Source organism: Pleurodeles waltl, chromosome 5 (genome assembly GCF_031143425.1).
Source record: "Pleurodeles waltl isolate 20211129_DDA chromosome 5, aPleWal1.hap1.20221129, whole genome shotgun sequence".
NCBI classification, from domain to species: Eukaryota; Metazoa; Chordata; class Amphibia; order Caudata; family Salamandridae; genus Pleurodeles; species Pleurodeles waltl.
Genome location: NC_090444.1, coordinates 1,119,776,179 through 1,119,920,357, shown reverse-complemented (window position 1 = coordinate 1,119,920,357; position 144,179 = coordinate 1,119,776,179).

Here is a 144,179-nt window from a genome sequence, read left to right as displayed (position 1 = left end):
GGCTCCGACCAGGTTCTGTTACTCAGAATCCTTTGCAAACCTCAAAATGTGGCCAAAAAAACACTTTTTCCTCTCATTTCACTGACAGAAAGTTCTGGAATCTGAGAGGAGCCACAAATATTATTCCACCCAGCGATCCCCTAAGACTCCCGATAAAAATGGTACCTCACTTGTGTGGGTAGGCCTAGCGCCCAGAAAAGGAAGTGGCCCAAAACACAACGTGGACACATCACATTTTTTCACAGAAAACAGAGGTGTTTTTCACAAAGTGCCTACCTGTGGATTTTGGCCTTTAGCTCAGCCGGCACCTGGAGAAACCTAGCAAACCAGTGCATTTTTTAAAACTAGACACCTAGGGGAATCTAAGATGGGGTGACTTGTGGGGCTCTGACCAGGTTCTGTTACTCAGAATTCTTTGCAAACCTCACAATTTGGCCAAAAAAACACTTTTTCCACTCATTTCACTGACAAAAAGTTCTGGAATCTGAGAGGAGCCACAAATATCATTCCACCCAGCGTTCCCCCAAGACTCCTGATAAAAATGGTACCTCACTTGTGTGGGTAAGCCTAGGCCCACGAAAGGAAATGGCCCAAAACACAACGTGGACACATCACATTTTTTCACAGAAAACAGAGGTGTTTTTTACAAAGTGCCTACCTGTGGATTTTGGCCTCTAGCTCAGCCGGCACCTGGATAAAATTAGCAAACCAGCGCATTTTTGAAAACTAAACACCTAGGGGAATCCAAGATGTGGTGTCTTGTGGGGCTCTGACCAGGTTCTGTTACCCAGAATCCTTTGAAAACCTCACAATTTGGCCCAAAAAACTCTTTTTCCTCTCATTTTGGTGACAGAAAGTTCTGGAATCTGAGAGGAGCCACAAATTTCATTCTACCCAGCGTTTCCCCAAGTCTCCCGATAAAAATGGTACCTCACTTGTGCGGGTAGGCCTAGCGCCCACAAAAGGAAATGGCCCAAAACACAACGTGGACACATCACATTTTTTCACAGAAAGCAGAGTTGTTTTTTACACAGTGCATAGCTGTGGATTTTGGCCTCTACCTCAGCCGGCACCTGGGGAAACCTAGCAAACCAGTGCATTTTTTAAAATTAGACACCTAGGGGAATCCAAGATGGGGTGACTTGTGGGGCTCTGACCAGGTTCTGTTACCCAGAATCCTTTGTAAACCTCACAATTTTGCCCAAAAAACACTTTTTCCTCTCATTTCGGTGATAGAAAGTTGTGGAATCTGAGAGGAGCCACAAATTTCATTCTACCCAGCGTTCCCCCAAGTCTCCCGATAAAAATAGTACCTCACTTGTGTGGGTAGGCTTAGCGCCCACAAAAGGAAATGGCCCAAAACACAACGTGGAAATTCAAATTTTTTCACAGAAAACAGAGGTGTTTTTTACAAAGTGCCTACCTGTGGATTTTGGCCTCTAGCTCAGCCGGCACCTGGAGAAAACTAGCAAACCAGCGCATTTTTGAAAACTAGACACCTAGGGGAATCCAAGATGAGGTGTCTTGTGGGGCTCTGACCAGGTTCTGTTACCCAGAATCCTTTGCAAACCTCAAAATGTGCCAAAAAAATACTTTTTACCATCATTTCGGAGACTGAAAGTACTGGAATCTGAGAGGAGCCACACATTTCCTTCCACCCAGCGTTTCCCCATGTATCCCGTTAAACATGGTACCTCACTTGTGTGGGTAGACCTAGCGCCCACAAAAGGAAATGGCCCAAAACACAACGTGGACACATCACATTTTTTCACAGAAAACAGAGGTGTTTTTACAAAGTGCATACCTGTGGATTTTGGCCTCTAGCTCAGCCGGCACCTGGGGAAACCTAGCAAACCAGTGCATTTTTGAAAACTAGACACCTAGGGGAATCCAAGACGGGGTGACTTGTGGGGCTCTGACCAGGTTCTGTTACCCAGAATCCTTTGCAAACCTCAAAATTTGGCCAAAAAACACTTTTTCCTATCATTCCGGAGACAGAAAGTTCTGGAATCTGAGAGGAGCCACAAATTTCATTCTACCCATCGTTCCCCCAAGTCTCCCAATGAAAATGGTACCTCACTTGTGCGGGTAGGCCTAGCGCCCACAAAAGGAAATGGCCCAAAACACAACGTGGACACATCACATTTTTTCACAGAAAGCAGAGTTGTTTTTTACAAAGTGCATAGCTGTGGATTTTGGCCTCTACCTCAGCCGGCACCTGGGGAAACCTAGCAAACCAGTGAATTTTGAAAATTAGACACCTAGGGGAATCCAAGATGGGGTGACTTGTGGGGCTCTGACCAGGTTCTGTTACCCAGAATCCTTTGTAAACCTCACAATTTTGCCCAAAAAACACTTTTTCCTCTCATTTCGGTGACAGAAAGTTCTGGAATCTGAGAGGAGCCACAAATTTCATTCTACCCAGCGTTCCCCCAAGTCTCCCGATAAAAATAGTACCTCACTTGTGTAGGTAGGCCTAGCGCCCACAAAAGGAAATGGCCCAAAACACAACGTGGAAATTCACATTTTTTCACAGAAAACAGAGGTGTTTTTTACAAAGTGCCTACCTGTGGATTTTGGCCTCTAGCTCAGCTGGCACCTGGAGAAAACTAGCAAACCAGTGCATTTTTGAAAACTAGACACCTAGGGGAATCCAAGATGAGGTGTCTTGTGGGGCTCTGACCAGGTTCTGTTACCCAGAATCCTTTGCAAACCTCAAAATCTGGCCAAAAAAATACTTTTTCCCATCATTTCGGAGACAGAAAGTACTGGAATCTGAGAGGAGCCACACATTTCCTTCCACCCAGCGTTTCCCCATGTATCCCGTTAAAAATGGTACCTCACTTGTGTGGGTAGACCTAGCACCCACAAAAGGAAATGGCCCAAAACACAACGTGGACACATTACATTTTTTCACAGAAAACAGAGGTGTTTTTACAAAGTGCATACCTGTGGATTTTGGCCTCTAGCTCAGCCGGCACCTGTGGAAACCTAGCAAACCAGTGCATTTTTGAAAACTAGACACCTAGGGGAATCCAAGATGGGGTGACTTGTGGGGCTCTGACCAGGTTCTGTTACCCAGAATTCTTTGCAAACCTCAAAATTTGGCCAAAAAACACTTTTTCCTATCATTTCGGAGACAGAAAGTTCTGGAATCTGAGAGGAGCCACAAATTATCTTCCACCCAGTGTTTCCCCATGTATCCCGTTAAAAATGGTTCCTCACTCCTGTGGGTAGGCCTAGCGCTCACGAAAGGAAATGGCCCAAAACACAACGTGGACACATCAAATTTTTTCACAGAAAGCAGAGGTGTTTTTTACAAAGTGCATACCTGTGGAATTTGGCCTCTAGCTCAGCCGGCACCTGGGGAATCCTAGCAAACCAGCACATTTTTTGAAACTAGACACCTAGGGGAATCAAATATAGGGTGACTTGTGGGGCTCCAACCAGGTTCTGTTACCCAGAATCCTTTGCAAACCTCAAACTTGTGCCAAAAAAACACTTTTTCCTCTCATTTCGGTGACAGAAAGTTCTGGAAGCTGAGAGGAGCCACAAATTTCCTTCCACCCAGCGTTCCCCCAAGTCTGCCGATAAAATGGTACCTCACTTGTGTGGGTAGGCCTAGCGCCCACGAAAGGAAATGGCCCAAAACACAACGTGGACACATCACATTTTTTCACAGAAAACAGAGGTGTTTTTTACAAAGTGCCTACCTGTGGATTTTGGCCTGTAGCTCAGCCGGCACCTGGGGAAACCTAGCAAACCAGCACATTTTTTGAAACTAGAAACATAGGGGAATCAAATATGGGGTGACTTGTGGGGCTCCGACCAGGTTCTGTTACCCAGAATCCTTTGCAAACCTCAAAATTTGGCCAAAAAAACACTTTTTCCTATCATTTCAGAGACAGAAAGTCCTGGAATTTGAGAGGAGCCACAAATTTCCTTCCACCCAGCGTTTTCCCACATATCCCGTTAAAAATGGTACCTCACTTGTGTGGGTAGGCCTAGCGCCCACAAAAGGAAGTGGCCCAAAACACAACGTGGACACATCACATTTTTTCACAGAAAACAGAGGTGTTTTTTACAAAGTGCATACCTGTGGATTTTAGCCTCTAGATCAGCCGGCACCTGTGGAATCCTAGCAAACCAGTGCATTTTTTAAAACTAGACACCTAGGGGTATCCAAGATGGGGTGTCTTGTGGGGCTCTGACCAGGTTCTGTTACCCAGAATCCTTTGCAAACCTCAAAATGTGGCCAAAAAAATACTTTTTCCCATCATTTCGGAGACAGAAATTACTGGAATCTGAGAAGAGCCACACATTTCCTTCCACCCAGCGTTTCCCCATGTATCCCGTTAAAAATGGTACCTCACTTGTGTGGGTAGACCTAGCGCCCACAAAAGGAAATGGCCCAAAACATAACGTAGACACATCACATTTTTTCACAGAAAATAGAGGTGTTTTTACAAAGTGCATACCTGTGGATTTTGGCCTCTAGCTCAGCCGGCACCTGGGGAAACCTAGCAAACCAGCACATTTTTTTAAACTAGACACCTAGGGGAATCAAATATGGGGTGACTTGTGGGGCTCCGACCAGGTTCTGTTACCCAGAATCCTTTGCAAACCTCAAAATTTGGCCAAAAAAACACTTTTCCTATCATTTCAGAGACAGAATGTCCTGGAATCTGAGAGGAGCCACAAATTTCCTTCCACCCAGCGTTTCCCCACATATCCGGTTAAAAATGGTACCTCACTTGTGTGGGCAGGCCTAGCGCCCACAAAAGGAAATGGCACAAAACACAACGTGGACACATCACATTTTTTCACAGAAAACAGAGGTGTTTTTTACAAAGTGCATACCTGTGGATTTTAGCCTCTAGCTCAGCCGGCCCCTGGGGAATCCTAGCAAACCAGTGCATTTTTGAAAACTAGACACCTAGGGGAATCAAAGATGGGGTGTCTTGTGGGGCTCTGACCAGGTTCTGTTACTCAGAATCCTTTGCAAACATCACAATTTGGCCAAAAAAACACTTTTTCCTCTCATTTCGGTGACAGAAAGTTCTGGAATCTGAGAGGAGCCACAAATATCATTCCACCCAGCGTTCCCCCAAGACTCCCGATAAAAATGGTACCTCACCTGTGTGGGTAGGCCTAGCACCCACGAAAGGAAATGGCCCAAAACACAACGTGGACACATCACATTTTTTCACAGAAAGCAGAGTTGTTTTTTACAAAGTGCATACCTGTGGATTTTGGCCTCTACCTCAGCCGGCACCTGGGGAAACCTAGCAAACCAGTGCATTTTTGAAAATTAGACACCTTGGGGAATCCAAGATGGGGTGACTTGTGGGGCTCTGACCAGGTTCTGTTACCCAGAATCCTTTGTAACCTCACAATTTGGCCAAAAAAACACTTTTTCCTCTCATTTCGGTGACAGAAAGTTCTGGAATCTGAGAGGAGCCACACATTTCCTTCCTCCCAGCGTTTCCCTATGTATCCTGTTAAAAATGGTACCTCACTTGTGTGGGTAAACCTAGCGCCCACAAAAGGAAATGGCCCAAAACACAACGTGGACACTTCACATTTTTTCACAGAAAACAGAGGTGTTTTTACAAAGTGCATACCTGTGGATTTTGGCCTCTAGGTCAGCCGGCACCTGGGGAAACCTAGCAAACCAGTGCATTTTTGAAAACTAGACACCTAGGGGAATCCAAGATGGGGTGACTTGTGGGGCTCTGACCAGGTTCTGTTACCCAGAATCCTTTGTAAACCTCACAATTTGGCCCAAAAAACACTTTTTGCTCTCATTTCGGTGACAGAAAGTTCTGGAATCTGAGAGGAGCCACAAATATCATTCCACCCAGCGTTCCCCCAAGACTCCCGATAAAAATGGTACCTCACCTGTGTGGGTAGGCCTAGCACCCACGAAAGGAAATGGCCCAAAACACAACGTGGACACATCACATTTTTTCACAGAAAGCAGAGTTGTTTTTTACAAAGTGCATACCTGTGGATTTTGGCCTCTACCTCAGCCGGCACCTGGGGAAACCTAGCAAACCAGTGCATTTTTGAAAATTAGACACCTTGGGGAATCCAAGATGGGGTGACTTGTGGGGCTCTGACCAGGTTCTGTTACCCAGAATCCTTTGTAACCTCACAATTTGGCCAAAAAAACACTTTTTCCTCTCATTTCGGTGACAGAAAGTTCTGGAATCTGAGAGGAGCCACACATTTCCTTCCTCCCAGCGTTTCCCTATGTATCCTGTTAAAAATGGTACCTCACTTGTGTGGGTAAACCTAGCGCCCACAAAAGGAAATGGCCCAAAACACAACGTGGACACTTCACATTTTTTCACAGAAAACAGAGGTGTTTTTACAAAGTGCATACCTGTGGATTTTGGCCTCTAGGTCAGCCGGCACCTGGGGAAACCTAGCAAACCAGTGCATTTTTGAAAACTAGACACCTAGGGGAATCCAAGATGGGGTGACTTGTGGGGCTCTGACCAGGTTCTGTTACCCAGAATCCTTTGTAAACCTCACAATTTGGCCCAAAAAACACTTTTTGCTCTCATTTTGGTGACAGAAAGTTCTGGAATCTGAGAGGAGCCACAAATTTCATTCTACACAGCGTTCCCCCAAGTCTCCCGATAAAAATAGTACCTCACTTGTGTGGGTAGGTCTAGCGCCCACAAAAGGAAATGGCCCAAAACACAACGTGGACACATCACATTTTTTCACAGAAAACAGAGGTTTTTTTTACAAAGTGCCTACCTGTGGATTTTGGTCTCTAGCTCAGCCGGCACCTGGAGAAAACTAACAAACCAGCGCATTTTTGAAAACTAGACACCTAGGGGAATCCAAGATGTGGTGTCTTGTGGGGCTCTGACCAGGTTCTGTTACCCAGAATCCTTTGTAAACCTCACAATTTGGCCAAAAAAACACTTTTTCCTCTCATTTTGGTAACAGAAAGTTCTGGAATCTGAGAGGAGCCACAAATTTCATTCTACCCATCAATCCCCCAAGTCTCCCGATAAAAATGGTACCTCACTTGTGTAGGTAGGCCTAGCGCCCACAAAAGGAAATGGCCCAAAACACAACGTGGACACATCACATTTTTTCACAGAAAACAGAGGTGTTTTTTGCAAAGTGCATACCTGTGGATTTTAGCCTCTAGCTCAGCCGGCACCAGGGGAATCCTAGCAAACCAGTGCATTTTTGAAAACTAGACACCTAGGGGAATCCAAGATGGGGTGACTTGTGGGGCTCTGACCAGGTTCTGTTACTCAGAATCCTTTGCAAACCTCACAATTTGTCCAAAAAAACACTTTTTCCTCTCATTTCGGTGACAGAAAGTTCTGGAATCTGAGAGGAGCCACAAATATCATTCCACCCAGCGTTCCCCCAAGACTCCCGATAAAAATGGTACCTCACTTGTGTGGGTAGGCCTAGCACCCACGAAAGGAAATGGCCCAAAACACAACGTGGACACATCACATTTTTTCACAGAAAGCAGAGTTGTTTTTTACAAAGTGCATACCTGTGGATTTTGGCCTCTACCTCAGCCGGCACCTGGGGAAACCTAGCAAACCAGTGCATTTTTGAAAATTAGACACCTAGGGGAATCCAAGATGGGGTGACTTGTGGGGCTCTGACCAGGTTCTGTTACCCAGAATCCTTTGTAACCTCACAATTTGGCCAAAAAAACACTTTTTCCTCTCATTTCGGTGACAGAAAGTTCTGGAATCTGAGAGGAGCCACACATTTCCTTCCTCCCAGCATTTCCCTATGTATCCCGTTAAAAATGGTACCTCACTTGTGTGGGTAGACCTAGCGCCCACAAAAGGAAATGGCCCAAAACACAACGTGGACACTTCACATTTTTTCACAGAAAACAGAGGTGTTTTTACAAAGTGCATACCTGTGGATTTTGGCCTCCAGGTCAGCCGGCACCTGGGGAAACCTAGCAAACCAGTGCATTTTTGAAAACTAGACACCTAGGGGAATCCAAGATGGGGTGACTTGTGGGGCTCTGACCAGGTTCTGTTACCCAGAATCCTTTGTAAACCTCACAATTTGGCCCAAAAAACACTTTTTCCTCTCATTTTGGTGACAGAAAGTTCTGGAATCTGAGAGGAGCCACAAATTTCATTCTACACAGCGTTCCCCCAAGTCTCCCGATAAAAATAGTACCTCACTTGTGTGGGTAGGTCTAGCGCCCACAAAAGGAAATGGCCCAAAACACAACGTGGACACATCACATTTTTTCACAGAAAACAGAGGTTTTTTTTACAAAGTGCCTACCTGTGGATTTTGGTCTCTAGCTCAGCCGGCACCTGGAGAAAACTAACAAACCAGCGCATTTTTGAAAACTAGACACCTAGGGGAATCCAAGATGTGGTGTCTTGTGGGGCTCTGACCAGGTTCTGTTACCCAGAATCCTTTGTAAACCTCACAATTTGGCCAAAAAAACACTTTTTCCTCTCATTTTGGTAACAGAAAGTTCTGGAATCTGAGAGGAGCCACAAATTTCATTCTACCCATCAATCCCCCAAGTCTCCCGATAAAAATGGTACCTCACTTGTGTAGGTAGGCCTAGCGCCCACAAAAGGAAATGGCCCAAAACACAACGTGGACACATCACATTTTTTCACAGAAAACAGAGGTGTTTTTTGCAAAGTGCATACCTGTGGATTTTAGCCTCTAGCTCAGCCGGCACCAGGGGAATCCTAGCAAACCAGTGCATTTTTGAAAACTAGACACCTAGGGGAATCCAAGATGGGGTGACTTGTGGGGCTCTGACCAGGTTCTGTTACTCAGAATCCTTTGCAAACCTCACAATTTGTCCAAAAAAACACTTTTTCCTCTCATTTCGGTGACAGAAAGTTCTGGAATCTGAGAGGAGCCACAAATATCATTCCACCCAGCGTTCCCCCAAGACTCCCGATAAAAATGGTACCTCACTTGTGTGGGTAGGCCTAGCACCCACGAAAGGAAATGGCCCAAAACACAACGTGGACACATCACATTTTTTCACAGAAAGCAGAGTTGTTTTTTACAAAGTGCATACCTGTGGATTTTGGCCTCTACCTCAGCCGGCACCTGGGGAAACCTAGCAAACCAGTGCATTTTTGAAAATTAGACACCTAGGGGAATCCAAGATGGGGTGACTTGTGGGGCTCTGACCAGGTTCTGTTACCCAGAATCCTTTGTAACCTCACAATTTGGCCAAAAAAACACTTTTTCCTCTCATTTCGGTGACAGAAAGTTCTGGAATCTGAGAGGAGCCACACATTTCCTTCCTCCCAGCGTTTCCCTATGTATCCCGTTAAAAATGGTACCTCACTTGTGTGGGTAGACCTAGCGCCCACAAAAGGAAATGGCCCAAAACACAACGTGGACACTTCACATTTTTTCACAGAAAACAGAGGTGTTTTTACAAAGTGCATACCTGTGGATTTTGGCCTCCAGGTCAGCCGGCACCTGGGGAAACCTAGCAAACCAGTGCATTTTTGAAAACTAGACACCTAGGGGAATCCAAGATGGGGTGACTTGTGGGGCTCTGACCAGGTTCTGTTACCCAGAATCCTTTGTAAACCTCACAATTTGGCCAAAAAAACACTTTTTCCTCTCATTTTGGTGACAGAAAGTTCTGGAATCTGAGAGGAGCCACAAATTTCATTCTACAAAGCGTTCCCCCAAGTCTCCCGATAAAAATAGTACCTCACTTGTGTGGGTAGGTCTAGCGCCCACAAAAGGAAATGGCCCAAAACACAACGTGGACACATCACATTTTTTCACAGAAAACAGAGGTTTTTTTTACAAAGTGCCTACCTGTGGATTTTGGCCTCTAGCTCAGCCGGCACCTGGAGAAACCTAGCAAACCAGTGCATTTTTGAAAACTAGACACCTAGGGGAATCCAAGATGTGGTGTCTTGTGGGGCTCTGACCAGGTTCTGTTACCCAGAATCCTTTGTAAACCTCACAATTTGGCCAAAAAAACACTTTTTCCTCTCATTTCGGTGACAGAAAGTTCTGGAATCTGAGAGGAGCCACAAATTTCATTCTACCCAGCGTTCCCCCAAGTCTCCCGATAAAAATGGTACCTCACTTGTGTGGGTAGGCCTAGCGCCCACAAAAGGAAATGGCCCAAAACACAACGTGGACACATCACATTTTTTCACAGAAAGCAGAGTTGTTTTTTACAAAGTGCATACCTGTGGATTTTGGCCTCTACCTCAGCCGGCACCTGGGGAAACCTAGCAAACCAGTGCATTTTTGAAAATTAGACACCTAGGGGAATCCAAGATGGGGTGACTTGTGGGGCTCTGACCAGGTTCTGTTACCCAGAAACCTTTGTAAACCTCACAATTTGGCCAAAAAAACACTTTTTCCTCTCATTTCGGTGACAGAAAGTTCTGGAATCTGAGAGGAGCCACACATTTCCTTCCTCCCAGCATTTCCCTATGTATCCCGTTAAAAATGGTTCCTCACTTGTGTGGGTAGACCTAGTGCCCACAAAAGGAAATGGCCCAAAACACAACGTGGACACATCACATTTTTTCACAGAAAACAGAGGTATTTTTACAAAGTGCATACCTGTGGATTTTGGCCTCTAGCTCAGCCGGCACCTGGGGAAACCTAGCAAACCAGTGCATTTTTGAAAACTAGACACCTAGGGGAATCCAAGATGGGGTGACTTGTGGGGCTCTGACCAGGTTCTGTTACCCAGAATCCTTTGTAAACCTCACAATTTGGCCAAAAAAACACTTTTTCCTCTCATTTTGGTGACAGAAAGTTCTGGAATCTGAGAGGAGCCACAAATTTCATTCTACACAGCGTTCCCCCAAGTCTCCCGATAAAAATGGTACCTCACTTGTGCGGGTAGGCCTAGCGACCACATAAGGAAATGGCCCAAAACACAACGTGGAAATTCTCATTTTTTCACAGAAAACAGAGGTGTTTTTTACAAAGTGCCTACCTGTGGATTTTGGCCTCTAGCTCAGCCGGCACCTGGAGAAAACTAGCAAACCAGCGCATTTTTTAAAACTAGACACCTAGGGGAATCCAAGATGAGGTGTCTTGTGGGGCTCTGACCATGTTCTGTTACCCAGAATCCTTTGCAAACCTCAAAATGTGGCCCAAAAAATACTTTTTCCCATCATTTCGGAGACAGAAAGTACTGGAATCTGAGAGGAGCCACACATTTCCTTCCACCCAGCGTTTCCCCATGTATCCCGTTAAAAATGGAACCTCACTTGTGTGGGTAGACCTATCGCCCACAAAAGGAAATGGCCCAAAACACAACGTGGGCACATCACATTTTTTCACAGAAAACAGAGGTGTTTTTACAAAGTGCATACCTGTGGATTTTGGCCTCTAGCTCAGCCGGCACCTGGAGAAAACTAGCAAACCAGCGCATTTCTGAAAACTAGACACCTAGGGGAATCCAAGATGTGGTGTCTTGTGGGGCTCTGACCAGGTTCTGTTACCCAGAATCCTTTGTAAACCTCACAATTTGGCCAAAAAAACACTTTTTCCTCTCATTTTGGTGACAGAAAGTTCTGGAATCTGAGAGGAGCCACAAATTTCATTCTACCCATCGTTCCCCCAAGTCTCCCGATAAAAATGGTACCTCACTTGTGCGGGTAGGCCTAGTGCCCACAAAAGGAAATGGCCCAAAACACAACGTGGACACATCACATTTTTTCACAGAAAACAGAGGTGTTTTTTACAAAGTGCATACCTGTGGATTTTAGCCTCTAGCTCAGCCGGCACCTGGGGAATCCTAGCAAACCAGTGCATTTTTGAAAATTAGACACCTAGGGGAATCCAAGATGGGGTGACTTGTGGGGCTCTGACCAGGTTCTGTTACCCAGAATCCTTTGTAAACCTCACAATTTGGCCAAAAAAACACTTTTTCCTCTCATTTCGGTGACAGAAAGTTCTGGAATCTGAGAGGAGCCACACATTTCCTTCCTCCCAGCATTTCCCTATGTATCCCGTTAAAAATGGTACCTCTTTTGTGTGGGTAGACCTAGCGCCCACAAAAGGAAATGGCCCAAAACACAACGTGGACACATCAAATTTTTTCACATAAAGCAGAGTTGTTTTTTACAAAGTGCATACCTGTGGATTTTAACCTCTAGCTCAGCCGGCACCTGGGGAATCTTAGCTAACCAGTGCATTTTTGAAAACTAGACACCTAGGGGAATCCAAGATGGGGCGACTTGTGGGGCTCTGACCAGGTTCTGTTACTCAGAATCCTTTGCAAACCTCACAATTTGGCCAAAAAAACACTTTTTCCTCTCATTTCACTGACAGAAAGTTCTGGAATCTGAGAGGAGCCACAAATATCATTCCACCCAGCGTTCCCCCAAGACTCCCGATAAAAATGGTACCTCACTTGTGTGGGTAGGCCTAGCGCCCACGAAAGGAAATGGCCCAAAACACAACGTGGACACATCACATTTTTTCACAGAAAACAGAGGTGTTTTTCACAAAGTGCCTACCTGTGGATTTTGGCCTTTAGCTCAGCCGGCACCTGGAGAAACCTAGCAAACAAGCAAATTTTTGAAAACTAGGCACCTAAGGGAATCCAAGATGGGGTGACTTGTGGGGCTCTGACCAGGTTCTGTTACCTAGAATCCTTTGCAAACCTCAAAATTTGGCCAAAAAAATACTTTTTCCTCTCATTTCGGTGACAGAAAGTTCTGGAATCTGAGAGGAGCCACAAATTTCCTTCGACCCAGCGTTTCCCCATGTGTCCCGTTAAAAATGGTACCTCACTTGTGTGGGTAGGCCTAGCGCCCCAAAAAGGAAATGGCCCAAAACAAAACGTGGACACATCACATTTTTTCACAGAAAACAGAGGTGTTTTTTACAAAGTGCATACCTGTGGATTTTGGCCTCTAGCTCAGCCGGCACCTGGGGAAACCTAGCAAACCAGTGCATTTTTGAAAATTAGACACCTAGGGGAATCCAAGATGGGGTGACTTGTGGGGCTCTGACCAGATTCTGTTACCCAGAATCCTTTGTAAACCTCACAATTTGGCCAAAAAAACACTTTTTCCTCTCATTATGGTGACAGAAAGTTCTGGAATCTGAGAGGAGCCACAAATTTCATTCTACCCAGCGTTCCCCCAAGTCTCCCGATAAAAATGGTACCTCACTTGTGTAGGTAGGCCTAGCGCCAACAAAAGGAAATGGCCCAAAACACAACGTGGACACATCACATTTTTTCACAGAAAGCAGAGTTGTTTTTTACAAAGTGCATACCTGTGGATTTTGGCCTCTACCTCAGCCGGTACCTGGGGAATCCTAGCAAACCAGTGCATTTTTGAAAATTAGACACCTAGGGGATTCCAAGATGGCGTGACTTGTGGGGCTCTGACCAGGTTCTGTTACCCAGAATCCGTTGTAAACCTCACAATTTGGCCCAAAAAACACTTTTTCCTCTCATTTCGGTGACAGAAAGTTGTGGAATCTGAGAGGAGCCACAAATTTCATTCTACCCAGCGTTCCCCCAAGTCTCCCGATAAAAATAGTACTTCACTTGTGTGGGTAGGCCTAGCGCCCACAAAAGGAAATGGCCCAAAACACAACGTGGAAATTCACATTTTTTCACAGAAAACAGAGGTGTTTTTTACAAAGTGCCTACCTGTGGATTTTGGCCTCTAGCTCAGCCGGCACCTGGAGAAAACTAGCAAACCAGCGCATTTTTTAAAACTAGACACCTAGGGGAATCCAAGATGAGGTGTCTTGTGGGGCTCTGACCATGTTCTGTTACCCAGAATCCTTTGCAAACCTCAAAATGTGGCCAAAAAAATACTTTTTCCCATCATTTCGGAGACAGAAAGTACTGGAATCTGAGAGGAGCCACACATTTCCTTCCACCCAGCGTTTCCCCATGTATCCCGTTAAAAATGGTACCTCACTTGTGTGGGTAGACCTATCGCCCACAAAAGGAAATGGCCCAAAACACAACGTGGACACATCACATTTTTTCACAGAAAACAGAGGTGTTTTTAAAAAGTGCATACCTGTGGATTTTGGCCTCTAGCTCAGCCGGCACCTGGAGAAAACTAGCAAACCTGCGCATTTCTGAAAACTAGACACCTAGGGGAATCCAAGATGTGGTGTCTTGTGGGGCTCTGACCAGGTTCTGTTACCCAGAATCCTTTGTAAACCTCACAATTTGGCCAAAAAAACACTTTTTCCTCTCATTTTGGCGACAGAAAGTTCTGGAATCTGAGAGGAGCCACAAATTTCATTCTACCCATCGTTCCCCCAAGTCTCCCGATAAAAATGGTACCTCACTTGTGCGGGTAGGCCTAGTGCCCACAAAAGGAAATGGCCCAAAACACAACGTGGACACATCACATTTTTTCACAGAAAACAGAGGTGTTTTTTACAAAGTGCATACCTGTGGATTTTAGCCTCTAGCTCAGCCGGCACCTGGGGAATCCTAGCAAACCAGTGCACTTTTGAAAACTAGACACCTAGGGGAATCCAAGATGGGGTGACTTGTGGGGCTCTGACCAGGTTCTGTTACTCAGAATCCTTTGCAAACCTCACAATTTGGCCAAAAAAACACTTTTTCCTCTCATTTCGGTGACAGAAAGTTCTGGAATCTGAGAGGAGCCACAAATATCATTCCACCCAGCGTTCCCCCAAGACTCCCGATAAAAATGGTACCTCACTTGTGTGGGTAGGCCTAGCGCCCACGAAAGGAAATGGCCCAAAACACAACGTGGACACATCACATTTTTTCACAGAAAGTAGAGTTGTTTTTTACAAAGTGCATACCTGTGGATTTTGGCCTCTACCTCAGCCGGCACCTGGGGAAACATAGCAAACCAGTGCATTTTTGAAAATTAGACACCTAGGGGAATCCAAGATGGGGTGACTTGTGGGGCTCTGACCAGGTTCTGTTACCCAGAATCCTTTGTAAACCTCACAATTTGGCCAAAAAAACACTTTTTCCTCTCATTTCGGTGACAGAAAGTTCTGGAATCTGAGAGGAGCCACACATTTCCTTCCTCCCAGCATTTCCCTATGTATCCCGTTAAAAATGGTACCTCACTTGTGTGGGTAGACCTAGCGCCCACAAAAGGAAATGGCCCAAAACACAACGTGGACACTTCACATTTTTTCACAGAAAACAGAGGTATTTTTACAAAGTGCATACCTGTGGATTTTGGCCTCTAGCTCAGCCGGCACCTGGGGAAACCTAGCAAACCAGTGCATTTTTGAAAACTAGACACCTAGGGGAATCCAAGATGGGGTGACTTGTGGGGCTCTGACCAGGTTCTGTTACCCAGAATCCTTTGTAAACCTCACAATTTGGCCAAAAAAACACTTTTTCCTCCCTTTTTGGTGACAGAAAGTTCTGGAATCTGAGAGGAGCCACAAATTTCATTCTACACAGCGTTCCCCCAAGTCTCCCGATAAAAATAGTACCTCACATGTGTGGGTAGGTCTAGCGCCCACAAAAGGAAATGGCCCAAAACACAACGTGGACACATCACATTTTTTCACAGAAAACAGAGGTGTTTTTTACAAAGTGCTTACCTGTGGATTTTGGCCTCTAGCTCAGCCGGCACCTGGAGAAAACTAGCAAACCAGCGCATTTTTCAAAACTAGACACCTAGGGGAATCCAAGATGTGGTGTCTTGTGGGGCTCTGACCAGGTTCTGTTACCCAGAATCCTTTGTAAACCACACAATTTGGCCAAAGAAACAATTTTTCCTCTCATTTTGGTAACAGAAAGTTCTGGAATCTGAGAGGAGCCACAAATCTTATTCTACCAATCAATCCCCCAAGTCTCCCGATAAAAATGGAACCTCACTTGTGTGGGTAGACCTATCGCCCACAAAAGGAAATGGCCCAAAACACAACGTGGGCACATCACATTTTTTCACAGAAAACAGAGGTGTTTTTACAAAGTGCATACCTGTGGATTTTGGCCTCTAGCTCAGCCGGCACCTGGAGAAAACTAGCAAACCAGCGCATTTTTTAAAACTAGACACCTAGGGGAATCCAAGATGAGGTGTTTTGTGGGGCTCTGACCATGTTCTGTTACCCAGAATCCTTTGCAAACCTCAAAATATGGCCAAAAAAATACTTTTCCCCATCATTTCGGAGACAGAAAGTACTGGAATCCGAGAGGAGCCACACATTTCCTTCCACCCAGCGTTTCCCCATGTATCCCGATAAAAATGGTACCTCACTTGTGTGGGTAGACCTATCGCCCACAAAAGGAAATGGCCCAAAACACAACGTGGACACATCACATTTTTTCACAGAAAACAGAGGTGTTTTTAAAAAGTGCATACCTGTGGATTTTGGCTTCTAGTTCAGCCGGCAGCTGGAGAAAAATAGCAAACCAGCGCATTTCTGAAAACTAGACTCCTAGGGGAATCCAAGATGTGGTGTCTTGTGGGGCTCTGACCAGGTTCTGTTACCCAGAATCCTTTGTAAACCTCACAATTTGGCCAAAAAAACACTTTTTCCTCTCATTTTGGTGACAGAAAGTTCTGGAATCTGAGAGGAGCCACAAATTTCATTCTACCCATCGTTCCCCCAAGTCTCCCGATAAAAATGGTACCTCACTTGTGCGGGTAGGCCTAGTGCCCACAAAAGGAAATGGCCCAAAACACAACGTGGACACATCACATTTTTTCACAGAAAACAGAGGTGTTTTTTACAAAGTGCATACCTGTGGATTTTAGCCTCTAGCTCAGCCGGCACCTGGGGAATCCTAGCAAACCAGTGCATTTTTGAAAACTAGACACCTAGGGGAATCCAAGATGGGGTGACTTGTGGGGCTCTGACCAGGTTCTGTTACTCAGAATCCTTTGCAAACCTCACAATTTGGCCAAAAAAACACTTTTTCCTCTCATTTCGGTGACAGAAAGTTCTGGAATCTGAGAGGAGCCACAAATATCATTCTACCCAGCGTTCCCCCAAGACTCCCGATAAAAATGGTACCTCACTTGTGTGGGTAGGCCTAGCGCCCACGAAAGGAAATGGCCCAAAACACAACGTGGACACATCAAATTTTTTCACAGAAAGCAGAGTTGTTTTTTACAAAGTGCATACCTGTGGATTTTGGCCTCTACCTCAGCCGGCACCTGGGGAAACCTAGCAAACCAGTGCATTTTTGAAAATTAGACACCTAGGGGAATCCAAGATGGGGTGACTTGTGGGGCTCTGACCAGGTTCTGTTACCCAGAATCCTTTGTAAACCTCACAATTTGGCCAAAAAAACACTTTTTCCTCTCATTTCGGTGACAGAAAGTTCTGGAATCTGAGAGGAGCCACACATTTCCTTCCTCCCAGCATTTCCCTATGTATCCCGTTAAAAATGGTACCTCACTTGTGTGGGTAGACCTAGCGCCCACAAAAGGAAATGGCCCAAAACACAACGTGGACACATCACATTTTTTCACAGAAAACAGAGGTATTTTTACAAAGTGCATACCTGTGGATTTTGGCCTCTAGCTCAGCCGGCACCTGGGGAAACCTAGCAAACCAGTGCATTTTTGAAAACTAGACACCTAGGGGAATCCAAGATGGGGTGACTTGTGGGGCTGTGACCAGGTTCTGTTACCCAGAATCCTTTGTAAACCTCACAATTTGGCCAAAAAAACACTTTTTCCTCTCATTTTGGTGACAGAAAGTTCTGGAATCTGAGAGGAGCCACAAATTTCATTCTGCACAGCGTTCCCCCAAGACTCCCGATAAAAATAGTACCTCACATGTGTGGGTAGGTCTAGCGCCCACAAAAGGAAATGGCCCAAAACACAACGTGGACACATCACATTTTTTCACAGAAAACAGAGGTGTTTTTTACAAAGTGCCTACCTGTGGATTTTGGCCTCTAGCTCAGCCGGCACCTGGAGAAAACTAGCAAACCAGTGCATTTTTGAAAATTAGACACCTAGGGGAATCCAAGATGGGGTGACTTGTGGGGCTCTGACCAGGTTCTGTTACCCAGAATCCTTTGTAAACCTCACAATTTGGCCAAAAAAACACTTTTTCCTCTCATTTTGGTGACAGAAAGTTCTGGAATCTGAGAGGAGCCAGAAATTTCATTCTACACAGCGTTCCCCCAAGTCTCCCGATAAAAATAATACCTCACATGTGTGGGTAGGTCTAGCGCCCACAAAAGGAAATGGCCCAAAACACAACGTGGACACATCACATTTTTTCACAGAAAGCAGAGTTGTTTTTTACAAAGTGCATACCTGTGGATTTTGGCCTCTACCTCAGCCGGCACCTGGGGAATCCTAGCAAACCAGTGCATTTTTCAAAATTAGACACCTAGGGGATTCCAAGATGGGGTGACTTGTGGGGCTCTGACCAGGTTCTGTTACCCAGAATCCTTTGTAAACCTCACAATTTGGCCCAAAAAACACTTTTCCCTCTCATTTCGGTGACAGAAAGTTCTGGAATCTGAGAGGAGCCACAAATATCATTCCACCCAGCGTTCCCCCAAGACTCCCGATAAAAATTGTACCTCACTTGTGTGGGTAGGCCTAGCGCCCACAAAAGGAAATGGCCCAAAACACAACGTGGACACATCACATTTTTTCACAGAAAGCAGAGTTGTTTTTTACAAAGTGCATACCTGTGGATTTTGGCCTCTACCTCAGCCGGCACCTGGGGAAACCTAGCAAACCAGTGCATTTTTGAAAATTAGACACCTAGGGGAATCCAAGATGGGGTGACTTGTGGGGCTCTGACCAGGTTCTGTTACCCAGAATCCTTTGTAAACCTCACAATTTGGCCAAAAAAACACTTTTTCCTCTCATTTCGGTGACAGAAAGTTCTGGAATCTGAGAGGAGCCACACATTTCCTTCCTCCCAGCATTTCCCTATGTATCCCGTTAAAAATGGTACCTCACTTGTGTGGGTAGACCTAGCGCCCACAAAAGGAAATGGCCCAAAACACAACGTGGACACATCACATTTTTTCACAGAAAACAGAGGTGTTTTTTACAAAGTGCCTACCTGTGGATTTTGGCCTCTAGCTCAGCCGGCACCTGGAGAAAACTAGCAAACCAGCGCATTTTTGAAAACTAGACACCTAGGGGAATCCAAGATGGGGTGACTTGTGGGGCTCTGACCAGGTTCTGTTACTCAGAATCCTTTGTAAACCTCACAATTTGGCCAAAAAAACACTTTTTCCTCTCATTTTGGTGACAGAAAGTTCTGGAATCTGAGAGGAGCCACAAATTTCATTCTACACAGCGTTCCCCCAAGTCTCCCGATAAAAATAGTACCTCACATGTGTGGGTAGGTCTAGCGCCCACAAAAGGAAATGGCCCAAAACACAACGTGGACACATCACATTTTTTCACAGAAAACAGAGGTGTTTTTTACAAAGTGCCTACCTGTGGATTTTGGCCTCTAGCTCAGCCGGCACCTGGAGAAAACTAGCAAACCAGCGCATTTTTGAAAACTAGACACCTAGGGGAATCCAAGATGTGGTGTCTTGTGGGGCTCTGACCAGGTTCTGTTACCCAGAATCCTTTGTAAACCTCACAATTTGGCCAAAAAAACACTTTTTCCTCTCATTTTGGTAACAGAAAGTACTGGAATCTGAGAGGAGCCACAAATTTTATTCTACCAATCAATCCCCCAAGTCTCCCGATAAAAATGGTACCTCACTTGTGCGGGTAGGCCTAGCGACCACAAAAGGAAATGGCCCAAAACACAACGTGGACACATCACATTTTTTCACAGAAAGCAGAGTTGTTTTTTACAAAGTGCATACCTGTGGATTTTGGCCTCTAGCTCAGCCGGCACCTGGAGAAAACTAGCAAACCAGCGCATTTTTTAAAACTAGACACCTAGGGGAATCCAAGATGAGGTGTCTTGTGGGGCTCTGACCATGTTCTGTTACCCAGAATCCTTTGCAAACCTCAAAATGTGGCCAAAAAAATACTTTTTCCCATCATTTCGGAGACAGAAAGTACTGGAATCTGAGAGGAGCCACACATTTCCTTCCACCCAGCGTTTCCCCATGTATCCCGTTAAAAATGGTACCTCACTTGTGTGGGTAGACCTATCGCCCACAAAAGAAAATGGCCCAAAACACAATGTGGACACATCACATTTTTTCACAGAAAACAGAGGTGTTTTTAAAAAGTGCATACCTGTGGATTTTGGCCTCTAGCTCAGCCGGCACCTGGAGAAAACTAGCAAACCAGCGCATTTCTGAAAACTAGACACCTAGGGGAATCCAGGATGTGGTGTCTTCTGGGGCTCTGACCAGGTTCTGTTACCCAGAATCCTTTGTAAACCTCACAATTTGGCCAAAAAAACACTTTTTCCTCTCATTTTGGTGACAGAAAGTTCTGGAATCTGAGAGGAGCCACGAATTTCATTCTACCCATCGTTCCCCCAAGTCTCCCGATAAAAATGGTACCTCACTTGTGCGGGTAGGCCTAGTGCCCACAAAAGGAAATAGCCCAAAACACAACGTGGACACATCACATTTTTTCACAGAAAACAGAGGTGTTTTTTACAAAGTGCATACCTGTGGATTTTAGCCTCTAGCTCAGCCGGCACCTGGGGAATCCTAGCAAACCAGTGCATTTTTGAAAACTAGACACCTAGGGGAATCCAAGATGGGGTGACTTGTGGGGCTCTGACCAGGTTCTGTTACTCAGAATCCTTTGCAAACCTCACAATTTGGCCAAAAAAACATGTTTTCCTCTCATTTCAGTGACAGAAAGTTCTGGAATCTGAGAGGAGCCACAAATATCATTCCACCCAGCGTTCCCCCAAGACTCCCGATAAAAATTGTACCTCACTTGTGTGGGTAGGCCTAGCGCCCACAAAAGGAAATGGCCCAAAACACAACGTGGACACATCACATTTTTTCACAGAAAGCAGAGTTGTTTTTTACAAAGTGCATACCTGTGGATTTTGGCCTCTACCTCAGCCGGCACCTGGGGAAACCTAGCAAACCAGTGCATTTTTGAAAATTAGACACCTAGGGGAATCCAAGATGGGGTGACTTGTGGGGCTCTGACCAGGTTCTGTTACCCAGAATCCTTTGTAAACCTCACAATTTGGCCAAAAAAACACTTTTTCCTCTCATTTCGGTGACAGAAAGTTCTGGAATCTGAGAGGAGCCACACATTTCCTTCCTCCCAGCATTTCCCTATGTATCCCGTTAAAAATGGTACCTCACTTGTGTGGGTAGACCTAGCGCCCACAAAAGGAAATGGCCCAAAACACAACGTGGACACATCACATTTTTTCACAGAAAACAGAGGTGTTTTTTACAAAGTGCCTACCTGTGGATTTTGGCCTCTAGCTCAGCCGGCACCTGGAGAAAACTAGCAAACCAGCGCATTTTTGAAAACTAGACACCTAGGGGAATCCAAGATGGGGTGACTTGTGGGGCTCTGACCAGGTTCTGTTACTCAGAATCCTTTGTAAACCTCACAATTTGGCCAAAAAAACACTTTTTCCTCTCATTTTGGTGACAGAAAGTTCTGGAATCTGAGAGGAGCCACAAATTTCATTCTACACAGCGTTCCCCCAAGTCTCCCGATAAAAATAGTACCTCACATGTGTGGGTAGGTCTAGCGCCCACAAAAGGAAATGGCCCAAAACACAACGTGGACACATCACATTTTTTCACAGAAAACAGAGGTGTTTTTTACAAAGTGCCTACCTGTGGATTTTGGCCTCTAGCTCAGCCGGCACCTGGAGAAAACTAGCAAACCAGCGCATTTTTGAAAACTAGACACCTAGGGGAATCCAAGATGTGGTGTCTTGTGGGGCTCTGACCAGGTTCTGTTACCCAGAATCCTTTGTAAACCTCACAATTTGGCCAAAAAAACACTTTTTCCTCTCATTTTGGTAACAGAAAGTACTGGAATCTGAGAAGAGCCACAAATTTTATTCTACCAATCAATCCCCCAAGTCTCCCGATAAAAATGGTACCTCACTTGTGCGGGTAGGCCTAGCGACCACAAAAGGAAATGGCCCAAAACACAACGTGGACACATCACATTTTTTCACAGAAAGCAGAGTCGTTTTTTACAAAGTGCATACCTGTGGATTTTGGCCTCTACCTCAGCCGGCACCAGGGGAATCCTAGCAAACCAGTGCATTTTTCAAAATTAGACACCTAGGGGATTCCAAGATGGGGTGACTTGTGGGGCTCTGACCAGGTTCTGTTACCCAGAATCCTTTGTAAACCTCACAATTTGGCCCAAAAAACACTTTTTCCTCTCATTTCGGTGACAGAAAGTTGTGGAATCTGAGAGGAGCCACAAATTTCATTCTACCCAGCGTTCCCCCAAGTCTCCCGATAAAAATAGTACTTCACTTGTGTGGGTAGGCCTAGCGCCCACAAAAGGAAATGGCCCAAAACACAACGTGGAAATTCACATTTTTTCACAGAAAACAGAGGTGTTTTTTACAAAGTGCCTACCTGTGGATTTTGGCCTCTAGCTCAGCCGGCACCTGGAGAAAACTAGCAAACCAGCGCATTTTTTAAAACTAGACACCTAGGGGAATCCAAGATGAGGTGTCTTGTGGGGCTCTGACCATGTTCTGTTACCCAGAATCCTTTGCAAACCTCAAAATGTGGCCCAAAAAATACTTTTTCCCATCATTTCGGAGGCAGAAAGTACTGGAATCTGAGAGGAGCCACACATTTCCTTCCACCCAGCGTTTCCCCATGTATCCCGTTAAAAATGGAACCTCACTTGTGTTGGTAGACCTATCGCCCACAAAAGGAAATGGCCCAAAACACAACGTGGACACATCACATTTTTTCACAGAAAACAGAGGTGTTTTTACAAAGTGCATACCTGTGGATTTTGGCCTCTAGCTCAGCCGGCACCTAGAGAAAACTAGCAAACCAGCGCATTTCTGAAAACTAGACACCTAGGGGAATCCAAGATGTGGTGTCTTGTGGGGCTCTGACCAGGTTCTGTTACCCAGAATCCTTTGTAAACCTCACAATTTGGCCAAAAAAACACTTTTTCCTCTCATTTTGGTGACAGAAAGTTCTGGAATCTGAGAGGAGCCACAAATTTCATTCTACCCATCGTTCCCCCAAGTCTCCCGATAAAAATGGTACCTCACTTGTGCGGGTAGGCCTAGTGCCCACAAAAGGAAATGGCCCAAAACACAACGTGGACACATCACATTTTTTCACAGAAAACAGAGGTGTTTTTTACAAAGTGCATACCTGTGGATTTTAGCCTCTAGCTCAGCCGGCACCTGGGGAATCCTAGCAAACCAGTGCATTTTTGAAAACTAGACACCTAGGGGAATCCAAGATGGGGTGACTTGTGGGGCTCTGACCAGGTTCTGTTACTCAGAATCCTTTGCAAACCTCACAATTTGACCCAAAAAACACTTTTTCCTCTCATTTCGGTGACAGAAAGTTCTGGAATCTGAGAGGAGCCACAAATATCATTCCACCCAGCGTTCCCCCAAGACTCCCGATAAAAATGGTACCTCACTTGTGTGGGTAGGCCTAGCGCCCACAAAAGGAAATGGCCCAAAACACAACGTGGACACATCACATTTTTTCACAGAAAGCAGAGTTGTTTTTTACAAAGTGCATACCTGTGGATTTTGGCCTCTACCTCAGCTGGCACCTGGGGAAACCTAGCAAACCAGTGCATTTTTGAAAATTAGACACCTAGGGGAATCCAAGATGGGGTGACTTGTGGGGCTCTGACCAGGTTCTGTTACCCAGAATCCTTTGTAAACCTCACAATTTGGCCAAAAAAACACTTTTTCCTCTCATTTTGGTGACAGGAAGTTCTGGAATCTGAGAGGAGCCAGAAATTTCATTCTACACAGCGTTCCCCCAAGTCTCCCGATAAAAATAATACCTCACATGTGTGGGTAGGTCTAGCGCCCACAAAAGGAAATGGCCCAAAACACAACGTGGACACATCACATTTTTTCACAGAAAGCAGAGTTGTTTTTTACAAAGTGCATACCTGTGGATTTTGGCCTCTACCTCAGCCGGCACCTGGGGAATCCTAGCAAACCAGTGCATTTTTCAAAATTAGACACCTAGGGGATTCCAAGATGGGGTGACTTGTGGGGCTCTGACCAGGTTCTGTTACCCAGAATCCTTTGTAAACCTCACAATTTGGCCCAAAAAACACTTTTCCCTCTCATTTCGGTGACAGAAAGTTGTGGAATCTGAGAGGAGCCACAAATTTCATTCTACCCAGCGTTCCCCCAAGTCTCCCGATAAAAATAGTACTTCACTTGTGTGGGTAGGCCTAGCGCCCACAAAAGGAAATGGCCCAAAACACAACGTGGAAATTCACATTTTTTCACAGAAAACAGAGGTGTTTTTTACAAAGTGCCTACCTGTGGATTTTGGCCTCTAGCTCAGCCGGCACCTGGAGAAAACTAGCAAACCAGCGCATTTTTTAAAACTAGACACCTAGGGGAATCCAAGATGAGGTGTCTTGTGGGGCTCTGACCATGTTCTGTTACCCAGAATCCTTTGCAAACCTCAAAATGTGGCCAAAAAAATACTTTTTCCCATCATTTCGGAGACAGAAAGTACTGGAATCTGAGAGGAGCCACACATTTCCTTCCACCCAGCGTTTCCCCATGTATCCCGTTAAAAATGGTACCTCACTTGTGTGGGTAGACCTATCGCCCACAAAAGAAAATGGCCCAAAACACAACGTGGACACATCACATTTTTTCACAGAAAACAGAGGTGTTTTTAAAAAGTGCATACCTGTGGATTTTGGCCTCTAGCTCAGCCGGCACCTGGAGAAAACTAGCAAACCAGCGCATTTCTGAAAACTAGACACCTAGGGGAATCCAGGATGTGGTGTCTTCTGGGGCTCTGACCAGGTTCTGTTACCCAGAATCCTTTGTAAACCTCACAATTTGGCCAAAAAAACACTTTTTCCTCTCATTTTGGTGACAGAAAGTTCTGGAATCTGAGAGGAGCCACGAATTTCATTCTACCCATCGTTCCCCCAAGTCTCCCGATAAAAATGATACCTCACTTGTGCGGGTAGGCCTAGTGCCCACAAAAGGAAATGGCCAAAAACACAACGTGGACACATCACATTTTTTCACAGAAAACAGAGGTGTTTTTTACAAAGTGCATACCTGTGGATTTTAGCCTCTAGCTCAGCCGGCACCTGGGGAATCCTAGCAAACCAGTGCATTTTTGAAAACTAGACACCTAGGGGAATCCAAGATGGGGTGACTTGTGGGGCTATGACCAGGTTCTGTTACTCAGAATCCTTTGCAAACCTCACAATTTGGCCAAAAAAACATGTTTTCCTCTCATTTCGGTGACAGAAAGTTCTGGAATCTGAGAGGAGCCACAAATATCATTCCACCCAGCGTTCCCCCAAGACTCCCGATAAAAATGGTACCTCACTTGTGTGGGTAGGCCTAGCGCCCACAAAAGGAAATGGCCCAAAACACAACGTGGACACATCACATTTTTTCACAGAAAGCAGAGTTGTTTTTTACAAAGTGCATACCTGTGGATTTTGGCCTCTACCTCAGCCGGCACCTGGGGAAACCTAGCAAACCAGTGCATTTTTGAAAATTAGACACCTAGGGGAATCCAAGATGGGGTGACTTGTGGGGCTCTGACCAGGTTCTGTTACCCAGAATCCTTTGTAAACCTCACAATTTGGCCAAAAAAACACTTTTTCCTCTCATTTCGGTGACAGAAAGTTCTGGAATCTGAGAGGAGCCACACATTTCCTTCCTCCCAGCATTTCCCTATGTATCCCGTTAAAAATGGTACCTCACTTGTGTGGGTAGACCTAGCGCCCACAAAAGGAAATGGCCCAAAACACAACGTAGACACATCACATTTTTTCACAGAAAACAGAGGTGTTTTTTACAAAGTGCCTACCTGTGGATTTTGGCCTCTAGCTCAGCCGGCACCTGGAGAAATCTAGCAAACCAGCGCATTTTTGAAAACTAGACACCTAGGGGAATCCAAGATGGGGTGACTTGTGGGGCTCTGACCAGGTTCTGTTACTCAGAATCCTTTGTAAACCTCACAATTTGGCCAAAAAAACACTTTTTCCTCTCATTTTGGTGACAGAAAGTTCTGGAATCTGAGAGGAGCCACAAATTTCATTCTACACAGCGTTCCCCCAAGTCTCCCGATAAAAATAGTACCTCACATGTGTGGGTAGGTCTAGCGCCCACAAAAGGAAATGGCCCAAAACACAACGTGGACACATCACATTTTTTCACAGAAAACAGAGGTGTTTTTTACAAAGTGCCTACCTGTGGATTTTGGCCTCTAGCTCAGCCGGCACCTGGAGAAAACTAGCAAACCAGCGCATTTTTGAAAACTAGACACCTAGGGGAATCCAAGATGTGGTGTCTTGTGGGGCTCTGACCAGGTTCTGTTACCCAGAATCCTTTGTAAACCTCACAATTTGGCCAAAAAAACACTTTTTCCTCTCATTTTGGTAACAGAAAGTTCTGGAATCTGAGAGGAGCCACAAATTTTATTCTACCAATCAATCCCCCAAGTCTCCCGATAAAAATGGTACCTCACTTGTGCGGGTAGGCCTAGCGACCACAAAAGGAAATGGCCCAAAACTCAACGTGGACACATCACATTTTTTCACAGAAAGCAGAGTTGTTTTTTACAAAGTGCATACCTGTGGATTTTGGCCTCTACCTCAGCCGGCACCTGGGGAATCCTAGCAAACCAGTGCATTTTTCAAAATTAGACACCTATCGGATTCCAAGATGGGGTGACTTGTGGGGCTCTGACCAGGTTCTGTTACCCAGAATCCTTTGTAAACCTCACAATTTGGCCCAAAAAACACTTTTTCCTCTCATTTCGGTGACAGAAAGTTGTGGAATCTGAGAGGAGCCACAAATTTCATTCTACCCAGCGTTCCCCCAAGTCTCCCGATAAAAATAGTACTTCACTTGTGTGGGTAGGCCTAGCGCCCACAAAAGGAAATGGCCCAAAACACAACGTGGAAATTCACATTTTTTCACAGAAACAGAGGTGTTTTTTACAAAGTGCCTACCTGTGGATTTTGGCCTCTAGCTCAGCCGGCACCTGGAGAAAACTAGCAAACCAGCGCATTTTTTAAAACTAGACACCTAGGGGAATCCAAGATGAGGTGTCTTGTGGGGCTCTGACCATGTTCTGTTACCCAGAATCCTTTGCAAACCTCAAAATGTGGCCAAAAAAATACTTTTTCCCATCATTTCGGAGACAGAAAGTACTGGAATCTGAGAGGAGCCACACATTTCCTTCCACCCAGCGTTTCCCCATGTATCCCGTTAAAAATGGTACCTCACTTGTGTGGGTAGACCTATCGCCCACAAAAGAAAATGGCCCAAAACACAACGTGGACACATCACATTTTTTCACAGAAAACAGAGGTGTTTTTAAAAAGTGCATACCTGTGGATTTTGGCCTCTAGCTCAGCCGGCACCTGGAGAAAACTAGCAAACCAGCGCATTTCTGAAAACTAGACACCTAGGGGAATCCAGGATGTGGTGTCTTCTGGGGCTCTGACCAGGTTCTGTTACCCAGAATCCTTTGTAAACCTCACAATTTGGCCAAAAAAACACTTTTTCCTCTCATTTTGGTGACAGAAAGTTCTGGAATCTGAGAGGAGCCACGAATTTCATTCTACCCATCGTTCCCCCAAGTCTCCCGATAAAAATGGTACCTCACTTGTGCGGGTAGGCCTAGTGCCCACAAAAGGAAATAGCCCAAAACACAACGTGGACACATCACATTTTTTCACAGAAAACAGAGGTGTTTTTTACAAAGTGCATACCTGTGGATTTTAGCCTCTAGCTCAGCCGGCACCTGGGGAATCCTAGCAAACCAGTGCATTTTTGAAAACTAGACACCTAGGGGAATTCAAGATGGGGTGACTTGTGGGGCTCTGACCAGGTTCTGTTACTCAGAATCCTTTGCAAACCTCACAATTTGGCCAAAAAAACATGTTTTCCTCTCATTTCGGTGACAGAAAGTTCTGGAATCTGAGAGGAGCCACAAATATCATTCCACCCAGCGTTCCCCCAAGACTCCCGATAAAAATTGTACCTCACTTGTGTGGGTAGGCCTAGCGCCCACAAAAGGAAATGGCCCAAAACACAACGTGGACACATCACATTTTTTCACAGAAAGCAGAGTTGTTTTTTACAAAGTGCATACCTGTGGATTTTGGCCTCTACCTCAGCCGGCACCTGGGGAAACCTAGCAAACCAGTGCATTTTTGAAAATTAGACACCTAGGGGAATCCAAGATGGGGTGACTTGTGGGGCTCTGACCAGGTTCTGTTACCCAGAATCCTTTGTAAACCTCACAATTTGGCCAAAAAAACACTTTTTCCTCTCATTTCGGTGACAGAAAGTTCTGGAATCTGAGAGGAGCCACACATTTCCTTCCTCCCGGCATTTCCCTATGTATCCCGTTAAAAATGGTACCTCACTTGTGTGGGTAGACCTAGCGCCCACAAAAGGAAATGGCCCAAAACACAACGTGGACACATCACATTTTTTCACAGAAAACAGAGTTGTTTTTTACAAAGTGCCTACCTGTGGATTTTGGCCTCTAGCTCAGCCGGCACCTGGAGAAAACTAGCAAACCAGCGCATTTTTGAAAACTAGACACCTAGGGGAATCCAAGATGGGGTGACTTGTGGGGCTCTGACCAGGTTCTGTTACTCAGAATCCTTTGTAAACCTCACAATTTGGCCAAAAAAACACTTTTTCCTCTCATTTTGGTGACAGAAAGTTCTGGAATCTGAGAGGAGCCACAAATTTCATTCTACACAGCGTTCCCCCAAGTCTCCCGATAAAAATAGTACCTCACATGTGTGGGTAGGTCTAGCGCCCACAAAAGGAAATGGCCCAAAACACAACGTGGACACATCACATTTTTTCACAGAAAACAGAGGTGTTTTTTACAAAGTGCCTACCTGTGGATTTTGGCCTCTAGCTCAGCCGGCACCTGGAGAAAACTAGCAAACCAGCGCATTTTTGAAAACTAGACACCTAGGGGAATCCAAGATGTGGTGTCTTGTGGGGCTCTGACCAGGTTCTGTTACCCAGAATCCTTTGTAAACCTCACAATTTGGCCAAAAAAACACTTTTTCCTCTCATTTTGGTAACAGAAAGTACTGGAATCTGAGAGGAGCCACAAATTTTATTCTACCAATCAATCCCCCAAGTCTCCCGATAAAAATGGTACCTCACTTGTGCGGGTAGGCCTAGCGACCACAAAAGGAAATGGCCCAAAACACAACGTGGACACATCACATTTTTTCACAGAAAGCAGAGTCGTTTTTTACAAAGTGCATACCTTTGGATTTTGGCCTCTACCTCAGCCGGCACCTGGGGAATCCTAGCAAACCAGTGCATTTTTCAAAATTAGACACCTAGGGGATTCCAAGATGGGGTGACTTGTGGGGCTCTGACCAGGTTCTGTTACCCAGAATCCTTTGTAAACCTCACAATTTGGCCCAAAAAACACTTTTTCCTCTCATTTCGGTGACAGAAAGTTGTGGAATCTGAGAGGAGCCACAAATTTCATTCTACCCAGCGTTCCCCCAAGTCTCCCGATAAAAATAGTACTTCACTTGTGTGGGTAGGCCTAGCGCCCACAAAAGGAAATGGCCCAAAACACAACGTGGAAATTCACATTTTTTCACAGAAAACAGAGGTGTTTTTTACAAAGTGCCTACCTGTGGATTTTGGCCTCTAGCTCAGCCGGCACCTGGAGAAAACTAGCAAACCAGCGCATTTTTTAAAACTAGACACCTAGGGGAATCCAAGATGAGGTGTCTTGTGGGGCTCTGACCATGTTCTGTTACCCAGAATCCTTTGCAAACCTCAAAATGTGGCCCAAAAAATACTTTTTCCCATCATTTCGGAGACAGAAAGTACTGGAATCTGAGAGGAGCCACACATTTCCTTCCACCCAGCGTTTCCCCATGTATCCCGTTAAAAATGGAACCTCACTTGTGTTGGTAGACCTATCGCCCACAAAAGGAAATGGCCCAAAACACAACGTGGACACATCAAATTTTTTCACAGAAAACAGAGGTGTTTTTACAAAGTGCATACCTGTGGATTTTGGCCTCTAGCTCAGCCGGCACCTAGAGAAAACTAGCAAACCAGCGCATTTCTGAAAACTAGACACCTAGGGGAATCCAAGATGTGGTGTCTTGTGGGGCTCTGACCAGGTTCTGTTACCCAGAATCCTTTGTAAACCTCACAATTTGGCCAAAAAAACACTTTTTCCTCTCATTTTGGTGACAGAAAGTTCTGGAATCTGAGAGGAGCCACAAATTTCATTCTACCCATCGTTCCCCCAAGTCTCCCGATAAAAATGGTACCTCACTTGTGCGGGTAGGCCTAGTGCCCACAAAAGGAAATGGCCCAAAACACAACGTGGACACATCACATTTTTTCACAGAAAACAGAGGTGTTTTTTACAAAGTGCATACCTGTGGATTTTAGCCTCTAGCTCAGCCGGCACCTGGGGAATCCTAGCAAACCAGTGCATTTTTGAAAACTAGACACCTAGGGGAATCCAAGATGGGGTGACTTGTGAGGCTCTGACCAGGTTCTGTTACTCAGAATCCTTTGCAAACCTCACAATTTGGCCAAAAAAACACTTTTTCCTCTCATTTCGGTGACAGAAAGTTCTGGAATCTGAGAGGAGCCACAAATATCATTCCACCCAGCGTTCCCCCAAGACTCCCGATAAAATTGGTACCTCACTTGTGTGGGTAGGCCTAGCGCCCACGAAAGGAAATGGCCCAAAACACAACGTGGACGCATCACATTTTTTCACAGAAAGCAGAGTTGTTTTTTACAAAGTGCATACCTGTGGATTTTGGCCTCTACCTCAGCCGGCACCTGGGGAAACCTAGCAAACCAGTGCATTTTTGAAAATTAGACACCTAGGGGAATCCAAGATGGGGTGACTTGTGGGGCTCTGACCAGGTTCTGTTACCCAGAATCCTTTGTAAACCTCACAATTTGGCCAAAAAAACACTTTTTCCTCTCATTTCGGTGACAGAAAGTTCTGGAATCTGAGAGGAGCCACACATTTCCTTCCTCCCAGCATTTCCCTATGTATCCCGTTAAAAATGGTACCTCACTTGTGTGGGTAGACCTAGCGCCCACAAAAGGAAATGGCCCAAAACACAACGTGGACACATCACATTTTTTCACAGAAAACAGAGGTATTTTTACAAAGTGCATACCTGTGGATTTTGGCCTCTAGCTCAGCCGGCACCTGGGGAAACCTAGCAAACCAGTGCATTTTTGAAAACTAGACACCTAGGGGAATCCAAGATGGGGTGACTTGTGGGGCTCTGACCAGGTTCTGTTACCCAGAATCCTTTGTAAACCTCACAATTTGGCCAAAAAAACACTTTTTCCTCTCATTTTGGTGACAGAAAGTTCTGGAATCTGAGAGGAGCCACAAATTTCATTCTACACAGCGTTCCCCCAAGTCTCCCGATAAAAATAGTACCTCACATGTGTGGGTAGGTCTAGCGCCCACAAAAGGAAATGGCCCAAAACACAACGTGGACACATCACATTTTTTCACAGAAAACAGAGGTGTTTTTTACAAAGTGCCTACCTGTGGATTTTGGCCTCTAGCTCAGCCGGCACCTGGAGAAAACTAGCAAACCAGCGCATTTTTCAAAACTAGACACCTAGGGGAATCCAAGATGTGGTGTCTTGTGGGGCTCTGACCAGGTTCTGTTACCCAGAATCCTTTGTAAACCTCACAATTTGGCCAAAAAAACACTTTTTCCTCTCATTTTGGTAACAGAAAGTTCTGGAATCTGAGAGGAGCCACAAATTTTATTCTACCAATCAATCCCCCAAGTCTCCCGATAAAAATGGTACCTCACTTGTGCGGGTAGGCCTAGCGACCACAAAAGGAAATGGCCCAAAACACAACGTGGACACATCACATTTTTTCACAGAAAGCAGAGTTGTTTTTTACAAAGTGCATACCTGTGGATTTTGGCCTCTACCTCAGCCGGCACCTGGGGAATCCTAGCAAACCAGTGCATGTTTTAAAATTAGACACCTAGGGGATTCCAAGATGGGGTGACTTGTGGGGCTCTGACGAGGTTCTGTTACCCAGAATCCTTTGTAAACCTCACAATTTGGCCCAAAAAACACTTTTTCCTCTCATTTCGGTGACAGAAAGTTGTGGAATCTGAGAGGAGCCACAAATTTCATTCTACCCAGCGTTCCCCCAAGTCTCCCGATAAAAATAGTACTTCACTTGTGTGGGTAGGCCTAGCGCCCACAAAAGGAAATGGCCCAAAACACAATGTGGAAATTCACATTTTTTCACAGAAAACAGAGGTGTTTTTTACAAAGTGCCTACCTGTGGATTTTGGCCTCTAGCTCAGCCGGCACCTGGAGAAAACTAGCAAACCAGCGCATTTTTTAAAACTAGACACCTAGGGGAATCGATGATGAGGTGTCTTGTGGGGCTCTGACCATGTTCTGTTACCCAGAATCCTTTGCAAACCTCAAAATGTGGCCAAAAAAATACTTTTTCCCATCATTTCGGAGACAAAAAAGTACTGAAATCTGAGAGGAGCCACACATTTCCTTCCACCCAGCGTTTCCCCATGTATCCCGTTAAAAATGGTACCTCACTTGTGTGGGTAGAACTAGCGCCCACAAAAGGAAATGGCCCAAAACACAACGTGGACACATCACATTTTTTCACAGAAAACAGAGGTGTTTTTACAAAGTGCATACCTGTGGATTTTGGCCTCTAGCTCATCCGGCACCTGGGGAATCCTAGCAAACCAGTGCATTTTTTAAAACTAAACACCTAGGGGAATCCAAGATGGGGTGACTTGTGGGGCTCTGACCAGCTTCTGTTACCCAGAATCCTTTGCAAACCTCACAATTTGGCCAAAAAACACTTTTTCCTATCATTTCGGAGACAGAAAGTTCTGGAATCTGAGAGGAGCCACAAATTTCCTTCCACCCAGCGTTTCCCCATGTATCCCGTTAAAAATGGTACCTCACTTCTGTGGGTAGGCCTAGCGCCCACGAAAGGAAAAGGCCCAAAACACAACGTGGACACATCACATTTTTTCACAGAAAACAGAGGTGTTTTTTACAAAGTGCATACCTGTGGAATTTGGCCTCTAGCTCAGCCGGCACCTGGGGAAACCTAGCAAACCAGCACATTTTTTTAAACTAGACACCTAGGGGAATCAAATATGGGGTGACTTGTGGGGCTCCGACCAGGTTCTGTTACCCAGAATCCTTTGCAAACCTCAAAATTGTGCCAAAAAAACACTTTTTCCTCTCATTTCGGTGACAGAAAGTTCCGGAAGCTGAGAGGAGCCACAAATTTCCTTCCACCCAGCGTTCCCCCAAGTCTGCCTATAAAATGGTACCTCACTTGTGTGGGTAGGACTAGTGCCCACGAAAGGAAATGGCCCAAAACACAACGTGGACACATCTCATTTTTTCACAGAAAACCGAGGTGTTTTTTACAAAGTGCCTGCCTGTGGATTTTGGCCTCTAGCTCAGCCGGCACCTGGGGAAACCTAGCAAACCAGCACATTTTTTTAAACTAGACACCTAGGGGAATCAAATGTGGGGTGACTTGTGGGGTTCCGACCAGGTTCTGTTACCCAGAATCCTTTGCAAACCTCAAAATTTGGCCAACAAAACACTTTTTCCTATCATTTCAGAGACAGAAAGTCCTGGAATCTGAGAGGAGCCACACATTTCCTTCCACCCAGCATTTCCCCACGTATCCCGTTAAAAATGGTACCTCACTTGTGTGGGTAGGCCTAGTGCCCACGTAAGGAAATGGCCCAAAACACAACGTGGACACATCACATTTTTTCACAGAAAACCGAGGTGTTTTTTACAAAGTGCCTGCCTGTGGATTTTGGCCTCTAGCTCAGCCGGCACCTGGGGAAACCTAGCAAACCAGCACATTTTTTTAAACTAGACACCTAGGGGAATCAAATATGGGGTGACTTGTGGGGCTCCGACCAGATTCTGTTACCCAGAATCCTTTGCAAACCTTAAAATTGTGCCAAAAAAACACTTTTTCCTCTCATTTCGGTGACAGAAAGTTCCGGAAGCTGAGATGAGCCACAAATTTCCTTCCACCCAGCGTTCCCTCAAGTCTGCCGATAAAATGGTACCTCACTTGTGTGGGTAGGCCTAGCACCCACGAAAGGAAATGGCCCAAAACACAACGTGGACACATCACATTTTTTCACAGAAAACAGAGGTGTTTTTTACAAAGTGCCTACCTGTGGATTTTGGCCTCTAGATCAGCCGGCACCAGGGGAATCCTAGCAAACCAGTGCATTTTTTAAAACTAGACACCTAGGGGAATCCAAGATGGGGTGACTTGTGGGGCTCTGACCAGGTTCTGTTACCAAGAATCCTTTTCAAACCTCAAACTGTGGCCAAAAAAATACTTTTTCCCATCATTTCGGAGACAGAAAGTACTGGAATCTGAGAGGAGCCACACATTTCCTTCCACCCAGCGTTTCCCCATGTATCCCGTTAAAAATTGTACCTCGCTTGTGTGGGTAGACCTAGTGCCCACAAAAGGAAATGGCCCAAAACACAACGTGGACACATCACATTTTTTCACAGAAAACAGAGGTGTTTTTTACAAAATGCCTACCTGTGGATTTTGGCCTCTAGCTCAGCCTGCACTTGGGGAAACCTAGCAAACCAGTGCATTTTTGAAAACTAGACACCTAGGGGAATCCAAGATGGGGTGACTTGTGGGGCTCTGACCAGGTTCTGTTACCCAGAATCCTTTGTAAACCTCAAAATTTGGCAAAAAAACAGTTTTTCCTATCATTTCGGAGACAGAAAGTTCTGGAATCTGAGAGAAGCCACTAATTTCCTTCCACCCAGCGTTTCCCCATGTATCCCGTTAAAAATGGTACCTCACTTCTGTGGGTAGGCCTAGCGCCCACGAAAGGAAATGGCCCAAAACACAACGTGGACACATAACATTTTTTCACAGAAAACAGAGGTGTTTTTTCAAAATGCATACCTGTGGAATTTGGCCTCTAGCTCAGCCGGCACCTGGGGAAATCTAGCAAACCAGCACATTTTTTGAAACTAGACACCTAGGGGAATCAAATATGGGGTGACTTGTGGGGCTCCGACCAGGTTCTGTTACCCAGAATCCTTTGCAAACCTCAAAATTGTGCCAAAAAACACTTTTTCCTCTCATTTCGGTGACAGAAAGTTCTGGAATCTGAGAGGAGCCACAAATTTCATTCTACCCAGCGTTCCCCCAAGTCTCCCGATAAAAATAGTACCTCACTTGTGTGGGTAGGTCTAGCGCCCACAAAAGGAAATGGAACAAAACACAACGTGGACACATCACATTTTTTCACAGAAAACAGAGGTGTTTTTTACAAAGTGCCTACCTGTGTATTTTGACCTCTAGCTCAGCCGGCACCTGGAGAAAACTAGCAAACCAGCGCATTTCTGAAAACTAGACACCTAGGGGAATCCAAGATGTGGTGTCTTGTGGGGCTCTGACCAGGTTCTGTTACCCAGAATCCTTTGTAAACCTCACAATTTGGCCAAAAAAACACTTTTTCCTCTCATTTTGGTGACAGAAAGTTCTGGAAACTGAGAGGAGCCACAAATTTCATTCTACCCATCGTTCCCCCAAGTCTCCCGATAAAAATGGTACCTCACTTGTGCGGGTAGGCCTAGTGCCCACAAAAGGAAATGGCCCAAAACACAACGTGGACACATCACATTTTTTCACAGAAAACAGAGGTGTTTTTTACAAAGTGCATACCTGTGGATTTTAGCCTCTAGCTCAGCCAGCACCTGGGGAATCCTAGCAAACCAGTGCATTTTTGAAAACTAGACACCTAGGGGAATCCAAGATGGGGTGACTTGTGGGGCTCTGACCAGGTTCTGTTACTCAGAATCCTTTGCAAACCTCACAATTTGGCCAAAAAAAAACTTTTTCCTCTCATTTCGGTGACAGAAAGTTCTGGAATCTGAGAGGAGCCACAAATATCATTCCACCCAGCATTCCCCCAAGACTCCCGATAAAAATGGTACCTCACTTGTGTGGGTAGGCCTAGCGCCGACGAAAGGAAATGGCCCAAAACACAACGTGGACACATCACATTTTTTCACAGAAAGCAGAGTTGTTTTTTACAAAGTGCATACCTGTGGATTTTGGCCTCTACCTCAGCTGGCACCTGGGGAAAACTAGCAAACCAGTGCACTTTTGAAAATTAGACACCTAGGGGAATCCAAAATGGGGTGACTTGTGGGGCTCTGACCAGGTTCTGTTACCCAGAATCCTTTGTAAACCTCACAATTTGGCCAAAAAAACACTTTTTCCTCTCATTTCGGTGACAGAAAGTTCTGGAATCTGAGAGGAGCCACACATTTCCTTCCTCCCAGCGTTTCCCTATGTATCCCGTTAAAAATGGTACCTCACTTGTGTGGGTAGACCTAGCGCCCACAAAAGGAAATGGCCCAAAACACAACGTGGACACTTCACATTTTTTCACAGAAAACAGAGGTGTTTTTACAAAGTGCATACCTGTGGATTTTGGCCTCTAGCTCAGCCGGCACCTGGGGAAACCTAGCAAACCAGTGCATTTTTTAAAACTAGACACCTAGGGGAATCCAAGATGTGGTGACATGTGGGGCTCTGACCAGGTTCTGTTACCCAGAATCCTTTGTAAACCTCACAATTTGGCCAAAAAAACACTTTTTCCTCTCATTTCGGTGACAGAAAGTTCTGGAATCTGAGAGGAGCCACAAATTTAATTCTACACAGCGTTCCCCCAAGTCTCCCGATAAAAATAGTACCTCACATGTGTGGGTAGGTCTAGCGCCCACAAAAGGAAATGGCCCAAAACACAACGTGGACACATCACATTTTTTCACAGAAAACAGAGGTGTTTTTTACAAAGTGCCTACCTGTGGATTTTGGCCTCTAGCTCAGCCGGCACCTGGAGTAAACTAGCAAACCAGCACATTTTTGAAAACTAGACACCTAGGGGAATCCAAGATGTGGTGTCTTGTGGGGCTCTGACCAGGTTCTGTTACCCAGAATCCTTTGTAAACCTCACAATTTGGCCAAAAAAACACTTTTTCCTCTCATTTTGGTAACAGAAAGTTCTGGAATCTGAGAGGAGCCACAAATTTTATTCTACCCATCAATCCCCCAAGTCTCCCAATAAAAATGGTACCTCACTTGTGCGGGTAGGCCTAGCACCCACAAAAGGAAATGGCCCAAAACACAACGTGGACACATCAAATTTTTTCACAGAAAGCAGAGTTGTTTTTTACAAAGTGCATACCTGTGGATTTTGGCCTCTACCTCAGCAGGCACCTGGAGAAACTAGCAAACCAGCGCATTTTTTAAAACTAGACACCTAGGGGAATCCAAGATGAGGTGTCTTGTGGGGCTCTGACCATGTTCTGTTACCCAGAATCCTTTGCAAACCTCAAAATGTGGCCAAAAAAATACTTTTTCCCATCATTTCGGATACAGAAAGTACTGGAATCTGAGAGGAGCCACACATTTCCTTCCACCCAGCGTTTCCCCATGTATCCCGTTAAAAATGGTACCTCACTTGTGTGGGTAGACCTAGTGCCCACAAAAGGAAATGGCCCAAAACACAACGTGGACACATCACATTTTTTCACAGAAAACAGAGGTGTTTTTACAAAGTGCATACCTGTGGATTTTGGCCTCTAGCTCATCCGGCACCTGGGAAACCTAGCAAACCAGTGCATTTTTGAAAACTAGACACCTAGGGGAATCCAAGATGGGGTGACTTGTGGGGCTCTGACCAGTTTCTGTTATCCAGAATCCTTTGCAAACCTCAAAATTTGGCTAAAAAACACTTTTTCCTATCATTTCGGAGACAGAAAGTTCTGGAATCTGAGAGGAGCCACAAATTTCCTTCCTCCCAGCGTTTCCCCATGTATCCCGTTAAAAAGGGTACCTAACTTCTGTGGGTAGGCCTAGCGCCCACAAAAGGAAATGGCCCAAAACACAACGTGGACACATCACATTTTTTCACAGAAAACAGAGGTGTTTTTTACAAAGTGCATACCTGTGGAATTTGGCCTCTAGCTCAGCCGGTACCTGGGGAAACCTAGCAAACCAACACATTTTTTTAAACTAGACACCTAGGGGAATCAAATATGGGGTGACTTGTGGGGCTCTGACAAGGTTCTGTTACCCAGAATCCTTTGCAAACCTCAAAATTGTGCCAAAAAAACACTTTTTCCTCTCATTTCGGTGACAGAAAGTTCCGGAAGCTGAGAGGAGCCACAAATTTCCTTCTACCCAGCGTTCCCTCAAGTCTGCCGATAAAATGGTACCTCACTTGTGTGGGTAGGCCTAGCACCCACGAAAGGAAATGGCCCAAAACACAACGTGGACACATCACATTTTTTCACAGAAAACAGAGGTGTTTTTTACAAAGTGCCTACCTGTGGATTTTGGCCTCTAGCTCAGCCGGCACCTGGAGAAAACTAGCAAACCAGCGCATTTTTGAAAACTAGACACCTAGGGGAATCCAAGATGGGGTAGCTTGTGGGGCTCTGACCAGGTTCTGTTACCCAGAATCCTTTGCAAACCTCAAAATGTGGCCAAAAAAATACTTTTTCCCATCATTTCGGAGACAGAAAGTACTGGAATCTGAGAGGAGCCACACATTTCCTTCCACCCAGCGTTTCCACATGTATCCCGTTAAAAATGGTACCTCACTTGTGTGGGTAGACCTAGCGCCCACAAAAGGAAATGGCCCAAAACACAACGTGGACACATCAAATTTTTTCACAGAAAACAGAGGTGTTTTTACAAAGTGCATACCTGTGGATTTTGGCCTCTAGCTCAGCCGGCACTTGGGGAAACCTAGAAAACCAGTGCATTTTTGAAAACTAGACACCTAGGGGAATCCAAGATGGGGTGACTTGTGGGGCTCTGACCAGATTCTGTTACCCAGAATCCTTTGTAAACCTCACAATTTGGCCAAAAAAACACATTTTCCTCTCATTTCGGTGACAGAAAGTTCTGGAATCTGAGAGGAGCCACAAATTTCATTCTACCCAGCGTTCCCCCAAGTCTCCCGATAAAAATAGTACCTCACTTGTGTGGGTAGGTCTAGCGCCCACAAAAGGAAATGGCCCAAAACACAACGTGGACACATCAAATTTTTTCACAGAAAACAGAGGTGTTTTTTACAAAGTGCCTACCTGTGTATTTTGACCTCTAGCTCAGCCGGCACCTGGAGAAAACTAGCAAACCAGCGCATTTCTGAAAACTAGACACCTAGGGGAATCCAAGATGTGGTGTCTTGTGGGGCTCTGACCAGGTTCTGTTACCCAGAATCCTTTGTAAACCTCACAATTTGGCCCAAAAAACACTTTTTCCTCTCATTTTGGTGACAGAAAGTTCTGGAATCTGAGAGGAGCCACAAATTTCATTCTACCCATCGTTCCCCCAAGTCTCCCGATAAAAATGGTACCTCACTTGTGCGGGTAGGCCTAGTGCCCACAAAAGGAAATGGCCCAAAACACAACGTGGACACATCACATTTTTTCACAGAAAACAGAGGTGTTTTTTACAAAGTGCCTACCTGTGGATTTTGGCCTCTAGCTCAGTCGGCACCTGGAGAAAACTACCAAACCAGCGCATTTTTTAAAACTAGACACCTAGGGGAATCCAAGATGAGGTGTCTTGTGGGGCTCTGACCAGGTTCTGTTACCCAGAATCCTTTGTAAACCTCAAAATTTGGCAAAAAAACACTTTTTCCTATCATTTCGGAGACAGAAAGTTCTGGAATCTGAGAGGAGCCACTAATTTCCTTCCACCCAGCGTTTCCCCATGTATCCCGTTAAAAATGGTACCTCACTTCTGTGGGTAGGACTAGCGCCCACGAAAGGAAATGGCCCAAAACACAACGTGGACACATCACATTTTTTCACAGAAAACAGAGGTGTTTTTTCAAAATGCATACCTGTGGAATTTGGCCTCTAGCTCAGCCGGCACCTGGGGAAATCTAGCAAACCAGCACATTTTTTGAAACTAGACACCTAGGGGAATCAAATATGGGGTGACTTGTGGGGCTCCGACCAGGTTCTGTTACCCAGAATCCTTTGCAAACCTCAAAATTGTGCCAAAAAACACTTTTTCCTCTCATTTCGGTGACAGAAAGTTCCGGAAGCTGAGAGGAGCCACAAATTTCCTTCCACCCAGCATTCCCCCAAGTCTGCCTATAAAATGGTACCTCACTTGTGTGGGTAGGCCTAGTGCCCACGAAAGGAAATGGCCCAAAACACAACGTGGACACATCACATTTTTTCACAGAAAACCGAGGTGTTTTTTACAAAGTGCCTGCCTGTGGATTTTGGCCTCTAGCTCAGCCGGCACCTGGGGAAACCTAGCAAACCAGCACATTTTTTGAAACTAGACACCTAGGGGAATCAAATGTGGGGTGACTTGTGGGGTTCCGACCAGGTTCTGTTACCCAGAATCCTTTGCTAACCTAAAAATTTGGCCAACAAAACACTTTTTCCTATCATTTCAGAGACAGAAAGTCCTGGAATCTGAGAGCAGCCACACATTTCCTTCCACCCAGCATTTCCCCACGTATACCGTTAATAATGGTACCTCACTTGTGTGGGTAGGCCTAGCGCCCACAAAAGGAAGTGGCCCAAAACACAACGTGGACACATCACATTTTTTCACAGAAAACAGAGCTGTTTTTTACAAAGTGCATACCTGTGGATTTTAGCCTCTAGCTCAGCCGGCACCTTGGGAATCCTAGCAAACCAGTGCATTTTTTAAAACTAGACACCTAGGGCAATCCAAGATGGGGCGACTTGTGGGGCTCTGACCAGGTTCTGTTACTCAGAATCCTGTGCAAACCTCACAATTTGGCCCAAAAAACCCTTTTTCCTCTCATTTCACTGACAGAAAGTTCTGGAATCTGAGAGGAGCCACAAATATCATTCCACCCAGCGATCCCCCAAGACTCCCGATAAAAATGGTACCTCACTTGTGTGGGTAGGCCTAGCGCCCACAAAAGGAAGTGGCCCAGAACACAACGTGGACACATCACATTTTTTCACAGAAAACAGAGGTGTTTTTCACAAAGTGCCTACCTGTGGATTTTGGTCTTTATCTCAGCCGGCACCTGGAGAAACCTAGCAAACCAGTGCATTTTTGAAAACTAGACACCTAGGGGAATCTAAGATGGGGTGACTTGTGGGGCTCTGACCAGGTTCTGTTACTCAGAATCCTTTGCAAACCTCACAATTTGGCCAAAAAAACACTTTTTCTTCTCATTTCACTGACAGAAAGTTCTGGAATCTGAGAGGAGCCACAAATATCATTCCACCCAGCGTTCCCCCAAGACTCCCGATAAAAATGGTACCTCACTTGTGTGGGTAGGCCTAGCGCCCATGAAAGGAAATGGCCCAAAACACAATGTGGACACATCACATTTTTTCACAGAAAACAGAGGTGTTTTTCACAAAGTGCCTACCTGTGGATTTTGGCCTTTAGCTCAGCCGGCACCTGGAGAAACCTAGCAAACCAGCGAATTTTTGAAAACTAGACACCTAAGGGAATCCAAGATGGGGTGACTTGTGAGGCTCTGACCAGGTTCTGTTACCCAGAATCCTTTGCAAACCTCAAAATTTGGCCAAAAAAATACTTTTTCCTCTCATTTCGGTGACAGAAAGTTCCGGAAGCTGAGAGGAGCCACAAATTTCCTTCCACCCAGCGTTCCCTCAAGTCTGCCGATAAAATGGTACCTCACTTGTGTGGGTAGGCCTAGCACCCACGAAAGGAAATGGCCCAAAACACAACGTGGACACATCACATTTTTTCACAGAAAACAGAGGTGTTTTTTACAAAGTGCCTACCTGTGGATTTTGGCCTCTAGATCAGCCGGCACCAGGGGAATCCTAGCAAACCAGTGCATTTTTGAAAACTAGACACCTAGGGGAATCCAAGATGGTGTGACTTGTGGGGCGCTGACCAGGTTCTGTTACCCAGAATCCTTTTCAAACCTCAAAATGTGGCCAAAAAAATACTTTTTCCTATCATTTCGGAGACAGAAAGTACTGGAATCTGAGAGGAGCCACACATTTCCTTCCACCCAGCATTTCCCCACGTATCCCGTTAATAATGGTACCTCACTTGTGTGGGTAGGCCTAGCGCCCACAAAAGGAAGTGGCCCAAAACACAACGTGGACACATCACATTTTTTCACAGAAAACAGAGCTCTTTTTTACAAAGTGCATACCTGTGGATTTTAGCCTCTAGCTCAGCCGGCACCTTGGGAATCCTAGCAAACCAGTGCATTTTTTAAAACTAGACACCTAGGGCAATCCAAGATGGGGCGACTTGTGGGGCTCTGACCAGGTTCTGTTACTCAGAATCCTTTGCAAACCTCACAATTTGGCCCAAAAAAACCTTTTTCCTCTCATTTCACTGACAGAAAGTTCTGGAATCTGAGAGGAGCCACAAATATCATTCCACCCAGCGATCCCCCAAGACTCCCGATAAAAATGGTACCTCACTTGTGTGGGTAGGCCTAGCGCCCACAAAAGGAAATGGCCCAAAACACAACGTGGACACATCACATTTTTTCACAGAAAACAGAGGTGTTTTTTCACAAAGTGCCTACCTGTGGATTTTGGTCTTTATCTCAGCCGGCACCTGGAGAAACCTAGCAAACCAGTGCATTTTTGAAAACTAGACACCTAGGGGAATCTAAGATGGGGTGACTTGTGGGGCTCTGACCAGGTTCTGTTACTCAGAATCCTTTGCAAACCTCACAATTTGGCCAAAAAAACACTTTTTCTTCTCATTTCACTGACAGAAAGTTCTGGAATCTGAGAGGAGCCACAAATATCATTCCGCCCAGCGTTCCCCCAAGACTCCCGATAAAAATGGTACCTCACTTGTGTGGGTAGGCCTAGCGCCCACGAAAGGAAATGGCCCAAAACACAACGTGGACACATCACATTTTTTCACAGAAAACAGAGGTGTTTTTCACAAAGTGCCTACCTGTGGATTTTGGCCTTTAGCTCAGCCGGCACCTGGAGAAACCTAGCAAACCAGCGAATTTTTGAAAACTAGACACCTAAGGGAATCCAAGATGGGGTGACTTGTGGGGCTCTGACCAGGTTCTGTTACCCAGAATCCTTTGCAAACCTCAACATTTGGCCAAAAAAAAACTTTTTCCTCTCATTTCGGTGACAGAAAGTTCTGGAATCTGAGAGGAGCCACAAATTTCTTTCCACCCAGCGTTTCCCCATGTGTCCCGTTAAAAATGGTACCTCACTTGTGTGGGTAGGCCTAGCGCCCCAAAAAGGAAATGGCCCAAAACAAAACGTGGACACATCACATTTTTTCACAGAAAACAGAGGTGTTTTTTACAAAGTGCATACCTGTGTATTTTGGCCTCTAGCTCAGCCGGCACCTGGGGAAACCTAGCAAACCAGTGCATTTTTGAAAATTAGACACCTAGGGGAATCCAAGATGGGGTGACTTGTGGGGCTCTGACCAGATTCTGTTACCCAGAATCCTTTGTAAACCTCACAATTTGGCCAAAAAAACACATTTTCCTCTCATTTCGGTGACAGAAAGTTCTGGAATCTGAGAGGAGCCACACATTTCATTCTACCCAGCGTTCCCCCAAGTCTCCCGATAAAAATAGTACCTCACTTGTGTGGGTAGGTCTAGCGCCCACAAAAGGAAATGGCCCAAAACACAACGTGGACACATCACATTTTTTCACAGAAAACAGAGGTGTTTTTTACAAAGTGCCTACCTGTGTATTTTGACCTCTAGCTCAGCCGGCACCTGGAGAAAACTAGCAAACCAGCGCATTTCTGAAAACTAGACACCTAGGGGAATCCAAGATGTGGTGTCTTGTGGGGCTCTGACCAGGTTCTGTTACCCAGAATCCTTTGTAAACCTCACAATTTGGCCAAAAAAACACTTTTTCCTCTCATTTTGGTGACAGAAAGTTCTGGAATCTGAGAGGAGCCACACATTTCCTTCCACCCAGCGTTTCCCCATGTATCCCGTTAAAAATGGTACCTCACTTGTGTGGGTAGACCTAGTGCCCACAAAAGGAAATGGCCCACAACACAACGTGGACACATCAAATTTTTTCACAGAAAACAGAGGTGTTTTTACAAAGTGCATACCTGTCGATTTTGGCCTCTAGCTCATCCGGCACCTGGGGAAACCTAGCAAACCAGTGCATTTTTGAAAACTAGACACCTAGGGGAATCCAAGATGGGGTGACTTGTGGGGCTCTGACCAGTTTCTGTTACCCAGAATCCTTTGCAAACCTCAAAATTTGTCTAAAAAACACTTTTTCCTATCATTTCGGAGACAGAAAGTTCTGGAATCTGAGAGGAGCCACAAATTTCCTTCCTCCCAGTGTTTCCCCATGTATCCCGTTAAAAAGGGTACCTCACTTCTGTGGGTAGGCCTAGCGCCCACGAAAGGAAATGGCCCAAAACACAACGTGGACACATCACATTTTTTCACAGAAAACAGAGGTGTTTTTTACAAAGTGCATACCTGTGGAATTTGGCCTCTAGCTCAGCCGGCCCCAGGGGAAACCTAGCAAACCAGTGCATTTTTGAAAATTAGACACCTAGGGGAATCCAAGATGGGGTGACTTGTGGGGCTCTGACCAGGTTCTGTTACCCAGAATCCTTTGTAAACCTCACAATTTGGCCAAAAAAACACTTTTTCCTCTCATTTCGGTGACAGAAAGTTGTGGAATCTGAGAGGAGCCACAAATTTCATTCTACCCAGCGTTCCCCCAAGTCTCCCGATAAAAATAGTACTTCACTTGTGTGGGTAGGCCTAGCGCCCACAAAAGGAAATGGCCCAAAACACAACGTGGAAATTCACATTTTTTCACAGAAAACAGAGGTGTTTTTTACAAAGTGCCTACCTGTGGATTTTGGCCTCTAGCTCAGCCGGCACCTGGAGAAAACTAGCAAACCAGCGCATTTTTTAAAACTAGACACCTAGGGGAATCCAAGATGAGGTGTCTTGTGGGGCTCTGACCATGTTCTGTTACCCAGAATCCTTTGCAAACCTCAAAATGTGGCCAAAAAAATACTTTTTCCCATCATTTCGGAGACAAAAAAGTACTGGAATCTGAGAGGAGCCACACATTTCCTTCCACCCAGCGTTTCCACATGTATCCCGTTAAAAATGGTACCTCACTTGTGTGGGTAGACCTAGCGCCCACAAAAGGAAATGGCCCAAAACACAACATGGACACATCACATTTTTTCACAGAAAACAGAGGTGTTTTTACAAAGTGCATACCTGTGGATTTTGGCCTCTAGCTCATCCGGCACCTGGGGAATCCTAGCAAACCAGTGCATTTTTGAAAACTAGACACCTAGGGGAATCCAAGATGGGGTGACTTGTGGGGCTCTGACCAGTTTCTGTTTCCCAGAATCCTTTGCAAACCTCACAATTTGGAAAAAAAACACTTTTTCCTATCATTTCGGAGACAGAAAGTTCTGGAATCTGAGAGGAGCCACAAATTTCCTTCCACCCAGCGTTTCCCCATGTATCCCGTTAAAAATGGTACCTCACTTCTGTGGGTAGGCCTAGCGCCCACGAAAGGAAAAGGCCCAGAACACAACATGGACACATCACATTTTTCCACAGAAAACAGAGGTGTTTTTTACAAAGTGCATACCTGTGGAATTTGGCCTCTAGCTCAGCCGGCACCTGGGGAAACATAGCAAACCAGCACATTTTTTTAAACTAGACACCTAGGGGAATCAAATATGGGGTGACTTGTGGGGCTCCGACCAGGTTCTGTTACCCAGAATCCTTTGCAAACCTCAAAATTGTGCCAAAAAAACACTTTTTCCTCTCATTTCGGTGACAGAAAGTTCCGGAAGCTGAGAGGAGCCACAAATTTCCTTCCACCCAGCGTTCCCTCAAGTCTGCCGATAAAATGGTACCTCACTTGTGTGGGTAGGCCTAGCACCCACGAAAGGAAATGGCCCAAAACACAACGTGGACACATCACATTTTTTCACAGAAAACAGAGGTGTTTTTAACAAAGTGCCTACCTGTGGATTTTGGCCTCTAGATCAGCCGGCACCAGGGGAATCCTAGCAAACCAGGGCATTTTTTAAAACTAGACACCTAGGGGAATCCAAGATGGGGTGACTTGTGGGGCTCTGACCAGGTTCTGTTGCCCAGAATCCTTTTCAAACCTCAAAATGTGGCCAAAAAAATACTTTTTCCCATCATTTCGGAGACAGAAAGTACTGGAATCTGAGAGGAGCCACACATTTCCTTCCACCCAGCGTTTCCCCATGTATCCCGTTAAAAATGGTACCTCACTTGTGTGGGTAGACCTAGTGCCCACAAAAGGAAATGTCCCAAAACACAACGTGGACACATCACATTTTTTCACAGAAAACAGAGGTGTTTTTTACAAAGTGCCTACCTGTGGATTTTGGCCTCTAGCTCAGCCGGCACCTGGAGAAAACTAGCAAACCAGCGCATTTTTGAAAACTAGACACCTAGGGGAATCCAAGATGGGGTAGCTTGTGGGGCTCTGACCAGGTTCTGTTACCCAGAATCCTTTGCAAACCTCAAAATGTGGCCAAAAAAATACTTTTTCCCATCATTTCGGAGACAGAAAGTACTGGAATCTGAGAGGAGCCACAAATTTTATTCTACCCATCAATCCCCCAAGTCTCCCGTTAAAAATGGTACCTCACTTGTGTGGGTAGACCTAGCGCCCACAAAAGGAAATGGCCCAAAACAAAACGTGGACACATCAAATTTTTTCACAGAAAACAGAGGTGTTTTTACAAAGTGCATACCTGTGGATTTTGGCCTCTAGCTCAGCCGGCACTTGGGGAAACCTAGCAAACCAGTGCATTTTTGAAAGCTAGACACCTAGGGGAATCCAAGATGGGGTGACTTGTGGGGCTCTGACCAGGTTCTGTTACCCAGAATCCTTTGTAAACCTCAAAATTTGGCAAAAAAACACTTTTTCCTATCATTTCGGAGACAGAAAGTACTGGAATCTGAGAGGAGCCACTAATTTCCTTCCACCCAGCGTTTCCCCATGTATCCCGTTAAAAATGGTACCTCACTTCTGTGGGTAGGCCTAGCGCCCACGAAAGGAAATGGCCCAAAACACAACGTGGACACATCACATTTTTTCACAGAAAACAGAGGTGTTTTTTCAAAATGCATACCTGTGGAATTTGGCCTCTAGCTCAGCCGGCACCTGGGGAAATCTAGCAAACCAGCACATTTTTTTAAACTAGTCACCTAGGGGAATCAAATATGGGGTGACTTGTGGGGCTCCGACCAGGTTCTGTTACCCAGAATCCTTTGCAAACCTCAAAATTGTGCCAAAAAACACTTTTTCCTCTCATTTCGGTGACAGAAAGTTCCGGAAACTGAGAGGAGCCACAAATTTCCTTCCACCCAGCGTTCCCCCAAGTCTGCCTATAAAACGGTACCTCACTTGTGTGGGTAGGCCTAGTGCCCACGAAAGGAAATGGCCCAAAACACAACGTGGACACATCACATTTTTTCACAGAAAACCGAGGTGATTTTTACAAAGTGCCTGCCTGTGGATTTTGGCCTCTAGCTCAGCCGGCACCCTGGGAAACCTAGCAAACCAGCACATTTTTTGAAACTAGACACCTAGGGGAATCAAATGTGGGGTGACTTGTGGGGTTCCGACCAGGTTCTGTTACCCAGAATCCTTTGCAAACCTCAAAATTTGGCCAACAAAACACTTTTTCCTATCATTTCAGAGACAGAAAGTCCTGGAATCTGAGAGGAGCCACACATTTCCTTCCACCCAGCATTTCCCCACGTATCCCGTTAAAAATGGTACCTCACTTGTGTGGGTAGGCCTAGCGCCCACAAAAGAAAGTGGCCCAAAACACAACATGGACACATCACATTTTTCCACAGAAAACAGAGATGTTTTTTACAAAGTGCATACCTGTGGATTTTAGCCTCTAGCTCAGCCGGCACCTGGGGAATCCTAGCAAACCAGTGCATTTTTGAAAACTAGACACCTAGGGGAATCCAAGATGGGGCGACTTGTGGGGCTCTGACCAGGTTCTGTTACTCAGAATCCTTTGCAAACCTCACAATTTGGCCAAAAAAATACTTTTTCTTCTCATTTCACTGACAGAAAGTTCTGGAATCTGAGAGGAGCCACAAATATCATTCCACCCAGCGTTCCCCCAAGGCTCCCGATAAAAATGGTACCTCACTTGTGTGGGTAGGCCTAGCGCCCACGAAAGGAAATGGCCCAAAACACAACGTGGACACATCACATTTTTTCACAGAAAACAGAGGTGTTTTTCACAAAGTGCCTACCTGTGGATTTTGGCCTTTAGCTCAGCCGGCACCTGGAGAAACCTAGCAAACCAGCGAATTTTTGAAAACTAGACACCTAAGGGAATCCAAGATGGGGTGACTTGTGAGGCTCTGACCAGGTTCTGTTACCCAGAATCCTTTGCAAACCTCAAAATTTGGCCAAAAAAATACTTTTTCCTCTCATTTCGGTGACAGAAAGTTCTGGAATCTGAGAGGAGCCACAAATATCATTCCACCCAGCGATCCCCCAAGACTCCCGATAAAAATGGTACCTCACTTGTGTGGGTAGGCCTAGCGCCCACAAAAGGAAGTGGCCCAAAACACAACGTGGACACATCACATTTTTTCACAGAAAACAGAGGTGTTTTTCACAAAGTGCCTATCTGTGGATTTTGGCCTTTAGCTCAGCCGGCACCTGGAGAAACCTAGCAAACCAGTGCATTTTTTAAAACTAGACACCTAGGGGAATCCAAGATGGGGTGACTTGTGGGGCTCTGACCAGATTCTCTTACCCAGAATCCTTTGTAAACCTCACAATTTGGCCAAAAAAACACTTTTTCCTCTCATTTCGGTGACAGAAAGTTCTGGAATCTGAGAGGAGCCACAAATTTCATTCTACCCAGCGTTCCCCCAAGTCTCCCGATAAAAATGGTACCTCAATTGTGCGGGTAGGCCTAGCGCCCACAAAAGGAAATGGCCCAAAACACAACGTGGACACATCACATTTTTTCACAGAAAACAGAGGTGTTTTTTACAAAGTGCATACCAGTGTATTTTGGCCTCTAGCTCAGCCGGCACCTGGGGAAACCTAGCAAACCAGTGCATTTTTGAAAATTAGACACCTAGGGGAATCCAAGATGGGGTGACTTGTGGGGCTCTGACCAGATTCTGTTACCCAGAATCCTTTGTAAACCTCACAATTTGGCCAAAAAAACACATTTTCCTCTCATTTCGGTGACAGAAAGTTCTGGAATCTGAGAGGAGCCACAAATTTCATTCTACCCAGCGTTCCCCCAAGTCTCCCGATAAAAATAGTACCTCACTTGTGTGGGTAGGTCTAGCGCCCACAAAAGGAAATGGCCCAAAACACAACGTGGACACATCACATTTTTTCACAGAAAACAGAGGTGTTTTTTACAAAGTGCCTACCTGTGTATTTTGACCTCTAGCTCAGCCGGCACCTGGAGAAAACTAGCAAACCAGCGCATTTCTGAAAACTAGACACCTAGGGGAATCCAAGATGTGGTGTCTTGTGGGGCTCTGACCAGGTTCTGTTACCCAGAATCCTTTGTAAACCTCACAATTTGGCCCAAAAAACACTTTTTCCTCTTATTTTGGTGACAGAAAGTTCTGGAATCTGAGAGGAGCCACAAATTTCATTCTACCCATCGTTCCCCCAAGTCTCCCGATAAAAATGGTACCTCACTTGTGCGGGTAGGCCTAGTGCCCACAAAAGGAAATGGCCCAAAACACAACGTGGACACATCACATTTTTTCACAGAAAACAGAGGTGTTTTTTTACAAAGTGCATACCTGTGGATTTTAGCCTCTAGCTCAGCCAGCACCTGGGGAATCCTAGCAAACCAGTGCATTTATGAAAACTAGACACCTAGGGGAATCCAAGATGGGGTGACTTGTGGGGCTCTGACCAGGTTCTGTTACTCAGAATCCTTTGCAAACCTCACAATTTGGCCAAAAAAACATTTTTTCCTCTCATTTCGGTGACAGAAAGTTCTGGAATCTGAGAGGAGCCACAAATATCATTCCAGCCAGCGTTCCCCCAAGACTCCCGATAAAAATGGTACCTCACTTGTGTGGGTAGGCCTAGCGCCCACGAGTGGAAATGGCCCGAAACACAACGTGGACACATCACATTTTTTCACAGAAAGCAGAGTTGTTTTTTACAAAGTGCATACCTGTGGATTTTGGCCTCTACCTCAGCTGGCACCTGGGGAAAACTAGCAAACCAGTGCACTTTTGAAAATTAGACACCTAGGGGAATCCAAAATGGGGTGACTTGTGGGGCTCTGACCAGGTTCTGTTACCCAGAATCCTTTGTAAACCTCACAATTTGGCCAAAAAAACACTTTTTCCTCTCATTTCGGTGACAGAAAGTTCTGGAATCTGAGAGGAGCCACACATTTCCTTCCTCCCAGCGTTTCCCTATGTATCCCGTTAAAAATGGTAACTCACTTGTGTGGGTAGACCTAGCGCCCACAAAAGGAAATGGCCCAAAACACAACGTGGACACTTCACATTTTTTCACAGAAAACAGAGGTGTTTTTACAAAGTGCATACCTGTGGATTTTGGCCACTAGCTCAGCCGGCACCTTTGGAAACCTAGCAAACCAGTGCATTTTTTAAAACTAGACACCCAGGGGAATCCAAGATGGGGTGACATGTGGGGCTCTGACCAGGTTCTGTTACCCAGAATCCTTTGTAAACCTCACAATTTGGCCAAAAAAAACACTTTTTCCTCTCATTTCGGTGACAGAAAGTTCTGGAATCTGAGAGGAGCCACAAATTTCATTCTACACAGCGTTCACCCAAGTCTCCCGATAAAAATAGTAGCTCACATGTGTGGGTAGGTCTAGCGCCCACAAAAGGAAATGGCCCAAAACACAACGTGGACACATCACATTTTTTCACTGAAAACAGAGGTGTTTTTTACAAAGTGCCTACCTGTGGATTTTGGCCTCTAGCTCAGCCGGCACCTGGGGAAAACTAGCAAACCAGCACATTTTTTTAAACTAGACACCTAGGGGAATCAAATATGGGGTGACTTGTGGGGCTCTGACAAGGTTCTGTTACCCAGAATCCTTTGCAAACCTCAAAATTGTGCCAAAAAAACACTTTTTCCTCTCATTTCGGTGACAGAAAGTTCCGGAAGCTGAGAAGAGCCACAAATTTCCTTCCACCCAGCGTTCCCTCAAGTCTGCCGATAAAATGGTACCTCACTTGTGTGGGTAGGCCTAGCACCCACGAAAGGAAATGTCCCAAAACACAACGTGGACACTTCACATTTTTTCACAGAAAACAGAGGTGTTTTTTACAAAGTGCCTACCTGTGGATTTTGGCCTCTAGATCAGCCGGCACCTGGGGAATCCTAGCAAACCAGTGCATTTTTGAAAACTAGACACCTAGGGGAATCCAAGATGGGGTGACTTGTGGGGCTCTGACCAGGTTCTGTTACCCAGAATCCTTTGCAAACCTCAAAATGTGGCCAAAAAAATACTTTTTCCCATCATTTCGGAGACAGAAAGTACTGGAATCTGAGAGTAGCCACACATTTCCTTCCACCCAGCGTTTGCCCATGTATCCCGTTAAAAATGGTACCTCACAAGGGTGGGTAGACCTAGTGCCCACAAAAGGAAATGGCCCAAAACACAACGTGGACACATCACATTTTTTCACAGAAAACAGAGGTGTTTTTACAAAGTGCATACCTGTGGATTTTGGCCTCTAGCTCAGCCGGCACCTGGGGAAACCTAGCAAACCAGTGCATTTTTGAAAACTAGACACCTAGGGGAATCCAAGATGGGGTGACTTGTGGGGCTGTGACCAGGTTCTGTTACCCAGAATCCTTTGCAAACCTCAAAATTTGGCAAATAAACACTTTTTCCTATCATTTCGGAGACAGAAAGTTCTGGAATCTGAGAGGAGCCACAAATTTCCTTCTACCCAGCGTTTCCCCATGTATCCCGTTAAAAATGGTACCTCACTTCTGTGGGTAGGCCTAGCGCCCACGAAAGGAAATGGCCCAAAACACAACGTGGACACATCACATTTTTTCACAGAAAACAGAGGTGTTTTTTCAAAATGCATACCTGTGGAATTTGGCCTCTAGCTCAGCCGGCACCTGGGGAAACCTAGCAAACCAGTGCATTTTTGAAAACTAGACACCTAGGGGAATCCAAGATGGGGTGACTTGTGGGGCTCTGACCAGGTTCTGTTACCCAGAATCCTTTGTAAACCTCAAAATTTGGCAAAAAAAACACTTTTTCCTATCATTTCGGAGACAGAAAGTTCTGGAATCTGAGAGGAGCCACAAATTTCCTTCTACCCAGCGTTTACCCATGTATCCCGTTAAAAATGGTACCTCACTTCTGTGGGTAGGCCTAGCGCCCACGAAAGGAAATGGCCCAAAACACAACGTGGACACATCACATTTTTTCACAGAAAACAGAGGTGTTTTTTCAAAATGCATACCTGTGGAATTTGGCCTCTAGCTCAGCCGGCACCTGGAGAAACCTAGCAAACCAGCACATTTTTTGAAACTAGACATCTAGGGGAATCAAATATGGGGTGACTTGTGGGGCTCCGACCAGGATCTGTTACCCAGAATCCTTTGCAAACCTCAAAATTGTGCCAAAAAACACTTTTTCCTCTCATTTCGGTGACAGAAAGTTCCGGAAGCTGAGAGGAGCCACAAATTTCCTTCCACCCAGCGTTCCCCCAAGTCTGCCTATAAAATGGTACCTCACTTGTGTGGGTAGGCCTAGCGCCCACGAAAGGAAATGGCCCAAAACACAACGTGGACACATCACATTTTTTCACAGAAAACAGAGGTGTTTTTTACAAAGTGCCTACCTGTGGAGTTTGGCCTCTAGCTCAGCCGGCACCTGGGGAAACCTAGCAAACCAGCACCTATTTTGAAACTAGACACCTAGGGGAATCAAATGTGGGGTGACTTTTGGGGCTCCGACCAGGTTCTGTTACCCAGATTCCTTTGCAAACCTCAAAATTTGGCCAAAAAAACACTTTTTCCTATCATTTCAGAGACAGAAAGTCCTGGAATCTGAGAGGAGCCACAAATTTCCTTCCATCCAGCATTTCCCCACGTATCCCGTTAAAAATGGTACCTCACTTGTGTGGGTAGGCCTAGCGCCCACAAAAGGAAGTGGCCCAAAACACAACGTGGACACATCACATTTTTTCACAGAAAACAGAGGTGTTTTTTACAAAGTGCATACCTGTGGATTTTAGCCTCTAGCTCAGCCGGCACCTGGGGAATCCTAGCAAACCAGTGCATTTTTTAAAACTAGACACCTAGGGGAATCCAAGATGGGGCGACTTGTGGGGCTCTGACCAGGTTCTGTTACTCAGAATCCTTTGCAAACGTCACAATTTTGCCAAAAAAACACTTTTTCCTCTCATTTCACTGACAGAAAGTTCTGGAATCTGAGAGGAGCCACAAATATCATTCCACCCAGCGATCCCCCAAGACTCCCGATAAAAATGGTACCTCACTTGTGTGGGTAGGCCTAGCGCCCACAAAAGGAAGTGGCCCAAAACACAACGTGGACACATCACATTTTTTCACAGAAAACAGAGGTGTTTTTCACAAAGTGCCTAGCAGTGGATTTTGGCCTTTAGCTCAGCCGGCACCTGGAGAAACCTAGCAAACCAGTGCATTTTTGAAAACTAGACACCTAGGGGAATCTAAGATGGGGTGACTTGTGGGGCTCTGACCAGGTTCTGTTACCCAGAATCCTTTGCAAACCTCAAAATTTGGCCAAAAAAATACTTTTTCCTCTCATTTCGGTGACAGAAAGTTCTGGAATCTGAGAGGAGCCACAAATATCATTCCACCCAGCGATCCCCCAAGACTCCCGATAAAAATGGTACCTCACTTGTGTGGGTAGGCCTAGCGCCCACAAAAGGAAGTGGCCCAAAACACAACGTGGACACATCACATTTTTTCACAGAAAACAGAGGTGTTTTTCACAAAGTGCCTATCTGTGGATTTTGGCCTTTAGCTCAGCCGGCACCTGGAGAAACCTAGCAAACCAGTGCATTTTTTAAAACTAGACACCTAGGGGAATCCAAGATGGGGTGACTTGTGGGGCTCTGACCAGATTCTCTTACCCAGAATCCTTTGTAAACCTCACAATTTGGCCAAAAAAACACTTTTTCCTCTCATTTCGGTGACAGAAAGTTCTGGAATCTGAGAGGAGCCACAAATTTCATTCTACCCAGCGTTCCCCCAAGTCTCCCGATAAAAATGGTACCTCAATTGTGCGGGTAGGCCTAGCGCCCACAAAAGGAAATGGCCCAAAACACAACGTGGACACATCACATTTTTTCACAGAAAACAGAGGTGTTTTTTACAAAGTGCATACCTGTGGATTTTAGCCTCTAGCTCAGCCGGCACCTGGGGAATCCTAGCAAACCAGTGCATTTTTGAAAACTAGACACCTAGGGGAATCCAAGATGGGGTGACTTGTGGGGCTCTGACCAGGTTCTGTTACTCAGAATCCTTTGCAACCCTCACAATTTGGCCAAAAAAACACTTTTTCCTCTCATTTCGGTGACAGAAAGTTCTGGAATCTGAGAGGAGCCACAAATATCATTCCACCCAGCGTTCCCCCAAGACTCCCTATAAAAATGGTACCTCACTTGTGTGGGTAGGCCTAGCGCCCACGAAAGGAAATGGCCCAAAACACAACGTGGACACATCACATTTTTTCACAGAAAGCAGAGTTGTTTTTTACAAAGTGCATACCTGTGGATTTTGGCCTCTACCTCAGCCGACACCTGGGGAAACCTAGCAAACCAGTGCATTTTTGAAAATTAGAAACCTAGGGGAATCCAAGATGGGGTGACTTGTGGGGCTCTGACCAGGTTCTGTTACCCAGAATCCTTTGTAAACCTCACAATTTGGCCAAAAAAACACTTTTTCCTCACATTTCGGTCACAGAAAGTTCTGGAATCTGAGAGGAGCCACACATTTCCTTCCACCCAGCGTTTCCCTATGTATCCCTTTAAAAATGGTACCTCACTTGTGTGGGTAGACCTAGCGCCCACAAAAGGAAATGGCCCAAAACACATCGTGGACACTTCACATTTTTTCACAGAAAACAGAGGTGTTTTTACAAAGTGCATACCTGTGGATTTTGGCGTCTAGCTCAGCCGGCACCTTGGGAAACCTAGCAAACCAGTGCATTTTTGAAAACTAGACACCTAGGGGAATCCAAGATGGGGTGACTTGTGGGGCTCTGACCAGGTAATGTTACCCAGAATCCTTTGTAAACCTCACAATTTGGCCAAAAAAACACTTTTTCCACTCATTTTGGTGACAGAAAGTTCTGGAATCTGAGAGGAGCCACAAATTTCATTCTACACAGCGTTCCCCCAAGTCTCCCGATAAAAATAGTACCTCACTTGTTTGGGTAGGTCTAGCGCCCACAAAAGGAAATGGCCCAAAACACAACGTGGAGACATCACAATTTTTCACAGAAAAAAAGAGGTGTTTTTCACAAAGTGCCTACTTGTGGATTTTGGCCACTAGCTCAGCCGGCACCTGGAGAAAACTAGCAAACCAGCGCATTTTTGAAAACTAGACACCTAGGGGAATCCAAGATGTGGTGTCTTGTGGCGCTCTGACCAGGTTCTGTTACCCAGAATCCTTTGTAAACCTCACAATTTGGCCAAAAAAACACTTTTTCCTCTCATTTTGGTAACAGAAAGTTCTGGAATCTAAGAGGAGCCACAAATTTCATTCTACCCATCAATCCCCCAAGTCTCCCGATAAAAATGGTACCTCACTTGTGCGGGTAGGCCTAGCGCCCACAAAAGGAAATGGCCCAAAACACAACGTGGACACATCACATTTTTTCACAGAAAGCAGAGTTGTTTTTTACAAAGTGCATACATGTGGATTTTGGCCTCTACCTCAGCCGGCACCTGGGGAAACCTAGGAAACCAGTGCATTTTTGAAAATTAGACACCTAGGGGATTCCAAGATGGGGTGACTTGTGGGGCTCTGACCAGGTTCTGTTACCCAGAATCCTTTGTAAACCTCACAATTTGGCCCAAAAAACACTTTTTCCTCTCATTTCGGTGACAGAAAGTTGTGGAATCTAAGAGGAGCCACAAATTTCATTCTACCCAGCGTTCCCCGAAGTCTCCCGATAAAAATAGTACTTCACTTGTGTGGGTAGGCCTAGCGCCCACAAAAGGAAATGGCCCAAAACACAATGTGGAAATTCACATTTTTTCACAGAAAACAAAGGTGTTTTTTACAAAGTGCCTACCTGTGGATTTTGGCCTCTAGCTCAGCCGGCACCTGGAGAGAACTAGCAAACCAGCGCATTTTTGAAAACTAGACACCTAGGGGAATCCAAGATGAGGTGTCTTGTGGGGCTCTGACCAGGTTCTGTTACCCAGAATCCTTTGCAAACCTCAAAATGTGGCCAAAAAAACACTTTTTCCTATCATTTCGGAGACAGAAAGTTCTGGAATCTGAGAGGAGCCACAAATTTCCTTCCACCCAGCGTTTCCCCATGTATCCCGTTAAAAATGGTACCCCACTTCTGTGGGTAGGCCTAGCGCCCACGAAAGGAAATGGCCCAAAACACAACGTGGACACATCACATTTTTTCACAGAAAACAGAGGTGTTTTTTTACAAAGTGCATACCTGTGGAATTTGGCCTCTAGCTCAGCCGGCATCTGAGGAAACCTAGCAAACCAGCACATTTTTTTAAACTAGACACCTAGAGGAATCAAATATGGGGTGACTTGTGGGGCTCCGACCAGGTTCTGTTACCCAGAATCCTTTGCAATCCTCAAAAGTGTGCCAAAAAAACACTTTTTCCTCTCATTTCGGTGACAGAAAGTTCCGGAAGCTGAGAGGAGCCACAAATTTCCTTCCACCCAGCGTTCCCTCAAGTCTGCCGATAAAATGGTACCTCACTTGTGTGGGTAGACCTAGAGCCCACAAAAGGAAATGGCCCAAAACACAACGTGGACACATCACATTTTTTCACAGAAAACAGAGGTTTTTTTACAAAGTGCATAAAAGTGGATTTTGGCATCTAGCTCAGCCGGCACCTGGGGAAACCTAGCAAACCAGTGCATTTTTGAAAACTAGACACCTAGGGGAATCCAAGATGGGGTGTCTTGTGGGGCTCTGACCAGGTTCTGTTACCCAGAATCCTTTGCAAACCTCAAAATGTGGCCAAAAAAATACTTCTTCCCATCATTTCGGAGACAGAAAGTACTGGAATCTGAGAGGAGCCACACATTTCCTTCCACCCAGCGTTTCCCCATGTATCCCGTTAAAAATGGTACCTCACTTGTGTGGGTAGACCTAGCGCCCACAAAAGGAAATGGCCCAAAACACAACGTGGACACATCAAATTTTTTCACAGAAAACAGAGGTGTTTTTACAAAGTGCATACCTGTGGATTTTGGTCTCTAGCTCAGCCGACACCTGGGGAAACCTAGCAAACCAGTGCATTTTTGAAAACTAGACACCTAGGGGAATCCAAGATGGGGTGACTTGTGGGGCTCTGACCAGGTTCTGTTACCCAGAATCCTTTGTAAACCTCAAAATTTGGCAAAAAAACACTTTTTCCTATCATTTCGGAGACAGAAAGTTCTGGAATCTGAGAGGAGCCACAAATTTCCTTCTACAAAGCATTTCCACATGTATCCCGTTAAATATGGTACCTCACTTCTGTGGGTAGGCCTAGCGCCCACGAAAGGAAATGGCCCAAAACACAACGTGGACACATCACATTTTTTCACAGAAAACAGAGGTGTTTTTTCAAAATGCATACCTGTGGAATTTGGCCTCTAGCTCAGCCGGCACCTGGGGAAACCTAGCAAACCAGCACATTTTTTGAAACTAGACATCTAGGGGAATCAAATATGGGGTGACTTGTGGGGCTCCAACCAAGTTCTGTTACCCAGAATCCTTTGCAAACCTCAAAATTGTGCCAAAAAACACTTTTTCCTCTCATTTCGGTGACAGAAAGTTCCGGAAGCTGAGAGGAGCCACAAATTTCCTTCCACCCAGCGTTCCCCCAAGTCTGCCTATAAAATGGTACCTCACTTGTGTGGGTAGGCGTAGCGCCCACGAAAGGAAATGGCCCAAAACACAACGTGGACACATCACATTTTTTCACAGAAAACAGAGGTGTTTTTTACAAAGTGCCTACCTGTGGAGTTTGGCCTCTAGCTCAGCCGGCACCTGGGGAAACCTAGCAAACCAGCACCTATTTTGAAACTAGACACCTAGGGGAATCAAATGTGGGGTGACTTTTGGGGCTCCGACCAGGTTCTGTTACCCAGAATCCTTTGCAAACCTCAAAATTTGGCCAAAAAAACACTTTTTCCTATCATTTCAGAGACAGAAAGTCCTGGAATCTGAGAGGAGCCACAAATTTCCTTCCATCCAGCATTTCCCCACGTATCCCTTTAAAAATGGTACCTCACTTGTGTGGGTAGGCCTAGCGCCCACAAAAGGAAGTGGCCCAAAACACAACGTGGACACATCACATTTTTTCACAGAAAACAGAGGTGTTTTTTACAAAGTGCATACCTGTGGATTTTAGCCTCTAGCTCAGCCGGCACCTGGGGAATCCTAGCAAACCAGTGCATTTTTTAAAACTAGACACCTAGGGGAATCCAAGATGGGGCGACTTGTGGGGCTCTGACCAGGTTCTGTTACTCAGAATCCTTTGCAAACCTCACAATTTGGCCAAAAAAACCCTTTTTCCTCTCATTTCACTGACAGAAAGTTCTGGAATCTGAGAGGAGCCACAAATATCATTCCACCCAGCGATCGCCCAAGACTCCCGATAAAAATGGTACCTCACTTGTGTGGGTAGGCCTAGCGCCCACAAAAGGAAGTGGCCCAAAACACAACGTGGACACATCACATTTTTTCACAGAAAACAGAGGTGTTTTTCACAAAGTGCCTAGCTGTGGATTTTGGCCTTTAGCTCAGCCGGCACCTGGAGAAACCTAGCAAACCAGTGCATTTTTGAAAACTAGACACCTAGGGGAATCTAAGATGGGGTGACTTGTGGGGCTCTGACCAGGTTCTGTTACCCAGAATCCTTTGCAAACCTCAAAATTTGGCCAAAAAAATACTTTTTCCTCTCATTTCGGTGACAGAAAGTTCTGGAATCTGAGAGGAGCCACAAATATCATTCCACCCAGCGATCCGCCAAGACTCCCGATAAAAATGGTACCTCACTTGTGTGGGTAGGCCCAGCGCCCACAAAAGATAGTGGCCCAAAACACAACGTGGACACATCACATTTTTTCACAGAAAACAGAGGTGTTTTTCACAAAGTGCCTACCTGTGGATTTTGGCCTTTAGCTCAGCCGGCACCTGGAGAAAACTAGCAAACCAGTGCATTTTTTAAAACTAGACACGTAGGGGAATCCAAGATGGGGTGACTTGTTGGGCTCTGACCAGATTCTGTTACCCAGAATCCTTTGTAAACCTCACAATTTGGCCAAAAAAACACTTTTTCCTCTCATTTCGGTGACAGAAAGTTCTGGAATCTGAGAGGAGCCACAAATTTCATTCTACCCAGCGTTCCCCCAAGTCTCCCGATAAAAATAGTACCTCACTTGTGTGGGTAGGTCTAGCGCCCACAAAAGGAAATGGCCCAAAACACAACGTGGACACATCACATTTTTTCACAGAAAACAGAGGTGTTTTTTACAAAGTGCCTACCTGTGTATTTTTGGCCTCTAGCTCAGCCGGCACCTGGAGAAAACTAGCAAACCAGCGCATTTCTGAAAACTAGACACCTAGGGGAATCCAAGATGTGGTGTCTTGTGGGGCTCTGACCAGGTTCTGTTACCCAGAATCCTTTGTAAACCTCACAATTTGGCCCAAAAAACACTTTTTCCTCTCATTTCGGTGACAGAAAGTTGTCGAATCTGAGAGGAGCCACAAATTTCATTCTACCCATCGTTCCCCCAAGTCTCCCGATAAAAATGGTACCTCAATTGTGCGGGTAGGCCTAGCGCCCACAAAAGGAAATGGCCCAAAACACAACGTGGACACATCACATTTTTTCACAGAAAACAGAGGTGTTTTTTACAAAGTGCATACCTGTGGATTTTAGCCTCTAGCTCAGCCGGCACCTGGGGAATCCTAGCAAACCAGTTAATTTTTGAAAACTAGACACCTAGGGGAATCCAAGATGGGGTGACTTGTGGGGCTCTGACCAGGTTCTGTTACTCAGAATCCTTTGCAACCCTCACAATTTGGCCCAAAAAACACTTTTTCCTCTCATTTCGGTGACAGAAAGTTCTGGAATCTGAGAGGAGCCACAAATATCATTCCACCCAGCGTTCCCCCAAGACTCCCGATAAAAATGGTACCTCACTTGTGTGGGTAGGCCTAGCGCTCACGAAAGGAAATGGCCCAAAACACAACGTGGACACATCACATTTTTTCACAGAAAGCAGAGTTGTTTTTTACAAAGTGCATACCTGTGGATTTTGGACTCTACCTCAGCCGGCACCTGGGGAAACCTAGCAAACGAGTGCATTTTTTAAAATTAGACACCTAGGGGAATCCAAGATGGGGTGACTTGTGGGGCTCTGACCAGGTTCTGTTACCCAGAATCCTTTGTAAACCTCACAATTTGGCCAAAAAAACACTTTTTCCTCACATTTCGGTCACAGAAAGTTCTGGAATCTGAGAGGAGCCACACATTTCCTTCCTCCCAGCGTTTCCCTATGTATCCCGTTAAAAATGGTACCTCACTTGTGTGGGTAGACCTAGTGCCCACAAAAGGAAATGGCCCAAAACACAACGTGGACACTTCACATTTTTTCACAGAAAACAGAGGTGTTTTTACAAAGTGCATACCTGTGGATTTTGGCGTCTAGCTCAGCCGGCACCTTGGGAAACCTAGCAAACCAGTGCATTTTTGAAAACTAGACACCTAGGGGAATCCAAGATGGGGTGACTTGTGGGGCTCTGACCAGGTTCTGTTACCCAGAATCCTTTGTAAACCTCACAATTTGGCCAAAAAAACACTTTTTCCACTCATTTTGGTGACAGAAAGTTCTGGAATCTGAGAGGAGCCACAAATTTCATTCTACACAGCGTTCCCCCAAGTCTCCCGATAAAAATAGTACCTCACTTGTTTGGGTAGGTCTAGCGCCCACAAAAGGAAATGGCCCAAAACACAATGTGGAGACATCACAATTTTTCACAGAAAACAGAGGTGTTTTTCACAAAGTGCCTACTTGTGGATTTTGGCCTCTAGCTCAGCCGGCACCTGGAGAAAACTAGCAAACCAGCGCATTTTTGAAAACTAGACACCTAGGGCAATCCAAGATGTGGTGTCTTGTGGCGCTCTGACCAGGTTCTGTTACCCAGAATCCTTTGTAAACCTCACAATTTGGCCAAAAAAACACTTTTTCCTCTCATTTTGGTAACAGAAAGTTCTGGAATCTGAGAGGAGCCACAAATTTCATTCTACCAATCAATCCCCCAAGTCTCCCGATAAAAATGGTACCTCACTTGTGCGGGTAGGCCTAGCGCCCACAAAAGGAAATGGCCCAAAACACAACGTGGACACATCACATTTTTTCACAGAAAGCAGAGTTGTTTTTTACAAAGTGCATACATGTGGATTTTGGCCTCTACCTCAGCCGGCACCTGGGGAAACCTAGCAAACCAGTGCATTTTTGAAAATTAGACACCTAGGGGATTCCAAGATGGGGTGACTTGTGGGGCTCCGACCAGGTTCTGTTACCCAGAATCCTTTGTAAACCTCACAATTTGGCCCAAAAAACACTTTTTCCTCTCATTTCAGAGACAGAAAGTCCTGGAATCTGAGAGGAGCCACAAATTTCCTTCCATCCAGCATTTCCCCACGTATCCCGTTAAAAATGGTACCTCACTTGTGTGGGTAGGCCTAGCGCCCACAAAAGGAAGTGGCCCAAAACACAACGTGGACACATCACATTTTTTCACAGAAAACAGAGGTGTTTTTTACAAAGTGCATACCTGTGGATTTTAGCCTCTAGCTCAGCCGGCACCTGGGGAATCCTAGCAAACCAGTGCATTTTTTAAAACTAGACACCTAGGGGAATCCAAGATGGGGCGACTTGTGGGGCTCTGACCAGGTTCTGTTACTCAGAATCCTTTGCAAACGTCACAATTTTGCCAAAAAAACACTTTTTCCTCTCATTTCACTAACAGAAAGTTCTGGAATCTGAGAGGAGCCACAAATATCATTCCACCCAGCGATCCCCCAAGACTCCCGATAAAAATGGTACCTCACTTGTGTGGGTAGGCCTAGCGCCCACAAAAGGAAGTGGCCCAAAACACAACGTGGACACATCACATTTTTTCACAGAAAACAGAGGTGATTTTCACAAAGTGCCTAGCTGTGGATTTTGGCCTTTAGCTCAGCCGGCACCTGGAGAAACCTAGCAAACCAGTGCATTTTTGAAAACTAGACACCTAGGGGAATCTAAGATGGGGTGACTTGTGGGGCTCTGACCAGGTTCTGTTACCCAGAATCCTTTGCAAACCTCAAAATTTGGCCAAAAAAATACTTTTTCCTCTCATTTCGGTGACAGAAAGTTCTGGAATCTGAGAGGAGCCACAAATATCATTCCACCCAGCGATCCCCCAAGACTCCCGATAAAAATGGTACCTCACTTGTGTGGGTAGGCCTAGCGCCCACAAAAGGAAGTGGCCCAAAACACAACGTGGACACATCACATTTTTTCACAGAAAACAGAGGTGTTTTTCACAAAGTGCCTACCTGTGGATTTTGGCCTTTAGCTCAGCCGGCACCTGGAGAAACCTAGCAAACCAGTGCATTTTTTAAAACTAGACACCTAGGGGAATCCAAGATGGGGTGACTTGTGGGGCTCTGACCAGATTCTGTTACCCAGAATCCTTTGTAAACCTCACAATTTGGCCAAAAAAACACTTTTTCCTCTCATTTCGGTGACAGAAAGTTCTGGAATCTGAGAGGAGCCACAAATTTCATTCTACCCAGCGTTCCCCCAAGTCTCCCGATAAAAATGGTACCTCAATTGTGCGGGTAGGCCTAGCGCCCACAAAAGGAAATGGCCCAAAACACAACGTGGACACATCACATTTTTTCACAGAAAACAGAGGTGTTTTTTACAAAGTGCATACCTGTGGATTTTAGCCTCTAGCTCAGCCGGCACCTGGGGAATCCTAGCAAACCAGTGCATTTTTGAAAACTAGACACCTAGGGGAATCCAAGATGGGGTGACTTGTGGGGCTCTGACCAGGTTCTGTTACTCAGAATCCTTTGCAACCCTCACAATTTGGCCAAATAAACACTTTTTCCTCTCATTTCGGTGACAGAAAGTTCTGGAATCTGAGAGGAGCCACAAATATCATTCCACCCAGCGTTCCCCCAAGACTCCCTATAAAAATGGTACCTCACTTGTGTGGGTAGGCCTAGCGCCCACGGAAGGAAATGGCCCAAAACACAACGTGGACACATCACATTTGTAACCAGAAAGCAGAGTTGTTTTTTACAAAGTGCATACCTGTGGATTTTGGCCTCTACCTCAGCCGACACCTGGGGAAACCTAGCAAACCAGTGCATTTTTGAAAATTAGAAACCTAGGGGAATCCAAGATGGGGTGACTTGTGGGGCTCTGACCAGGTTCTGTTACCCAGAATCCTTTGTAAACCTCACATTTTGGCCAAAAAAACACTTTTTCCTCACATTTCGGTCACAGAAAGTTCTGGAATCTGAGAGGAGCCACACATTTCCTTCCACCCAGCGTTTCCCTATGTATCCCTTTAAAAATGGTACCTCACTTGTGTGGGTAGACCTAGCGCCCACAAAAGGAAATGGCCCAAAACACATTGTGGACACTTCACATTTTTTCACAGAAAACAGAGGTGTTTTTACAAAGTGCATACCTGTGGATTTTGGCGTCTAGCTCAGCCGGCACCTTGGGAAACCTAGCAAACCAGTGCATTTTTGAAAACTAGACACCTAGGGGAATCCAAGATGGGGTGACTTGTGGGGCTCTGACCAGGTTCTGTTACCCAGAATCCTTTGTAAACCTCACAATTTGGCCAAAAAAACACTTTTTCCACTCATTTTGGTGACAGAAAGTTCTGGAATCTGAGAGGAGCCACAAATTTCATTCTACACAGCGTTCCCCCAAGTCTCCCGATAAAAATAGTACCTCACTTGTTTGGGTAGGTCTAGCGCCCACAAAAGGAAATGGCCCAAAACACAACGTGGAGACATCACAATTTTTCACAGAAAAAAGAGGTGTTTTTCACAAAGTGCCTACTTGTGGATTTTGGCCTCTAGCTCAGCCGGCACCTGGAGAAAACTAGCAAACCAGCGCATTTTTGAAAACTAGACACCTAGGGGAATCCAAGATGTGGTGTCTTGTGGCGCTCTGACCAGGTTCTGTTACCCAGAATCCTTTGTAAACCTCACAATTTGGCCAAAAAACACTTTTTCCTCTCATTTTGGTAACAGAAAGTTCTGGAATCTGAGAGGAGCCACAAATTTCATTCTACCCATCAATCCCCCAAGTCTCCCGATAAAAATGGTACCTCACTTGTGCGGGTAGGCCTAGCGCCCACAAAAGGAAATGGCCCAAAACACAACGTGGACACATCACATTTTTTCACAGAAAGCAGAGTTGTTTTTTACAAAGTGCATACATGTGGATTTTGGCCTCTACCTCAGCCGGCACCTGGGGAAACCTAGGAAACCAGTGCATTTTTGAAAATTAGACACCTAGGGGATTCCAAGATGGGGTGACTTGTGGGGCTCTGACCAGGTTCTGTTACCCAGAATCCTTTGTAAACCTCACAATTTGGCCCAAAAAACACTTTTTCCTCTCATTTCGGTGACAGAAAGTTGTGGAATCTAAGAGGAGCCACAAATTTCATTCTACCCAGCGTTCCCCGAAGTCTCCCGATAAAAATAGTACTTCACTTGTGTGGGTAGGCCTAGCGCCCACAAAAGGAAATGGCCCAAAACACAATGTGGAAATTCACATTTTTTCACAGAAAACAAAGGTGTTTTTTACAAAGTGCCTACCTGTGGATTTTGGCCTCTAGCTCAGCCGGCACCTGGAGAAAACTAGCAAACCAGCGCATTTTTGAAAACTAGACACCTAGGGGAATCCAAGATGAGGTGTCTTGTGGGGCTCTGACCAGGTTCTGTTACCCAGAATCCTTTGCAAACCTCAAAATGTGGCCAAAAAAACACTTTTTCCTATCATTTCGGAGACAGAAAGTTCTGGAATCTGAGAGGAGCCACAAATTTCCTTCCACCCAGCGTTTCCCCATGTATCCCGTTAAAAATGGTACCCCACTTCTGTGGGTAGACCTAGCGCCCACGAAAGGAAATGGCCCAAAACACAACGTGGACACATCACATTTTTTCACAGAAAACAGAGGTGTTTTTTTACAAAGTGCATACCTGTGGAATTTGGCCTCTAGCTCAGCCGGCATCTGGGGAAACCTAGCAAACCAGCACATTTTTTTAAACTAGACACCTAGGGGAATCAAATATGGGGTGACTTGTGGGGCTCCGACCAGGTTCTGTTACCCAGAATCCTTTGCAATCCTCAAAAGTGTGCCAAAAAAACACTTTTTCCTCTCATTTCGGTGACAGAAAGTTCCGGAAGCTGAGAGGAGCCACAAATTTCCTTCCACCCAGCGTTCCCTCAAGTCTGCCGATAAAATGGAAACTCACTTGTGTGGGTAGGCCTAGCACCCACGAAAGGAAATGGCCCAAAACACACCGTGGACACATCACATTTTTTCACAGAAAACAGAGGTGTTTTTTACAAAGTGCCTACCTGTGGATTTTGGCCTCTAGATCAGCCGGCACCTGGGGAATCATAGCAAACCAGTGCATTTTTGAAAACTAGACACCTAGGGGAATCCAAGATGGGGTGACTTGTGGGGCTCTGACCAGGATCTGTTACCCAGAATCCTTTGCAAACCTCAAAATGTGGCCAAAAAAATACTTTTTCCCATCATTTCGGAGACAGAAAGTACTGGAATCTGAGAGGAGCCACACATTTCCTTCCACCCAGCGTTTGCTCATGTATCCCATTAAAAATGGTACCTCACTTGTGTGGGTAGGCCTAGCGCCCACAAAAGGAAGTGGCCCAAAACACAACGTGGACACATCACATTTTTTCACAGAAAACAGAGGTGTTTTTCACAAAGTGCCTACCTGTGGATTTTGGCCTTTAGCTCAGCCGGCACCTGGAGAAACCTAGCAAACCAGTGCATTTTTTAAAACTAGACACCTAGGGGAATCCAAGATGGGGTGACTTGTGGGGCTCTGACCAGATTCTGTTACCCAGAATCCTTTGTAAACCTCACAATTTGGCCAAAAAAACACTTTTTCCTCTCATTTCGGTGACAGAAATTTCTGGAATCTGAGAGGAGCCACAAATTTCATTCTACCCAGCTTTCCCCCAAGTCTCCCGATAAAAATGGTACCTCAATTGTGCGGGTAGGCCTAGCGCTCACAAAAGGAAATGGCCCAAAACACAACGTGGACACATCACATTTTTTCACAGAAAACAGAGGTGTTTTTTACAAAGTGCATACCTGTGGATTTTAGCCTCTAGCTCAGCCGGCACCTGGGGAATCCTAGCAAACCAGTGCATTTTTGAAAACTAGACACCTAGGGGAATCCAAGATGGGGTGACTTGTGGGGCTCTGACCAGGTTCTGTTACTCAGAATCCTTTGCAACCCTCACAATTTGGCCAAAAAAACACTTTTTCCTCTCATTTCGGTGACAGAAAGTTCTGGAATCTGAGAGGAGCCACAAATATCATTCCACCCAGCGTTCCCCCAAGACTCCCTATAAAAATGGTACCTCACTTGTGTGGGTAGGCCTAGCGCCCACGAAAGGAAATGGCCCAAAACACAACGTGGACACATCACATTTTTTCACAGAAAGCAGAGTTGTTTTTTACAAAGTGCATACCTGTGGATTTTGGCCTCTACCTCAGCCGACACCTGGGGAAACCTAGCAAACCAGTGCATTTTTGAAAATTAGAAACCTAGGGGAATCCAAGATGGGGTGACTTGTGGGGCTCTGACCAGGTTCTGTTACCCAGAATCCTTTGTAAACCTCACAATTTGGCCAAAAAAACACTTTTTCCTCACATTTCGGTCACAGAAAGTTCTGGAATCTGAGAGGAGCCACACATTTCCTTCCACCCAGCGTTTCCCTATGTATCCCTTTAAAAATGGTACCTCACTTGTGTGGGTAGACCTAGCGCCCACAAAAGGAAATGGCCCAAAACACATCGTGGACACTTCACATTTTTTCACAGAAAACAGAGGTGTTTTTACAAAGTGCATACCTGTGGATTTTGGCGTCTAGCTCAGCCGGCACCTTGGGAAACCTAGCAAACCAGTGCATTTTTGAAAACTAGACACCTAGGGGAATCCAAGATGGGGTGACTTGTGGGGCTCTGACCAGGTTCTGTTACCCAGAATCCTTTGTAAACCTCACAATTTGGCCAAAAAAACACTTTTTCCACTCATTTTGGTGACAGAAAGTTCTGGAATCTGAGAGGAGCCACAAATTTCATTCTACACAGCGTTCCCCCAAGTCTCCCGATAAAAATAGTACCTCACTTGTTTGGGTAGGTCTAGCGCCCACAAAAGGAAATGGCCCAAAACACAACGTGGAGACATCACAATTTTTCACAGAAAAAAGAGGTGTTTTTCACAAAGTGCCTACTTGTGGATTTTGGCCTCTAGCTCAGCCGGCACCTGGAGAAAACTAGCAAACCTGCGCATTTTTGAAAACTAGACACCTAGGGGAATCCAAGATGTGGTGTCTTGTGGCGCTCTGACCAGGTTCTGTTACCCAGAATCCTTTGTAAACCTCACAATTTGGCCAAAAAAACACTTTTTCCTCTCATTTTGGTAACAGAAAGTTCTGGAATCTGAGAGGAGCCACAAATTTCATTCTACCCATCAATCCCCCAAGTCTCCCGATAAAAATGGTACCTCACTTGTGCGGGTAGGCCTAGCGCCCACAAAAGGAAATGGCCCAAAACACAACGTGGACACATCACATTTTTTCACAGAAAGCAGAGTTGTTTTTTACAAAGTGCATACATGTGGATTTTGGCCTCTACCTCAGCCGGCACCTGGGGAAACCTAGGAAACCAGTGCATTTTTGAAAATTAGACACCTAGGGGATTCCAAGATGGGGTGACTTGTGGGGCTCTGACCAGGTTCTGTTACCCAGAATCCTTTGTAAACCTCACAATTTGGCCCAAAAAACACTTTTTCCTCTCATTTCGGTGACAGAAAGTTGTGGAATCTAAGAGGAGCCACAAATTTCATTCTACCCAGCGTTCCCCGAAGTCTCCCGATAAAAATAGTACTTCACTTGTGTGGGTAGGCCTAGCGCCCACAAAAGGAAATGGCCCAAAACACAATGTGGAAATTCACATTTTTTCACAGAAAACAAAGGTGTTTTTTACAAAGTGCCTACCTGTTGATTTTGGCCTCTAGCTCAGCCGGCACCTGGAGAAAACTAGCAAACCAGCGCATTTTTGAAAACTAGACACCTAGGGGAATCCAAGATGAGGTGTCTTGTGGGGCTCTGATCAGGTTCTGTTACCCAGAATCCTTTGCAAACCTCAAAATGTGGCCAAAAAAACACTTTTTCCTATCATTTCGGAGACAGAAAGTTCTGGAATCTGAGAGGAGCCACAAATTTCCTTCCACCCAGCGTTTCCCCATGTATCCCGTTAAAAATGGTACCCCACTTCTGTGGGTAGGCCTAGCGCCCACGAAAGGAAATGGCCCAAAACACAACGTGGACACATCACATTTTTTCACAGAAAACAGAGGTGTTTTTTTACAAAGTGCATACCTGTGGAATTTGGCCTCTAGCTCAGCCGGCATCTGGGGAAACCTAGCAAACCAGCACATTTTTTTAAACTAGACACCTAGGGGAATCAAATGTGGGGTGACTTGTGGGGCTCCGACCAGGTTCTGTTACCCAGAATCCTTTGCAATCCTCAAAAGTGTGCCAAAAAAACACTTTTTCCTCTCATTTCGGTGACAGAAAGTTCTGGAAGCTGAGAGGAGCCACAAATTTCCTTCCACCCAGCGTTCCCTCAAGTCTGCCGATAAAATGGAAACTCACTTGTGTGGGTAGGCCTAGCACCCACGAAAGGAAATAGCCCAAAACACACCGTGGACACATCACATTTTTTCACAGAAAACAGAGGTGTTTTTTACAAAGTGCCTACCTGTGGATTTTGGCCTCTAGATCAGCCGGCACCTGGGGAATCATAGCAAACCAGTGCATTTTTGAAAACTAGACACCTAGGGGAATCCAAGATGGGGTGACTTGTGGGGCTCTGACCAGGATCTGTTACCCAGAATCCTTTGCAAACCTCAAAATGTGGCCAAAAAAATACTTTTTCCCATCATTTCGGAGACAGAAAGTACTGGAATCTGAGAGGAGCCACACATTTCCTTCCACCCAGCGTTTGCCCATGTATCCCATTAAAAATGGTACCTCACTTGTGTGGGTAGACCTAGAGCCCACAAAAGGAAATGGCCCAAAACACAACGTGGACACATCACATTTTTTCACAGAAAACAGAGGTGTTTTTACAAAGTGCATAAAAGTGGATTTTGGCATCTAGCTCAGCCGGCACCTGGGGAAACCTAGCAAACCAGTGCATTTTTGAAAACTAGACACCTAGGGGAATCCAAGATGGGGTGTCTTGTGGGGCTCTGACCAGGTTCTGTTACCCAGAATCCTTTGCAAACCTCAAAATGTGGCCAAAAAAATACTTCTTCCCATCATTTCGGAGACAGAAAGTACTGGAATCTGAGAGGAGCCACACATTTCCTTCCACCCAGCGTTTCCCCATGTATCCCGTTAAAAATGGTACCTCACTTGTGTGGGTAGACCTAGCGCCCACAAAAGGAAATGGCCCAAAACACAACGTGGACACATCAAATTTTTTCACAGAAAACAGAGGTGTTTTTACAAAGTGCATACCTGTGGATTTTGGTCTCTAGCTCAGCCGACACCTGGGGAAACCTAGCAAACCAGTGCATTTTTGAAAACTAGACACCTAGGGGAATCCAAGATGGGGTGACTTGTGGGGCTCTGACCAGGTTCTGTTACCCAGAATCCTTTGTAAACCTCAAAATTTGGCAAAAAAACACTTTTTCCTATCATTTCGGAGACAGAAAGTTCTGGAATCTGAGAGGAGCCACAAATTTCCTTCTACCCAGCGTTTCCCCATGTATCCCGTTAAATATGGTACCTCACTTCTGTGGGTAGGCCTAGCGCCCACGAAAGGAAATGGCCCAAAACACAACGTGGACACATCACATTTTTTCACAGAAAACAGAGGTGTTTTTTCAAAATGCATACCTGTGGAATTTGGCCTCTAGCTCAGCCGGCACCTGGGGAAACCTAGCAAACCAGCACATTTTTTGAAACTAGACATCTAGGGGAATCAAATATGGGGTGACTTGTGGGGCTCCAACCAAGTTCTGTTACCCAGAATCCTTTGCAAACCTCAAAATTGTGCCAAAAAACACTTTTTCCTCTCATTTCGGTGACAGAAAGTTCCGGAAGCTGAGAGGAGCCACAAATTTCCTTCCACCCAGCGTTCCCCCAAGTCTGCCTATAAAATGGTACCTCACTTGTGTGGGTAGGCGTAGCGCCCACGAAAGGAAATGGCCCAAAACACAACGTGGACACATCACATTTTTTCACAGAAAACAGAGGTGTTTTTTACAAAGTGCCTACCTGTGGAGTTTGGCCTCTAGCTCAGCCGGCACCTGGGGAAACCTAGCAAACCAGCACCTATTTTGAAACTAGACACCTAGGGGAATCAAATGTGGGGTGACTTTTGGGGCTCCGACCAGGTTCTGTTACCCAGAATCCTTTGCAAACCTCAAAATTTGGCCAAAAAAACACTTTTTCCTATCATTTCAGAGACAGAAAGTCCTGGAATCTGAGAGAAGCCACAAATTTCCTTCCATCCAGCATTTCCCCACGTATCCCGTTAAAAATGGTACCTCACTTGTGTGGGTAGGCCTAGCGCCCACAAAAGGAAGTGGCCCAAAACACAACGTGGACACATCACATTTTTTCACAGAAAACAGAGGTGTTTTTTACAAAGTGCATACCTGTGGATTTTAGCCTCTAGCTCAGCCGGCACCTGGGGAATCCTAGCAAACCAGTGCATTTTTTAAAACTAGACACCTAGGGGAATCCAAGATGGGGCGACTTGTGGGGCTCTGACCAGGTTCTGTTCCTCAGAATCCTTTGCAAACCTCACAATTTGGCCAAAAAAACACTTTTTCCTCTCATTTCACTGACAGAAAGTTCTGGAATCTGAGAGGAGCCACAAATATCATTCCACCCAGCGATCGCCCAAGACTCCCGATAAAAATGGTACCTCACTTGTGTGGGTAGGCCTAGCGCCCACAAAAGGAAGTGGCCCAAAACACAACGTGGACACATCACATTTTTTCACAGAAAACAGAGGTGTTTTTCACAAAGTGCCTAGCTGTGGATTTTGGCCTTTAGCTCAGCCGGCACCTGGAGAAACCTAGCAAACCAGTGCATTTTTGAAAACTAGACACCTAGGGGAATCTAAGATGGGGTGACTTGTGGGGCTCTGACCAGGTTCTGTTACCCAGAATCCTTTGCAAACCTCAAAATTTGGCCAAAAAAATACTTTTTCCTCTCATTTCGGTGACAGAAAGTTCTGGAATCTGAGAGGAGCCACAAATATCATTCCACCCAGCGATCCGCCAAGACTCCAGATAAAAATGGTACCTCACTTGTGTGGGTAGGCCTAGCGCCCACAAAAGATAGTGGCCCAAAACACAACGTGGACACATCACATTTTTTCACAGAAAACAGAGGTGTTTTTCACAAAGTGCCTACCTGTGGATTTTGGCCTTTAGCTCAGCCGGCACCTGGAGAAAACTAGCAAACCAGTGCATTTTTTAAAACTAGACACCTAGGGGAATCCAAGATGGGGTGACTTGTTGGGCTCTGACCAGATTCTGTTACCCAGAATCCTTTGTAAACCTCACAATTTGGCCAAAAAAACACTTTTTCCTCTCATTTCGGTGACAGAAAGTTCTGGAATCTGAGAGGAGCCACAAATTTCATTCTACCCAGCGTTCCCCCAAGTCTCCCGATAAAAATAGTACCTCACTTGTGTGGGTAGGTCTAGCGCCCACAAAAGGAAATGGCCCAAAACACAACGTGGACACATCACATTTTTTCACAGAAAACAGAGGTGTTTTTTACAAAGTGCCTACCTGTGTATTTTTGGCCTCTAGCTCAGCCGGCACCTGGAGAAAACTAGCAAACCAGCGCATTTCTGAAAACTAGACACCTAGGGGAATCCAAGATGTGGTGTCTTGCGGGGCTCTGACCAGGTTCTGTTACCCAGAATCCTTTGTAAACCTCACAATTTGGCCAAAAAACACTTTTTCCTCTCATTTTGGTGACAGAAAGTTCTGGAATCTGAGAGGAGCCACAAATTTCATTCTACCCATCGTTCCCCCAAGTCTCCCGATAAAAATGGTACCTCAATTGTGCGGGTAGGCCTAGCGCCCACAAAAGGAAATGGCCCAAAACACAACGTGGACACATCACATTTTTTCACAGAAAACAGAGGTGTTTTTTACAAAGTGCATACCTGTGGATTTTAGCCTCTAGCTCAGCCGGCACCTGGGGAATCCTAGCAAACCAGTTAATTTTTGAAAACTAGACTCCTAGGGGAATCCAAGATGGGGTGACTTGTGGGGCTCTGACCAGGTTCTGTTACCCAGAATCCTTTGTAAACCTCACAATTTGGCCCAAAAAACACTTTTTCCTCACATTTCGGTCACAGAAAGTTCTGGAATCTGAGAGGAGCCACACATTTCCTTCCTCCCAGCGTTTCCCTATGTATCCCTTTAAAAATGGTACCTCACTTTTGTGGGTAGACCTAGTGCCCACAAAAGGAAATGGCCCAAAACACAACGTGGACACTTCACATTTTTTCACAGAAAACAGAGGTGTTTTTACAAAGTGCATACCTGTGGATTTTGGCGTCTAGCTCAGCCGGCACCTTGGGAAACCTAGCAAACCAGTGCATTTTTGAAAACTAGACACCTAGGGGAATCCAAGATGGGGTGACTTGTGGGGCTCTGACCAGGTTCTGTTACCCAGAATCCTTTGTAAACCTCACAATTTGGCCAAAAAAACACTTTTTCCACTCATTTTGGTGACAGAAAGTTCTGGAATCTGAGAGGAGCCACAAATTTCATTCTACACAGCGTTCCCCCAAGTCTCCCGATAAAAATAGTACCTCACTTGTTTGGGTAGGTCTAGCTCCCACAAAAGGAAATGGCCCAAAACACAATGTGGAGACATCACAATTTTTCACAGAAAACAGAGGTGTTTTTCACAAAGTGCCTACTTGTGGATTTTGGCCTCTAGCTCAGCCGGCACCTGGAGAAAACTAGCAAACCTGCGCATTTTTGAAAACTAGACACCTAGGGGAATCCAAGATGTGGTGTCTTGTGGCGCTCTGACCAGGTTCTGTTACCCAGAATCCTTTGTAAACCTCACAATTTGGCCAAAAAAACACTTTTTCCTCTCATTTTGGTAACAGAAAGTTCTGGAATCTGAGAGGAGCCACAAATTTCATTCTACCAATCAATCCCCCAAGTCTCCCGATAAAAATGGTACCTCACTTGTGCGGGTAGGCCTAGCGCCCACAAAAGGAAATGGCCCAAAACACAACGTGGACACATCACATTTTTTCACAGAAAGCAGAGTTGTTTTTTACAAAGTGCATACATGTGGATTTTGGCCTCTACCTCAGCCGGCACCTGGGGAAACCTAGCAAACCAGTGCATTTTTGAAAATTAGACACCTAGGGGATTCCAAGATGGGGTGACTTGTGGGGCTCCGACCAGGTTCTGTTACCGAGAATCCTTTGTAAACCTCACAATTTGGCCCAAAAAACACTTTTTCCTCTCATTTCGGTGACAGAAAGTTGTGGAATCTGAGAGGAGCCACAAATTTCATTCTACCCAGCGTTCCCCGAAGTCTCCCGATAAAAATAGTACTTCACTTGTGTGGGTAGGCCTAGCGCCCACAAAAGGAAATGGCCCAAAACACAATGTGGAAATTCACATTTTTTCACAGAAAACAAAGGTGTTTTTTACAAAGTGCCTACCTGTGGATTTTGGCCTCTAGCTCAGCCGGCACCTGGAGAAAACTAGCAAACCAGCGCATTTTTGAAAACTAGACACCTAGGGGAATCCAAGATGAGGTGTCTTGTGGGGCTCTGACCAGGTTCTGTTACCCATAATCCTTTGCAAACCTCAAAATGTGGCCAAAAAAATACCTTTCCCCATCATTTCGGAGACAGAAAGTACTGGAATCGGAGAGGAGCCACACATTTCCTTCCTCCCAGCGTTTCCCCATGTATCCCGTTAAAAATGGTACCTCACTTGTGTGGGTAGACCTAGCGCCCACAAAAGGAAATGGCCCAAAACACAACGTGGACACGCATCACATTTTTTCACAGAAAACAGAGGTGTTTTTACAAAGTGCATACCTGTGGATTTTGGCCTCTAGCTCATCCGGCACCTGGGGAAACCTAGCAAACCAGTGCATTTTTGAAAACGAGACACCTAGGGGAATCCAAGATGGGGTGACTTGTTGGGCTCTGACCAGTTTCTGTTACCCAGAATCCTTTGCAAACCTCAAAATTTGGCCAAAAAAACAATTTTTCCTATCATTTCGGAGACAGAAAGTTCTGCAATCTGAGAGGAGCCACAAATTTCCTTCCACCCAGCGTTTCCCCATGTATCCCGTTAAAAATGGTACCCCACTTCTGTGGGTAGGCCTAGCGCCCACGAAAGGAAATGGCCCAAAACACAACGTGGACACATCACATTTTTTCACAGAAAACAGAGGTGTTTTTTTACAAAGTGCATACCTGTGGAATTTGGCCTCTAGCTCAGCCGGCACCTGGGGAAACCTAGCAAACCAGCACATTTTTTTAAACTAGACACCTAGGGGAATCAAATATGGGGTGACTTGTGGGGCTCCGACCAGGTTCTGTTACCCAGAATCCTTTGCAATCCTCAAAAGTGTGCCAAAAAAAACACTTTTTCCTCTCATTTCGGTGACAGAAAGTTCCGGAAGCTGAGAGGAGCCACAAATTTCCTTTCTCCCAGCGTTCCCTCAAGTCTGCCGATAAAATGGTACCTCACTTGTGTGGGTAGGCCTAGCACCCACGAAAGGAAATGGCCCAAAACACAACGTGGACACATCAAATTTTTTCACAGAAAACAGAGGTGTTTTTTACAAAGTGCCTACCTGTGGATTTTGGCCTCTAGATCAGCCGGCACCTGGGGAATCATAGCAAACCAGTGCATTTTTTAAAACTAGACACCTAGGGGAATCCAAGATGGGGTGACTTGTGGGGCTCTGACCAGGTTCTGTTACCCAGAATCCTTTGCAAACCTCAAAATGTGGCCAAAAAAATACTTTTTCCCATCATTTCGGAGACAGAAAGTACTGGAATCTGAGAGGAGCCACACATTTCCTTCCACCCAGCGTTTGCCCATGTATCCCGTTAAAAATGGTACCTCACTTGTGTGGGTAGACCTAGTGCCCACAAAAGGAAATGGCCCAAAACACAACGTGGACACATCACATTTTTTCACAGAAAACAGAGGTGTTTTTACAAAGTGCATAAAAGTGGATTTTGGCATCTAGCTCAGCCGGCACCTGGGGAAACCTAGCAAACCAGTGCATTTTTGAAAACTAGACACCTAGGGGATTCCAAGATGGGGTGACTTGTGGGGCTCTGTCCAGGTTCTGTTACCCAGAATCCTTTGTAAACCTCACAATTTGGCCCAAAAAACACTTTTTCCTCTCATTTCGGTGACAGAAAGTTGTGGAATCTGAGAGGAGCCACAAATTTCATTCTACCCAGCGTTCCCCGAAGTCTCCCGATAAAAATAGTACTTCACTTGTGTGGGTAGGCCTAGCGCCCAAAAAAGGAAATGGCCCAAAACACAATGTGGAAATTCACATTTTTTCACAGAAAACAAAGGTGTTTTTAACAAAGTGCCTACCTGTGGATTTTGGCCTCTAGCTCAGCCGGCACCTGGAGAAAACTAGCAAACCAGCGCATTTTTGAAAACTAGACACCTAGGGGAATCCAAGATGAGGTGTCTTGTGGGGCTCTGACCAGGTTCTGTTACCCATAATCCTTTGCAAACCTCAAAATGTGGCCAAAAAAATACTTTTTCCCATCATTTCGGAGACAGAAAGTACTGGAATTTGAGAGGAGCCACACATTTCCTTCCTCCCAGCGTTTCCCCATGTATCCCGTTAAAAATGGTACTTCACTTGTGTGGGTAGACCTAGCGCCCACAAAAGGAAATGGCCCAAAACACAACGTGGACACGCATCACATTTTTTCACAGAAAACAGAGGTGTTTTTACAAAGTGCATACCTGTGGATTTTGGCCTCTAGCTCATCCGGCACCTGGGGAAACCTAGCACACCAGTGAATTTTTGAAAACGAGACACCTAGGGGAATCCAAGATGGGGTGACTTGTTGGGCTCTGACCAGTTTCTGTTACCCAGAATCCTTTGCAAACCTCAAAATTTGGCCAAAAAAACAATTTTTCCTATCATTTCGGAGACAGAAAGTTCTGGAATCTGAGAGGAGCCACAAATTTCCTTCCACCCAGCGTTTCCCCATGTATCCCGTTAAAAATGGTACCCCACTTCTGTGGGTAGGCCTAGCGCCCACGAAAGGAAGTGGCCCAAAACACAACGTGGACACATCACATTTTTTCACAGAAAACAGAGGTGTTTTTTTACAAAGTGCATACCTGTGGAATTTGGCCTCTAGCTCAGCCGGCACCTGGGGAAACCTAGCAAACCAGCACATTTTTTTAAACTAGACACCTAGGGGAATCAAATATGGGGTGACTTGTGGGGCTCCGACCAGGTTCTGTTACCCAGAATCCTTTGCAATCCTCAAAAGTGTGCCAAAAAAACACTTTTTCCTCTCATTTCGGTGACAGAAAGTTCCGGAAGCTGAGAGGAGCCACAAATTTCCTTCCACCCAGCGTTCCCTCAAGTCTGCCGATAAAATGGTACCTCACTTGTGTGGGTAGGCCTAGCACCCACGAAAGGAAATGGCCTAAAACACAACGTGGACACATCACATTTTTTCACAGAAAACAGAGGTGTTTTTTACAAAGTGCCTACCTGTGGATTTTGGCCTCTAGATCAGCCGGCACCTGGGGAATCATAGCAAACCAGTGCATTTTTGAAAACTAGACACCTAGGGGAATCCAAGATGGGGTGACTTGTGGGGCTCTGACCAGGTTCTATTACCCAGAATCCTTTGCAAACCTCAAAATGTGGCCAAAAAAATACTTTTTCCTATCATTTCGGAGACAGAAAGTACTGGAATCTGAGAGGAGCCACACATTTCCTTCCACCCAGCGTTTGCCCATGTATCCCGTTAAAAATGGTACCTCACTTGTGTGGGTAGACCTAGTGCCCACAAAAGGAAATGGCCCAAAACACAACGTGGACACATCACATTTTTTCACAGAAAACAGAGGTGTTTTTACAAAGTGCATAAAAGTGGATTTTGGCATCTAGCTCAGCTAGCACCTGGGGAAACCTAGCAAACCAGTGCATTTTTGAAAACTAGACACCTAGGGGAATCCAAGATGGGGTGTCTTGTGAGGCTCTGACCAGGTTCTGTTACCCAGAATCCTTTGCAAACCTCAAAATGTGGCCAAAAAAATACTTCTTCCCATCATTTCGGAGACAGAAAGTACTGGAATCTGAGAGGAGCCACACATTTCCTTCCACCCAGCGTTTCCCCATGTATCCCGTTAAAAATGGTACCTCACTTGTGTGGGTAGACCTAGTGCCCACAAAAGGAAATGGCCCAAAACACAACGTGGACACATCACATTTTTTCACAGAAAACAGAGGTGTTTTTACAAAGTGCATACCTGTGGATTTTGGTCTCTAGCTCAGCCAACACCTGGGGAAACCTAGCAAACCAGTGCATTTTTGAAAACTAGACACCTAGGGGAATCCAAGATGGGGTGACTTGTGGGGCTCTGACCAGGTTCTGTTACCCAGAATCCTTTGTAAACCTCAAAATTTGGCAAAAAAACACTTTTTCCTATCACTTCGGAGACAGAAAGTTCTGGAATCTGAGAGGAGCCACACATTTCCTTCCACCCAGCGTTTCCCCATGTATCCCGTTAAAAATGGTACCTCACTTCTGTGGGTAGGCCTAGCGCCCACGAAAGGAAATGGCCCAAAACACAACGTGGACACATCACATTTTTTCACAGAAAACAGAGGTGTTTTTTCAAAATGCATACCTGTGGAATTTGGCCTCTAGCTCAGCCGGCACCTGGGGAAACCTAGCAAACCAGCACATTTTTTGAAACTAGACATCTAGGGGAATCAAATATGGGGTGACTTGTGGGGCTCCGACCAGGTTCTGTTACCCAGAATCCTTTGCAAACCTCAAAATTGTGCCAAAAAACACTTTTTCCTCTCATTTCGGTGACAGAAAGTTCCGGAAGCTGAGAGGAGCCACAAATTTCCTTCCACCCAGCGTTCCCCCAAGTCTGCCTATAAAATGGTACCTCACTTGTGTGGGTAGGCCTAGCGCCCACGAAAGGAAATGGCCCAAAACACAACGTGGACACATCACATTTTTTCACAGAAAACAGAGGTGTTTTTTACAAAGTGCCTACCTGTGGAGTTTGGCCTCTAGCTCAGCCGGCACCTGGGGAAACCTAGCAAACCAGCACATTTTTTGAAACTAGACACCTAGGGGAATCAAATGCGGGGTGACTTGTGGGGCTCTGACCAGGTTCTGTTACCCAGAATCCTTTGCAAACCTCAAAATTTGGCCAAAAAAACACTTTTTCCTATCATTTCAGAGACAGAAAGTCCTGGAATCTGAGAGGAGCCACAAATTTCCTTCCACCCAGCATTTCCCCACGTATCCCGTTAAAAATGGTATCTCACTTGTGTGGGTAGGCTTGGCGCCCACAAAAGGAAGTGGCCCAAAACACAACGTGGACACATCACATTTTTTCACAGAAAACAGAGGTGTTTTTTACAAAGTGCATACCTGTGGATTTTAGCCTCTAGCTCAGCCGGCACCTGGGGAATCCTAGCAAACCAGTGCATTTTTTAAAACTAGACACCTAGGGGAATCCAAGATGGGGCGACTTGTGGGGCTCTGACCAGGTTTTGTTACTCAGGATCCTTTGCAAACCTCACAATTTGGCCAAAAAAACACTTTTTCCTCTCATTTCACTGACAGAAAGTTCTGGAATCTGAGAGGAGCCACAAATATCATTCCAGCCAGCGATCCCCCAAGACTCCCAATAAAAATGGTACCTCACTTGTGTGGGTAGGCCTAGCGCCCACAAAAGGAAGTGGCCCAAAACACAACGTGGACACATCACATTTTTTCACAGAAAACAGAGGTGTTTTTCACAAAGTGCCTACCTGTGGATTTTAGCCTTTAGCTCAGCCGGCACCTGGAGAAACCTAGCAAACCAGCGAATTTTTGAAAACTAGACACCTAAGGGAATCCAAGATGGGGTGACTTGTGGGGCTCTGACCAGGTTCTGTTACCCAGAATCCTTTGCAAACCTCAAAATTTGGCCAAAAAAATACTTTTTCCTCTCATTTCGGTGACAGAAAGTTCTGGAATCTGAGAGGAGCCACAAATATCATTCCACCCACCGATCCCCCAAGACTCCCGATAAAAATGGTACCTCACTTGTGTGGGTAGGCCTAGCGCCCACAAAAGGAAGTGGCCCAAAACACAACGTGGACACATCACATTTTTTCACAGAAAACAGAGGTGTTTTTTACAAAGTGCATACCTGTGGATTTTAGCCTCTAGCTCAGCCGGCACCTGGGGAATCCTAGCAAACCAGTTAATTTTTGAAAACTAGACACCTAGGGGAATCCAAGATGGGGTGACTTGTGGGGCTCTGACCAGGTTCTGTTACCCAGAATCCTTTGTAAACCTCACAATTTGGCCAAAAAAACACTTTTTCCTCACATTTCGGTCACAGAAAGTTCTGGAATCTGAGAGGAGCCACACATTTCCTTCCTCCCAGCGTTTCCCTATGTATCCCTTTAAAAATGGTACCTCACTTGTGTGGGTAGACCTAGTGCCCACAAAAGGAAATGGCCCAAAACACAACGTGGACACTTCACATTTTTTCACAGAAAACAGAGGTGTTTTTACAAAGTGCATACCTGTGGATTTTGGCGTCTAGCTCAGCCGGCACCTTGGGAAACCTAGCAAACCAGTGCATTTTTGAAAACTAGACACCTAGGGGAATCCAAGATGGGGTGACTTGTGGGGCTCTGACCAGGTTCTGTTACCCAGAATCCTTTGTAAACCTCACAATTTGGCCAAAAAAACACTTTTTCCACTCATTTTGGTGACAGAAAGTTCTGGAATCTGAGAGGAGCCACAAATTTCATTCTACACAGCGTTCCCCCAAGTCTCCCGATAAAAATAGTACCTCACTTGTTTGGGTAGGTCTAGCTCCCACAAAAGGAAATGGCCCAAAACACAATGTGGAGACATCACAATTTTTCACAGAAAACAGAGGTGTTTTTCACAAAGTGCCTACTTGTGGATTTTGGCCTCTAGCTCAGCCGGCACCTGGAGAAAACTAGCAAACCAGCGCATTTTTGAAAACTAGACACCTAGGGGAATCCAAGATGTGGTGTCTTGTGGCGCTCTGACCAGGTTCTGTTACCCAGAATCCTTTGTAAACCTCACAATTTGGCCAAAAAAACACTTTTTCCTCTCATTTTGGTAACAGAAAGTTCTGGAATCTGAGAGGAGCCACAAATTTCATTCTACCAATCAATCCCCCAAGTCTCCCGATAAAAATGGTACCTCACTTGTGCGGGTAGGCCTAGCGCCCACAAAAGGAAATGGCCCAAAACACAACGTGGACACATCACATTTTTTCACAGAAAGCAGAGTTGTTTTTTACAAAGTGCATACATGTGGATTTTGGCATCTACCTCAGCCGGCACCTGGGGAAACCTAGCAAACCAGTGCATTTTTGAAAATTAGACACCTAGGGGATTCCAAGATGGGGTGACTTGTGGGGCTCCGACCAGGTTCTGTTACCGAGAATCCTTTGTAAACCTCACAATTTGGCCCAAAAAACACTTTTTCCTCTCATTTCGGTGACAGAAAGTTGTGGAATCTGAGAGGAGCCACAAATTTCATTCTACCCAGCGTTCCCCGAAGTCTCCCGATAAAAATAGTACTTCACTTGTGTGGGTAGGCCTAGCGCCCACAAAAGGAAATGGCCCAAAACACAATGTGGAAATTCACATTTTTTCACAGAAAACAAAGGTGTTTTTTACAAAGTGCCTACCTGTGGATTTTGGCCTCTAGCTCAGCCGGCACCTGGAGAAAACTAGCAAACCAGCGCATTTTTGAAAACTAGACACCTAGGGGAATCCAAGATGAGGTGTCTTGTGGGGCTCTGACCAGGTTCTGTTACCCATAATCCTTTGCAAACCTCAAAATGTGGCCAAAAAAATACTTTTCCCATCATTTCGGAGACAGAAAGTACTGGAATCGGAGAGGAGCCACACATTTCCTTCCTCCCAGCGTTTCCCCATGTATCCCGTTAAAAATGGTACCTCACTTGTGTGGGTAGACCTAGCGCCCACAAAAGGAAATGGCCCAAAACACAACGTGGACACGCATCACATTTTTTCACAGAAAACAGAGGTGTTTTTACAAAGTGCATACCTGTGGATTTTGGCCTCTAGCTCATCCGGCACCTGGGGAAACCTAGCAAACCAGTGCATTTTTGAAAACGAGACACCTAGGGGAATCCAAGATGGGGTGACTTGTTGGGCTCTGACCAGTTTCTGTTACCCAGAATCCTTTGCAAACCTCAAAATTTGGCCAAAAAAACAATTTTTCCTATCATTTCGGAGACAGAAAGTTCTGCAATCTGAGAGGAGCCACAAATTTCCTTCCACCCAGCGTTTCCCCATGTATCCCGTTAAAAATGGTACCCCACTTCTGTGGGTAGGCCTAGCGCCCACGAAAGGAAATGGCCCAAAACACAACGTGGACACATCACATTTTTTCACAGAAAACAGAGGTGTTTTTTTACAAAGTGCATACCTGTGGAATTTGGCCTCTAGCTCAGCCGGCACCTGGGGAAACCTAGCAAACCAGCACATTTTTTTAAACTAGACACCTAGGGGAATCAAATATGGGGTGACTTGTGGGGCTCCGACCAGGTTCTGTTACCCAGAATCCTTTGCAATCCTCAAAAGTGTGCCAAAAAAAACACTTTTTCCTCTCATTTCGGTGACAGAAAGTTCCGGAAGCTGAGAGGAGCCACAAATTTCCTTTCTCCCAGCGTTCCCTCAAGTCTGCCGATAAAATGGTACCTCACTTGTGTGGGTAGGCCTAGCACCCACGAAAGGAAATGGCCCAAAACACAACGTGGACACATCAAATTTTTTCACAGAAAACAGAGGTGTTTTTTACAAAGTGCCTACCTGTGGATTTTGGCCTCTAGATCAGCCGGCACCTGGGGAATCATAGCAAACCAGTGCATTTTTTAAAACTAGACACCTAGGGGAATCCAAGATGGGGTGACTTGTGGGGCTCTGACCAGGTTCTGTTACCCAGAATCCTTTGCAAACCTCAAAATGTGGCCAAAAAAATACTTTTTCCCATCATTTCGGAGACAGAAAGTACTGGAATCTGAGAGGAGCCACACATTTCCTTCCACCCAGCGTTTGCCCATGTATCCCGTTAAAAATGGTACCTCACTTGTGTGGGTAGACCTAGTGCCCACAAAAGGAAATGGCCCAAAACACAACGTGGACACATCACATTTTTTCACAGAAAACAGAGGTGTTTTTACAAAGTGCATAAAAGTGGATTTTGGCATCTAGCTCAGCCGGCACCTGGGGAAACCTAGCAAACCAGTGCATTTTTGAAAACTAGACACCTAGGGGATTCCAAGATGGGGTGACTTGTGGGGCTCTGTCCAGGTTCTGTTACCCAGAATCCTTTGTAAACCTCACAATTTGGCCCAAAAAACACTTTTTCCTCTCATTTCGGTGACAGAAAGTTGTGGAATCTGAGAGGAGCCACAAATTTCATTCTACCCAGCGTTCCCCGAAGTCTCCCGATAAAAATAGTACTTCACTTGTGTGGGTAGGCCTAGCGCCCAAAAAAGGAAATGGCCCAAAACACAATGTGGAAATTCACATTTTTTCACAGAAAACAAAGGTGTTTTTAACAAAGTGCCTACCTGTGGATTTTGGCCTCTAGCTCAGCCGGCACCTGGAGAAAACTAGCAAACCAGCGCATTTTTGAAAACTAGACACCTAGGGGAATCCAAGATGAGGTGTCTTGTGGGGCTCTGACCAGGTTCTGTTACCCATAATCCTTTGCAAACCTCAAAATGTGGCCAAAAAAATACTTTTTCCCATCATTTCGGAGACAGAAAGTACTGGAATTTGAGAGGAGCCACACATTTCCTTCCTCCCAGCGTTTCCCCATGTATCCCGTTAAAAATGGTACCTCACTTGTGTGGGTAGACCTAGCGCCCACAAAAGGAAATGGCCCAAAACACAACGTGGACACGCATCACATTTTTTCACAGAAAACAGAGGTGTTTTTACAAAGTGCATACCTGTGGATTTTGGCCTCTAGCTCATCCGGCACCTGGGGAAACCTAGCACACCAGTGAATTTTTGAAAACGAGACACCTAGGGGAATCCAAGATGGGGTGACTTGTTGGGCTCTGACCAGTTTCTGTTACCCAGAATCCTTTGCAAACCTCAAAATTTGGCCAAAAAAACAATTTTTCCTATCATTTCGGAGACAGAAAGTTCTGGAATCTGAGAGGAGCCACAAATTTCCTTCCACCCAGCGTTTCCCCATGTATCCCGTTAAAAATGGTACCCCACTTCTGTGGGTAGGCCTAGCGCCCACGAAAGGAAGTGGCCCAAAACACAACGTGGACACATCACATTTTTTCACAGAAAACAGAGGTGTTTTTTTACAAAGTGCATACCTGTGGAATTTGGCCTCTAGCTCAGCCGGCACCTGGGGAAACCTAGCAAACCAGCACATTTTTTTAAACTAGACACCTAGGGGAATCAAATATGGGGTGACTTGTGGGGCTCCGACCAGGTTCTGTTACCCAGAATCCTTTGCAATCCTCAAAAGTGTGCCAAAAAAAACACTTTTTCCTCTCATTTCGGTGACAGAAAGTTCCGGAAGCTGAGAGGAGCCACAAATTTCCTTCCACCCAGCGTTCCCTCAAGTCTGCCGATAAAATGGTACCTCACTTGTGTGGGTAGGCCTAGCACCCACGAAAGGAAATGGCCTAAAACACAACGTGGACACATCACATTTTTTCACAGAAAACAGAGGTGTTTTTTACAAAGTGCCTACCTGTGGATTTTGGCCTCTAGATCAGCCGGCACCTGGGGAATCATAGCAAACCAGTGCATTTTTGAAAACTAGACACCTAGGGGAATCCAAGATGGGGTGACTTGTGGGGCTCTGACCAGGTTCTATTACCCAGAATCCTTTGCAAACCTCAAAATGTGGCCAAAAAAATACTTTTTCCTATCATTTCGGAGACAGAAAGTACTGGAATCTGAGAGGAGCCACACATTTCCTTCCACCCAGCGTTTGCCCATGTATCCCGTTAAAAATGGTACCTCACTTGTGTGGGTAGACCTAGTGCCCACAAAAGGAAATGGCCCAAAACACAACGTGGACACATCACATTTTTTCACAGAAAACAGAGGTGTTTTTACAAAGTGCATAAAAGTGGATTTTGGCATCTAGCTCAGCTAGCACCTGGGGAAACCTAGCAAACCAGTGCATTTTTGAAAACTAGACACCTAGGGGAATCCAAGATGGGGTGTCTTGTGGGGCTCTGACCAGGTTCTGTTACCCAGAATCCTTTGCAAACCTCAAAATGTGGCCAAAAAAATACTTCTTCCCATCATTTCGGAGACAGAAAGTACTGGAATCTGAGAGGAGCCACACATTTCCTTCCACCCAGCGTTTCCCCATGTATCCCGTTAAAAATGGTACCTCACTTGTGTGGGTAGACCTAGTGCCCACAAAAGGAAATGGCCCAAAACACAACGTGGACACATCACATTTTTTCACAGAAAACAGAGGTGTTTTTACAAAGTGCATACCTGTGGATTTTGGTCTCTAGCTCAGCCAACACCTGGGGAAACCTAGCAAACCAGTGCATTTTTGAAAACTAGACACCTAGGGGAATCCAAGATGGGGTGACTTGTGGGGCTCTGACCAGGTTCTGTTACCCAGAATCCTTTGTAAACCTCAAAATTTGGCAAAAAAACACTTTTTCCTATCACTTCGGAGACAGAAAGTTCTGGAATCTGAGAGGAGCCACACATTTCCTTCCACCCAGCGTTTCCCCATGTATCCCGTTAAAAATGGTACCTCACTTCTGTGGGTAGGCCTAGCGCCCACGAAAGGAAATGGCCCAAAACACAACGTGGACACATCACATTTTTTCACAGAAAACAGAGGTGTTTTTTCAAAATGCATACCTGTGGAATTTGGCCTCTAGCTCAGCCGGCACCTGGGGAAACCTAGCAAACCAGCACATTTTTTGAAACTAGACATCTAGGGGAATCAAATATGGGGTGACTTGTGGGGCTCCGACCAGGTTCTGTTACCCAGAATCCTTTGCAAACCTCAAAATTGTGCCAAAAAACACTTTTTCCTCTCATTTCGGTGACAGAAAGTTCCGGAAGCTGAGAGGAGCCACAAATTTCCTTCCACCCAGCGTTCCCCCAAGTCTGCCTATAAAATGGTACCTCACTTGTGTGGGTAGGCCTAGCGCCCACGAAAGGAAATGGCCCAAAACACAACGTGGACACATCACATTTTTTCACAGAAAACAGAGGTGTTTTTTACAAAGTGCCTACCTGTGGAGTTTGGCCTCTAGCTCAGCCGGCACCTGGGGAAACCTAGCAAACCAGCACATTTTTTGAAACTAGACACCTAGGGGAATCAAATGCGGGGTGACTTGTGGGGCTCTGACCAGGTTCTGTTACCCAGAATCCTTTGCAAACCTCAAAATTTGGCCAAAAAAACACTTTTTCCTATCATTTCAGAGACAGAAAGTCCTGGAATCTGAGAGGAGCCACAAATTTCCTTCCACCCAGCATTTCCCCACGTATCCCGTTAAAAATGGTATCTCACTTGTGTGGGTAGGCTTGGCGCCCACAAAAGGAAGTGGCCCAAAACACAACGTGGACACATCACATTTTTTCACAGAAAACAGAGGTGTTTTTTACAAAGTGCATACCTGTGGATTTTAGCCTCTAGCTCAGCCGGCACCTGGGGAATCCTAGCAAACCAGTGCATTTTTTAAAACTAGACACCTAGGGGAATCCAAGATGGGGCGACTTGTGGGGCACTGACCAGGTTTTGTTACTCAGGATCCTTTGCAAACCTCACAATTTGGCCAAAAAAACACTTTTTCCTCTCATTTCACTGACAGAAAGTTCTGGAATCTGAGAGGAGCCACAAATATCATTCCAGCCAGCGATCCCCCAAGACTCCCAATAAAAATGGTACCTCACTTGTGTGGGTAGGCCTAGCGCCCACAAAAGGAAGTGGCCCAAAACACAACGTGGACACATCACATTTTTTCACAGAAAACAGAGGTGTTTTTCACAAAGTGCCTACCTGTGGATTTTGGCCGTTAGCTCAGCCGGCACCTGGAGAAACCTAGCAAACCAGCGAATTTTTGAAAACTAGACACCTAAGGGAATCCAAGATGGGGTGACTTGTGGGGCTCTGACCAGGTTCTGTTACCCAGAATCCTTTGCAAACCTCAAAATTTGGCCAAAAAAATACTTTTTCCTCTCATTTCGGTGACAGAAAGTTCTGGAATCTGAGAGGAGCCACAAATATCATTCCACCCACCGATCCCCCAAGACTCCCGATAAAAATGGTACCTCACTTGTGTGGGTAGGCCTAGCGCCCACAAAAGGAAGTGGCCCAAAACACAACGTGGACACATCAAATTTTTTCACAGAAAACAGAGGTGTTTTTCACAAAGTGCCTACCTGTGGATTTTGGCCTTTAGCTCAGCAGGCACCTGGAGAAACCTAGCAAACCAGTGCATTTTTGAAAACTAGACACCTAGGGGAATCCAAGATGGGGTGACTTGTGGGGCTCTGACCAGATTCTGTTACCCAGAATCCTTTGCAAACCTCAAAATGTGGCCAAAAAAATACTTTTCCCCATCATTTCGGAGACAGAAAGTACTGGAATCTGAGAGGAGCCACACATTTCCTTCCTCCCAGCGTTTCCCCATGTATCCCGTTAAAAATGGTACCTCACTTGTGTGGGTAGACCTAGCGCCCACAAAAGGAAATGGCCCAAAACACAACGTGGACACGCATCACATTTTTTCACAGAAAACAGAGGTGTTTTTACAAAGTGCATACCTGTGGATTTTGGCCTCTAGCTCATCCGGCACCTGGGGAAACCTAGCAAACCAGTGCATTTTTGAAAACGAGACACCTAGGGGAATCCAAGATGGGGTGACTTGTTGGGCTCTGACCAGTTTCTGTTACCCAGAATCCTTTGCAAACCTCAAAATTTGGCCAAAAAAACAATTTTTCCTATCATTTCGGAGACAGAAAGTTCTGGAATCTGAGAGGAGCCACAAATTTCCTTCCACCCAGCGTTTCCCCATGTATCCCGTTAAAAATGGTACCCCACTTCTGTGGGTAGGCCTAGCGCCCACAAAAGGAAATGGCCCAAAACACAACGTGGACACATCACATTTTTTCACAGAAAACAGAGGTGTTTTTTTACAAAGTGCATACCTGTGGAATTTGGCCTCTAGCTCAGCCGGCACCTGGGGAAACCTAACAAACCAGCACATTTTTTTAAACTAGACACCTAGGGGAATCAAATATGGGGTGACTTGTGGGGCTCCGACCAGGTTCTGTTACCCAGAATCCTTTGCAATCCTCAAAAGTGTGCCAAAAAAACACTTTTTCCTCTCATTTCGGTGACAGAAAGTTCCGGAACCTGAGAGGAGCCACAAATTTCCTTCCACCCAGCGTTCCCTCAAGTCTGCCGATAAAATGGTACCTCACTTGTGTGGGTAGGCCTAGCACCCACGAAAGGAAATGGCCCAAAACACAACGTGGACACATCAAATTTTTTCACAGAAAACAGAGGTGTTTTTTACAAAGTGCCTACCTGTGGATTTTGGCCTCTAGATCAGCCGGCACCTGTTGAATCATAGCAAATCAGTGCATTTTTGAAAACTAGACACCTAGGGGAATCCAAGATGGGGTGACTTGTGGGGCTCTGACCAGGTTCTGTTACCCAGAATCCTTTGCAAACCTCAAAATGTGGCCAAAAAAATACTTTTTCCCATCATTTCGGAGACAGAAAGTACTGGAATCTGAGAGGAGCCACACATTTCCTTCCACCCAGCGTTTGCCCATGTATCCCGTTAAAAATGGTACCTCACTTGTGTGGGTAGACCTAGTGCCCACAAAAGGAAATGGCCCAAAACACAACGTGGACACATCACATTTTTTCACAGAAAACAGAGGTGTTTTTACAAAGTGCATAAAAGTGGATTTTGGCATCTAGCTCAGCCGGCACCTGGGGAAACCTAGCAAACCAGTGCATTTTTGAAAACTAGACACCTAGGGGATTCCAAGATGGGGTGACTTGTGGGGCTCTGACCAGGTTCTGTTACCCAGAATCCTTTGTAAACCTCACAATTTGGCCCAAAAAACACTTTTTCCTCTCATTTCGGTGACAGAAAGTTGTGGAATCTGAGAGGAGCCACAAATTTCCTTCCACCCAGCGTTCCCCCAAGTCTGCCTATAAAATGGTACCTCACTTGTGTGGGTAGGCCTAGCGCCCACGAAAGGAAATGGCCCAAAACACAACGTGGACACATCACATTTTTTCACAGAAAACAGAGGTGTTTTTTATAAAGTGCCTACCTGTGGAGTTTGGCCTCTAGCTCAGCCGGCACCTGGGGAAACCTAGCAAACCACCACATTTTTTGAAACTAGACACCAGGGGAATCAAATGCGGGGTGACTTGTGGGGCTCTGACCAGGTTCTGTTACCCAGAATCCTTTGCAAACCTCAAAATTTGGCCAAAAAAACACTTTTTCCTATCATTTCAGAGACAGAAAGTCCTGGAATCTGAGAGGAGCCACAAATTTCCTTCCACCCAGCATTTCCCCACGTATCCCGTTAAAAATGGTATCTCACTTGTGTGGGTAGGCTTGGCGCCCACAAAAGGAAGTGGCCCAAAACACAACGTGGACACATCACATTTTTTCACAGAAAACAGAGGTGTTTTTTACAAAGTGCATACCTGTGGATTTTAGCCTCTAGCTCAGCCGGCACCTGGGGAATCCTAGCAAACCAGTGCATTTTTTAAAACTAGACACCTAGGGGAATCCAAGATGGGGCGACTTGTGGGGCTCTGACCAGGTTCTGTTACTCAGGATCCTTTGCAAACCTCACAATTTGCCAAAAAAACACTTTTTCCTCTCATTTCACTGACAGAAAGTTCTGGAATCTGAGAGGAGCCACAAATATCATTCCAGCCAGCGATCCCCCAAGACTCCCAATAAAAATGGTACCTCACTTGTGTGGGTAGGCCTAGCGCCCACAAAAGGAAGTGGCCCAAAACACAACGTGGACACATCAAATTTTTTCACAGAAAACAGAGGTGTTTTTCACAAAGTGCCTACCTGTGGATTTTGGCCTTTAGCTCAGCCGGCACCTGGAGAAACCTAGCAAACCAGTGCATTTTTGAAAACTGGACACCTAGGGGAATCCAAGATGGGGTGACTTGTGGGGCTCTGACCAGATTCTGTTACCCAGAATCCTTTGTAAGCCTCACAATTTGGCCAAAAAAACACTTTTTCCTCTCATTTCGGTGACAGAAAGTTCTGGAATCGCAGAGGAGCCACAAATTTCATTCTACCCAGCGTTCCCCCAAGTCTCCCGATAAAAATAGTACCTCACTTGTGTGGGTAGGTCTAGCGCCCACAAAAGGAAATGGCCCAAAACACAACGTGGACACATCACATTTTTTCACAGAAAACAGAGGTGTTTTTTACAAAGTGCCTACCTGTGTATTTTAGCCTCTAGCTCAGCCGGCACCCGGGGAATCCTAGCAAACCAGTGAATTTTTGAAAACTAGACACCTAGGGGAATCCAAGATGGGGTGACTTGTGGGGCTCTGACCAGGTTCTGTTACTCAGAATCCTTTGCAAACCTCACAATTTGGCCAAAAAAACACTTTTTCCTCTCATTTCGGTGACAGAAAGTTCTGGAATCTGAGAGGAGCCACAAATATCATTCCACCCAGCGTTCCCCCAAGACTCCCGATACAAATGGTACCTCACTTGTGTGCGTAGGCCTAGCGCCCACGAAAGGAAATGGCCCAAAACACAACGTGGACACATCACATTTTTTCACAGAAAGCAGAGTTGTTTTTTACAAAGTGCATACCTGTGGATTTTGGCCTCTACCTCAGCCGGTACCTGGGGAAACCTAGCAAACCAGTGCATTTTTGAAAATTAGACACCTAGGGGAATCCAAGATGGGGTGACTTGTGGGGCTCTGACCAGGTTCTGTTACCCAGAATCCTTTGTAAACCTCACAATTTGGCCAAAAAAACACTTTTTCCTCTCATTTTGGTGACAGAAAGTTCTGGAATCTGAGAGGAGCCACACATTTCCTTCCTCCCAGCGTTTCCCTATGTATCCCGTTAAAAATGGTACCTCACTTGTGTGGGTAGACCTAGCGCCCACAAAAGGAAATGGCCCAAAACACAACGTGGACACTTCACATTTTTTCACAGAAAACAGAGGTTTTTTTTTACAAAGTGCCTACCTGTGGATTTTGGCCTCTAGCTCAGCCGGCACCTGGAGAAAACTAGCAAACCAGCGCATTTTTGAAAACTAGACACCTAGGGGAATCCAAGATGTGGTGTCTTGTGGGGCTCTGACCAGGTTCTGTTACCCAGAATCCTTTGTAAACCTCACAATTTGGCCAAAAAAACACTTTTTCCTCTCATTGTGGTAACAGAAAGTTCTGGAATCTGAGAGGAGCCACAAATTTCATTCTACCCATCAATCCCCCAAGTCTCCCGATAAAAATGGTACCTCACTTGTGCGGGTAGGCCTAGCACCCACAAAAGGAAATGGCCCAAAACACAACGTGGACACATCACATTTTTTCACAGAAAGCAGAGTTGTTTTTTACAAAGTGCATACCTGTGGATTTTGGCGTCTACCTCAGCCGGCACCTGGGGAAACCTAGCAAACCAGTGCATTTTTGAAAATTAGACACCTAGGGGATTCCAAGATGGGGTGACTTGTGGGGCTCTGACCAGGTTCTGTTACCCAGAATCCTTTGTAAACCTCACAATTTGGCCCAAAAAACACTTTTTCCTCTCATTTCGGTGACAGAAAGTTGTGGAATCTGAGAGGAGCCACAAATTTCATTCTACCCAGCGTTCCCCCAAGTCTCCCGATAAAAATAGTACTTCACTTGTGTGGGTAGGCCTAGCGCCCACAAAAGGAAATGGCCCAAAACACAACGTGGAAATTCACATTTTTTCACAGAAAACAGAGGTGTTTTTTACAAAGTGCCTACCTGTGGATTTTGGCCTCTAGCTCAGCCGGCACCTGGAGAAAACTAGCAAACCAGCGCATTTTCGAAAACTGGACACCTAGGGGAATCCAAGATGAGGTGTCGTGTGGGGCTCTGACCAGGTTCTGTTACCCAGAATCCTTTGCAAACCTCAAAATGTGGCCAAAAATATACTTTTTCCCATCATTTCGGAGACAGAAAGTACTGGAATCTGAGAGGAGCCACACATTTCCTTCCACCCAGCGTTTCCCCATGTATCCCGTTAAAAATGGTACCTCACTTGTGTGGGTAGACCTAGCGCCCACAAAAGGAAATGGCCCAAAACACAACGTGGACACGCATCACATTTTTTCACACAAAACAGAGGTGTTTTTACAAAGTGCATACCTGTGGATTTTGGCCTCTAGCTCATCCGGCACCTGGGGAAACCTAGCAAACCAGTGCATTTTTGAAAACGAGACACCTAGGGGAATCCAAGATGGGGTGACTTGTTGGGCTCTGACCAGTTTCTGTTACCCAGAATACTTTGCAAACCTCAAAATTTGGGCAAAAAACACTTTTTCATATCATTTCGGAGACAGAAAGTTCTGGAATCTGAGAGGAGCCACAAATATCCTTCCACCCAACGTTTCCCCATGTATCCAGTTAAAAATGGTACCTCACTTCTGTGGGTAGGCCTAGCGCCCACGAAAGGAAATGGCCCAAAACACAACGTGGACACATCAAATTTTTTCACAGAAAACAGAGGTGTTTTTTACAAAGTGCATACCTGTGGAATTTGGCCTCTAGCTCAGCCGGCACCTGGGTTAACCTAGCAAACCAGCAAAAATTTTTAAACTAGACACCTAGGGGAATCAAATATAGGGTGACTTGTGGGGCTCCGACCAGGTTCTGTTACCCAGAATCCTTTGCAAACCTCAAAATTGTGCCAAAAAAACACTTTTTCCTCTCATTTCGGTGACAGAAAGTTCCGGAAGCTGAGAGGAGCCACAAATTTCCTTCCACTCAGCGTTCCCTCAAGTCTGCTGATAAAATGGTACCTCACTTGTGTGGGTAGGCCTCGCACCCACGAAAGGAAATGGCCCAAAACACAACGTGGACACATCACATTTTTTCACAGAAAACAGAGGTGTTTTTTACAAAGTGCCTACCTGTGGATTTTGGCCTCTAGATCAGCCGGCACCTGGGGAATCCTAGCAAACCAGTGCATTTTTGAAAACTAGACACCTAGGGGAATCCAAGATGGTGTGACTTGTGGGGCTCTGACCAGGTTCTGTTACCCAGAATCCTTTGCAAACCTCAAACTGTGGCCAAAAAAATACTTTTTCCCATCATTTCGGTGACAGAAAGTACTGGAATCTGAGAGGAGCCACACATTTCCTTCCTCCCAGCGTTTCCCCATGTATCCCGTTAAAAATGGTACCTCACTTGTGTGGGTAGACCTAGCGCCCACAAAAGGAAATGGCCCAAAACACAACGTGGACACGCATCACATTTTTTCACAGAAAACAGAGGTGTTTTTACAAAGTGCATACCTGTGGATTTTGGCCTCTAGCTCATCCGGCACCTGGGGAAACCTAGCAAACCAGTGCATTTTTGAAAACGAGACACCTGGGGGAATCCAAGATGGGGTGACTTGTTGGGCTCTGACCAGTTTCTGTTACCCAGAATACTTTGCAAACTTCAAAATTTGGACAAAAAACACTTTTTCCTATCATTTCGGAGACAGAAAGTTCTGGAATCTGAGAGGAGCCACAAATATCCTTCCACCCAGCGTTTCCCCATGTATCCCGTTAAAAATGGTACCTCACTTCTGTGGGTAGGCCTAGCGCCCACGAAAGGAAATGGCCCAAAACACAACGTGGACACATCAAATTTTTTCACAGAAAACAGAGGTGTTTTTTACAAAGTGCATACCTGTGGAATTTGGCCTCTAGCTCAGCCGGCACCTGGGTTAACCTAGCAAACCAGCAAAAATTTTTAAACTAGACACCTAGGGGAATCAAATATAGGGTGACTTGTGGGGCTCCGACCAGGTTCTGTTACCCAGAATCCTTTGCAAACCTCAAAATTGTGCCAAAAAAACACTTTTTCCTCTCATTTCAGTGACAGAAAGTTCCGGAAGCTGAGAGGAGCCACAAATTTCCTTCCACTCAGCGTTCCCTCAAGTCTGCTGATAAAATGGTACCTCACTTGTGTGGGTAGGCCTCGCACCCACGAAAGGAAATGGCCCAAAACACAACGTGGACACATCACATTTTTTCACAGAAAACAGAGGTGTTTTTTACAAAGTGCCTACCTGTGGATTTTGGCCTCTAGATCAGCCGGCACCTGGGGAATCCGAGCAAACCAGTGCATTTTTGAAAACTAGACACCTAGGGGAATCCAAGATGGTGTGACTTGTGGGGCTCTGACCAGGTTCTGTTACCCAGAATCCTTTGCAAACCTCAAAATGTGGCCCAAAAAATACTTTTTCCCATCATTTCGGAGACAGAAAGTACTGGAATCTGAGAGGAGCCACACATTTCCTTCCACCCAGCGTTTCCCCATGTATCCCGTTAAAAATGGTACCTCACTTGTGTGGGTAGACCTAGTGCCCACAAAAGGAAATGGCCCAAAACACTACGTGGACACATCACATTTTTTCACAGAAAACAGAGGTGTTTTTACAAAGTGCATACCTGTGGATTTTTGGCTCAAGCTCAGCCGGCACCTGGGGAAACCTAGCAAACCAGTGCATTTTTGAAAACTAGACACCTAGGGGAATCCAAGATGGGGTGTCTTGTGGGGCTCTGACCAGGTTCTGTTACCCAGAATCCTTTGCAAACCTCAAAATGTGGCCAAAAAAATACTTTTTCCCATCATTTCGGAGACAGAAACTATTGGAATCTGAGAGGAGCCACACATTTCCTTCCACCCAGCGTTTCCCCATGTATCCCGTTAAAAATGGTACCTCACTTGTGTGGGTAGACCTAGCGCCCACAAAAGGAAATGGCCCAAAACACAACGTGGACACATCACATTTTTTCACAGAAAACAGAGGTGTTTTTACAAAGTGCATTCCTGTGGATTTTGGCCTCTAGCTCAGCCGGCACCTGGGGAAACCTAGCAAACCAGTGCATTTTTGAAAACTAGACACCTAGGGGAATCCAAGATGGGGTGACTTGTGGGGCTCTGACCAGGTTCTGTTACCCAGAATCCTTTGCAAACCTCAAAATTTGGCAAAAAAACACTTTTTCCTATCATTTCGGAGACAGAAAGTTCTGGAATCTGAGAGGAGCCACAAATTTCCTTCCACCCAGTGTTTCCCCATGTATCCCATTAAAAATGGTACCTCACTTCCGTGGGTAGGCCTAGCGCCCACGAAAGGAAATGGCCCAAAACACAACGTGGACACATCACATTTTTTCACAGAAAGCAGAGTTGTTTTTTACAAAGTGCATACCTGTGGATTTTGGCCTCTACCTCAGCCGGCACCTGGGGAAACCTAGCAAACCAGTGCATTTTTGAAAATTAGACACCTAGGGGAATCCAAGATGGGGTGACTTGTGGGGCTCTGACCAGGTTCTGTTACCCAGAATCCTTTGTAAACCTCACAATTTGGCCAAAAAAACACTTTTTCCTCACATTTCGGTCACAGAAAGTTCTGGAATCTGAGAGGAGCCACACATTTCCTTCCACCCAGCGTTTCCCTATGTATCCCTTTAAAAATGGTACCTCACTTGTGTGGGTAGACCTAGCGCCCACAAAAGGAAATGGCCCAAAACACAACGTGGACACTTCACATTTTTTCACAGAAAACAGAGGTGTTTTTACAAAGTGCATACCTGTGGATTTTGGCATCTAGCTCAGCCGGCACCTTGGGAAACCTAGCAAACCAGTGCATTTTCGAAAACTAGACACCTAGGGGAATCCAAGATGGGGTGACTTGTGGGGCTCTGACCAGGTTCTGTTACCCATAATCCTTTGTAAACCTCACAATTTGGCCAAAAAAACACTTTTTCCACTCATTTTGGTGACAGAAAGTTCTGGAATCTGAGAGGAGCCACAAATTTCATTCTACACAGCGTTCCCCCAAGTCTCCCGATAAAAATAGTACCTCACTTGTTTGGGTAGGTCTAGCGCCCACAAAAGGAAATGGCCCAAAACACAACGTGGAGACATCACAATTTTTCACAGAAAACAGAGGTGTTTTTCACAAAGTACCTACTTGTGGATTTTGGCCTCTAGCTCAGCCGGCACCTGGAGAAAACTAGCAAACCAGTGCATTTTTGAAAACTAGACACCTAGGGGAATCCAAGATGGGGTGTCTTGTGGCGCTCTGACCAGGTTCTGTTACCCAGAATCCTTTGTAAACCTCACAATTTGGCCAAAAAAACACTTTTTCCTCTCATTTTGGTAACAGAAAGTTCTGGAATCTGAGAGGAGCCACAAATTTCATTCTACCCATCAATCCCACAAGTCTCCCGATAAAAATGGTACCTCACTTGTGCGGGTAGGCCTAGCGCCCACAAAAGGAAATGGCCCAAAACACAACGTGGACACATCACATTTTTTCACAGAAAGCAGAGTTGTTTTTTACAAAGTGCATACATGTGGATTTTGGCCTCTACCTCAGCCGGCACCTGGGGAAACCTAGCAAACCAGTGCATTTTTGAAAATTAGACACCTAGGGGATTCCAAGATGGGGTGACTTGTGGGGCTCTGACCAGGTTCTGTTACCCAGAATCCTTTGTAAACCTCACAATTTGGCCCAAAAAACACTTTTTCCTCTCATTTCGGTGACAGAAAGTTGTGGAATCTAAGAGGAGCCACAAATTTCATTCTACCCAGCGTTCCCCGAAGTCTCCCGATAAAAATAGTACTTCACTTGTGTGGGTAGGCCTAGCGCCCACAAAAGGAAATGGCCCAAAACACAATGTGGAAATTCACATTTTTTCACAGAAAACAAAGGTGTTTTTTACAAAGTGCCTACCTGTGGATTTTGGCCTCTAGCTCAGCCGGCACCTGGAGAAAACTAGCAAACCAGCGCATTTTTGAAAACTAGACACCTAGGGGAATCCAAGATGAGGTGTCTTGTGGGGCTCTGACCAGGTTCTGTTACCCATAATCCTTTGCAAACCTCAAAATGTGGCCAAAAAAATACTTTTTCCCATCATTTCGGAGACAGAAAGTACTGGAATCTGAGAGGAGCCACACATTTCCTTCCTCCCAGCGTTTCCCCATGTATCCCGTTAAAAATGGTACCTCACTTGTGTGGGTAGACCTAGCGCCCACAAAAGGAAATGGCCCAAAACACAACGTGGACACGCATCACATTTTTTCACAGAAAACAGATGTGTTTTTACAAAGTGCATACCTGTGGATTTTGGCCTCTAGCTCATCCGGCACCTGGGGAAACCTAGCAAACCAGTGCATATTTGAAAACGAGACACCTAGGGGAATCCAAGATGGGGTGACTTGTTGGGCTCTGACCAGTTTCTGTTACCCAGAATCCTTTGCAAACCTCAAAATTTGGCCAAAAAAACACTTTTTCCTATCATTTCGGAGACAGAAAGTTCTGGAATCTGAGAGGAGCCACAAATTTCCATCCACCCAGCGTTTCCCCATGTATCCCGTTAAAAATGGTACCCCACTTCTGTGGGTAGGCCTAGCGCCCACGAAAGGAAATGGCCCAAAACACAACGTGGACACATCACATTTTTTCACAGAAAACAGAGGTGTTTTTTTACAAAGTGCATACCTGTGGAATTTGGCCTCTAGCTCAGCCGGCACCTGGGGAAACCTAGCAAACCAGCACATTTTTTTAAACTAGACACCTAGGGGAATCAAATATGGGGTGAGTTGTGGGGCTCCGACCAGGTTCTGTTACCCAGAATCCTTTGCAATCCTCAAAAGTGTGCCAAAAAAACACTTTTTCCTCTCATTTCGGTGACAGAAAGTTCCGGAAGCTGAGAGGAGCCACAAATTTCCTTCCACCCAGCGTTCCCTCAAGTCTGCCGATAAAATGGAACCTCACTTGTGTGGGTAGGCCTAGCACCCACGAAAGGAAATGGCCCAAAACACAACGTGGACACATCACATTTTTTCACAGAAAACAGAGGTGTTTTTTACAAAGTGCCTACCTGTGGATTTTGGCCTCTAGATCAGCCGGCACCTGTGGAATCCTAGCAAACCAGTGCATTTTTGAAAACTAGACACCTAGGGGAATCCAAGATGGGGTGACTTGTGGGGCTCTGACCAGGTTCTGTTACCCAGAATCCTTTGCAAACCTCAAAATGTGGCCAAAAAAATACTTTTTCCCATCATTTCGGAGACAGAAAGTACTGGAATCTGAGAGGAGCCACACATTTCCTTCCACCCAGCGTTTGCCTATGTATCCCGTTAAAAATGGTACCTCACTTGTGTGGGTAGACCTAGTGCCCACAAAAGGAAATGGCCCAAAACACAATGTGGACACATCACATTTTTTCACAGAAAACAGAGGTGTTTTTACAAAGTGCATAAAAGTGGATTTTGGCATCTAGCTCAGCCGGCACCTGGGGAAACCTAGCAAACCAGTGCATTTTTGAAAACTAGACACCTAGGGGAATCCAAGATGGGGTGTCTTGTGGGGCTCTGACCAGGTTCTGTTACCCAGAATCCTTTGCAAACCTCAAAATGTGGCCAAAAAAATACTTCTTCCCATCATTTCGGAGACAGAAAGTACTGGAATCTGAGAGGAGCCACACATTTCCTTCCACCCAGCGTTTCCCCATGTATCCCGTTAAAAATGGTACCTCACTTGTGTGGGTAGACCTAGCGCCCACAAAAGGAAATGGCCCAAAACACAACGTGGACACATCACATTTTTTCACAGAAAACAGAGGTGTTTTTACAAAGTGCATTCCTGTGGATTTTGGTCTCTAGCTCAGCCGACACCTGGGGAAACCTAGCAAACCAGTGTATTTTTGAAAACTAGACACCTAGGGGAATCCAAGATGGGGTGACTTGTGGGGCTCTGACCAGGTTCTGTTACCCAGAATCCTTTGTAAACCTCAAAATTTGGCAAAAAAACACTTTTTCCTATCATTTCGGAGACAGAAAGTTCTGGAATCTGAGAGGAGCCACAAATTTCCTTCTACCCAGCGTTTCCCCATGTATCCCGTTAAAAATGGTACCTCACTTCTATGGGTAGGCCTAGCGCCCACGAAAGGAAATGGCCCAAAACACAACGTGGACACATCACATTTTTTCACAGAAAACAGAGGTGTTTTTTCAAAATGCATACCTGTGGAATTTGGCCTCTAGCTCAGCCGGCACCTGTGGAAACCTAGCAAACCAGCACATTTTTTGAAACTAGACATCTAGGGGAATCAAATATGGGGTGACTTGTGGGGCTCCGACCAAGTTCTGTTACCCAGAATCCTTTGTAAACCTCACAATTTGGCCAAAAAAACACTTTTTCCTCTCATTTCGGTGACAGAAAGTTCTGGAATCTGAGAGGAGCCACAAATTTCATTCTACCCAGCGTTCCCCCAAGTCTCCCGATAAAAATAGTACTTCACTTGTGTGGGTAGGTCTAGCGCCCACAAAAGGAAATGGCCCAAAACACAATGTGGACACATCACATTTTTTCACAGAAAACAGAGGTGTTTTTACAAAGTGCATAAAAGTGGATTTTGGCATCTAGCTCAGCCGGCACCTGGGGAAACCTAGCAAACCAGTGCATTTTTGAAAACTAGACACCTAGGGGAATCCAAGATGGGGTGTCTTGTGGGGCTCTGACCAGGTTCTGTTACCCAGAATCCTTTGCAAACCTCAAAATGTGGCCAAAAAAATACTTCTTCCCATCATTTCGGAGACAGAAAGTACTGGAATCTGAGAGGAGCCACACATTTCCTTCCACCCAGCGTTTCCCCATGTATCCCGTTAAAAATGGTACCTCACTTGTGTGGGTAGACCTAGCGCCCACAAAAGGAAATGGCCCAAAACACAACGTGGACACATCACATTTTTTCACAGAAAACAGAGGTGTTTTTACAAAGTGCATTCCTGTGGATTTTGGTCTTTAGCTCAGCCGACACCTGGGGAAACCTAGCAAACCAGTGTATTTTTGAAAACTAGACACCTAGGGGAATCCAAGATGGGGTGACTTGTGGGGCTCTGACCAGGTTCTGTTACCCAGAATCCTTTGTAAACCTCAAAATTTGGCAAAAAAACACTTTTTCCTATCATTTCGGAGACAGAAAGTTCTGGAATCTGAGAGGAGCCACAAATTTCCTTCTACCCTGCGTTTCCCCATGTATCCCGTTAAAAATGGTACCTCACTTCTATGGGTAGGCCTAGCGCCCACGAAAGGAAATGGCCCAAAACACATCACATTTTTTCACAGAAAACAGAGGTGTTTTTTCAAAATGCATACCTGTGGAATTTGGCCTCTAGCTCAGCCGGCACCTGTGGAAACCTAGCAAACCAGCACATTTTTTGAAACTAGACATCTAGGGGAATCAAATATGGGGTGACTTGTGGGGCTCCGACCAAGTTCTGTTACCCAGAATCCTTTGCAAACCTCAAAATTGTGCCAAAAAACACTTTTTCCTCTCATTTCGGTGACAGAAAGTTCCGGAAGCTGAGAGGAGCCACAAATTTCCTTCCACCCAGCGTTCCCCCAAGTCTGCCTATAAAATGGTACCTCACTTGTGTGGGTAGGCCTAGCGCCCACGAAAGGAAATGGCCCAAAACACAACGTGGACACATCACATTTTTTCACAGAAAACAGAGGTGTTTTTTACAAAGTGCCTACCTGTGGAGTTTGGCCTCTAGCTCAGCCGGCACCTGGGGAAACCTAGCAAACCAGCACCTATTTTGAAACTAGACACCTAGGGGAATCAAATGTGGGGTGACTATTGGGGCTCCGACCAGGTTCTGTTACCCAGAATCCTTTGCAAACCTCAAAATTTGGCCAAAAAAACACTTTTTCCTATCATTTCAGAGACAGAAAGTCCTGGAATCTGAGAGGAGCCACAAATTTCCTTCCATCCAGCATTTCCCCACGTATCCCGTTAAAAATGGTACCTCACTTGTGTGGGTAGGCCTAGCGCCCACACAATGAAGTGGCCCAAAACACAACGTGGACACATCACATTTTTTCACAGAAAACAGAGGTGTTTTTTACAAAGTGCATACCTGTGGATTTTAGCCTCTAGCTCAGCCGGCACCTGGGAAATCCTAGCAAGCCAGTGCATTTTTTAAAACTAGACACCTAGGGGAATCCAAGATGGGGCGACTTGTGGGGCTCTGACCAGGTTCTGTTACTCAGAATCCTTTGCAAACCTCACAATTTGGCCAAAAAAACACTTTTTCCTCTCATTTCACTGACAGAAAGTTCTGGAATCTGAGAGGAGCCACAAATATCATTCCACCCAGCGATCCCCCAAGACTCCCGATAAAAATGGTACCTCACTTGTGTGGGTAGGCCTAGCGCCCACAAAAGGAAGTGGCCCAAAACACAACGTGGACACATCACATTTTTTCACAGAAAACAGAGGTGTTTTTCACAAAGTGCCTAGCTGTGGATTTTGGCCTTTAGCTCAGCCAGCACCTGGAGAAACCTAGCAAACCAGTGCATTTTTGAAAACTAGACATCTAGGGGAATCTAAGATGGGGTGACTTGTGGGGCTCTGACCAGGTTCTGTTACCCAGAATCCTTTGCAAACCTCAAAATTTGGCCAAAAAAATACTTTTTCCTCTCATTTCGGTGACAGAAAGTTCTGGAATCTGAGAGGAGCCACAAATATCATTCCACCCAGCGATCCCCCAAGACTCCCGATAAAAATGGTACCTCACTTGTGTGGGTAGGCCTAGCGCCCACAAAAGGAAGTGGCCCAAAACACAACGTGGACACATCACATTTTTTCACAGAAAACAGAGGTGTTTTTCACAAAGTGCCTACCTGTGGATTTTGGCCTTTAGCTCAGCCGGCACCTGGAGAAACCTAGCAAACCAGTGCATTTTTTAAAACTAGACACCTAGGGGAATCCAAGATGGGGTGACTTGTGGGGCTCTGACCAGATTCTGTTACCCAGAATCCTTTGTAAACCTCACAATTTGGCCAAAAAAACACTTTTTCCTCTCATTTCGGTGACAGAAAGTTCTGGAATCTGAGAGGAGCCACAAATTTCATTCTACCCAGCGTTCCCCCAAGTCTCCCGATAAAAATAGTACCTCACTTGTGTGGGTAGGTCTAGCGCCCACAAAAGGAAATGGCCCAAAACACAACGTGGACACATCACATTTCTTCACAGAAAACAGAGGTGTTTTTTACAAAGTGCCTACCTGTGTATTTTTGGCCTCTAGCTCAGCCGGCACCTGGAGAAAACTAGCAAACCAGCGCATTTCTGAAAACTAGACACCTAGGGGAATCCAAGATGTGGTGTCTTGCGGGGCTCTGACCAGGTTCTGTTACCCAGAATCCTTTGTAAACCTCACAATTTGGCCCAAAAACACTTTTTCCTCTCATTTTGGTGACAGAAAGTTCTGGAATCTGAGAGGAGACACAAATTTCATTCTACCCATCGTTCCCCCAAGTCTCCCGATAAAAATGGTACCTCAATTGTGCGGGTAGGCCTAGCGCCCACAAAAGGAAATGGCCCAAAACACAACGTGGACACATCACATTTTTTCACAGAAAACAGAGGTGTTTTTTACAAAGTGCATACCTGTGGATTTTAGCCTCTAGCTCAGCCGGCACCTGGGGAATCCTAGCAAACCAGTGCATTTTTTAAAACTAGACACCTAGGGGAATCCAAGATGTCGTGACTTGTGGGGCTCTGACCAGATTCTGTTACCCAGAATCCTTTGTAAACATCAAAATTTGGCCAAAAAAACACTTTTTCCTCTCATTTCGGTGACAGAAAGTTCTGGAATCTGAGAGGAGCCACAAATTTCATTCTACCCAGCGTTCCCCCAAGTCTCCCGATAAAAATAGTACCTCACTTGTGTGGGTAGGTCTAGCGCCCACAAAAGGAAATGGCCCAAAACACAACGTGGACACATCACATTTTTTCACAGAAAACAGAGGTGTTTTTTACAAAGTGCATACCTGTGGATTTTGGACTCTACCTCAGCCGGCACCTGGGGAAACCTAGCAAACCAGTGCATTTTTTAAAATTAGACACCTAGGGGAATCCAAGATGGGGTGACTTGTGGGGCTCTGACCAGGTTCTGTTACCCAGAATCCTTTGTAAACCTCACAATTTGGCCAAAAAAACAATTTTTCCTCACATTTCGGTCACAGAAAGTTCTGGAATCTGAGAGGAGCCACACATTTCCTTCCTCCCAGCGTTTCCCTATGTATCCCTTTAAAAATGGTACCTCACTTGTGTGGGTAGACCTAGTGCCCACAAAAGGAAATTGCCCAAAACACAACGTGGAGACATCACAATTTTTCACAGAAAACAGAGGTGTTTTTCACAAAGTGCCTACTTGTGGATTTTGGCCTCTAGCTCAGCCGGCACCTGGAGAAAACTAGCAAACCAGCGCATTTTTGAAAACTAGACACCTAGGGGAATCCAAGATGTGGTGTCTTGTGGCGCTCTGACCAGGTTCTGTTATCCAGAATCCTTTGAAAACCTCACAATTTGGCCAAAAAAACACTTTTTCCTCTCATTTTGGTAACAGAAAGTTCTGGAATCTGAGAGGAGCCACAAATTTCATTCTACCAATCAATCCCCCAAGTCTCCCGATAAAAATGGTACCTCATTTGTGCGGGTAGGCCTAGCTCCCACGAAAGGAAATGGCCCAAAACACAACGTGGACACATCACATTTTTTCACAGAAAGCAGAGTTGTTTTTTACAAAGTGCATACATGTGGATTTTGGCCTCTACCTCAGCCGGCACCTGGGGAAACCTAGCAAACCAGTGCATTTTTGAAAATTAGACACCTAGGGGATTCCAAGATGGGGTGACTTGTGGGGCTCTGACCAGGTTCTGTTACCCAGAATCCTTTGTAAACCTCACAATTTGGCCCAAAAAACACTTTTTCCTCTCATTTCGGTGACAGAAAGTTGTGGAATCTGAGAGGAGCCACAAATTTCATTCTACCCAGCGTTCCCCGAAGTCTCCCGATAAAAATAGTACTTCACTTGTGTGGGTAGGCCTAGCGCCCACAAAAGGAAATGGCCCAAAACACAATGTGGAAATTCACATTTTTTCACAGAAAACAAAGGTGATTTTTTACAAAGTGCCTACCTGTGGATTTTGGCCTCTAGCTCAGCCGGCACCTGGAGAAAACTAGCAAACCAGCGCATTTTTGAAAACTAGACACCTAGGGGAATCCAAGATGAGGTGTCTTGTGGGGCTCTGACCAGGTTCTGTTACCCATAATCCTTTGCAAACCTCAAAATGTGGCCAAAAAATACTTTTTCCCATCATTTCGGAGACAGAAAGTACTGGAATCTGAGAGGAGCCACACATTTCCTTCCTCCCAGCGTTTCCCCATGTATCCCGTTAAAAATGGTACCTCACTTGTGTGGGTAGACCTTGCGCCCACAAAAGGAAATGGCCCAAAACACAACGTGGACACGCATCACATTTTTTCACAGAAAACAGAGGTGTTTTAACAAAGTGCATACCTGTGGATTTTGGCCTCTAGCTCATCCGGCACCTGGGGAAACCTAGCAAACCAGTGCATTTTTGAAAACGAGACACCTAGGGGAATCCAAGGTGGGGTGACTTGTTGGGCTCTGACCAGTTTCTGTTACCCAGAATCCTTTGCAAACCTCAAAATTTGGCCAAAAAACCAATTTTTCCTATCATTTCGGAGACAGAAAGTTCTGGAATCTGAGAGGAGCCTCAAATTTCCTTCCACCCAGCGTTTCCCCATGTATCCCGTTAAAAATGGTACCCCACTTCTGTGGGTAGACCTAGCGCCCACGAAAGGAAATGGCCCAAAACACAACGTGGACACATCACATTTTTTCACAGAAAACAGAGGTGTTTTTTTACAAAGTGCATACCTGTGGAATTTGGCCTCTAGCTCAGCCGGCACCTGGGGAAACCTAGCAAACCAGCACATTTTTTAAAACTAGACACCTAGGGGAATCAAATATGGGGTGACTTGTGGGGCTCCGACCAGGTTCTGTTACCCAGAATCCTTTGCAATCCTCAAAAGTGTGCCAAAAAAACACTTTTTCCTCTCATTTCGGTGACAGAACGTTCCGGAAGCTGAGAGGAGCCACAAATTTCCTTCCACCCAGCGTTCCCTCAAGTCTGCCAATAAAATGGTACCTCACTTGTGTGGGTAGGCCTAGCACCCACGAAAGGAAATGGCCCAAAACTCAACGTGGACACATCACATTTTTTCACAGAAAACAGAGGTGTTTTTTACAAAGTGCCTACCTGTGGATTTTGGCCTCTAGATCAGCCGGCACCTGGGGAATCATAGCAAACCAGTGCATTTTTGAAAACTAGACACCTAGGGGAATCCAAGATGGTGTGACTTGTGGGGCTCTGACCAGGTTCTGTTACCCAGAATCCTTTGCAAACCTCAAAATGTGGCCAAAAAAATACTTTTTCCCATCATTTCGGAGACAGAAAGTACTGGAATCTGAGAGGAGCCACACATTTCCTTCCACCCAGCGTTTGCCCATGTATCCCGTTAAAAATGGTACCTCACTTGTGTGGGTAGACCTAGTGCCCACAAAAGGAAATGGCCCAAAACACAACGTGGACACATCACATTTTTTCACAGAAAACAGAGGTGTTTTTACAAAGTGCATAAAAGTGGATTTTGGCATCTAGCTCAGCCGGCACCTGGGGAAACCTAGCAAACCAGTGCATTTTTGAAAACTAGACACCTAGGGGAATCCAAGATGGGGTGTCTTGTGGGGCTCTGACCAGGTTCTGTTACCCAGAATCCTTTGCAAACCTCAAAATGTGGCCAAAAAAATACTTCTTCCCATCATTTCGGAGACAGAAAGTACTGGAATCTGAGAGGAGCCACACATTTCCTTCCACCCAGCGTTTCCCCATGTATCTCGTTAAAAATGGTACCTCACTTGTGTGGGTAGACCTAGCGCCCACAAAAGGAAATGGCCCAAAACACAACGTGGACACGCATCACATTTTTTCACAGAAAACAGAGGTGTTTTAACAAAGTGCATACCTGTGGATTTTGGCCTCTAGCTCATCCGGCACCTGGGGAAACCTAGCAAACCAGTGCATTTTTGAAAACGAGACACCTAGGGGAATCCAAGGTGGGGTGACTTGATAGGCTCTGACCAGTTTCTGTTACCCAGAATCCTTTGCAAACCTCAAAATTTGGCCAAAAAAACAATTTTTCCTATCATTTCGGAGACAGAAAGTTCTGGAATCTGAGAGGAGCCACAAATTTCCTTCCACCCAGCGTTTCCCCATGTATCCCGTTAAAAATGGTATCCCACTTCTGTGGGTAGGCCTAGCGCCCACGAAAGGAAATGGCCCAAAACACAACGTGGACACATCACATTTTTTCACAGAAAACAGAGGTGTTTTTTTACAAAGTGCACACCTGTGGAATTTGGCCTCTAGCTCAGCCGGCACCTGGGGAAACCTAGCAAACCAGCACATTTTTTTAAACTAGACACCTAGGGGAATCAAATATGGGGTGACTTGTGGGGCTCCGACCAGGTTTTGTTACCCAGAATCCTTTGCAATCCTCAAAAGTGTGCCAAAAAAACACTTTTTCCTCTCATTTCGGTGACAGAACGTTCCGGAAGCTGAGAGGAGCCACAAATTTCCTTCCACCCAGCGTTCCCTCAAGTCTGCCGATAAAATGGTACCTCACTTGTGTGGGTAGGCCTAGCACCCACGAAAGGAAATGGCCCAAAACACAACGTGGACACATCACATTTTTTCACAGAAAACAGAGGTGTTTTTTACAAAGTGCCTACCTGTGGATTTTGGCCTCTAGATCAGCCGGCACCTGGGGAATCATAGCAAACCAGTGCATTTTTGAAAACTAGACACCTAGGGGAATCCAAGATGGGGTGACTTGTGGGGCTCTGACCAGGTTATGTTACCCAGAATCCTTTGCAAACCTCAAAATGTGGCCAAAAAAATACTTTTTCCCATCATTTCGGAGACAGAAAGTACTGGAATCTGAGAGGAGCCACACATTTCCTTCCACCCAGCGTTTGCCCATGTATCCCGTTAAAAATGGTACCTCACTTGTGTGGGTAGACCTAGTGCCCACAAAAGGAAATGGCCCAAAACACAACGTGGACACATCACATTTTTTCACAGAAAACAGAGGTGTTTTTACAAAGTGCATAAAAGTGGATTTTGGCATCTAGCTCAGCCGGCACCTGGGGAAACCTAGCAAACCAGTGCATTTTTGAAAACTAGACACCTAGGGGAATCCAAGATGGGGTGTCTTGTGGGGCTCTGACCAGGTTCTGTTACCCAGAATCCTTTGCAAACCTCAAAATGTGGCCAAAAAAATACTTCTTCCCATCATTTCGGAGACAGAAAGTACTGGAATCTGAGAGAAGCCACACATTTCCTTCCACCCAGCGTTTCCCCATGTATCTCGTTAAAAATGGTACCTCACTTGTGTGGGTAGACCTAGCGCCCACAAAAGGAAATGGCCCAAAACACAACGTGGACACATCACATTTTTTCACAGAAAACAGAGGTGTTGTTTACAAAGTGCATACCTGTGGATTTTGGTCTCTAGCTCAGCCGACACCTGGGGAAACCTAGCAAACCAGTGCATTTTTGAAAACTAGACACCTAGGGGAATCCAAGATGGGGTGACTTGTGGGGCTCTGACCAGGTTCTGTTACCCAGAATCCTTTGCAAACCTCAAAATGTGGCCAAAAAAATACTTTTTCCCATCATTTCGGAGACAGAAAGTACTGGAATCTGAGAGGAGCCACACATTTGCTTCCACCCAGCGTTTCCCCATGTATCCCGTTAAAAATGGTACCCCACTTCTGTGGGTAGGCCTAGCGCCCACGAAAGGAAATGGCCCAAAACACAACGTGGACACATCACATTTTTTCACAGAAAACAGAGGTGTTTTTTTACAAAGTGCATACCTGTGGAATTTGGCCCCTAGCTCAGCCGGCACCTGGGGAAACCTAGCAAACCAGCACATTTTTTTAAACTAGACACCTAGGGGAATCAAATATGGGGTGACTTGTGGGGCTCCGACCAGGTTCTGTTACCCAGAATCCTTTGCAATCCTCAAAAGTGTGCCAAAAAAACACTTTTTCCTCTCATTTCGGTGACAGAACGTTCCGGAAGCTGAGAGGAGCCACAAATTTCCTTCCACCCAGCGTTCCCTCAAGTCTGCCGATAAAATGGTACCTCACTTGTGTGGGTAGGCCTAGCACCCACGAAAGGAAATGGCCCAAAACACAACGTGGACACATCACATTTTTTCACAGAAAACAGAGGTGTTTTTTACAAAGTGCCTACCTGTGGATTTTGGCCTCTAGATCAGCCGGCACCTGGGGAATCATAGCAAACCAGTGCATTTTTGAAAACTAGACACCTAGGGGAATCCAAGATGGGGTGACTTGTGGGGCTCTGACCAGGTTCTGTTACCCAGAATCCTTTGCAAACCTCAAATTTGGCCAAAAAAACAATTTTTCCTATCATTTCGGAGACAGAAAGTTCTGGAATCTGAGAGGAGCCACAAATTTCCTTCCACCCAGCGTTTCCCCATGTATCCCGTTAAAAATGGTACCCCACTTCTGTGGGTAGGCCTAGCGCCCACGAAAGGAAATGGCCCAAAACACAACGTGGACACATCACATTTTTTCACAGAAAACAGAGGTGTTTTTTTACAAAGTGCATACCTGTGGAATTTGGCCTCTAGCTCAGCCGGCACCTGGGGAAACCTGGCAAACCAGCACATTTTTTTAAACTAGACACCTAGGGGAATCAAATATGGGGTGACTTGTGGGGCTCCGACCAGGTTCTGTTACCCAGAATCCTTTGCAATCCTCAAAAGTGTGCCAAAAAAACACTTTTTCCTCTCATTTCGGTGACAGAACGTTCCGGAAGCTGAGAGGAGCCACAAATTTCCTTCCACCCAGCGTTCCCTCAAGTCTGCCGATAAAATGGTACCTCACTTGTGTGGGTAGGCCTAGCACCCACGAAAGGAAATGGCCCAAAACACAACGTGGACACATCACATTTTTTCACAGAAAACAGAGGTGTTTTTTACAAAGTGCCTACCTGTGGATTTTGACCTCTAGATCAGCCGGCACCTGGGGAATCATAGCAAACCAGTGCATTTTTTAAAACTAGACACCTAGGGGAATCCAAGATGGGGTGACTTGTGGGGCTCTGACCAGGTTCTGTTACCCAGAATCCTTTGCAAACCTCAAAATGTGTCCAAAAAAATACTTTTTCCCATTATTTCGGAGACAGAAAGTACTGGAATCTGAGAGGAGCCACAAATATCATTCCACCCAACGATCCCCCAAGACTCCCGATAAAAATGGTACCTCACTTGTGTGGGTAGGCCTAGCGCCCACAAAAGGAAGTGGCCCAAAACACAACGTGGACACATCACATTTTTTCACAGAAAACAGAGGTGTTTTTCACAAAGTGCCTACCTGTGGATTTTGGCCTTTAACTCAGCCGGCACCTGGAGAAACCTAGCAAACCAGTGCATTTTTGAAAACTAGACACCTAGGGGAATCTAAGATGGGGTGACTTGAGAGGCTCTGACCAGGTTCTGTTACTCAGAATCCTTTGCAAACCTCACAATTTGGCCAAAAAAACACTTTTTCCTCTCATTTCACTGACAGAAAGTTCTGGAATCTGAGAGGAGCCACAAATTTCCTTCCACCCAGCGTTCCCTCAAGTCTGCCGATAAAATGGTACCTCACTTGTGTGGGTAGGCCTAGCACCCACGAAAGGAAATGGCCCAAAACACAACGTGGACACATCACATTTTTTCACAGAAAACAGAGGTGTTTTTTACAAAGTGCCTACCTGTGGATTTTGGCCTCTAGATCAGCCGGCACCTGGGGAATCATAGCAAACCAGTGCATTTTTGAAAACTAGACACCTAGGGGAATCCAAGATGGGGTGACTTGTGGGGCTCTGACCAGGTTCTGTTACCCAGAATCCTTTGCAAACCTAAAAATGTGGCCAAAAAAATACTTTTTCCCATCATTTCGGAGACAGAAAGTACTGGAATCTGAGAGGAGCCACAAATATCATTCCACCCAACGATCCCCCAAGACTCCCGATAAAAATGGTACCTCACTTGTGTGGGTAGGCCTAGCGCCCACAAAAGGAAGTGGCCCAAAACACAACGTGGACACATCACATTTTTTCACAGAAAACAGAGGTGTTTTTCACAAAGTGCCTACCTGTGGATTTTGGCCTTTAGCTCAGCCGGCACCTGGAGAAACCTAGCAAACCAGTGCATTTTTGAAAACTAGACACCTAGGGGAATCTAAGATGGGGTGACTTGTGGGGCTCTGACCAGGTTCTGTTACTCAGAATCCTTTGCAAACCTCACAATTTGGCCAAAAAAACACTTTTTCCTCTCATTTCACTGACAGAAAGTTCTGGAATCTGAGAGGAGCCACAAATATCATTCCAGCCAGCGATCCCCAAGACTCCCAATAAAAATGGTACCTCACTTGTGTGGGTAGGCCTAGCGCCCACAAAAGGAAGTGGCCCAAAACACAACGTGGACACATCAAATTTTTTCACAGAAAACAGAGGTGTTTTTCACAAAGTGCCTACCTGTGGATTTTGGCCTTTAGCTCAGCCGGCACCTGGAGAAACCTAGCAAACCAGTGCATTTTTGAAAACTAGACACCTAGCGGAATCCAAGATGTGGTGTCTTGTGGGGCTCTGACCAGGTTCTGTTACCCAGAATCCTTTGTAAACCTCACAATTTGGCCAAAAAACACTTTTTCCTCTCATTTTGGTGACAGAAAGTTCTGGAATCTGAGAGGAGCCACAAATTTCATTCTACCCATCGTTCCCCCAAGTCTCCCGATAAAAATGGTACCTCAATTGTGCGGGTAGGCCTAGCGCCCACACAAGGAAATGGCCCAAAGCACAATGTGGACACATCACATTTTTTCACAGAAAACAGAGGTGTTTTTTACAAAGTGCATACCTGTGGATTTTAGCCTCTAGCTCAGCCGGCACCCGGGGAATCCTAGCAAACCAGTGAATTTTTGAAAACTAGACACCTAGGGGAATCCAAGATGGGGTGACTTGTGGGGCTCTGACCAGGTTCTGTTACTCAGAATCCTTTACAAACCTCACAATTTGGCCAAAAAAACACTTTTTCCTCTCATTTCGGTGACAGAAAGTTCTGGAATCTGAGAGGAGCCACAAATATCATTCCACCCAGCGTTCCCCCAAGACTCCCGATACAAATGGTACCTCACTTGTGTGGGTAGGCCTAGCGCCCACGAAAGGAAATGGCCGAAAACACAACGTGGACACATCACATTTTTTCACAGAAAGCAGAGTTGTTTTTTACAAAGTGCATACCTGTGGATTTTGGCCTCTACCTCAGCCGGCACCTGGGGAAACCTAGCAAACCAGTGCATTTTTGAAAATTAGACACCTAGGGGAATCCAAGATGGGGTGACTTGTGGGGCTCTGACCAGGTTCTGTTACCCAGAATCCTTTGTAAACCTCACAATTTGGCCAAAAAAACACTTTTTCCTCTCATTTTGGTGACAGAAAGTTCTGGAATCTGAGAGGAGCCACACATTTCCTTCCTCCCAGCGTTTCCCTATGTATCCCGTTAAAAATGGTACCTCACTTGTGTGGGTAGACCTAGCGCCCACAAAAGGAAATGGCCCAAAACACAACGTGGACACTTCACATTTTTTCACAGAAAACAGAGGTTTTTTTTTACAAAGTGCCTACCTGTGGATTTTGGCCTCTAGCTCAGCCGGCACCTGGAGAAAACTAGCAAACCAGCGCATTTTTGAAAACTAGACACCTAGGGGAATCCAAGATGTGGTGTCTTGTGGGGCTCTGACCAGGTTCTGTTACCCAGAATCCTTTGTAAACCTCACAATTTGGCCAAAAAAACACTTTTTTCTCTCATTGTGGTAACAGAAAGTTCTGGAATCTGAGAGGAGCCACAAATTTCATTCTACCCATCAATCCCCCAAGTCTCCCGATAAAAATGGTACCTCACTTGTGCGGGTAGGCCTAGCGCCCACAAAAGGAAATGGCCCAAAACACAACGTGGACACATCACATTTTTTCACAGAAAGCAGAGTTGTTTTTTACAAAGTGCATACCTGTGGATTTTGGCGTCTACCTCAGCCGGCACCTGGGAAACCTAGCAAACCAGTGCATTTTTGAAAATTAGACACCTAGGGGATTCCAAGATGGGGTGACTTGTGGGGCTCTGACCAGGTTCTGTTACCCAGAATCCTTTGTAAACCTCACAATTTGGCCCAAAAAACACTTTTTCCTATCATTTCGGTGACAGAAAGTTGTGGAATCTGAGAGGAGCCACAAATTTCATTCTACCCAGCGTTCCCCCAAGTCTCCCGATAAAAATAGTACTTCACTTGTGTGGGTAGGCCTAGCGCCCACAAAAGGAAATGGCCCAAAACACAACGTGGAAATTCACATTTTTTCACAGAAAACAGAGGTCTTTTTTACAAAGTGCCTACCTGTGGATTTTGGCCTCTAGCTCAGCCGGCACCTGGAGAAAACTAGCAAACCAGCGCATTTTCGAAAACTAGACACCTAGGGGAATCCAAGATGAGGTGTCTTGTGGGGCTCTGACCAGGTTCTGTTACCCAGAATCCTTTGCAAACCTCAAAATGTGGCCAAAAAAATACTTTTTCCCATCATTTCGGAGACAGAAAGTACTGGAATCTGAGAGGAGCCACACATTTCCTTCCACCCAGCGTTTCCCCATGTATCCCGTTGAAAATTGTACCTCACTTGTGTGGGTAGACCTAGCGCCCACAAAAGGAAATGGCCCAAAACACAACGTGGACACGCATCACATTTTTTCACAGAAAACAGAGGTGTTTTTACAAAGTGCATACCTGTGGATTTTGGCCTCTAGCTCATCCGGCACCTGGGGAAACCTAGCAAACCAGTGCATTTTTGAAAACGAGACACCTAGGGGAATCCAAGATGGGGTGACTTGTTGGGCTCTGACCAGTTTCTGTTACCCAGAATCCTTTGCAAACCTCAAAATTTGGCCAAAAAACACTTTTTCCTATCATTTCGGAGACAGAAAGTTCTGGAATCTGAGAGGAGCCACAAATATCCTTCCACCCAGCGTTTCCCCATGTATCCCGTTAAAAATGGTACCTCACTTCTGTGGGTAGGCCTAGCGCCCACGAAAGGAAATGGCCCAAAACACAACGTGGACACATCAAATTTTTTCACAGAAAACAGAGGTGTTTTTTACAAAGTGCATACCTGTGGAATTTGGCCTCTAGCTCAGCCGGCACCTGGGCAAACCTAGCAAACCAGCACATTTTTTTAAACTAGACACCTAGGGGAATCAAATATGGGGTGACTTGTGGGGCTCCAACCAGGTTCTGTTACCCAGAATCCTTTGCAAACCTCAAAATTGTGCCAAAAAAACACTTTTTCCTCTCATTTCGGTGACAGAAAGTTCCGGAAGCTGAGAGGAGCCACAAATTTCCTTCCACTCAGCGTTCCCTCAAGTCTGCCGATAAAATGGTACCTCACTTGTGTGGGTAGGCCTAGCACCCACGAAAGGAAATGGCCCAAAACACAACGTGGACACATCACATTTTTTCACAGAAAACAGAGGTGTTTTTTACAAAGTGCCTACCTGTGGATTTTGGCCTCTAGATCAGCCGGCACCTGGGGAATCCTAGCAAACCAGTGCATTTTTGAAAACTAGACACCTAGGGGAATCCAAGATGGTGTGACTTGTGGGGCTCTGACCAGGTTCTGTTACCCAGAATCCTTTGCAAACCTCAAAATGTGGCCAAAAAAATACTTTTTCCCATCATTTCGGAGACAGAAAGTACTGGAATCTGAGAGGAGCCACACATTTCCTTCCACCCAGCGTTTCCCCATGTATCCTGTTAAAAATGGTACCTCACTTGTGTGGGTAGACCTAGCGCCCACAAAAGGAAATGGCCCAAAACACAACGTGGACACATCACATTTTTTCACAGAATACAGAGGTGTTTTTACAAAGTGCATTCCTGTGGATTTTGGCCTCTAGCTCAGCCGGCACCTGGGGAAACCTAGCAAACCAGTGCATTTTTGAAAACTAGACACCTAGGGGAATCCAAGATGGGGTGACTTGTGGGGCTCTGACCAGGTTCTGTTACCCAGAATCCTTTGTAAACCTCAAAATTTGGCAAAAAAACACTTTTTCCTATCATTTCGGAGACAGAAAGTTCTGGAATCTGAGAGGAGCCACAAATATCCTTCCACCCAGCGTTTCCCCATGTATCCCGTTAAAAATGGTACCTCACTTCTGTGGGTAGGCCTAGCGCCCACGAAAGGAAATGGCCCAAAACACAACGTGGACACATCAAATTTTTTCACAGAAAACAGAGGTGTTTTTTACAAAGTGCATACCTGTGGAATTTGGCCTCTAGCTCAGCCGGCACCTGGGCAAACCTAGCAAACCAGCACATTTTTTTAAACTAGACACCTAGGGGAATCAAATATGGGGTGACTTGTGGGGCTCCGACCAGGTTCTGTTACCCAGAATCCTTTGCAAACCTCAAAATTGTGCCAAAAAAACACTTTTTCCTCTCATTTCGGTGACAGAAAGTTCCGGAAGCTGAGAGGAGCCACAAATTTCCTTCCACTCAGCGTTCCCTCAAGTCTGCCGATAAAATGGTACCTCACTTCTGTGGGTAGGCCTAGCGCCCACGAAAGGAAATGGCCCAAAACACAACGTGGACACATCAAATTTTTTCACAGAAAACAGAGGTGTTTTTTCAAAATGCATACCTGTGGAATTTGGCCTCTAGCTCAGCCGGCACCTGGGGAAACCTAGCAAACCAGTACATTTTTTTAAACTAGACACCTAGGGGAATCAAATATGGGGTGACTTGTGGGGCTCAGACCAGGTTCTGTCACCCAGAATCCTTTGCAAACCTCAAAATTGTGCCAAAAAACACTTTTTCCTCTCATTTTGGTGACAGAAAGTTCCGGAAGCTGAGAGGAGCCACAAATTTCCTTCCACCCAGCGTTCCCCCAAGTCTGCCTATAAAATGGTACCTCACTTGTGTGGGTAGGCCTAGCACCCATGAAAGGAAATGGCCCAAAACACAACGTGGATACATCACATTTTTTCACAGAAAACAGAGGTGTTTTTTACAATGTGCCTACCTGTGGATTTTGGCCTCTAGCTCAGCCGGCACCTGGGGAAACCTAGCAAACCAGCACATTTTTGGAAACTAGACACCTAGGGGAATCAAATGTGGGGTGACTTGTGGGGCTCCGACCAGGTTCTGTTACCCAGAATCCTTTGCAAACCTTAAAATTTGGCCAAAAAAACCCTTTTTCCTATCATTTCAGAGACAGAAAGTCCTGGAATCTGAGAGGAGCCACAAATTTCCTTCCACCCAGCATTTCCCCACGTGTCCCGTTAAAAATTGTACCTCACTTGTGTGGGTAGACCTAGCGCCCACAAAAGGAAATGGCCCAAAACACAACGTGGACACGCATCACATTTTTTCACAGAAAACAGAGGTGTTTTTACAAAGTGCATACCTGTGGATTTTGGCCTCTAGCTCATCCGGCACCTGGGGAAACCTAGCAAACCAGTGCATTTTTGAAAACGAGACACCTAGGGGAATCCAAGATGGGGTGACTTGTTGGGCTCTGACCAGTTTCTGTTACCCAGAATCCTTTGCAAACCTCAAAATTTGGCCAAAAAACACTTTTTCCTATCATTTCGGAGACAGAAAGTTCTGGAATCTGAGAGGAGCCACAAATATCCTTCCACCCAGCGTTTCCCCATGTATCCCGTTAAAAATGGTACCTCACTTCTGTGGGTAGGCCTAGCGCCCACGAAAAGAAATGGCCCAAAACACAACGTGGACACATCAAATTTTTTCACAGAAAACAGAGGTGTTTTTTACAAAGTGCATACCTGTGGAATTTGGCCTCTAGCTCAGCCGGCACCTGGGGAAACCTAGCAAACCAGCACATTTTTTTAAACTAGACACCTAAGGGAATCAAATATGGGGTGACTTGTGGGGCTCCGACCAGGTTCTGTTACCCAGAATCCTTTGCAAACCTCAAAATTGTGCCAAAAAAACACTTTTTCCTCTCGTTTCGGTGACAGAAAGTTCCGGAAGCTGAGAGGAGCCACAAATTTCCTTTGACTCAGCGTTCCCTCAAGTCTGCCGATAAAATGTTACCTCACTTGTGTGGGTAGGCATAGCACCCACGAAAGGAAATGGCCCAAAACACAACGTGGACACATCACATTTTTTCACAGAAAACAGAGGTGTTTTTTACAAAGTGCCTACCTGTGGATTTTGGCCTCTAGATCAGCCGGCACCTGGGGAATCCTAGCAAACCAGTGCATTTTTTAAAACTAGACACCTAGGGGAATCCAAGATGGTGTGACTTGTGGGGCTCTGACCAGGTTCTGTTACCCAGAATCCTTTGCAAACCTCAAAATGTGGCCAAAAAAAATACTTTTTCCCATCATTTCGGAGACAGAAAGTACTGGAATCTGAGAGGAGCCACACATTTCCATCCTCCCAGCGTTTCCCCATGTATCCCGTTAAAAATGGTACCTCACTTGTGTGGGTAGACCTAGTGCCCACAAAAGGAAATGGCCCAAAACACAACGTGGACACATCACATTTTTTCACAGAAAACAGAGGTGTTTTTCACAAAGAGCCTACCTGTGGATTTTGGCCTTTAGCTCAGCCGGCACCTGGAGAAACCTAGCAAACCAGCGAATTTTTGAAAACAAGACACCTAAGGGAATCCAAGATGGGGTGACTTGTGGGGCTCTGACCAGGTTCTGTTACCCAGAATACTTTGCAAACCTCAAAATTTGGCCAAAAAAATACTTTTTCCTCTCATTTCAGTGACAGAAAGTCATGGAATCTGAGAGGAGCCACAAATTTCCTTCCACCCAGCGTTTCCCCATGTGTCCCGTAAAAAATGGTACCTCACTTCTGTGGGTAGACCTAGCGCCCACAAAAGTAAATGGCCCAAAACACAACGTGGACACATCACATTTTTTCACAGAAAACAGAGGTGTTTTTACAAAGTGCATTCCTGTGGATTTTGGCCTCTAGCTCAGCCGGCACCTGGGGAAACCTAGCAAACCAGTGCATTTTTGAAAACTAGACACCTAGGGGAATCCAGGATGGGGTGACTTGTGGGGCTCCGACCAGGTTCTGTCACCCAGAATCCTTTGCAAACCTCAAAATTGTGCCAAAAAACACTTTTTCCTCTCATTTTGGTGACAGAAAGTTCCGGAAGCTGAGAGGAGCCACAAATTTCCTTCCACCCAGCGTTCCCCCAAGTCTGCCTATAAAATGGTACCTCACTTGTGTGGGTAGGCCTAGCGCCCACAAAAGGAAGTGGCCCAAAACACAACGTGGACACATCACATTTTTTCACAGAAAACAGAGGTGTTTTTCACAAAGTGCCTACCTGTGGATTTTAGCCTTTAGCTCAGCCGGCACCTGGAGAAATCTAGCAAACCAGTGCATTTTTTAAAACTAGACACCTAGGGGAATCTAAGATGGGGTGACTTGTGGGGCTCTGACCAGGTTCTGTTACTCAGAATCCTTTGCAAACCTCCCATTTTGGCCAAAAAAAACACTTTTTCCTCTCATTTCACTGACAGAAAGTTCTGGAATCTGAGAGGAGCCACAAATATCATTCCACCCTGCGTTCCCTCAAGACTCCCGATAAAAATGGTACCTCATTTGTGTGGGTAGGACTAGCGCCCACGAACGGAAATGGCCCAAAACACAACGTGGACACATCACATTTTTTCACAGAAAACAGAGGTGTTTTTCACAAAGTGCCTACCTGTGGATTTTGGCCTTTAGCTCAGCCGGCACCTGGAGAAACCTAGCAAACCAGCGAATTTTTTAAAACAAGACACCTAAGGGAATCCAAGATGGGGTGACTTGTGGGGCTCTGACCAGGTTCTGTTACCCAGAATACTTTGCAAACCTCAAAATTTGGCCAAAAAAATACTTTTTCCTCTCATTTCAGTGACAGAAAGTCCTGGAATCTGAGAGGAGCCACAAATTTCCTTCCACCCAGCGTTTCCCCATGTGTCTCGTAAAAAATGGTACCTCACTTCTGTGGGTAGGGCTAGCGCCCCCAAAAAAGGAAATGGCCCAAAACAAAACGTGGACACATCTCATTTTTTCACAGAAAACAGAGGTGTTTTTTACAAAGTGCATACCTGTGGATTTTGGCCTCTAGCTCAGCCGGCACCTGGGGAAATCTAGCAAACCAGTGCATTTTTTAAAATTAGACACCTAGGGGAATCCAAGATGGGGAGACTTGTGGGGCTCTGACCAGGTTCTGTTACCCAGAATCCTTTGTAAACCTCACAATTTGGCCAAAAAAACACTTTTTACTCTCATTTCGGTGACAGAAAGTTCTGGAATCTGAGAGGAGCCACAAATTCCATTCTACCCAGCGTTCCCCCAAGTCTCCCGATAAAAATAGTACCTCACTTGTGTGGGTAGGCCTAGAGCCCACAAAAGGAAATGTCCCAAAAACACAACGTGGACACATCACATTTTTTCACAGAAAACAGAGGTGTTTTTTACAAAGTGCCTACCTGTGGATTTTGGCGTCTAGCTCAGCCGGCAACCAGCGCATTTTTGAAAACTAGGCACCTAGGGGGATCCAAGATGGGGTGTCTTGTGGGGCTCTGACCAGGTTCTGTTACTCAGAATCCTTTGCAAACCTCGCAATTTGGCCCAAAAAACACTTTTTCCTCTCATTTCACTGACAGAAAGTTCTGGAATCTGAGAGGAGCCACAAATATCATTCCAGCCAGCGATCCCCCAAGACTCCCAATAAAAATGGTACCTCACTTGTGTGGGTAGGCCTAGCGCCCACAAAAGGAAGTGGCCCAAAACACAACGTGGACACATCACATTTTTGCACAGAAAACAGAGGTGTTTTTCACAAAGTGCCTACCTGTGGATTTTGGCCTTTAGCTCAGCCGGCACCTGGTGAAACCTAGCAAACCAGTGCATTTTTTGAAAACTAGACACCTAGGGGAATCTAAGATGGGGTGACTTGTGGGGCTCTGACCAGGTTCTGTTACTCAGAATCCTTTGCAAACCTCACAATTTGGCCAAAAAAACACTTTTTCCTCTCATTTCACTGACAGAAAGTTCTGGAATCTGAGAGGAGCCACAAATATCATTCCACCCAGCGATCCCCCAAGACTCCCGATAAAAATGGTACCTCACTTGTGTGGGTAGGCCTAGCGCCCACAAAAGGAAGTGGCCCAAAACACAACGTGGACACATCACATTTTTTCACAGAAAACAGAGGTATTTTTCACAAAGTGCCTACCTGTGGATTTTAGCCTTTAGCTCAGCCGGCACCTGGAGAAACCTAGCAAACCAGTGCATTTTTTAAAACTAGACACCTAGGGGAATCTAAGATGGGGTGACTTGTGGGGCTCTGACCAGGTTCTGCTACTCAGAATCCATTGCAAACATCTCATTTTGGCCAAAAAAACACTTTTTCCTCCCATTTCACTGACAGAATGTTCTGGAATCTGAGAGGAGCCACAAATATCATTCCACCCTGCGTTCCCCCAAGACTCCCGATAAAAATGGTACCTCACTTGTGTGGGTAGGACTAGCGCCCACGAAAGGAAATGGCCCAAAACACAACGTGGACACATCACATTTTTTCACAGAAAACAGAGGTGTTTTTCACAAAGTGCCTACCTGTGGATTTTGGCCTTTAGCTCAGCCAGCACCTGGAGAAACCTAGCAAACCAGCGAATTTTTGAAAACAAGACACCTAAGGGAATCCAAGATGGGGTGACTTGTGGGGCTCTGACCAGGTTCTGTTACCCAGAATACTTTGCAAACCTCAAAATTTGGCCAAAAAAATACTTTTTCCTCTCATTTCAGTGACAGAAAGTCCTGGAATCTGAGAGGAGCCACAAATTTCATTCTACCCAGCGTTCCCCCAAGTCTCCCGATAAAAATAGAACTTCACTTGTGTGGGTAGGCCTAGCGCCCACAAAAGGAAATGGACCAAAACACAACGTGGAAATTCACATTTTTTCACAGAAAACAGAGGTGTTTTTTACTAAGTGCCTACCTGTGGATTTTGGCCTCTAGCTCATCCGGCACCTGGGGAAACCTAGCAAAGCAGTGCATTTTTGAAAACGAGACACCGAGGGGAATCCAAGATGGGGTGACTTGTTGGGCTCTGACCAGTTTCTGTTACCCAGAATCCTTTGCAAACCTCAAAATTTGGCCAAAAAACACTTTTTCCTATCATTTCGGAGACAGAAAGTTCTGGAATCTGAGAGGAGCCACAAATATCCTTCCACCCATCGTTTCCCCATGTATCCCGTTAAAAATGGTACCTCACTTCTGTGGGTAGGCCTAGCTCCCACGAAAGGAAATGTCCCAAAACACAACGTGGACACATCAAATTTTTTCACAGAAAACATAGGTGTTTTTTACAAAGTGCATACCTGTGGAATTTGGCCTCTAGCTCAGCCGGCACCTGGGGAAACCTAGCAAACCAGCACATTTTTTTAAACTAGACACCTAGGGGAATCAAATATGGGGTGACTTGTGGGGCTCCGACCAGGTTCTGTTACCCAGAATCCTTTGCAAACCTCAAAATTGTGCCAAAAAAACACTTTTTCCTCTCATTTCGGTGACAGAAAGTTCCGGAAGCTGAGAGGAGCCACAAATTTCCTTCCACTCAGCGTTCCCTCAAGTCTGCCGATAAAATGGTACCTCACTTGTGTGGGTAGGCCTAGCACCCACGAAAGGAAATAGCCCAAAACACAACGTGGACACATCACATTTTTTCACAGAAAACAGAGGTGTTTTTTACAAAGTGCCTACCTGTGGATTTTGGCCTCTAGATCAGCCGGCACCTGGGGAATCCTAGCAAACCAGTGCATTTTTGAAAACTAGACACCTAGGGGAATCCAAGATGGTGTGACTTGTGGGGCTCTGAACAGGTTCTGTTACCCAGAATCCTTTGCAAACCTCAAAATGTGGCCAAAAAAATACTTTTTCCCATCATTTCGGAGACAGAAAGTACTGGAATCTGAGAGGAGCCACACATTTCCTTCCACCCAGCGTTTCCCCATGTATCCTGTTAAAAATGGTACCTCACTTGTTTGGGTAGACCTAGTGCCCACAAAAGGAAATGGCCCAAAACACAACGTGGACACATCACATATTTTCACAGAAAACAGAGATGTTTTTACAAAGTGCATACCTGTGGATTTTGGCCTCAAGCTCAGCCGGCACCTGGGGAAACCTAGCAAACCAGTGCATTTTTTAAAACTAGACACCTAGGGGAATCCAAGATGGGGTGTCTTGTGGGGCTCTGACCAGGTTCTGTCACCCAGAATCCTTTGCAAACCTCAAAATGTGGCCAAAAAAATAATTTTTCCCATCATTTCGGAGACAGAAACTACTGGAATGTGAGGGGAGCCACACATTTCCTTCCACCCAGCGTTTCCCCATGTATCCCCTTAAAAATGGTACCTCACTTGTGTGGGTAGACCTAGCGCCCACAAAAGGAAATGGCCCAAAACACAACGTGGACACATCACATTTTTTCACAGAAAACAGAGGTGTTTTTACAAAGTGCATTCCTGTGGATTTTGGCCTCTAGCTCAGCCGGCACCTGGGGAAACCTAGCAAACCAGTGCATGTTTGAAAACTAGACACCTAGGGGAATCCAAGATGGGGTGACTTGTGGGGCTCTGACCAGGTTCTGTTACCCAGAATCCTTTGTAAACCTCAAAATTTGGCAAAAAAACACTTTTTCCTATCATTTCGGAGACAGAAAGTTCTGGAATCTGAGAGGAGCCACAAATTTCCTTCCACCCAGTCTTTCCCCATGTATCCCATTAAAAATGGTACCTCACTTGTGTGGGTAGGCCTAGCGCCCACGAAAGGAAATGGCCCAAAACACAACGTGGACACATCACATTTTTTCACAGAAAACAGAGGTGTTTTTTCAAAATGCATACCTGTGGAATTTGGCCTCTAGCTCAGCCGGCACCTGGGGAAACCTAGCAAACCAGTAAATTTTTTTAAACTAGACACCTAGGGGAATCAAATATGGGGTGACTTGTGGGGCTCAGACCAGGTTCTGTCACCCAGAATCCTTTGCAAACCTCAAAATTGTGCCAAAAAACACTTTTTCCTCTCATTTTGGTGACAGAAAGTTCCGGAAGCTGAGAGGAGCCACAAATTTCCTTCCACCCAGCGTTCCCCCAAGTCTGCCTATAAAATGGTACCTCACTTGTGTGGGTAGGCCTAGCGCCCATGAAAGGAAATGGCCCAAAACACAACGTGGATACATCACATTTTTTCACAGAAAACAGAGGTGTTTTTTACAATGTGCCTACCTGTGGATTTTGGCCTCTAGCTCTGCCGGCACCTGGGGAAACCTAGCAAACCAGCACATTTTTGGAAACTAGACACCTAGGGGAATCAAATGTGGGGTGACTTGTGGGGCTCCGACCAGGTTCTGTTACCCAGAATCCTTTGCAAACCTCAAAATTTGGCCAAAAAAACACTTTTTCCTATCATTTCAGAGACAGAAAGTCCCGGAATCTGAGAGGAGCCACAAATTTCCTTCCACCCAGCATTTCCCCACGTGTCCCGTTAAAAATTGTACCTCACTTGTGTGGGTAGACCTAGCGCCCACAAAAGGAAATGGCCCAAAACACAACGTGGACACGCATCACATTTTTTCACAGAAAACAGAGGTGTTTTTACAAAGTGCATACCTGTGGATTTTGGCCTCTAGCTCATCCGGCACCTGGGGAAACCTAGCAAACCAGTGCATTTTTTAAAACGAGACACCTAGGGGAATCCAAGATGGGGTGACTTGTTGGGCTCTGACCAGTTTCTGTTACCCAGAATCCTTTGCAAACCTCAAAATTTGGCCAAAAAACACTTTTTCCTATCATTTCGGAGACAGAAAGTTCTGGAATCTGAGAGGAGCCACAAATATCCTTCCACCCAGCGTTTCCCCATGTATCCCGTTAAAAATGGTACCTCACTTCTGTGGGTAGGCCTAGCGCCCACGAAAGGAAATGGCCCAAAACACAACGTGGACACATCAAATTTTTTCACAGAAAACAGAGGTGTTTTTTACAAAGTGCATACCTGTGGAATTTGGCCTCTAGCTCAGCCGGCACCTGGGGAAACCTAGCAAACCAGCACATTTTTTTAAACTAGACACCTAAGGGAATCAAATATGGGGTGACTTGTGGGGTTCCGACCAGGTTCTGTTACCCAGAATCCTTTGCAAACCTCAAAATTGTGCCAAAAAAACACTTTTTCCTCTCATTTCGGTGACAGAAAGTTCCGGAAGCTGAGAGGAGCCACAAATTTCCTTCGACTCAGCGTTGCCTCAAGTCTGCCGATAAAATGTTACCTCACTTGTGTGGGTAGGCATAGCACCCACGAAAGGAAATGGCCCAAAACACAACGTGGACACATCACATTTTTTCACAGAAAACAGAGGTGTTTTTTACAAAGTGCCTACCTGTGGATTTTGGCCTCTAGATCAGCCGGCACCTGGGGAATCCTAGCAAACCAGTGCATTTTTGAAAACTAGACACCTAGGGGAATCCAAGATGGTGTGACTTGTGGGGCTCTGACCAGGTTCTGTTACCCAGAATCCTTTGCAAACCTCAAAATGTGGCCAAAAAAATACTTTTTCCCATCATTTCGGAGACAGAAAGTACTGGAATCTGAGAGGAGCCACACATTTCCATCCTCCCAGCGTTTCCCCATGTATCCCGTTAAAAATGGTACCTCACTTGTGTGGGTAGACCTAGTGCCCACAAAAGGAAATGGCCCAAAACACAACGTGGACACATCACATTTTTTCACAGAAAACAGAGGTGTTTTTCACAAAGTGCCTACCTGTGGATTTTGGCCTTTAGCTCAGCCGGCACCTGGAGAAACCTAGCAAACCAGCGAATTTTTGAAAACAAGACACCTAAGGGAATCCAAGATGGGGTGACTTGTGGGGCTCTGACCAGGTTCTGTTACCCAGAATACTTTGCAAACCTCAAAATTTGGCCAAAAAAATACTTTTTCCTCTCATTTCAGTGACAGAAAGTCATGGAATCAGAGAGGAGCCACAAATTTCCATCCACCCAGCGTTTCCCCATGTGTCCCGTAAAAAATGGTACCTCACTTCTGTGGGTAGACCTAGCGCCCACAAAAGGAAATGGCCCAAAACACAACGTGGACAAATCACATTTTTTCACAGAAAACAGAGGTGTTTTTACAAAGTGCATTCCTGTGGATTTTGGCCTCTAGCTCAGCCGGCACCTGGGGAACCGGCAAACCAGTGCATTTTTTAAAACTAGACACCTAGGGGAATCCAAGATGGGGTGACTTGTGGGGCTCTGACCAGGTTCTGTTACCCAGAATCCTTTGTAAACCTCAAAATTTGGCAAAAAAACACTTTTTCCTATCATTTCGGAGACAGAAAGTTCTGGAATCTGAGAGGAGCCACAAATTTCCTTCCACCCAGTGTTTCCCCATGTATCCCGTTAAAAATGGTACCTCACTTCTGTGGGTAGGCCTAGCGCCCACGAAAGGAAATGGCCCAAAACACAACGTGGACACATCACATTTTTTCACAGAAAACAGAGGTGTTTTTTCAAAATGCATACCTGTGGAATTTGGCCTCTAGCTCAGCCGGCACCTGGGGAAACCTAGCAAACCAGTACATTTTTTTAAACTAGACACCTAGGGGAATCAAATATGGGGTGACTTGTGGGGCTCAGACCAGGTTCTGTTACTCAGAATCCTTTGCAAACCTCCCATTTTGGCCAAAGAAACACTTTTCCTCTCTTTTCACTGACAGAAAGTTCTGGAATCTGAGAAGAGCCACAAATATCATTCCACCCTGCGTTCCCCCAAGACTCCCGATAAAAATGGTACCTCATTTGTGTGGGTAGGACTAGCGCCCACGAAAGGAAATGGCCCAAAACACAACGTGGACACATCACATTTTTTCACAGAAAACAGAGGTGTTTTTCACAAAGTGCCTACCTGTGGATTTTGGCCTTTAGCTCAGCCGGCACCTGGAGAAACCTAGCAAACCAGCGAATTTTTGAAAACAAGACACCTAAGGGAATCCAAGATGGGGTGACTTGTGGGGCTCTGACCAGGTTCTGTTACCCAGAATACTTTGCAAACCTCAAAATTTGGCCCAAAAAATACTTTTTCCTCTCATTTCAGTGACAGAAAGTCCTGGAATCTGAGAGGAGCCACAAATTTCCTTCCACCCAGCGTTTCCCCATGTGTCCCGTAAAAAATGGTACCTCACTTCTGTGGGTAGGCCTAGCGCCCCCCAAAAAGGAAATGGCCCAAAACAAAACGTGGACACATCTCATTTTTTCACAGAAAACAGAGGTGTTTTTTACAAAGTGCATACCTGTGGATTTTGGCCTCTAGCTCAGCCGGCACCTGGGGAAATCTAGCAAACCAGTGCATTTTTGAAAATTAGACACCTAGGGGAATCCAAGATGGGGTGACTTGTGGGGCTTTGACCAGGTTCTGTTACCCAGAATCCTTTGTAAACCTCACAATTTGGCCAAAAAAACACTTTTTCCTCTCATTTCGGTGACAGAAAGTTCTGGAATCTGAGAGGAGCCACAAATTTCATTCTACCCAGCGTTCCCCCAAGTCTCCCGATAAAAATAGTACCTCACTTGTGTGGGTAGGCCTAGAGCCCACAAAAGGAAATGTCCCAAAAACACAACGTGGACACATCACATTTTTTCACAGAAAACAGAGGTGTTTTTTACAAAGTGCCTACCTGTGGATTTTGGCGTCTAGCTCAGCCGGCAACCAGCGCATTTTTGAAAACTAGACACCTAGGGGAATCCAAGATGGGGTGTCTTGTGGGGCTCTGACCAGGTTCTGTTACTCAGAATCCTTTGCAAACCTCGCAATTTGGACCAAAAAACACTTTTTCCTCTCATTTCACTGACAGAAAGTTCTGGAATCTGAGAGGAGCCACAAATATCATTCCAGCCAGCGATCCCCCAAGACTCCCAATAAAAATGGTACCTCACTTGTGTGGGTAGGCCTAGCGCCCACAAAAGGAAGTGGCCCAAAACACAACGTGGACACATCACATTTTTGCACAGAAAACAGAGGTGTTTTTCACAAAGTGCCTACCTGTGGATTTTGGCCTTTAGCTCAGCCGGCACCTGGCGAAACCTAGCAAACCAGTGCATTTTTTAAAACTAGACACCTAGGGGAATCTAAGATGGGGTGACTTGTGGGGCTCTGACCAGGTTCTGTTACTCAGAATCCTTTGCAAACCATACAATTTGGCCAAAAAAACACTTTTTCCTCTCATTTCACTGACAGAAAGTTCTGGAATCTGAGAGGAGCCACAAATATCATTCCACCCAGCGATCCCCCAAGACTCCCGATAAAAATGGTACCTCACTTGTGTGGGTAGGCCTAGCGCCCACAAAAGGAAGTGGCCCAAAACACAACGTGGACACATCACATTTTTTCACAGAAAACAGAGGTGTTTTTCACAAAGTGCCTACCTGTGGATTTTAGCCTTTAGCTCAGCCGGCACCTGGAGAAACCTAGCAAACCAGTGCATTTTTTAAAACTAGACACCTAGGGGAATCTAAGATGGGGTGACTTGTGGGGCTCTGACCAGGTTCTGCTACTCAGAATCCTTTGCAAACCTCTAATTTTGGCCAAAAAAACACTTTTTCCTCTCATTTCACTGACAGAAAGTTCTGGAATCTGAGAGGAGCCACAAATATCATTCCACCCTGCGTTCCCCCAAGACTCCCGATAAAAATGGTACCTCACTTGTGTGGGTAGGACTAGCGCCCACGAAAGGAAATGGCCCAAAACACAACGTGGACACATCACATTTTTTCACAGAAAACAGAGGTGTTTTTCACAAAGTGCCTACCTGTGGATTTTGGCCTTTAGCTCAGCCGGCACCTGGAGAAACCTAGCAAACCAGCGAATTTTTGAAAACAAGACACCTAAGGGAATCCAAGATGGGGTGACTTGTGGGGCTCTGACCAGGTTCTGTTACCCAGAATACTTTGCAAACCTCAAAATTTGGCCAAAAAAATACTTTTTCCTCTCATTTCAGTGACAGAAAGTCCTGGAATCTGAGAGGAGCCACAAATTTCATTCTACCCAGCGTTCCCCCAAGTCTCCCGATAAAAATAGTACTTCACTTGTGTGGGTAGGCCTAGCGCCCACAAAAGGAAATGGCCGAAAACACAATGTGGAAATTCACATTTTTTCACAGAAAACAGAGGTGTTTTTTACAAAGTGCCTACCTGTGGATTTTGGCCTCTAGCTCAGCCGGCACCTGGAGAAAACTAGCAAACCAGCGCATTTTCGAAAACTAGACACCTAGGGAAATCCAAGATGAGGTGTCTTGTGGGGCTCTGACCAGGTTCTGTTACCCAGAATCCTTTGCAAACCTCAAACTGTGGCCAAAAAAATACTTTTTCCCATCATTTCGGAGACAGAAAGTACTGGAATCTGAGAGGAGTCACACATTTCCTTCCACCCAGCGTTTCCCCATGTATCCCGTTAAAAATTGTACCTCACTTGTGTGGGTAGACCTAGCGCCCACAAAAGGAAATGGCCCAAAACACAACGTGGACACGCATCACATTTTTTCACAGAAAACAGAGGTGTTTTTACAAAGTGCATACCTGTGGATTTTGGCCTCTAGCTCATCCGACACCTGGGGAAACCTAGCAAACCAGTGCATTTTTGAAAACGAGACACCTAGGGGAATCCAAGATGGGGTGACTTGTTGGGCTCTGACCAGTTTCTGTTACCCAGAATCCTTTGCAAACCTCAAAATTTGGCCAAAAAACACTTTTTCCTATAATTTCGGAGACAGAAAGTTCTGGAATCTGAGAGGAGCCACAAATATCCTTCCACCCAGCGTTTCCCCATGTATCCCGTTAAAAATGGTACCTCACTTCTGTGGGTAGGCCTAGCGCCCACGATAGGAAATGGCCCAAAACACAACGTGGACACATCAAATTTTTTCACAGAAAACAGAGGTGTTTTTTACAAAGTGCATACCTGTGGAATTTGGCCTCTAGCTCAGCCGGCACCTGGGGAAACCTAGCAAACCAGCACATTTTTTTAAACTAGACACCTAGGGGAATCAAATATGGGGTGACTTGTGGGGCTCCGACCAGGTTCTGTTACCCAGAATCCTTTGCAAACCTCAAAATTGTGCCAAAAAAACACCTTTTCCTCTCATTTCGGTGACAGAAAGTTCCGGAAGCTGAGAGGAGCCACAAATTTCCTTCCACTCAGCGTTCCCTCAAGTCTGCCGATAAAATGGTACCTCACTTGTGTGGGTAGGCCTAGCACCCACGAAAGGAAATGGCCCAAAACACAACGTGGACACATCACATTTTTTCACAGAAAACAGAGGTGTTTTTTACAAAGTGCCTACCTGTGGATTTTGGCCTCTAGATCAGCCGGCACCTGGGGAATCCTAGCAAACCAGTGCATTTTTGAAAACTAGACACCTAGGGGAATCCAAGATGGTGTGACTTGTGGGGCTCTGACCAGGTTCTGTTACCCAGAATCCTTTGCAAACCTCAAAATGTGGCCAAAAAAATACTTTTTCCCATCATTTCGGAGACAGAAAGTACTGGAATCTGAGAGGAGCCACACATTTCCTTCCACCCAGCGTTTCCCCATGTATCCTGTTAAAAATGGTACCTCACTTGTGTGGGTACACCTAGTGCCCACAAAAGGAAATGGCCCAAAACACAACGTGGACACATCACATTTTTTCACAGAAAACAGAGGTGTTTTTACAAAGTGCATACCTGTGGATTTTGGCCTCAAGCTCAGCCGGCACCTGGGGAAACCTAGCAAACCAGTGCATTTTTGAAAACTAGACACCTAGGGGAATCCAAGATGGGGTGACTTGTTGGGCTCTGACCAGTTTCTGTTACCCAGAATCCTTTGCAAACCTCAAAATTTGGCCAAAAAAACACTTTTTCCTATAATTTCGGAGACAGAAAGTTCTGGAATCTGAGAGGAGCCACAAATATCCTTCCACCCAGCGTTTCCCCATGTATCCCGTTAAAAATGGTACCTCACTTCTGTGGGTAGGCCTAGCGCCCACGATAGGAAATGGCCCAAAACACAACGTGGACACATCAAATTTTTTCACAGAAAACAGAGGTGTTTTTTACAAAGTGCATACCTGTGGAATTTGGCCTCTAGCTCAGCCGGCACCTGGGGAAACCTAGCAAACCAGCACATTTTTTTAAACTAGACACCTAGGGGAATCAAATATGGGGTGACTTGTGGGGCTCCGACCAGGTTCTGTTACCCAGAATCCTTTGCAAACCTCAAAATTGTGCCAAAAAAACACTTTTTCCTCTCATTTCGGTGACAGAAAGTTCCGGAAGCTGAGAGGAGCCACAAATTTACTTCGACTCAGTGTTCCCTCAAGTCTGCCGATAAAATGGTACCTCACTTGTGTGGGTAGGCCTAGCACCCACGAAAGGAAATGGCCCAAAACACAACGTGGACACATCACATTTTTTCACAGAAAACAGAGGTGTTTTTTACAAAGTGCCTACCTGTGGATTTTGGCCTCTAGATCAGCCGGCACCTGGGGAATCCTAGCAAACCAGTGCATTTTTGAAAACTAGACACCTAGGGGAATCCAAGATGGTGTGACTTGTGGGGCTCTGACCAGGTTCTGTTACCCAGAATCCTTTGCAAACCTCAAAATGTGGCCAAAAAAATACTTTTTCCCATCATTTCGGAGACAGAAAGTACTGGAATCTGAGAGGAGCCACACATTTCCTTCCACCCAGCGTTTCCCCATGTATCCTGTTAAAAATGGTACCTCACTTGTGTGGGTACACCTAGTGCCCACAAAAGGAAATGGCCCAAAACACAACGTGGACACATCACATTTTTTCACAGAAAACAGAGGTGTTTTTACAAAGTGCATACCTGTGGATTTTGGCCTCAAGGTCAGCCGGCACCTGGGGAAACCTAGCAAACCAGTGCATTTTTGAAAACTAGACACCTAGGGGAATCCAAGATGGGGTGTCTTGTGGGGCTCTGACCAGGTTCTGTCACCCGGAATCCTTTGCAAACCTCAAAATGTGGCCAAAAAAATAATTTTTCCCATCATTTCGGAGACAGAAACTACTGGAATCTGAGAGGAGCCACACATTTCCTTCCACCCAGCGTTTCCCCATGTATCCCCTTAAAAATGGTACCTCACTTGTGTGGGTAGACCTAGCGCCCACAAAAGGAAATGGCCCAAAACACAACGTGGACACATCAAATTTTTTCACAGAAAACAGAGGTGTTTTTACAAATTGCATTCCTGTGGATTTTGGCCTCTAGCTCAGCCGGCACCTGGGGATACCTAGCAAACCAGTGCATTTTTGAAAACTAGACACCTAGGGGAATCCAAGATGGGGTGACTTGTGGGGCTCTGACCAGGTTCTGTTACCCAGAATCCTTTGCAAACCTCAAAATTGTGCCAAAAAACACTTTTTCCTCTCATTTTGGTGACAGAAAGTTCCGGAAGCTGAGAGGAGCCACAAATTTCCTTCCACCCAGCGTTCCCCCAAGTCTGCCTATAAAATGGTACCTCACTTGTGTGGGTAGGCCTTGCGCCCATGAAAGGAAATGGCCCAAAACACAACGTGGATACATCACATTTTTTCACAGAAAACAGAGGTGTTTTTTACAAAGTGCCTACCTGTGGATTTTGGCCTCTAGCTCAGCCGGCACCTGGGGAAACCTAGCAAACCAGCACATTTTTGGAAACTAGACACCTAGGGGAATCAAATGTGGGGTGACTTGTGGGGCTCTGACCAGGTTCTGTTCCTCAGAATCCTTTGCAAACCTCACAATTTGGCCAAAAAAACACTTTTTCCTCTCATTTCACTGACAGAAAGTTCTGGAATCTGAGAGGAGCCACAAATATCATTCCACCCAGCGATCCCCCAAGACTCCCGATAAAAATGGTACCTCACTTGTGTGGGTAGGCCTAGCGCCCACAAAAGGAAGTGGCCCAAAACACAACGTGGACACATCACATTTTTTCACAGAAAACAGAGGTGTTTTTCACAAAGTGCCTACCTGTGGATTTTAGCCTTTAGCTCAGCCGGCACCTGGAGAAATCTAGCAAACCAGTGCATTTTTTAAAACTAGACACCTAGGGGAATCTAAGATGGGGTGACTTGTGGGGCTCTGACCAGGTTCTGTTACTCAGAATCCTTTGCAAACCTCCCATTTTGGCCAAAAAAACACTTTTTCCTCTCATTTCACTGACAGAAAGTTCTGGAATCTGAGAGGAGCCACAAATTTCCTTCCACCCAGCGTTCCCCCAAGTCTGCCTATAAAATGGTACCTCACTTGTGTGGGTAGGCCTTGCGCCCATGAAAGGAAATGGCCCAAAACACAACGTGGATACATCACATTTTTTCACAGAAAACAGAGGTGTTTTTTTACAAAGTGCCTACCTGTGGATTTTGGCCTCTAGCTCAGCCGGCACCTGGGGAAACCTAGCAAACCAGCACATTTTTGGAAACTAGACACCTAGGGGAATCAAATGTAGGGTGACTTGTGGGGCTCCGACCAGGTTCTGTTACCCAGAATCCTTTGCAAACCTCAAAATTTGGCCAAAAAAACACTTTTTCCTATCATTTCAGAGACAGAAAGTCCTGGAATCTGAGAGGAGCCACAAATTTCCTTCCACCCAGCATTTCCCCACGTGTCCCGTTAAAAATTGTACCTCACTTGTGTGGGTAGACCTAGCGCCCACAAAAGGAAATGGCCCAAAACACAACGTGGACACGCATCACATTTTTTCACAGAAAACAGAGGTGTTTTTACAAAGTGCATACCTGTGGATTTTGGCCTCTAGCTCATCCGGCACCTGGGGAAACCTAGCAAACCAGTGCATTTTTGAAAACGATACACCTAGGGGAATCCAAGATGGGGTGACTTGTTGGGCTCTGACCAGTTTCTGTTACCCAGAATCCTTTGCAAACCTCAAAATTTGGCCAAAAAACACTTTTTCCTATCATTTCAGAGACAGAAAGTTCTGGAATCTGAGAGGAGCCACAAATATCCTTCCACCCAGCGTTTCCCCATGTATCCCGTTAAAAATGGTACCTCACTTCTGTGGGTAGGCCTAGCGCCCACGAAAGGAAATGGCCCAAAACACAACGTGGACACATCAAATTTTTTCACAGAAAACAGAGGTGTTTTTTACAAAGTGCATACCTGTGGAATTTGGCCTCTAGCTCAGCCGGCACCTGGGGAATCCTAGCAAACCAGCACATTTTTTTAAACTAGACACCTAAGGGAATCAAATATGGGGTGACTTGTGGGGCTCCGACCAGGTTCTGTTACCCAGAATCCTTTGCAAACCTCAAAATTGTGCCAAAAAAACACTTTTTCCTCTCATTTCGGTGACAGAAAGTTCCGGAAGCTGAGAGGAGCCACAAATTTCCTTCGACTCAGCGTTCCCTCATGTCTGCCGATAAAATGTTACCTCACTTGTGTGGGTAGGCATAGCACCCACGAAAGGAAATGGCCCAAAACACAACGTGGACACATCACATTTTTTCACAGAAAACAGAGGTGTTTTTTACAAAGTGCCTACCTGTGGATTTTGGCCTCTAGATCAGCCGGCACCTGGGGAATCCTAGCAAACCAGTGCATTTTTGAAAACTAGACACCTAGGGGAATCCAAGATGGTGTGACTTGTGGGGCTCTGACCAGGTTCTGTTACCCAGAATCCTTTGCAAACCTCAAAATGTGGCCAAAAAAATACTTTTTCCCATCATTTCGGAGACAGAAAGTACTGGAATCTGAGAGGAGCCACACATTTCCATCCTCCCAGCGTTTCCCCATGTATCCCGTTAAAAATGGTACCTCACTTGTGTGGGTAGACCTAGTGCCCACAAAAGGAAATGGCCCAAAACACAACGTGGACACATCACATTTTTTCACAGAAAACAGAGGTGTTTTTCACAAAGTGCCTACCTGTGGATTTTGGCCTTTAGCTCAGCCGGCACCTGGAGAAACCTAGCAAACCAGCGAATTTTTGAAAACAAGACACCTAAGGGAATCCAAGATGGGGTGACTTGTGGGGCTCTGACCAGGTTCTGTTACCCAGAATACTTTGCAAACCTCAAAATTTGGCCAAAAAAATACTTTTTCCTCTCATTTCAGTGACAGAAAGTCATGGAATCAGAGAGGAGCCACAAATTTCCTTCCACCCAGCGTTTCCCCATGTGTCCCGTAAAAAATGGTACCTCACTTCTGTGGGTAGACCTAGCGCCCACAAAAGGAAATGGCCCAAAACACAACATGGACAAATCACATTTTTTCACAGAAAACAGAGGTGTTTTTACAAAGTGCATTCCTGTGGATTTTGGCCTCTAGCTCAGCCGGCACCTGGGGAACCGGCAAACCAGTGCATTTTTGAAAACTAGACACCTAGGGGAATCCAAGATGGGGTGACTTGTGGGGCTCTGACCAGGTTCTGTTACCCAGAATCCTTTGTAAACCTCAAAATTTGGCAAAAAAACACTTTTTACTATCATTTCGGAGACAGAAAGTTCTGGAATCTGAGAGGAGCCACAAATTTCCTTCCACCCAGTGTTTCCCCATGTATCCCGTTAAAAATGGTACCTCACTTCTGTGGGTAGGCCTAGCGCCCACGAAAGGAAATGGCCCAAAACACAACGTGGACACATCACATTTTTTCACAGAAAACAGAGGTGTTTTTTCAAAATGCATACCTGTGGAATTTGGCCTCTAGCTCAGCCGGCACCTGGGGAAACCTAGCAAACCAGTACATTTTTTTAAACTAGACACCTAGGGGAATCAAATATGGGGTGACTTGTGGGGCTCAGACCAGGTTCTGTTACTCAGAATCCTTTGCAAACCTCCCATTTTGGCCAAAGAAACACTTTTCCTCTCATTTCACTGACAGAAAGTTCTGGAATCTAAGAGGAGCCACAAATATCATTCCACCCTGCGTTCCCCCAAGACTCCCGATAAAAATGGTACCTCATTTGTGTGGGTAGGACTAGCGCCCACGAAAGGAAATGGCCCAAAACACAACGTGGACACATCACATTTTTTCACAGAAAACAGAGGTGTTTTTCACAAAGTGCCTACCTGTGGATTTTGGCCTTTAGCTCAGCCGGCACCTGGAGAAACCTAGCAAACCAGCGAATTTTTGAAAACAAGACACCTAAGGGAATCCAAGATGGGGTGACTTGTGGGGCTCTGACCAGGTTCTGTTACCCAGAATACTTTGCAAACCTCAAAATTTGGCCAAAAAAATACTTTTTCCTCTCATTTCAGTGACAGAAAGTCCTGGAATCTGAGAGGAGCCACAAATTTCCTTCCACCCAGCGTTTCCCCATGTGTCCCGTAAAAAATGGTACCTCACTTCTGTGGGTAGGCCTAGCGCCCCCCAAAAAGGAAATAGCCCAAAACAAAACGTGGACACATCTCATTTTTTCACAGAAAACAGAGGTGTTTTTTACAAAGTGCATACCTGTGGATTTTGGCCTCTAGCTCAGCCGGCACCTGGGGAAATCTAGCAAACCAGTGCATTTTTGAAAATTAGACACCTAGGGGAATCCAAGATGGGGTGACTTGTGGGGCTCTGACCAGGTTCTGTTACCCAGAATCCTTTGTAAACCTCACAATTTGGCCAAAAAAACACTTTTTCCTCTCATTTCGGTGACAGAAAGTTCTGGAATCTGAGAGGAGCCACAAATTTCATTCTACCCAGCGTTCCCCCAAGTCTCCCGATAAAAATAGTACCTCACTTGTGTGGGTAGGCCTAGAGCCCACAAAAGGAAATGTCCCAAAAACACAACGTGGACACATCACATTTTTTCACTGAAAACAGAGGTGTTTTTTACAAAGTGCCTACCTGTGGATTTTGGCGTCTAGCTCAGCCGGCAACCAGCGCATTTTTGAAAACTAGACACCTAGGGGAATCAAAGATGGGGTGTCTTGTGGGGCTCTGACCAGGTTCTGTTACTCAGAATCCTTTGCAAACCTCGCAATTTGGACCAAAAAACACTTTTTCCTCTCATTTCACTGACAGAAAGTTCTGGAATCTGAGAGGAGCCACAAATATCATTCCAGCCAGCGATCCCCCAAGACTCCCAATAAAAATGGTACCTCACTTGTGTGGGTAGGCCTAGCGCCCACAAAAGGAAGTGGCCCAAAACACAACGTGGACACATCACATTTTTGCACAGAAAACAGAGGTGTTTTTCACAAAGTGCCTACCTGTGGATTTTGGCCTTTAGCTCAGCCGGCACCTGGCGAAACCTAGCAAACCAGTGCATTTTTTAAAACTAGACACCTAGGGGAATCTAAGATGGGGTGACTTGTGGGGCTCTGACCAGGTTCTGTTACTCAGAATCCTTTGCAAACCATACAATTTGGCCAAAAAAACACTTTTTCCTCTCATTTCACTGACAGAAAGTTCTGGAATCTGAGAGGAGCCACAAATATCATTCCACCCAGCGATCCCCCAAGACTCCCGATAAAAATGGTACCTCACTTGTGTGGGTAGGCCTAGCGCCCACAAAAGGAAGTGGCCCAAAACACAACGTGGACACATCACATTTTTCACAGAAAACAGAGGTGTTTTTCACAAAGTGCCTACCTGTGGATTTTAGCCTTTAGCTCAGCCGGCACCTGGAGAAACCTAGCAAACCAGTGCATTTTTTAAAACTAGACACCTAGGGGAATCTAAGATGGGGTGACTTGTGGGGCTCTGACCAGGTTCTGCTACTCAGAATCCTTTGCAAACCTCTAATTTTGGCCAAAAAAACACTTTTTCCTCTCATTTCACTGACAGAAAGTTCTGGAATCTGAGAGGAGCCACAAATATCATTCCACCCTGCGTTCCCCCAAGACTCCCGATAAAAATGGTACCTCACTTGTGTGGGTAGGACTAGCGCCCACGAAAGGAAATGGCCCAAAACACAACGTGGACACATCACATTTTTTCACAGAAAACAGAGGTGTTTTTCACAAAGTGCCTACCTGTGGATTTTGGCCTTTAGCTCAGCCGGCACCTGGAGAAACCTAGCAAACCAGCGAATTTTTGAAAACAAGACACCTAAGGGAATCCAAGATGGGGTGACTTGTGGGGCTCTGACCAGGTTCTGTTACCCAGAATACTTTGCAAACCTCAAAATTTGGCCAAAAAAATACTTTTTCCTCTCATTTCAGTGACAGAAAGTCCTGGAATCTGAGAGGAGCCACAAATTTCATTCTACCCAGCGTTCCCCCAAGTCTCCCGATAAAAATAGTACTTCACTTGTGTGGGTAGGCCTAGCGCCCACAAAAGGAAATGGCCGAAAACACAATGTGGAAATTCACATTTTTTCACAGAAAACAGAGGTGTTTTTTACAAAGTGCCTACCTGTGGATTTTGGCCTCTAGCTCAGCCGGCACCTGGAGAAAACTAGCAAACCAGCGCATTTTCGAAAACTAGACACCTAGGGAAATCCAAGATGAGGTGTCTTGTGGGGCTCTGACCAGGTTCTGTTACCCAGAATCCTTTGCAAACCTCAAACTGTGGCCAAAAAAATACTTTTTCCCATCATTTCGGAGACAGAAAGTACTGGAATCTGAGAGGAGTCACACATTTCCTTCCACCCAGCGTTTCCCCATGTATCCCGTTAAAAATTGTACCTCACTTGTGTGGGTAGACCTAGTGCCCACAAAAGGAAATGGCCCAAAACACAACGTGGACACGCATCACATTTTTTCACAGAAAACAGAGGTGTTTTTACAAAGTGCATACCTGTGGATTTTGGCCTCTAGCTCATCCGACACCTGGGGAAACCTAGCAAACCAGTGCATTTTTGAAAACGAGACACCTAGGGGAATCCAAGATGGGGTGACTTGTTGGGCTCTGACCAGTTTCTGTTACCCAGAATCCTTTGCAAACCTCAAAATTTGGCCAAAAAACACTTTTTCCTATAATTTCGGAGACAGAAAGTTCTGGAATCTGAGAGGAGCCACAAATATCCTTCCACCCAGCGTTTCCCCATGTATCCCGTTAAAAATGGTACCTCACTTCTGTGGGTAGGCCTAGCGCCCACGATAGGAAATGGCCCAAAACACAACGTGGACACATCAAATTTTTTCACAGAAAACAGAGGTGTTTTTTACAAAGTGCATACCTGTGGAATTTGGCCTCTAGCTCAGCCGGCACCTGGGGAAACCTAGCAAACCAGCACATTTTTTTAAACTAGACACCTAGGGGAATCAAATATGGGGTGACTTGTGGGGCTCCGACCAGGTTCTGTTACCCAGAATCCTTTGCAAACCTCAAAATTGTGCCAAAAAAACACTTTTTCCTCTCATTTCGGTGACAGAAAGTTCCGGAAGCTGAGAGGAGCCACAAATTTCCTTCCACTCAGCGTTCCCTCAAGTCTGCCGATAAAATGGTACCTCACTTGTGTGGGTAGGCCTAGCACCCACGAAAGGAAATGGCCCAAAACACAACGTGGACACATCACATTTTTTCACAGAAAACAGAGGTGTTTTTTACAAAGTGCCTACCTGTAGATTTTGGCCTCTAGATCAGCCGGCACCTGGGGAATCCTAGCAAACCAGTGCATTTTTGAAAACTAGAAACCTAGGGGAATCCAAGATGGTGTGACTTGTGGGGCTCTGACCAGGTTCTGTTACCCAGAATCCTTTGCAAACCTCAAAATGTGGCCAAAAAAATACTTTTTCCCATCATTTCGGAGACAGAAAGTACTGGAATCTGAGAGGAGCCACACATTTCCTTCCACCCAGCGTTTCCCCATGTATCCTGTTAAAAATGGTACCTCACTTGTGTGGGTACACCTAGTGCCCACAAAAGGAAATGGCCCAAAACACAACGTGGACACATCACATTTTTTCACAGAAAACAGAGGTGTTTTTACAAAGTGCATACCTGTGGATTTTGGCCTCAAGCTCAGCCGGCACCTGGGGAAACCTAGCAAACCAGTGCATTTTTGAAAACTAGACACCTAGGGGAATCCAAGATGGGGTGACTTGTTGGGCTCTGACCAGTTTCTGTTACCCAGAATCCTTTGCAAACCTCAAAATTTGGCCAAAAAAACACTTTTTCCTATAATTTCGGAGACAGAAAGTTCTGGAATCTGAGAGGAGCCACAAATATCCTTCCACCCAGCGTTTCCCCATGTATCCCGTTAAAAATGGTACCTCACTTCTGTGGGTAGGCCTAGCGCCCACGATAGGAAATGGCCCAAAACACAACGTGGACACATCAAATTTTTTCACAGAAAACAGAGGTGTTTTTTACAAAGTGCATACCTGTGGAATTTGGCCTCTAGCTCAGCCGGCACCTGGGGAAACCTAGCAAACCAGCACATTTTTTTAAACTAGACACCTAGGGGAATCAAATATGGGGTGACTTGTGGGGCTCCGACCAGGTTCTGTTACCCAGAATCCTTTGCAAACCTCAAAATTGTGCCAAAAAAACACTTTTTCCTCTCATTTCGGTGACAGAAAGTTCCGGAAGCTGAGAGGAGCCACAAATTTACTTCGACTCAGTGTTCCCTCAAGTCTGCCGATAAAATGGTACCTCACTTGTGTGGGTAGGCCTAGCACCCACGAAAGGAAATGGCCCAAAACACAACGTGGACACATCACATTTTTTCACAGAAAACAGAGGTGTTTTTTACAAAGTGCCTACCTGTGGATTTTGGCCTCTAGATCAGCCGGCACCTGGGGAATCCTAGCAAACCAGTGCATTTTTGAAAACTAGACACCTAGGGGAATCCAAGATGGTGTGACTTGTGGGGCTCTGACCAGGTTCTGTTACCCAGAATCCTTTGCAAACCTCAAAATGTGGCCAAAAAAATACTTTTTCCCATCATTTCGGAGACAGAAAGTACTGGAATCTGAGAGGAGCCACACATTTCCTTCCACCCAGCGTTTCCCCATGTATCCTGTTAAAAATGGTACCTCACTTGTGTGGGTACACCTAGTGCCCACAAAAGGAAATGGCCCAAAACACAACGTGGACACATCACATTTTTTCACAGAAAACAGAGGTGTTTTTACAAAGTGCATACCTGTGGATTTTGGCCTCAAGGTCAGCCGGCACCTGGGGAAACCTAGCAAACCAGTGCATTTTTGAAAACTAGACACCTAGGGGAATCCAAGATGGGGTGTCTTGTGGGGCTCTGACCAGGTTCTGTCACCCAGAATCCTTTGCAAACCTCAAAATGTGGCCAAAAAAATAATTTTTCCCATCATTTCGGAGACAGAAACTACTGGAATCTGAGAGGAGCCACACATTTCCTTCCACCCAGCGTTTCCCCATGTATCCCCTTAAAAATGGTACCTCACTTGTGTGGGTAGACCTAGCGCCCACAAAAGGAAATGGCCCAAAACACAACGTGGACACATCAAATTTTTTCACAGAAAACAGAGGTGTTTTTACAAATTGCATTCCTGTGGATTTTGGCCTCTAGCTCAGCCGGCACCTGGGGATACCTAGCAAACCAGTGCATTTTTGAAAACTAGACACCTAGGGGAATCCAAGATGGGGTGACTTGTGGGGCTCTGACCAGGTTCTGTTACCCAGAATCCTTTGCAAACCTCAAAATTGTGCCAAAAAACACTTTTTCCTCTCATTTTGGTGACAGAAAGTTCCGGAAGCTGAGAGGAGCCACAAATTTCCTTCCACCCAGCGTTCCCCCAAGTCTGCCTATAAAATGGTACCTCACTTGTGTGGGTAGGCCTTGCGCCCATGAAAGGAAATGGCCCAAAACACAACGTGGATACATCACATTTTTTCACAGAAAACAGAGGTGTTTTTTACAAAGTGCCTACCTGTGGATTTTGGCCTCTAGCTCAGCCGGCACCTGGGGAAACCTAGCAAACCAGCACATTTTTGGAAACTAGACACCTAGGGGAATCAAATGTGGGGTGACTTGTGGGGCTCTGACCAGGTTCTGTTCCTCAGAATCCTTTGCAAACCTCACAATTTGGCCAAAAAAACACTTTTTCCTCTCATTTCACTGACAGAAAGTTCTGGAATCTGAGAGGAGCCACAAATATCATTCCACCCAGCGATCCCCCAAGACTCCCGATAAAAATGGTACCTCACTTGTGTGGGTAGGCCTAGCGCCCACAAAAGGAAGTGGCCCAAAACACAACGTGGACACATCACATTTTTTCACAGAAAACAGAGGTGTTTTTCACAAAGTGCCTACCTGTGGATTTTAGCCTTTAGCTCAACCGGCACCTGGAGAAATCTAGCAAACCAGTGCATTTTTTAAAACTAGACACCTAGGGGAATCTAAGATGGGGTGACTTGTGGGGCTCTGACCAGGTTCTGTTACTCAGAATCCTTTGCAAACCTCCCATTTTGGCCAAAAAAACACTTTTTCCTCTCATTTCACTGACAGAAAGTTCTGGAATCTGAGAGGAGCCACAAATTTCCTTCCACCCAGCGTTCCCCCAAGTCTGCCTATAAAATGGTACCTCACTTGTGTGGGTAGGCCTTGCGCCCATGAAAGGAAATGGCCCAAAACACAACGTGGATACATCACATTTTTTCACAGAAAACAGAGGTGTTTTTTTACAAAGTGCCTACCTGTGGATTTTGGCCTCTAGCTCAGCCGGCACCTGGGGAAACCTAGCAAACCAGCACATTTTTGGAAACTAGACACCTAGGGGAATCAAATGTAGCGTGACTTGTGGGGCTCCGACCAGGTTCTGTTACCCAGAATCCTTTGCAAACCTCAAAATTTGGCCAAAAAAACACTTTTTCCTATCATTTCAGAGACAGAAAGTCCTGGAATCTGAGAGGAGCCACAAATTTCCTTCCACCCAGCATTTCCCCACGTGTCCCGTTAAAAATTGTACCTCACTTGTGTGGGTACACCTAGCGCCCACAAAAGGAAATGGCCCAAAACACAACGTGGACACGCATCACATTTTTTCACAGAAAACAGAGGTGTTTTTACAAAGTGCATACCTGTGGATTTTGGCCTCTAGCTCATCCGGCACCTGGGGAAACCTAGCAAACCAGTGCATTTTTGAAAATGAGACACCTAGGGGAATCCAAGATGGGGTGACTTGTTGGGCTCTGACCAGTTTCTGTTACCCAGAATCCTTTGCAAACCTCAAAATTTGGCCAAAAAACACTTTTTCCTATCATTTCAGAGACAGAAAGTTCTGGAATCTGAGAGGAGCCACAAATATCCTTCCACCCAGCGTTTCCCCATGTATCCCGTTAAAAATGGTACCTCACTTCTGTGGGTAGGCCTAGCGCCCACGAAAGGAAATGGCCCAAAACACAACGTGGACACATCAAATTTTTTCACAGAAAACAGAGGTGTTTTTTACAAAGTGCATACCTGTGGAATTTGGCCTCTAGCTCAGCCGGCACCTGGGGAATCCTAGCAAACCAGCACATTTTTTTAAACTAGACACCTAAGGGAATCAAATATGGGGTGACTTGTGGGGCTCCGACCAGGTTCTGTTACCCAGAATCCTTTGCAAACCTCAAAATTGTGCCAAAAAAACACTTTTTCCTCTCATTTCGGTGACAGAAAGTTCCGGAAGCTGAGAGGAGCCACAAATTTCCTTCGACTCAGCGTTCCCTCATGTCTGCCGATAAAATGTTACCTCACTTGTGTGGGTAGGCATAGCACCCACGAAAGGAAATGGCCCAAAACACAACGTGGACACATCACATTTTTTCACAGAAAACAGAGGTGTTTTTTACAAAGTGCCTACCTGTGGATTTTGGCCTCTAGATCAGCCGGCACCTGGGGAATCCTAGCAAACCAGTGCATTTTTGAAAACTAGACACCTAGGGGAATCCAAGATGGTGTGACTTGTGGGGCTCTGACCAGGTTCTGTTACCCAGAATCCTTTGCAAACCTCAAAATGTGGCCAAAAAAATACTTTTTCCCATCATTTCGGAGACAGAAAGTACTGGAATCTGAGAGGAGCCACACATTTCCATCCTCCCAGCGTTTCCCCATGTATCCCGTTAAAAATGGTACCTCACTTGTGTGGGTAGACCTAGTGCCCACAAAAGGAAATGGCCCAAAACACAACGTGGACACATCACATTTTTTCACAGAAAACAGAGGTGTTTTTCACAAAGTGCCTACCTGTGGATTTTGGCCTTTAGCTCAGCCGGCACCTGGAGAAACCTAGCAAACCAGCGAATTTTTGAAAACAAGACACCTAAGGGAATCCAAGATGGGGTGACTTGTGGGGCTCTGACCAGGTTCTGTTACCCAGAATACTTTGCAAACCTCAAAATTTGGCCAAAAAAATACTTTTTCCTCTCATTTCAGTGACAGAAAGTCATGGAATCAGAGAGGAGCCACAAATTTCCTTCCACCCAGCGTTTCCCCATGTGTCCCGTAAAAAATGGTACCTCACTTCTGTGGGTAGACCTAGCGCCCACAAAAGGAAATGGCCCAAAACACAACGTGGACAAATCACATTTTTTCACAGAAAACAGAGGTGTTTTTACAAAGTGCATTCCTGTGGATTTTGGCCTCTAGCTCAGCCGGCACCTGGGGAACCGGCAAACCAGTGCATTTTTGAAAACTAGACACCTAGGGGAATCCAAGATGGGGTGACTTGTGGGGCTCTGACCAGGTTCTGTTACCCAGAATCCTTTGTAAACCTCAAAATTTGGCAAAAAAACACTTTTTCCTATCATTTCGGAGACAGAAAGTTCTGGAATCTGAGAGGAGCCACAAATTTCCTTCCACCCAGTGTTTCCCCATGTATCCCGTTAAAAATGGTACCTCACTTCAGTGGGTAGGCCTAGCGCCCACGAAAGGAAATGGCCCAAAACACAACGTGGACACATCACATTTTTTCACAGAAAACAGAGGTGTTTTTTCAAAATGCATACCTGTGGAATTTGGCCTCTAGCTCAGCCGGCACCTGGGGAAACCTAGCAAACCAGTACATTTTTTTAAACTAGACACCTAGGGGAATCAAATATGGGGTGACTTGTGGGGCTCAGACCAGGTTCTGTTACTCAGAATCCTTTGCAAACCTCCCATTTTGGCCAAAGAAACACTTTTCCTCTCATTTCACTGACAGAAAGTTCTGGAATCTAAGAGGAGCCACAAATATCATTCCACCCTGCGTTCCCCCAAGACTCCCGATAAAAATGGTACCTCATTTGTGTGGGTAGGACTAGCGCCCACGAAAGGAAATGGCCCAAAACACAACGTGGACACATCACATTTTTTCACAGAAAACAGAGGTGTTTTTCACAAAGTGCCTACCTGTGGATTTTGGCCTTTAGCTCAGCCGGCACCTGGAGAAACCTAGCAAACCAGCGAATTTTTGAAAACAAGACACCTAAGGGAATCCAAGATGGGGTGACTTGTGGGGCTCTGACCAGGTTCTGTTACCCAGAATACTTTGCAAACCTCAAAATTTGGCCAAAAAAATACTTTTTCCTCTCATTTCAGTGACAGAAAGTCCTGGAATCTGAGAGGAGCCACAAATTTCCTTCCACCCAGCGTTTCCCCATGTGTCCCGTAAAAAATGGTACCTCACTTCTGTGGGTAGGCCTAGCGCCCCCCAAAAAGGAAATAGCCCAAAACAAAACGTGGACACATCTCATTTTTTCACAGAAAACAGAGGTGTTTTTTACAAAGTGCATACCTGTGGATTTTGGCCTCTAGCTCAGCCGGCACCTGGGGAAATCTAGCAAACCAGTGCATTTTTGAAAATTAGACACCTAGGGGAATCCAAGATGGGGTGACTTGTGGGGCTCTGACCAGGTTCTGTTACCCAGAA